At 45.6% G+C, this 121,896-nt stretch overlaps 1 protein-coding gene across 2 annotated transcripts; it reads left to right on the top strand.

The window, feature by feature from the left end:
* The first annotated feature begins 402 nt into the window (after positions 1-402).
* CCDC34 (coiled-coil domain containing 34) lies at positions 403-85,436 on the top strand. 2 transcript variants are annotated; one of them, XM_075325496.1, is made up of 7 exons: positions 403-494; positions 3,429-3,672; positions 30,104-30,233; positions 36,266-36,373; positions 76,797-76,955; positions 77,858-77,999; positions 84,544-85,436. In XM_075325496.1, the coding sequence occupies exons 2-7, from the start codon at positions 3,431-3,433 to the stop codon at positions 84,759-84,761; spliced, it is 999 nt and encodes a 332-aa protein (XP_075181611.1). In that variant the 5' UTR covers positions 403-494; positions 3,429-3,430; the 3' UTR covers positions 84,762-85,436. The 2 variants fall into 2 exon arrangements, with proteins under 2 accessions (XP_075181611.1, XP_075181612.1); XM_075325497.1 differs by lacking the exon at positions 77,858-77,999.
* The last annotated feature ends 36,460 nt before the right edge of the window (positions 85,437-121,896 follow it).

The raw sequence follows: 121,896 nt of genomic DNA, 5'->3' as shown, positions 1-121,896 counted from the left end.
ATGTCACCCTGAGGAGGGGGCAGCAAGATGACACGTGCGGGGTTTGGCTGAGGTTTCGGTCGCTTGGACACTTTTATTTATGCCATCAGCGGTGAATGATATAAATAACCCCCACAGAGAAGACGAGAGCAGCATTACTAGTTTCCTAGTAGAACTATGTGTATTAGCACGGTGCATGATATTAGCGCTCCGGCAGTATGGTGTGCTGGCTGCACAGAGGGTGTCGTTGTGGAGCGCAGCCGGTATGCCGGCGTGCACAGCATCCTGGGTCACTATAGACGCATCACGCGTAACTAGGAAGCAGCTGAGGACGGTTTCACAGTCCCTTGACAACGGAGGCGGAGCTTCGTCAGCGTGGTGAAAAGTCCGCTGTCATTGGACGGGTCTCGCAGTGACTGATGGGATCACGGTCAGTTGCCGCCATTTTGAAAGCTGGATGAAGTTTGTTGATACCTGCAGGCAATCCTTCTGTGATACCGGCAGCCTCAGCTGAGGTAAGGAGCCCGGGACCACGGCACACAGCGCACGGCAACGAGATAGGGCTCTGCACCGCGGCGAGGGCATGCTGGGAGTTGTAGTTCCTTGTATTGTTCTCATGCAGTTACTCCTATACGTAGAATGTGGCTTTTATGTTTATTATCCATATTATTTGTTGGTGACCCTTGTTTCCAGCATCTGCCCCTTCTGGAAACGTCCCTGAGCGGCAGAAAATAGAGTGAAAGGTGTCTGAGACTATTATTATATTCCATGTGTGTGGAGAGATGAAAATGAACATTTCCTCTAGTTGCCCCTGGCCGTGCCCCTCCGTTGCCCTGGCCGTGCCATTCTGTACCCCTCCGCCACTCTAGCTCTGCTCTTCCTACCCCTGTCCGTGCTCTTCTGCTTTGCCCCTCTGTCGCCCTGGCCGTGCCATTCTGTACCCCTCCGCCACTCTAGCTCTGCTCTTCCTACCCCTGTCCGTGCTCTTCTGCTTTGCCCCTCCGTTGCCCTGGCCGTGCCATTCTGTACCCCTCTGCCACTCTAGCTCTGCTCTTCCTCCCCCTGTCCGTGCTCTTCTGCTTTGCCCCTCCGTTGCCCTGGCCGTGCCATTCTGTACCCCTCCGCCACTCTTGCTCTGCTCTTCCTCCCCCTGTCCGTGCTCTTCTGCTTTGCCCCTCCGTTGCCCTGGCCGTGCCATTCTGTACCCCTCCGCCACTCTAGCTCTGCTCTTCCTCCCCCCTGTCCGTGCTCTTCTGCTTTGCCCCTCTGTCGCCCTGGCCGTGCCATTCTGTACCCCTCCGCCACTCTAGCTCTGCTCTTCCTCCCCCCCTGTCCGTGCTCTTCTGCTTTGCCCCTCTGTCGCCCTGGCCGTGCCATTCTGTACCCCTCTGCCACTCTAGCTCTGCTCTTCCTCCCCCTGTCCGTGCTCTTCTGCTTTGCCCCTCTGTCGCCCTGGCCGTGCCATTCTGTACCCCTCCGCCACTCTAGCTCTGCTCTTCCTCCCCCCTGTCCGTGCTCTTCTGCTTTGCCCCTCTGTCGCCCTGGCCGTGCCATTCTGTACCCCTCTGCCACTCTTGCTCTGCTCTTCCTCCCCCTGTCCGTGCTCTTCTGCTTTGCCCCTCCGTCGCCCTGGCCGTGCCATTCTGTACCCCTCTGCCACTCTTGCTCTGCTCTTCCTCCCCCTGTCCGTGCTCTTCTGCTTTGCCCCTCTGTCGCCCTGGCCGTGCCATTCTGTACCCCTCCGCCACTCTAGCTCTGCTCTTCCTACCCCCTGTCCGTGCTCTTCTGCTTTGCCCCTCCGTTGCCCTGGCCGTGCCATTCTGTACCCCTCCGCCACTCTAGCTCTGCTCTTCCTCCCCCCTGTCCGTGCTCTTCTGCTTTGCCCCTCTGTCGCCCTGGCCGTGCCATTCTGTACCCCTCCGCCACTCTAGCTCTGCTCTTCCTCCCCCCTGTCCGTGCTCTTCTGCTTTGCCCCTCTGTCGCCCTGGCCGTGCCATTCTGTACCCCTCTGCCACTCTAGCTCTGCTCTTCCTCCCCCTGTCCGTGCTCTTCTGCTTTGCCCCTCTGTCGCCCTGGCCGTGCCATTCTGTACCCCTCCGCCACTCTAGCTCTGCTCTTCCTCCCCCCTATCCGTGCTCTTCTGCTTTGCCCCTCTGTCGCCCTGGCCGTGCCATTCTGTACCCCTCCGCCACTCTAGCTCTGCTCTTCCTCCCCCCTGTCCGTGCTCTTCTGCTTTGCCCCTCCGTTGCCCTGGCCGTGCCATTCTGTACCCCTCCGTCACTCTAGCTCTGCTCTTCCTCCCCCCTGTCCGTGCTCTTCTGCTTTGCCCCTCTGTCGCCCTGGCCGTGCCATTCTGTACCCCTCCGCCACTCTAGCTCTGCTCTTCCTCCCCCTGTCCGTGCTCTTCTGCTTTGCCCCTCTGTCGCCCTGGCCGTGCCATTCTGTACCCCTCCGCCACTCTAGCTCTGCTCTTCCTCCCCCCTGTCCGTGCTCTTCTGCTTTGCCCCTCTGTCGCCCTGGCCGTGCCATTCTGTACCCCTCCGTCACTCTAGCTCTGCTCTTCGCCCCACCCTGTCCGTGCTCTTTTGCTTTGCCCCTCCGTCACCCTGGCCGTGCCTCTCTGCCTCCCTGGCCATGTCATTTTGTGCCCCTCCGCCACCCTGGCTGTGCCCCTCTGCCATGGCTTCTCCACTGTTCTCTTCTGCTGCCCCGGCCATGTATCTCTATGTTCCCCTCTGCTGTGCTCCGTCATCAAGCCCTTCCGCTGTGCCTTTCCGCTGCCCAGGTTGTGCTCCTCCACTGTTTCCTTTCGCCACCCTGGCTATGCCCCTCAGCCATTTTTTTTCTCTGCACTGCTATTACTGTGCCCTTCCACCATTCCCCTTCACTGCCCCGATTGCGCTATGCCCCTCTGCCACCCCAGCTGTGTCCCTCCGGCTTTGATTGACAGGCTTCTACAATGACATCTCGACTACAACACACATGACTGCTGCAGCCAAACCCTTGAGTCAATAAAGACATATCAAGACTACAAGGCACAGCGATGCAGCAGGGTCTTGTAGTCTGTAGTTATGTTTGTTCATCTATTTAGATTACTGTTCTTTTTAAGGGGATTTCTGAAAGGGAGAGCAGAGAACCTGTTATCAGATGTCAGACTGCTCCCTGAGCTACAGACCTCCTAGATAAATGCCCCCCCCCAACCAGACACTGGCCGAGGTGATAACGCTCTGAGCCATGACACCGGCGTCAGGTGCTAAAAATGCCCCAAACAGTCAGATGCCAGCACTCATTTCTGGAGGGGCTTCCAGAGGTGAAATCCGTGATCTGATTGGTTGCACTGTTCTGCTCCACTCTTCTGTTGTACGAGTTTGGGTAACGCTGCCCTGTTAGTGTAATGCAGAGTTGACTTGCTGGCATTGATATTTTCCTTGATCTTGCTTGTTTTGCAGGCATGTCTTCCTCCACCAGTGACCTGCGTTCTGCTGAAGTGAGACGTTCCCATTCCACCCCTCAAAAACCGAGCACAAGCCAGTCAGTGATGGGGCGTCCTAGGAGTCATGATGCCACCAGTGCCGGAGACTCCACCAGTTCTTTGTTGTCACCGATCTATCACCTCAGCTTTGAAAGTGACGTTGAAGAGAATTCATTCCATGAGGACATTTTGGCCAAAGAAACTGGAACAAACAACCCTTGGTAATGTTACTGTCTCTGGCCCTGGTAGACTGCTCTAGATGGGATCTTGGCATCACTAGGCTTTCCTTATAGAAACAGCCATGCTGGAGGCCCAATATGCTTCCAGCACCAAAGGTGGCAGAGAGAAAAACAATGAGCAGTCTGGATATGCCACTGTGCGCCCCGCCCGCCTCTCCAGGGGTGCCTGTGATTATGTGGCCCTGACAAGGGCCACATTTTAGGTGTTTAAGGACACAACATATATATATTTTTTTTTTTGTTTTTTAATTTTTACCTTGTTTTTCTTCTAAGAGCCATACATTTTTTTGAGATATTAACCCCTTCACGACCTGCGGGCAGTAAAATTACGTCCTTTTTTAACGTGACTTAACGACCAGGGACGTAATTTTACGGCCTAAACTTCATTTGATTGCTGTGGCCAAAGCAACGGCTTTCAAATGATGTCCCCTGCTGTTTCTTACAGCAGGGGACCTTTGCTTGACCCCATGGGGGTGGCATCGCCAACCCCCATCGACGATCGATGTGATTGGCTGTTCAAATCTGAACCGCCAACCACATCATTCGCACTGATTTCGGCAAAAATAATGCCCGAATTAGTGCAATGCTATGAGATCCTGCTATGAGATGCCGTAGCAGCTACAGCAGATTATAGGTGGATCTCAAACATGCCGCCCCCAGCCCCTGCAGCACTGATTGGAGCGATCGTGCTATGACGCGCAATCGCTCCAATCAGTGTGCAGTTGGGCGGTCTGATCTGCAGGTGGCCGCCCTCCCCAGGCCTGTGCTGGTCTGGGGAGCCTCCCCCAACATGTCTGCAGCGTGGAGTGGCTGGTACTTGTGGTGCCACCGCTGCCGCCGCTGATGTCACCGCTTCTGCGCCTGCTCCACGTGAGTATTCCACTCTTCTTGCAGCCCGTGCCCCCCCACGCCCCGATCTGCCCCCCGACATCCCGATCTCCCCCTGCGATCTGCCTGCCTCCTCTGTCATCTCTATTCTGCTTCCTTCCTTCCTTCTTTGCTTCTCCGGTATCCCCCTCTGCTCTCCCGCGCCCCCTCTGCTCTCCCCCTCCCCTCTCCCCTTGACGTCCTCTTACCTGCCTTCACCGGGTCGTCCGATTTCTTCACTGGCCCGATCACATCTGCCTCCATCTCTGGGTCCTTCCTGGGTCTTCTGCTGATCTGTCCAACGTCCTGCCTGCGGCTCCTGTACAGCTGTCTATCTCGCTTGCCTTCTGTTCCTCCTGCTACTCCTCTGGGTACTGTGAGTATAACTTTTTTTTTTTTCCCCTGTATCCTGTCTATTTTTACACCTCATCCATCCGTCCGTGCGTCCCGCCGAGCACTGATCACGGATGCAGATAACGGATCTGCATCCGTGGTCAATTTTTGCGTGACTTTTTTTTTTTCCGTATCCCCGACGCTTTTTGTATCGCATCTGTCCGTGCGTCCCGCCGAGCGGTGATCAGGGATGCACATAACGGATCGGCATCCCTGCTCAATTTTTGGCGTGACTTTTTCTTTTTTTTTCCGTATCACCGACGCTTTTTGTATCTCATCCGAATGTGCGTCCTGCAGCGGTCGATCAGTGCACCGCGTCTGTGCGTTTGAAAAGTCAAATGGCGTTCGTTCTCTTCTGAGCCCCACCATGCGCCCAAACAATTTATTTCCACCACATATGAGGGTATCTGCGTACTCAGGAAAAATTGCATAATACGTTTTATGGTGCAGTTTTTCCTGATACCGTTGTAAAAAAAAAAAAAAAGCTACCTGGTTGATGCAAAAATTTTGTGGTTAAAAAAAGAAAAAAAAAAGAAAATTTCACGGTTCAATGTTATCAACTTCTGTGGAGCCCCTTGGGGTGCAAGGGGCTCACCAAACATCTAGATAATTTCCTTGAGGGGATGGGGTCACTTGTGAGGGAGCTCCACTGTTTAGGCACCATAGGGGGTCTCCAAACATGACATGGCGTCCGCTAATGATTCCAACCAATTTTGCTGTCAAATGGTGCGCTTTCTCTTCTGAGCCCTGCCATGCGCCCAAACAATTACTTTCCACCACATATGAGGTATCGTCGTACTCAGGAGAAATTGCACAATACGTTTTATGGTACATTTTTTCCTAATACCCTTGTGAAAAAAGAGCTACGTGGTTCAAGTAACAGTTTTGTGGTGAAAAATAAAAATTGTATTCATGGCTCAACATTATCAACTTGTGTGGAGCCCCTTGGGGCTTGCCAAACATCTAGATAATTTCCTTGAGGGGATGGGGTCACTTGTGAGGGAGCTCCACTGTTTAGGCACCATAGGGGGTCTCCAAACATGACATGGCGTCCGCTAATGATTCCAACCAATTTTGCTGTCAAATGGTGCGCTTTCTCTTCTGAGCCCTGCCATGCGCCCAAACAATTACTTTCCACCACATATGAGGTATCGTCGTACTCAGGAGAAATTGCACAATACGTTTTATGGTACATTTTTTCCTAATACCCTTGTGAAAAAAGAGCTACGTGGTTCAAGTAACAGTTTTGTGGTGAAAAATAAAAATTGTATTCATGGCTCAACATTATCAACTTGTGTGGAGCCCCTTGGGGCTTGCTAAACATCTAGATAAATTCCTTGAGGCGTCTAGTTTCCAAAATGGGGTCACTTGTGGGGGAGCTCCATTGTTTAGGCACCTCAGGGGGTCTCCAAATGCAACATTACGTCAGCTAATGATTCCAACCAATTTTGCTGTCAAATGGTGCTCTTTCTCTTCTGAGCCCTGCCATGCGCACAAACAATTACTTTCCACCACATATGAGGTATCGTCGTACTCAGGAGAAAATGCACAATACATTTTATGGTGCTTTTTTTTTACTGATACCCTTGTGAAAAAAAGCTACCTAGTTGAAGCAACAGTTTTTTTGTGGTAAAAAAATTTTTTTTTTCTTTTCACGGCTCAACGTTATAAACTTCTGTGAAGCCCCCAGGGGTTCAAAGTGCTCACCAAACATCTAGAAAAATTATTTGAGGGCTCTAGTTTCCAAAATGGGGGTCACTTGTGGGGGAGCTCCATTGTTTAGGCACCTCAGGGGGTCTTCAAACCTGACATGGCGTCAGCTAATGAGTGCAGCTAATTTTGTGTTCAAAAATTCAAATGGCGCTCCTTCCCTTTCGAACTCTGCCGTTCGCCCAAACAATTGATTTTTACCACATATGGGGTATCTGCGTACTCAGGAGAAAATGCACAATAAATTGTAAAGTGCACTTTTTTTTTCTCCCTTGTGAAAATTAAAATTTTATGGCTAAAGTAACATTTTTGTGTTAAAAAGTAAAATTTTCATTTTTTCCTTCCACATTGCTTTGGTTGCTGTGAAGCACCTAAAGGGTTAATAAACTTCTTGGATGTGGTTTTGAGCAGTGTGAGGGGTGCAGATTTTAGAATGGGGTCACTTTTGGGTATTTTCTGTCACCTCGGCCTCTCAAAGTCACCTCAAATGTGATGTGGTCCCTAAAAAAAATTCTTTTGTAAATTTTGTTGGAAAAATGAGAAATTGCTGATTAACTTTGACCCCTTCTAACTTTCTAACGAAAAAAAAATTTGTTTCGAAAATTGCGCTGAGGTAAAATAGACATGTGGGAAATGTTATTTAGTAACTATTTTGTGTGACATATTTCTCAGATTTATGGGCATAAATTTTCAAAGTTTGAAAATTGCGAAATTTTCGCAAAATTTCCTAAATTTTCACAAACGCAAAAAATATCGGCCTAAATTTGCCACTGTCAGGAAGTACAATATGTCATGAAAAAACAATCTCAGAATCGCCAGGATCCGTTGAAGCGTTCCAGAGTTATAACCTGTCAAAGTGACACTGGTCAGAATTGCAAAAAATGGCCCGGTCATTAGGGTGTGTTAGTGGCCGGGGGTGAAGGGGTTAATATAATAATTTTATTCATTTATATAGCGCTATTAATTCCACAGCGCTTTACATACATTGGCAACACTGTCCCCATTGGGGCTCACAATCTACAGTCCCTATCTGTATGCTTTTGGAGAGTGGGAGGAAACGGAGTACCCGGAGGAAACCCACGCAAACACGGGGAGAACATACAAACTCCTTGCAGATTGTGTCCTTGGTGGGATTTGAACACAGGACCCCAGCGCTGCAAGGCTGCAGTGCTAACCACATATATGAAATATTTGCTATATAGACATTAGCAGCTTACAGATAGTAAACCCATTAGATTATTGAATTAAAAGCAATGTTTTATTTTTTAGATTTAATTAAAAACCTACATAACACACTTATAACTAAAGTGACCCAGTGCCGTAGTGGTCACAGTCATACAGGTGAGACTATATATATTTTAATATGAGTTTCTAGGCAAGGAAAGTACAGTGCAAAATACAGAACCCTTAGGGTACGTGCCCATGATCAGTATTTGCAGCATTTTGGACGCAGCATGCTTCAGCTGCATCCAAAAAGCTGCGTTGTACAGTACAACCATGGATGGGATTTCTAGAAATCCCATGCCCACTGTGCTTGTTTTTCCAGACCACAGCATGTCAATTTTTTGCTGTGGATTTGCATGTGTCCTCCGTAGGGAGAACACAAGTGAGAGGCCACAGCGCACTGAACCCTGATCGTAGGCACAAGCAGCTGCGGTCTTCTGCGTTCTTTTACAAAACAGACTCGCGGACCTGCAGGTCAGGACCTTATCGTGGGCACATAGCCTTAGAACTTCTTACTGATCCCTGAAGAGATTGCCCTTCCTTTCTATGGAGGTTGGCACCCTAATATTCAGTATGGCGCCCGACTCACCGAAGGTTATCCCTCAAAAGCCCCCTTATTCCCTGCATTAAACTATGAAATAGGTGATTGCACACAAAAGATATGTGAATACTACCAGTTAAAATGCTTGCATAGTACTTAGCTCAATCAGCAGTTTTGACAATACAATCATCAATGTTGCTGCTGGTTAATCAAATCTCCCTTCTCAATGCATCCCCCCAGTAAGTATTGCAGGGTTCATTAGGAGATATTAGTAGATGGGCCCAATCGCTTAAACAGGTCTGCGTTCCATGTACATAAAGAACCTCCAGCATCTTCTATCTCGCGCCAGGGAATATGTAGCGCCCCATACATGCCCACTTACGGTTTAGCAATCCTCGAAGTTCAGTAAAGTGGAACGCAATGCACCCCAACAGCGTGTCTGGTATGAGACATGTAGCGTGACCATACAACCAGGCCTGTGTAACATATCTTCTGATCGCACATAGAGAAATTATTAGGACTTGAGCCCACAATACTAATATAGCACAGGGTTTTCTGGTCAGAAGTACAAATACTTTATTGGGCCTCCTTGTAACTCGATTTTGATCTATAAATTCAAGTCCACATGATGATTATATATATCAATGAGGCTAACATTAGATCATAGGTTAAAGGGGTTATCCAGCTTATTTTGCCTATTCTTTTTTTATTTAACCATTGGGCTACATAGGGGCATGTTGGTAGATAGCAAATACCTATCAGCCCTGCTGTCAGCCCCTCCCACTGCTCCTACCAGGATTTTGCTACTTCCTGTGATGTCACTGACGACTATAAGCTGAGTGGGGTGTTTTTAGCATAAAAAGCATGGGCTGAAAAACTCTGCTTTTCGCGTGTGTGTGTCATATATATATATATATATGTGTGTGTGTGTGTTGTTGTGTAGTTGCCAAGTGTTAGTGTAGGGCGCTGTGAATGTTCTGGGTGTTGTCTGGGTGTGAGAGCGGTGTTGTTTGTGTTGCGTGGTGCTGTGTGTGTTGCGCTGTTTGTGTGGCTGTGGGGTGCGTGTGTGTGTTTTGGGGGGAGGTATGTTTTGTGCAATGTGTGTGTGTGTGTGTGTGTGTGTGTGTTGCGCGGTATGTGCGTATATTTCTGTATGCCGCGGGGTTTGTGTGTTGGGTGTGTGCGGCGTTGTCTGTGTGTGTATCTGTGTAGGGCGGTGTTTGTGGTTCCCAGTGTGTTGTGTGGTGCGCGTATGGCGGTGTGTGTGTGTGTGTGTGTGTGTGTGTGTTTTGGGGGGGAGGTGTGCACACCCATCGTGCTCCATCCCCCATCATGCTCCATCCCCCATCGTGCTCCATCCCCCATGCTGCTCATTCCCCCATCGTGCTCCATCCCCCATGCTGCGCACCCCCCATCGTGCTTCATCCCCCATGCTGCGCACCCCCATCGTGCTCCATCCCCCATGCTGCGCACCCCCCATCGTGCTCCATCCGTACATGCTGCACACCCCCCATCGTGCTCCATCCTCCATGCTGCGCACCCCCCATCGTGCTCCATCCTCCATGCTGCGCACCCCCCATCGTGCTCCATCCTCCATGCTGCGCACCCCCCATCGTGCTCCATCCTCCATGCTGCGCACCCCCCATCGTGCTCCATCCTCCATGCTGCGCACCCCCCATCGTGCTCCATCCTCCATGCTGCGCACCCCCCATCGTGCTCCATCCTCCATGCTGCGCACCCCCCATCGTGCTCCATCCTCCATGCTGCGCACCCCCCATCGTGCTCCATCCTCCATGCTGCACAGCCCCCCATTGTGCTCCATCTCCCATGCTGCGCACCCCCCCATCGTGCTCCATCCGACATGCTGCGCACCCCCCATCGTGCTCCATCCGACATGCTGCGCACCCCCCATCGTGCTCCATCCCCCATGCTAGGAGAGGAGTATAATAGGAGGACTATAATAGGAGGAGTAGTCCTGGGGAAAGAGGAGTATAATGGGAGGAGTAGTTCTGGGGGGAGGTGTATAGGTGCCCAACGTGTGCTGGGGCGGGGCCGAGCGGGCTAACGTGTGCCGGGGACGGGGCCGAGCGGGCCACCTGGGAAGGGGCCAAGCGGGTCGCCAGGGGCGGGGCCGAGCGTGCCAACGTGTGCCGGGGGCCGAGCGGGCGAGGCGTCAACGTATGCCGGCTCCCTGCACATGTGTACCGGGAGCCGGTGTACGCTGGTAACCATGATACACATCGGGTAACTAAGGTAAGCGCTTCCTATAGTTACCCGATGTTTATCATGGTTACCAGCGTACACGACTCCGTCACGATCCCAGCATCGCAAGGTTATGTCCGCCGGGGGCGGGGCCGAGTGTGCCAACGTGTGCCGGGGGCGGGGCCGAGTGGGCGAGGCGTCAGCGTATGCCGGCTCCCTGCACATGTGTACCAGGATTCGGTGTACGCTGGAGCGGGCGATGCGTGCGGAGGGCCGAGGCGAGCGGCCAATCCGTGGGGGGGGGGGGCGGGGGCCAGGCCGAGCCCAGCGGCCAATCCGACAGTTGTCACTGTAACGACACAATTTTGGAGCAAGACAGACAGAATAAGGCAATTATATATATATATAGATATATTATTATATTGTGTGTGTGTATATATAATATATATATATATATTGTGAGACTGTGACCGGGGTTATCTATGACGGCCGGTATGTCTCGCCCAGGTTGTGCTCACTCCATGATAGAAAGTAAATCCACTATAGGGTTAATGCTGTTTCCCTACAGGCTTAAGGAAGGGTTAAAGGAAACAGGAACGAGGGCAGGTGTGCCGGGTGTGGGGGAAGTGACCAGAACTTCCTGAGCCCTCTGCTGGAGAGGCACATGTATTTTGTTATGGACTTTTTGTTTGGACATTAAACACCGTGTGCTGTGAACCTTGATGCCTGGATCCCGTGTCTTCTGCTGCGCAGCCGACCGCGCTACCTCACATATGGTGGAGAATCGGCGGGCATGACAGCCGGTGAGGTGTAGCATCCATCCCTGGTGACCCAGCTGCGCATGTCCTGGATTCGAGCGGCTATACTACAGCCCAAACCCGGCGACGCCATGGAGGACATACTAAAGCATTTGGCTCAGGCTAATGCACAGCAGCAACAGGCTAATGCACAGCAGCTACAAACCAATGCACACCTGCTCCAATCCTTGCAAGTGCAGGAAAAAAAACTCCAAGAACAGTTGGATCAGGCCAATGCACGTCAGCAGCAATCCTTGCAAGTGCAGGTCAAAATGCACCAAGAACAGATGGAGCAGGCCAATGCACGTCAGCAGCAATCCTTGCAAGTGCAGGACAAAAGGCACCAAGAACAGATGGAGCAGGCCAATGCACGTCAGCAGCAAGCCTTACAATTGCAGGAAAAAAGGCACCAAGAACAGATGGTTCTCCTGGCCAAGTCGATCCGTGCCGGACCGGCAGCAACAACCCCGGGACCGGGTGACGACGGCAGCGTCCGGAAAGCGGTGAGACAAGCGTTGCAAAAGATGACCCCGGGTGATGATGTGGAAGCGTTCCTGGCGGTGTTTGAGCGGGTGGCCGAGCGGGAAAAGCTGCCGACCCCGCAGTGGGCTGAGGTATTGTCGCCCTATCTGACGGGGGAACCCCAAAAAGCGTACCTGGACCTCGGTACCGAGGACGCCATTGACTATGTGACCCTGAAAGCCGAAATACTGGCTCGGTTGGGGGTGAATACCTATGTACGGGCTCAGCGGGTAAATCAGTGGTTCTATGAGGAAGCCAAACCCGTACGCTCCCAGGCCTATGACTTATTACATCTTGTAAAAAAGTGGTTGCAGCCTGACACTCTGAGCCCGGCGCAAATGGTGGAAAGGGTAGTAGTGGATCGTTTTGTGCGCACTTTACCCGTCACCGTTCAACGGTGGGTAGGACAGGGTGACCCGAGTACCCTGGACCAATTAGTGTCCCTGGTAGAGCGGCATGTGGCTACGCAGGACTTGATACGGGACACTGAGACTTTGCGTACCACCCGTCGGTCCGGCCCCTCCAAGCCTAGGGCCAAGGACCCACCGCCGACACCGGTACAGGAGTCCGCTACCATCCTGGCTGAGGCCGCGCCCGCCGTTCCTGAGGTCCGGAAGGCCATGTACCCTAAACGACAACTTGTCAAGGGGGTTTCCTTCCCTATTAGATGTTGGCGGTGCCAGCGGGTGGGACATATGGAAGCCCAGTGTCCACTCACCACGGAGCCCATGGATTGTGGGGTTACCCGGCGGGGTTCAATGTATGCTCAGGTGGTGTGTACCGCTGACCTGGTCTCCCCAGAGACAGAGCCCCACTTGTGCCAAATACAGGTGAATGGATGTCCGGTTACAGGATTGTTGGATTCCGGAAGCTTAGTGACCCTTGTGCGATCCACCTTGAGAGCTAAAGTAAAGGCCACAGGACGCACTGTGGGGGTGGTTTGCATACATGGGGACCGCCACGACTATCCCACGGGGATTGTCACCATCACAGCACCTTGCGGTCAGGTGCAACATGAGGTGGGACTTCTTAACACTCTTCCTTATGACGTGATCCTAGGAAGGGATCTGCCCTATTTTTGGACTTTATGGAGGGGACCCCCTAAGTCCCCTCAGATATTGGTCGGTCCGGGACCTGAGCCCTACAATCCTGAATCCGGGACACCTGCCGTAGGGGTCACGATGATAGGGACAGAGTGTGAACCCGATAGGTCACCCCTAGAGGTATTGGCAGGAGAGGCTGAGACGGTCGAGCCCATCCCGGAGTTGGAGGCGTCCCCGGATACGTTTGGGACAGCCCAACTCCAGGACCCTACGTTAATACATGCCCGGAGTCGGGTGACAGTAGTTGACGGGGTGGCACAGCTGCCCAGTGCCCAGGTAAGGTACCCCCATTTCGCTCTTAAGCAGGATTTACTCTACCGGGTAGATGAAATACGGGGCGTAGGGGTAGAACAGTTGGTGGTGCCCCAGCCGCATCGCCGGCGGGTCCTCGACTTGGCTCATAAACACCTGATGAGTGGCCACCTAGGGGTCAAGAAAACGCAGGAGCGAATATTGCAAAGGTTCTATTGGCCCGGGGTCTTTGGGGAGGTAAAACGGTTCTGCGAAACCTGCCCGGAGTGTCAGCTTACTGCACCCCTGACCCATTTTCGCAGTCCGTTGGTACCGTTACCCATTATAGAAGTCCCTTTTGAACGGATAGGGATGGATCTGGTGGGGCCCCTCGTAAAGTCCGCTCGAGGGCACCAACACATCCTAGTGATCGTTGACTATGCCACCCGGTATCCCGAGGCGATACCTCTCAGACATACTGCAGCAAAGCTTATAGCTCGGGAGTTGTTTGCTGTGTTCTGCCGGGTGGGATTGCCCAAGGAGATCCTTACGGATCAGGGGACCCCATTCATGTCTAAAGTGACCAAAGAGCTATGCCGGCTACTCCAGATCAAGCAGTTGCGTACGTCTGTGTATCATCCGCAAACGGACGGTTTAGTCGAGCGTTTCAATAAAACCCTGAAAACCATGCTAAGAAGGGTGATTTCAAAAGACGGGAAAGACTGGGATATGATGCTTCCCTATTTGATGTTTGCCATACGAGAGGTGCCACAGGCATCCACGGGGTTTTCGCCTTTTGAATTGTTATACGGGCGACATCCCCGGGGATTGTTGGACCTGGCAAAGGAAACATGGGAACAAGAGCCCACCCCCCATAAAAGTGTGATTGAACACATTTTGGGTATGCAGAACCGCATAAGCGCGGTCATGCCAATTGTGAAGGAGCACTTACAGGAGGCTCAGGCCGCGCAAAGCGGCCGCTACAATAGACAAGCCACCGTGCGGACCTTTAAACCCGGGGATCGGGTGTTGGTATTGATCCCCACGGCGGAGAGCAAATTCCTGGCTCAGTGGCAAGGCCCCTACGAGATAAAGGAAAGAGTAGGGGTGGTTAACTATAAAGTATTGCAGCCCGGTAGGCGGAAACCTGAACAAATATACCATGTCAACCTATTAAAACCTTGGCAGGAACGGGAAAGCCTGATGGCTGTTTTTTCCCCACCTCCCTCCTCTTCGGGTCGTTCACATCCGGCTCCAGCGACCTCCGGAGAGGACGAACCGGAAGTAAGGATTGGAGAAGCCCTCACCAAGCAACAGAGGCGAGAGGCCAGACGGTTGGTTCAGCAGAACCCCGATGTCTTCTCCGAGCTGCCCGGTAGGACCAGTCTGATACGACATGATATTGTCACCGAGCCCCACCTGAAGGTACGCCTGAAGTCATACCGGGTGCCGGAGGCTCGACGACAAGCCATATCGGAGGAAGTAAAGACAATGTTACGCCTGGGGGTCATCGAAAAATCCCGGAGTGAATGGGCTAGTCCGATTGTCCTAATACCAAAACCCGATGGCTCCTTAAGGTTCTGCAATGACTTTAGGAGATTGAACGAAATATCCAAGTTCGATCTCTACCCCATGCCCCGGGTGGATGAGCTGATTGATAGGCTGGGACAGGCGCGATATTTTACCACGCTCGACCTGACCAAAGGGTACTGGCAGGTGCCACTAACGGAGTCCGCCAAGGAGAAAACCGCTTTTGTTACGCCGGAGGGTCTCTTCCACTATGTTGTCTTGCCTTTTGGGTTACATGGCGCTCCGGCCACGTTCCAGAGGTTGATGGACTTAGTGCTGGAACCCCACCAGGCGTATGCATCAGCGTACCTGGATGACATCATTATTTACAGCTCCGATTGGCAGACCCACTTGGAACAGGTACAAGCGGTGGTGGACGCGCTTCGAACAGCCGGATTGACAGCCAATCCCAAGAAATGTGCATTGGGACTCACGGAAGCCCGCTACTTGGGCTACGTGATAGGCCAAGGAGTGATTAAGCCCCAAATTAACAAGGTTGAGGCGATCCAGAAGTGGCCTAGACCCCTGACCACGAAGCAGGTTAGGGCCTTCCTGGGTATCGTGGGGTACTACAGGAGGTTTGTAAAGGATTTTGCGGGACTATCAGCCCCCTTGACGGACCTTCTCAAAGGCAAGAAGTCCGTCATGGTGCGGTGGACTCCGCAGGCCGAGGACTCCTTCCGGGCCCTGAAGGGGGTCCTGTGCGGACAGCCCGTTCTGGTCAACCCTGATTTCCGGAAGGAGTTCATAGTACAGACTGACGCCTCGGAGGTCGGCCTGGGGGCAGTGCTGTCTCAGGTGGTTCAGGGGGAGGAACACCCCGTCACCTTCTTGAGTAGGAAGCTCACCCCTCCCGAGCGGAATTATAGCGTAGTGGAGAAGGAGTGCCTGGCGATCAAGTGGGCCTTGGAGTCCCTACGCTATTACCTGCTGGGACGGCAGTTTCGCTTGGTGACGGATCACTCTCCACTGGTCTGGATGAGGTCCGCCAAGGAACGGAATGCCCGGGTTACCCGGTGGTTCCTTTCTCTGCAGAACTTCCGGTTTACGGTTGAACACCGGGCCGGTAGGTTGCAGGGCAACGCCGATGCCTTGTCCCGCGGCCCGTGCTTGATGGCTGGAGTTCAACCCCGCACGCTTGAACTGAGGGGGGGGGTATGTGAGACTGTGACCGGGGTTATCTATGACGGCCGGTATGTCTCGCCCAGGTTGTGCTCACTCCATGATAGAAAGTAAATCCACTATAGGGTTAATGCTGTTTCCCTACAGGCTTAAGGAAGGGTTAAAAGGAAACAGGAACGAGGGCAGGTGTGCCGGGTGTGGGGGAAGTGACCAGAACTTCCTGAGCCCTCTGCTGGAGAGGCACATGTATTTTGTTATGGACTTTTTGTTTGGACATTAAACACCGTGTGCTGTGAACCTTGATGCCTGGATCCCGTGTCTTCTGCTGCGCAGCCGACCGCGCTACCTCACAATATATATATATATATATATATATATATATATATATATATATATATATATATATATATATATATATATATATATATATATATATATATATATATATATATATATATATATATATATATATATATATATATATATATATATATATATATATATATATATATATATATATATATATATATATATATATATATATAATATATTTATAATATATATATATATACACACACACATCTACTGTAGTCTCACATTAGGTGCTATATATAGTCTTCATTACACGGTATTCATTTATCTATAACAACTCTATCTGCCATTGTGGATGTGATGTGAGGTGATGGTGCTGTCACAGATGAGAGAAGCAGGATCTCTCATGTTATTTCCAATACTGTAGTGATGAGAGGTCAGTGCTGGGCAGAATACTGACAGCCAATGAGTGTGCAGAGGGCGGGGCTGGTCATTGAGGCCGGGCTGTGCCAGCTCTGACTGTGATGTGTTTGGCAGTCAAGCACAGGAAAATTTCAAGTTTGCTTGAGCTGCAGGTAAATAAAGTGGACGCAGAGAATAAAGTGATAATTCAAGAGGAACAAAAGTTAGAAACAAAACAAAAAATGTAGGGGTGTTCTAGATGACAGCACAGATTAGGCTGCTTTCACACCTCCGGTTTCTGCAATTCGGCACAATCAGGCACTTTGCAGGAAGATCGCAACCGTTTTTTTTTTGCTGCCGGTTGCGTTTTTCCTGCATAGACTTTAATTAGTGCCGCATTGTGCCACATGGCCTTGCGTTCCATCCGGTTTTTGCCGCATGCGGCAGATTTAGCCGATGCGGTGGCCGGATGGAACGTTGCCTGGCACGTTTTTTCGTGTGGCAAAAAAACCCGCATCTGGCCGATGCGGCGCATTTTTCAATGCATGCCTATGGTGGCCGGATGCGGCGCGATGCGGCAAAAGACGCATCCGGCCTCCGCCTGCAGTTTTTGCCACTGCGCATGCTCAGTAGCATGCCGCAAGTGGCAAAAACCGGACGGGCCGCATGGGAAAAACTTATGCAAAGGATTCGGTGTTTTCACCGCATCAGTTGCATAGCTTGCACAGCCGGATTGAGCTGCACAGCTCAAGCCGGATGTGTGAAAGCAGCCTTAGCTTAAAAAAGTTGTCCGACCATAAACTCAACCTTTTTTTTTTAAGTATAATCAAAATAAATATATGTTTGCTTTTCAGTCTGCCAGTAAGGATGATCCCATAATGGATCAATTCTGGGCCATGGGGGATAGATAATTTAGAACCAATACATTTCAAATCAGTTTTAGTAAAAGTTATAAAGGGAATTTAAGGAAAAGTAATTTTTTTTTTTTTTTTTTTTTTTTTTTTTTTGGAAGAGGAGGTGGAGGGGGAATAATAGTAAAAAGGACAGATCAATGAGGGTATAACAAAAGACCCAAAGCTAAGCTGTTCATAAAAGCCCTTTGGATAAATTGAGCCAAAACAAAAATTCCATTGACTTTCCTTCTGGAGAAGTAGTTTCTTCCAGTCACTCTTCCTAGGTGAAGGGGACACCACCTCAGTAACCCGGAAGGATATGCTATTAACCTTGCCCCATAGACTAACCTAACATGTCTGGATAATGGAGTTTCCCTGATGTTTTCCCTTCACCATAACCGCACCACACATGAGAGAGCATGTCCGCACTTAGGATCTAGGAACTAGAAACCTACTGAACATAAAAGGCGGTACCTCTCCTAAGGCCCCAGTGATTGCCTGTTCCTGGCGGATACCTATGACCCTGCAGGGTGTAGAGAACCTGGGGAGACTTCTCCAGATGAGTGCATCATGCAACGTCCACTCTTTTTCTTGTTTGGTACGCATATATGTGTTAATAATGCCCTCTTTATTCTCTGTAAACACACTGGGGTGTTCGGAGCCCTTCTATTTTCAGTAGGTTTCTTGATCCTGGGGGCAGATACTCTCGCATGTGCGGTGCCGACATGGTTTGGAAAATCCAATGATCTTTCTTATATCCCCCAGATCTTCTCCCACACGTTTTTGTAATTCTCTCTTATCGTTGCAATTATATTGACAAAACTAGGTACACGTAACCAATGAAATCACTCCTTTTGTTCCACAAATGGCAAAATCGTGTATGGTATAGCTCTTTAAAATGGAGGCGCTGATTCATTTTTGCAAGGGTTAATCCATTGACAGAATTTACAGTGTCCACACCTAAATGTTTCTAAGACCCTTCTCTCCAGCCATGTTCCCTCTTGTGCTGGTGTACAAGAAAAGCTGTTCACTAATCAATCACCTATTGACTTCCATTACAAATTCCTGAAAAGAGGCTACATCTCCAGACCAGAGTATAAAAAAAGTCATCAATGAACCTCCCCCAGTATGCTATTTGAGGGGGGGCACATTTTGAAAGTGGTTCTTGGAAGTCCTGAGTGTTTAACCCCTTTAAAGGGAATCTGTCAGCAGGTTTTTGCTCCCTCATCTGAGAGCAGCATAACGTAGGTGAAGAGACCCTGAATCCAATAATGTATCTCTTAGGTTACTGGATGCAGCCGTTCTGACAGTTTTTGGATTTAGACATCTGGCAGGGATGAGAGAGCTGTCACCCCTACACCAGGCTCTCTATAGAGATTGTAAATGAACACTGAGGTATCAAATACACCAGGGGGTGTGCCAGACTACCTGCTTATGACATTGTAGTCCGAGCAAAGAAGTCCTACCCCTTAAACAAACATGACAAATTAACAACAAATCTGGCCTTGACAAGACAGGCATCCCTGAATTTTGTGTGTCAACCCTTGCAGCATGTTGGCTTCAGCTTACTTAGCAAAAACCTGCTGATAGATTCCCTTTATGGATGCAGCATATATATTTTTTTGTGTTTTTAATTTTGACCTCTTCTTTCAAGAGCCACAACTTTTTTTTTTTTTTTGTTTTTCTCCATCTATGGGAATGTGTGAGGGCTTGTGTTTTTTGCATGCTCAGCTGTAAATATTTAACCCCTTCATGACCTTAGACGTACCGGTACGTCCTATTTGGAGGAGACTTCCAGAACCTGGTGCTCATGTGGGCACAGGAGCTGTGCATGACATCTGAGCCCCAGCAGTCACAGCCAGGGACGGTCCTGTCATCAATATTGATCACAGAGAGAGTGTGCTCCCTCTCCTGTCCAATTGGCGCCCTTGCGACGTCATCGCAACGGTCCCATCGTTGCCACGCTGCCACCGATGTTGTCATGACGACCTGTGGCTTACCGACCTATGGAAAGCCTCTGAAATCATGCCAGAAGCATGATCTCTTATGCATTGCACTACATTATATCAGCAATCAGAAAAATAAAAGTTAGTGTCCTGTTTAGGAACAAAGTAAAAAAAAAAAAAAAAGTCAAAATAAAATCAGAAAATAGAGACGAAAAAATTGATACAAATAAATATGTATATTAAAAGAAAGACGTACAAATATTTGGTATTGCTGCGTCCAGAACAACCCAATCTATAAAACTAGAACACTAGTTAACCCCTTCAGTGAACACCGTAGAAAAAAAAAAAATTAGCAAAAACTGTCTCTTCATCATACAGCTGAAAAAAAAGAGGAAAATACGCAATCAAAAAGGCACTTGGAAATAAAAATGGTATCACTGAAAACATCATCTTGTCTCGCAAAAAAACAAGCTGCCATACAGCTCCGTCAGCAAAAAAATAAGAAAGCTATAGCTCTCCGAATGCAGCAATGCAAAAACTATTTTTTTCCCCTATAAAATTGCTTTTATAGTGTCAAAGTGGCAAAACATAAAAAAAACACTATAGAAATGTTTTATCTCTATAATGTACTGACCTGAAGACTTTTACATCACGGTGAATGAAGGAAAAAAAACTCCGCAATTGCTGTTTCTTTTTTGTTTTGTCTCACAAAAACTGGAATAGAAAGCGATCAAAAAATGTGGCCCAAAATGGTACCAACAAAAACTCCAACTCCTCCCTCCCAAAAGAGCCTTCACGTGACTCTTAGCAGAACTATAAAAAAAAAAGCCCATAGCCTTCAAAAAACGGTGATGCAAAAACCTTTATTTTGTAAAAGTGTTTTTTAGTGTGATAGTAGCCAAATCTAAAAAAAAACGATAGAAATCTGGTATTGCTGTAATCGTGCTGTCCTAAGGGTTAAAGCCGCTTAATCAACTGTACCACAACGTGAACATCGTAAAAAATTAATTAAACCAATTCAACTGCTGTTGATTTGTTCATTCTGCCTCAGTTCGCATTTATCCTGCGCTCCACACTGAGCACTTACACCAGGGATTACATGTAAGTTTCTGTAAAACGTAGTTAAGACAAAATTACCAATGAAAAATTATTTGTAATGAGGCAGAGCTTGGCACATTGAACTCTCATCTGGCCTGTGGTCCGGCGAAGTCTATCTTTTTATGCATATTTTGAGAAGTGCACGAAAGTGCGGTCAACAACAGTTTTGTACATCATTGAATAGACAGACACCGCCGAATTGGCGCCAAACGGAGTCCGAAGTAACTCTGCTGCCTCATTAGTTAATAGATACATTGGGGGTTTCACCTGAATCATTTGTTTCTGAAATGTACATGGAAACTCTAATCTGAGTTCTCAGCACATAGTGTGACGCCCTGGCCTATCAGGTTGTCACTGGGTATTGTACAACCTGCTCTTCTGCACAGTATCCACCCTTTTTGGTTAAGGGATCCCAGTCCTTTGGTGTTGTGTTGGCTTGTCCAGTTGAAATCCTAGGAACACTTCCCACTTGAACCTACCAGACGCTCCATTGGGGGGCCTGAGGGATGTGGGGCAGCCCACATGGGGGGTTGGTGAGGAGAAAGTGAGGGTAGAGACAATTGAGAGTTGAGGGTGAAGGAGAGAGGAGGTGATGTGGCTCTCGTGAGGAGAGGCCACGGAGGAGAGCTCCTGTATGCTAGGTGGCAGATGTTGGTCTGGGTCTGGCAGTAGCTGGAACCCGGTCGCAGGGGACAGTATCAAGGGGCACGGACTGCCGCGGAGGGCAGCCGGCGGCCTTGAGCTATCACCGGGCAGGGGCCAGGGCACGACTAGGTACGTGGACCCTTGGCTGGAAAGTAGCTTCCCGCGTTCCAGTAATTTACCCGACAGGGGTGAAGACTTCAAGTGTCATCCTCAACCTGCTCCAAAATCGGGGAACTAGCGCACCGATAGGATAGGACTTTCCCACTACAGTCCAAAGAAATCCTACGCGTGAACCCTGAGAGCAAGCTCACTCCGTTAGCCACACGGGTGAGCGGGGCCCGGCGAGTTTCATACCAACGGGTCCAATCGAGACTAAGGTGCCAGGAATAGGGCCGCAGACCAACAACAACACCAAGGGCACGGATCCAGGCGTGCTTCCTGCAGACTACCGTGGTGCTCAGAACTTTGGTTTACAAGCTGTTGGTGTGGTTATTATGGAACTGAGTGAGTACATTGGAAGCCCCTGCACCTATTCCCTAACTGCACCCAAACACGAACCACCATCAACGGGCCCCGGGACACCAACCCCCCCTACCCACGAAGGGGTTAAACATCAGGCTGCCACACCATCGTCACTGGGCTCCCCAGCGGCAGCGGTGGTCGCTCACGTTGCCACACACCGTGGGTGGCGTCACGAACTTTCCGAAAATCCCCACCCTGTACATATCAAAACCCCCTTCTTTTTAATTCGAGTGTCCGCGCGGACCCCCCCGGATCAGGAGACCCCTCGAGCCACCGTAGCTCCGGATCCGAGCGGCTCGGCCGCTGGCACGGGGGCGGTACAATAGCATAAGATAAAAGTGAACTGATCTAAAATGTTCTGTACCCAAATTGCCACCAAATAACATTCAACACAACCCACAAAAACACAAGTCCTTCATCTGTTAATGTAAATATTAATGGGTGCGTTCACATTTCTGGTAGCATAAAGGCTCTGCAGAAGCGCTATGGCTCTCCTCAAAACAGCAACATCTGCGCTCCCAAATCCAAATGCCCCTGTCCTTTTTGAGCCCCACAATATGCCTAAATCAGTTAGTGTCCACAAGTTTGGGATTGTTGTAGTGAAGAACTAACAGAGTTAAATAGATGGGTAGAGTGCTCAAAAAGGGACTAACGTGTAATCTCAACCCTATTTTAAAATGTGCAATTTTTATTAATCATTAAAATGTACCCACAAACAGACACACAAACATATAATTGAGAATGGATCACGTTATCCTTGTAAATAACCAAGGAGTTTTATATACACACTCACTTTAGGAAAGGGAAGGGAAACTAATATAGCCCTATAAGTGTAGTGTATCCCTACCTAACAACGGAGGGTATGACACCATAAGTTACCGGGGCGCCCCCGTTCCACGTCGGCTCTCCCTCTCCCTGACCCTGATATAGGGATGGGATGGAAAGCCCTATAGTGGTGCTTGCACAGTACAATATATATGAGTTCCCAAATGGTAATACTCCTCCCTGTATTGTTTTCCTTAGATCAAGAAGGTATCAATTTACTGATCTATAACCAGGAATTCCTATTCATGATACTAGCACTGTACAAGACGTATAGACTTCTATTCCTAATACATTTTCTTTATGCAAGGTAGTGATCCATAAGAGTTATTTACAACCACATATGTTACAGGGTGCTATACTCCAAAAGTATATTACAGTCACCTAGAATCATATCACAAGGGGCTCAGATAATCTCCCCATTATACCCCAGGAGCTGAAAGAAAAATGGGATACAGACACCCCTGCAAATTACTGCTAAATAGAAAAGGTTGCTCCAATCATATTCTATATAATATAGTATAACAAGGAGAAAAGATGAATTACTTCCCTGAGAAGCAGGAATCCAGGCCTGCCAGGCCTCAACACGTTTCTCCTCTCCCTTCAGAGGTTCATCAGGAGGCTAAGGGGAGACGGCAGCGGGTCCTGTTCAATAACAATCCATGGCTGTAAGCCAGGGGTCTCAAACTTGGCTGGGTGTATGGGCCGCACAGAAGAAAATAATAATTTGGGGGGCCACATTCTTTGCATGACAAAGTGACATTTTTATTGGCACCATATAATTTTTTTTTTTTTTTTTTATACTCCTTTTGGATGACTGATTTTGAACATTTTTCACTTGTTTATTATAATAAATGTGCACATTCTTTGTTTAAAATATATATATATATATATATATATATATATATATATATATATATATATATATATATATATATATTATATAATAGAATATAAAAAAATTGTGATGGTGAAAAAAAGTCATGCCTTATATTATTTTGTTTGTTTTTTTTTTTTTGTTTTTTTTTTACATTTTATCCCTTTCTTGTAACTAATAGTGTTACAATTATCACTATATAGAAATTTTGGCCAACATCTATTAGTAATGTTCCCCATCTTGTTGTAATGTGCCCATCTTGTAGTAATGTGTCCAGCCTTGTCCCCCATCTTGTAGTAATGTTCCCCATCTTTGTCCCCTTGTAGCAATCTCCCTATCCTGTAGCACTGTCCCCATTATATAGTTGTCCCATTCTATAGTAATGTCCCCAGCCTTATCCCTATCCTATAGTACAAGGGAACAAGGATGAGAAACTTTACTAATGTCCCTATCCTATAGTAATGTCCCCATCCAATAGTATTATGCCCATCCTTGTAATGTCCCCATCCTTTAGTAATGTGCCTACCTTGTCCCTATTCTATAGTTATGTGCCCACCTTGACCTTATTCTATAATCATGTGCCCACCTTGTCCCTATTCTACAATCATGTGCCCACCTTGTCCCTATTATATAATCATGTGCCCACCTTGTCCCCATCCTATAGTCATGTGCCCACCTTGTCCCTATCCTATAGTCATGTGCCCACCTTGTCCCTATCCTATAGTCATGTGCCCACCTTGTCCCTATCCTATAGTCATGTGCCCACATTCTCCCTATCCTATAGTCATTTGCCCACATTCTCCCTATCCTATAGTCATGTGCCCACCTTCTCCCTATCCTATAGTCATGTGCCCACCTTCTCCCTATCCTATAGACATGTGCCCACCTTGTCCCTATCCTATAGACATGTGCCCACCTTGTCCCTATCCTATAGTCATGTGCCCACCTTGTCCCTATCCTATAGTCATGTGCCCACCTTGTCCTTATCCTATAGACATGTGCCCACCTTGTCCCTATCCTATAGACATGTGCCCACCTTGTCCCTATCCTATAGACATGTGCCCACCTTGTCCCCATTCTATAGTCATGTGCCCACCTTGTCCCCATTCTATAGACATGTGCCCACCTTGTCCCCATTCTATAGACATGTGCCCACCTTGTCCCCATCCTATAGACATGTGCCCACCTTGTCCCCATCCTATAGACATGTGCCCACCTTGTCCCCATCCTATAGACATGTGCCCACCTTGTCCCCATCCTATAGACATGTGCCCACCTTGTCCCCATCCTATAGACATGTGCCCACCTTGTCCCCATCCTATAGACATGTGCCCACCTTGTCCCCATCCTATAGACATGTGCCCACCTTGTCCCCATCCTATAGACATGTGCCCACCTTGTCCCCATCCTATAGTCATGTGCCCACCTTGTCCCCATCCTATAGTAATGTCCCCATCCTGTAGTAATGGGTGGTGGGGGGCAGTGCTGGTGGCTGAAAGTGGGCAGGGGCAGTGGCTATAACTTACCGATCATTCTCAGCTTCCACAGACTCTGGAGTGAAGCTGAGGGGGCGGTCTCTGGCCCCAGATCCACTGTGATTGGACAGATCGGTCACAAGGCCGGTCTCTCCAATCAGAGCTGGGGGCGGGTGAAACTGAGGTCACCCAGCTCCAGCCAATGATCAGGGCTACAGCTGCACTGATCATGGCTGGATTTCAATGTTTCAGCCGTTTTCAATGGCTGAAACATTAGTGGCTGTGATTGGCTGAGCGGCGTTCGTCAGCCAATCACAGCCTCCGTAGGTCCGGGGAGGAGACACCACCCCTCCTGAGGTCCCCTCCTCCCCGAATCTAAGGTATTTGCAATGCATGCAAAGCAATCGCAGCCACCGGGGCTGTGATCTCGCCATGACATACTGGGTACGTCATGGGTCCTTAAGTACCAGGGAGCCATGATATACCCAGTACGCATAGGTCGCTAAGGGGTTAACGTCACACACACACACACACACACACACACACACACACACACACACACACACACACACACACACACACACACACACACACACACACACACACACACACACACACGTCCCACGCTTCCTCGGCTCCTCATCTCTGCTTCATGCGGCCCCCAGGCTCGGGACCCTGTTACTATCACGGCCGGTGCGGGGGCTGCAGCCCCTGTCAGTGATTTCTGTCAGATGATTGTTTTGCCGGCGCCAGAGCGCAGAGTCCTTGACTCAGATCAGCGCCGGCAAAACATTCATCTAACAAAGTGCAGACAGTGGCTGCTGCCCCTGCACCGGCCGCGATAGTAACAGGGTCCCGAGCCCGCGGGCCGCATGTTTGAGACCCCTGCTGTAAGCTGTATACCACCCTGTAACATATGTGGTTGTAAATAACTGTTATGGATTACTACCTTGCATAAAGATAATTTATTAGGAATAGAAGTCTATACGTCCTGTACAGTGCTAGTATCATGAATAGGAATTCCTGGTTATAGATCAGTAAATTGATACCTTCTTGATCTAAGGAAAACAATACAGGGAGGAGTATTACCATTTGGGAACTCATATATATTGTACTGTGCAAGCACCACTATAGGGCTTTCCATCCCATCCCTATATCAGGGTCAGGGAGAGGGAGAGCCGACGTGGAACGGGGGCGCCCCGGTAACTTATGGTGTCATACCCTCCGTTGTTAGGTAGGGATACACTACCCTTATAGGGCTATATTAGTTTCCCTTTCCTAAAGTGAGTGTGTATATAAAACTCCTTGGTTATTTACAAGGATAACGTGATCCATTCTCATTTATATGTTTGTGTGTTTGTTTGTGGGTACATTTTAATGAATATTAATAAAAATTGCACATTTTAAAATAGGGTTGAGATTACATGTTAGTCCCATTGTTGTAGTGAGGAGAACCCGCTTAATTTACAGGGTGCAGGTTTCCAGAAGTACAAGCAGGGCACAATTTACAGGCACTACAATACACTGGTGCTTATTTGCAATTTTTAATTCTGCAACATTCACTGTGTTTGACACCATGGATGTTTTCCTAAGACTAAATAGTCACTACATCTGTAGACAAACTCTGAGGGGTGTAATTTTTCTAAATGTGGTCACTTTGGCGTCTAAACAACCTTTTAAGGCCCATTTACACGCAACGATATAGCTAACAAGATATTGTCAGGGTCACGGTGTTGGTGACGCACACCCGGCCTCGTTAGCGATGTTGTTGTGTGTGAAACCTTTTTGCGATCAGGAACGATCGCTAAAAGGTGTCAAATCGTTCGTCGTGTACACGTCCATTCATTTTTAAAAAATCCAACTAAATCTGAACTCAAGTATGGCGTTCCTTCCCTACTTCACTTTGTATTGTGCCTCAAAAGTAGTTTTTGACCACATATGTATGGGGCACTGGCATACTCAGGAGAAATTGCACAACAAACTGTACTGTATATTATCTCCGGGTACCCTTGTCAAAATGAAAAATATAGGGTTAAAGCAACATTTTTGTGTTGAAAAAAAATACATTTTTAATTTTCAATGCTCAAGGTTCTAAAATTCTCTGAAGCACCTGGGGCTTAATGGTGCTCACCAAACATCTAGATAAATTCCTTAAGGGTTCTAGTTTGAAAAATAAGGTCACTTGTGGGGCAGCTCCACTGTTTAGCCACCTCAGTGGCTCTACAAACGCAACATGGCATCGGCTAACGATTCCAGCCAATTTTGCACTCTAATATTGAAATGGCGCTCCTTCCTACCTCATGATCACATTGTAGAGGGACCGATGAGCGCCACAATGGATGTGCCACCAGGTCTGCGCCAATTAAATGACGGTGTTGGTGATTAACAGCTGTATTGAAGGGATCAAATAGCGATTGGAGCTAACCCATTTGCTTCAGTTAGAGGCAGGTGCCAGCTATATACAACAGCCGATACCTGCCCTGATTAGTGCCCAGTCCATGAGCCTTCTCACTCCACTCCATGATTTATAACTATATCATAAAATGTTAAGGGATAAAGAAGCCATTTTCAAAGGAGCCCACAATTGATGGATGGGAGGCCACCATTCAGGATCCTCTTCTTCTCGTATTGCCCTGAGCAAGGATCCTCTCTTGCTCTGGTGGAATTGGCATGTCCATGCGTTATATAGTTACATAGGTCTTTTTTCAACCTTAGTAACTAGGTCCATCTAGTTCAACCTTCCTCCACCAGTTCTACAGCTGGTCACCAAGTCATTTATAACCAACAATATTTTGTGTACTGAGGAAATCATCCAGCCCTTTTTTTAAAGCTGTTATAGTATCTGCCATTACTACCTCTTGTGGTAGGGCATTCCACAGTCTGACTGCTCTAACTGTAAAGAACCCTTTCCTATTTAGCTGTCGGAATCGCTTTTCTTCCACTCGTAGTGAGTGTCCCCTGGTCCTTAGTATTGTCTTTGGAAGAAATAAGTCATGTGCCAGTCCTTTATATTGACCACACATGTATTTATACATATAAATAAGATCTCCTCTGAGACGTCTTTTTACTAAGCTAAACATATCTAACTTTTTCAACCTGTCATCATATGGGAGGCCTTCCATTCCTTGTAGCAGTCTAGTTGACTGCCTTTGAACTAACTTCTGAATGTCCTTTTTAAAATGTGGAGCCCAAAACTGGATCCCATATTCCAGATGTGGCCTTACAAGTGATTTATAGAGGGGTAACAATATGTTGGGATCACGGGATCTAATCGCTCTTTTTATACACCCTAGAATCTTGTTTGCTTTTGCAGCTGCTGCTTGACATTGAGTGCTGCTGCTCAGCTTATTTGTAATGAGAATACCCAAGTCCTTCTCCTGTTCTGTAGTCCCGAGTTTACTTCCATTTAATGTATACGCAGTTATAGGATTACTACGTCCTAGCTGCATTACTTTACATTTATCAATATTACATCTCATTTGCCAAGTATCTGATCATTGACATCTTATCCAGTTTTTTTTTGTAATATTGTACTATCAAGGTCAGTTTTTAATATCCTACATAGTTTGGTGTCATCAGCAAAGACTGACATTTTACTATCAATCCCATTCACAAGGTCATTAATAAAGAGACTAAGTCAGCGTTTTACTGTCTAGCACAGTTAATGATATAGCTCAAATCTCACGTGCATGCTGATGATTTTTTTTTTTTTTTTTTATCGTTGCAGTTTTGAAGCCTGTCAGATCTGCAGCCTGTGATGGGGGGGGTCACACGGTACGCTCTATCCTGCGATCGCACGAGCGATCGTACCCGCCCCCGTCGTTTGTGCGTCACGGGCAATTAGTTGCTCGTGGTGCAGAAAGTCGTTACACCGTCATCACACGCACTTACCTGCTGAGCGGCGTCGCTGTGGGCGGCGAACATCCACTTCCTGAAGGAGGTGGGATGTTCGGCGTCATAGCAACGTCACACAGCGTCTGGCCAATAGAAGTGGAGGGACGGAGATGAGCGGGACGTAACATCCCGCCCACCTTCTTCCTTCCGCATAGCCGGCAGGTGCCGCGGGACGGAGGTAAGCTGTGTTCATTGTTCCCGGGGTGTCACACGTAGCGATGTGTGCTGCCCCGGGTACGATGAACAACCGTCGCAAAGAAAAATAAACGATTTTTTAAAAATGAGCGACGTGTCAACGATACACGATTTGCGAACGTTCTGCGTCACTCGTAGGTGTCACACGGGACGACGTCGTTAACGATGCCGGATGTGCGTCACGAAAACAGTGACCCCGATGACATATCGCATGATAGATATCTGTCTTGTGTGACGCCCGCATTAGTCCCTTCAGCCTCTTTACAGCATTTTTCACTCATTCAACTGAAGAGAAACCCCCCCCCCCCCGTAACGCTGCAGCAAGAATCGCTTGTGTTATGCATCGTCATCATTTTTTTTTTTTTTTTTTTTTTTTTTTTTCTGTAAACTTCAGTATTTGCATCAGAAAAATCTTTGCACGTATCCTCATCTGCTGGTGTCTTCTAGATACACTCTCCATGTGCTGGGGAAACGGTCAGCAGAGCGCAATCCAGGCTGCTGACTTTTTCCCAGAGCATGGCAATAACCAGGGAGGCATCTAGAAGGCTTCAGCAGATGGATGTGGGTATTCGGCAGCGTTGTTGGAGCGCCTCATCACAGGCCGTCGTCCTTAGAACAACTGATATGGGGACTCTATGCAAACAGTGAGTGCAGACACCACCTATGATGATAAATGTCAGTGGAGTATGGCGTAACATTTATTAGCGTTTTATATTACAGGCGGTCCTTTATTACGTTCCACCATACTTGCTACTCCCTGTTTAAACTTGCATATGACGGAGACTGAGAGGCGCTTTCATACATGTGTGCTGGAGGAATGCCAGGAGAAAGCCTAACTAAATGCAAAGGAACTCATTAGATTATCATTAAAGAAATCCTCATCCTTAGTCACCTGAGTCCTAAAATAGGCCGATCCGCTGGGGATTGTTCTGTGGAGCGGCACTGCTGACTACCTCCAGGGTCTTTTAACTATTACATCTACTATTGATATTGCACATTACTGAATAAAATTCTCTCCAGAGTAATTCATTTTAAACTTACTTCTTTTTAGTAATCAGGCCCGAGGCGGGACCAGCAATGTAGAGGAATCTCTTGCCGATTTGAAGCTGTCTCCCTGGGAAATATGGCTGCTTGGCAAGGAAAGGCAAGGAAGACTTGACCTGCAAAACAAACTTTCTGAGGTTTGTGTCTCTTTAAATGTATTAACTATAACTGTCTTTTCGGGCCTGCCATTCATCTATACTGCAACGAGACTGCCTGGCGATCTCATTACTGCGATGTTCTTATCACTTTAGGTCTCATCTCTGAGCTATTGCATAGAGTGACTGCAGACTTTTGACTTAAACCTGGACAGTCCCTTTAAAGGTAATCTGTCAGGTGATTTTGTAGTATAATACTAATTGTTATGCTCACGGGGCGAGCACGGTATTAGTGGGTCCACTGCACCGAAAGTACCGTTCACTTGCCTGGAAGAGCGAACTGGACCGGCCGCTGAGTCTTCACTAGAGGTGGCAGCAAGTACACACGCTGGAAAACTGCCGGCAGAGGGCAGCCCCAGGGGATCTGCGGTACCTCGGCAACTGGCGCCATAAATACAGAACAGTTTCTGATGGAAGCGGAAGCAAGCAGAGTAGTGGATCCCTCCAGGATGGATGGATATGGCGGTGGTGTGGACACCTGCAGCAGCGGGTAGCTTGGTAGCCGGCCAGTGTGGATGCTTGTAGCAGCAGATTAGACTAGCACTAACTCATAAACACGAGTCGGGCAGCAGAACATAGCACAAAGACAGCAGCACTTAGGATCTGAGAACCTTCAATGTAACTAACTTGTTGCCCAGGCACCTCCCTTAAGGGGAAGTTGCCTTTTAATACCTGAAACCTCTCAGATGACCTGAGAGGCACTTCCGGGCCAAGGCGCGCTGGCAATTTAAGAAAATGGACATGGGCGCGCACCCTACGGGTTGTTCCAGGTGGCCTGTGAGTTGTGTGCAGGCCCCGGGAGACAAGAGCATGATCTGAGGACGGGGTGGACACTGCAGGATTGCCAGGCAAGTAAGAGATGCAACGTTCCCACCAGGGGAGGGGGGCAGGACAGCTGGTGGATGCCTGTCCAGGTATTAAGGCCCAGTCACACACAACGACTTGCCAGCGATCCCGAAAACGATGCGACCTGATAGAGATCGCAGGTAAGTCGCTGGGAGGTCGCAGGTGAGATGTCACACAGTCAGACCTTACCAGCGATGCAGGAACAATCCAGGTCGCAGTAGCGACCTGTATAACGATCTCAGCAGTCACTGTGACCCTGTCACACAGTGTCAAACACAGCGATGTGTCCTGCCCAGCAGGACGTCGCCTTTGAAGAAAATGGCCTGGACCATTCTGCAACAACTAGAGATCTCTCAACAGGGGCCTGATCGCTGGTAGGTGTCACACATAACAAGATCGCTAATGGGATCGCTACTGCATCACAGAAACTGTGACTCAGCTGCGATCTCGCTAGCGATCTCGTTATGTGTGATGGTACCTTTACACTAATGCTATCTTTAAATAGGGCTTAAAGGCCCCGTCACACTAAGCAACATCGCTAGCAACATCGCTGCTAACGAACAACTTTTGTGACGTTGCTAGCGATGTTGCTGTGTGTGACATCCAGCAACAACCTGGCCCCTGCTGTGAGGTCGTTGGTTGTTGCTGAATGTCCTGGGCCATTTTTTAGTTGTTGCTGTCCCGCTGTGAAGCGCAGATCGCTGTGTGTGACAGCGAGACAGCAACAACTAAATGTGCAGGCAACATGAGCCGGCTTCTGCGGAGGCTGGTAACCACAGTAAACATCGGGTAACCAAGAAGCCCTGTCCTTGGTTACCCGATATTTACCTTTGTTACCAGCCTCCGCCGCTCTCACTGTCAGTGCCGGCTCCTGCTCTGTGCACATGTAGCTGCAGGACACATCGGGTTAATTAACCCGATGTGTGCTGTAACTAGGAGAGTAGGGAGCCAGCGCTCAGTGTGCGCTGCTCCCTGCTCTCTGCATGTGTAGCTCCGTGCGCTGGTAACCAAGGTAAATATCGGGTTGGTTACCGATATTTACCTTAGTTACCAAGCGCAGCATCTTCCACGCGGCGCTGGGGGCTGGTCACTGGTTGCTGGTGAGCTCACCAGCAACTCGTGTAGCGACGCTCCAGCGATCCCTGCCAGGTCAGGTTGCTGGTGGGATCGCTGGAGCGTCGCAGTGTGACATCTCACCAGCAACCTCCTAGCAACTTACCAGCGATCCCTATCGTTGTTGGGATCGCTGGTAAGTTGCTTAGTGTGACTGGACCTTAAGGAGATTTTTCAGGATCAGTCATTTTTATTGCTCTACCTTATCCTATTATCTTGCTGTAAGCTCTGTAGAATTCAATGTCTTGTGCACACTAGTCAAGTATATGTAAAGACAACTTGCATATTCACTGACCCCACCCACCTCCCAGTACATTCACCATGGGGTACTTCACACACAGCGAGATTGCTACTGAGATCGCTGCTGAGTCACGTTTTTTGTGACCTCATTAGCGATCTCGCTGTGTGTGACACTGAGCAGCGATCTGGCCCCTGCTGTGAGATCGCTGCTCGTTACACACAGCCCTGGTTCGTTTTTTTATTGTTGCTCTCCCGCTGATAAGCACACATCGCTGTGTGTGACAGCGAGAGAGCAACAATCCTGAATGTGAAGGGAGCAGGAGCCGGCGTCTGACAGCCTGCGGTAAGCTGTAACCAAGGTAAACATCGGGTAACCAAGGTGGTTACCCGATATTTACCTTCGTTACCAGCCTCCGCAGCTCTCACGCTGCCAGTGCCGGCTCCTGCTCCCTGCACACGCTAAGCTAAGCGGTGTGAGCTGGTAACTAAGGTAAACATCGGGTAACCATACCCGATGTTTACCTTAGTTACCAGTGTCCGCAGCTTCCAGACGCCGGCTCCGTGCAAGCGCAGCGTCGCTTGCACGTCGCTGCTGGCTAGGGGCTGGTCACTGGTCGCTGGTGAGATCTGCCTGTTTGACAGCTCACCAGCGACCATGTAGCGATGCAGCAGCGATCCTGACCAGGTCAGATCGCTGGTTGGATCGCTGCGGCATCGCTAAAGTGTGAAGGTACCCTATCACTGCTCTGCTAAGAGGTGGGAGGGAGTATGGGTAGGGGGCAGCAGTGCAAATGCAATTCATATTTACTTTTACTGATGTCAGTGGTGGGATGGGGGAGCAGGGCATATGCAGTTTGTATTTACACATGCTTGACTAGTTACTGTCACACTGAATTCTACAGAGATAACAACAAGATAACAGGATAACATAGAGCAATAAAACTGACTGAGGCTGTGTGCACACGTTGCGTTTTTTACCGCGGAAACGCTGCGTTTAGAACCACAGCGTTTCAGTGGCAAATTGCATGCGTTCAGCTTTCCCAGCAAAGTGTATGAGAAAGCCGAAAAATCAGTGCACACGCTGCGTTTCTAAACGCAGCGTTTTGGATGCCAAAAATCGGTGCGGAAAGAAAAGCAGCATGTCAATTCTTTTGTGCGGTGTAGCTGCGTTCTCTCCCCCATTGAATCAATGATGTGGGTCAGAACGCAGCTACACCGCAGTGAGCTGCTTTTTTTTTTTGTTGCGGTCCGCGGGCTTTGTCGGCATGCCAGAACGCAGGCATTTACCTGGAAGTGAGGTCAAGAGGTTTCCTGTTGACCTCACTTCCTGGCAAAGTCCTGGAAAGCCCCCGGTGTCGCCAAAGTGCCCGCCCCGACCCCCGACCCCCCCCCCCCCCCCCCCCCCTCCCGAAAATCCAACATGGCCGCGCGCACAGTAGCGCACCGGCCACCCTGCTCCTATGATTTGTCGCATGTGCCTTGAGACATGCGACAGAAAAATGCCCCCCAGGCCCTGCCAGGTCACCCCCGGTATTCCCTCTTACCTGTCCGGTCGCAGCGCTGATCCCCCGCGGCCCCCTCCTCCTTCACAGCAGACGCCGGCCGGTCACATGAGCAGAGCAGCTGACAGCCAGCACTGTGTTCAGAGAGCTGTGCTGGCTGCTCGCACTCTGCAGCTGTGACCCGGGGAGAGTGGGTGCAGATTTTTGGCACCCACTCTCCTCAAATGGAGGGTCTGCCCTCCTAGAAAATGGGGGATACGTTCCCTGAGCGTGCCCCCATATTCTAGAAGGTTCAGAGCCGACGTGGGACGTCCAAATGGATTTCTGCGGACCCATTTTTTTCAAATTTTTTTGATTAAATTGGAGAACAAGGGAATGATTTGGGGAGTGTTTTTTCTAATAAAAATTTTTGTCATTTTATTTTGCTTTTGTTTATTGTCAATTAGTTATGTCTGGTATCTGATAGACGCCGTGACATCACTAATTGCTGGGCTTGATGCCAGGTGACATTACACATCTGATATCAACCCCATTTATAACCCCGTTTGCCAACGCACCAGGGCGCGGGATGAGTTGGGGCGAAGCGCCAGGATTGGCGCATCTAATGGATGCGCCACTTCTGGGGCGGCTGCGGCCTGCTATTTTTAGGCTGGGAAGAGTCCAATAACCATGGCTCTTCCCACCCTGAGAATACCAGACCCCAGCTGTCAGCTTCACCTTGGCTGGTGATCTAATTTTGGGGGGACCCCACGTTATTTTTTTTTTTTTAATTATTTATAAATTAAAAAAAAAAAGCCTGGGGAGCCCTCCAAATTGATCACCAGACAAGATGAAGCTGCCAGCTGTGGTTTGCAGGCTACAGCTGTCTGCTTTACCCTGACTGGCTATCAAAAATAGGGGGGACCCCACGCCATTTTTTTTTCATTTCTAAATACTAAGCTAGGCACCTTTTAGTGCCACATGAAAGGTACTAAAGGTGCCAGCTTAGAATATGCAGGCGGGGGTGGGACGTTATATATATTTGACATCCATTCATCCATTGACGCTTTTTTTGGCTGTGTGCCCACAATCAGGTTTTGCAGCGTTTTGGGCGCTGAGTGTTTTCCCTGTGTCCATAACGCTGCGTTGTGCAGTAGAAGCACAGTGGAAGGATTTTTGGAGATCCCATGCCCACTGTGCTTCTTTTCTCCGCAGCATAAACTGACCGGTGGCGTGGCTTCCCGAGCCTCAGCATGTCAATTTATGCTGCGGAGACGAGAGTGTTCTCTGCAGGTAGAATAGAGCTAAAGTCCACAGCAGCCTGAACCCAAATCGTGGGCATGGGCAGCTGCGTTCTCCCGTGGACAACACTCACATCTGTGCAGGAAGGCTGACACTGTGTACTAGACGCCGTGTCGCTGGATCATGGCCACATAGCCTAAAAGTGAGAATATTGTTGCTACAGCAACATTTTGGGTAAAGTAGCTGTGGATTCAAAATGCTTAATATACTCCTGAATAAAATCCTTGAGGGGTGCAGATTCCAAAATGGGGTCACTTGTGGGGGTTTTCTGACGTATAGGTACCCAAGGGGCCCTGCTAATGTGACATGGTGCGCGAAGTTTATTTCAACTTTTCCAAAATTCAAATGGTGCTCCTTCCATTCCAAGCCCTCCCATTTATCCAAACAGAATGTGGAGAAGAAGGAAATGACATCACAGGTTTTTTTTTCCAAAGGTCTGTGTTCAACCAACTTTATTAACACTGACAAGTCTTTAAAAACGCACCTAAAAAAACGCATGGAAAATGCATTAAAAACGCATGAAAAATGCGTTTTCGATGCGTTTTTCTCAAAAAGCATTGTTTACAATTCTCCCCTCTGCCAGAGGGTGCGTTTTTTTCCGCGCTGAAAAAAAAGCAACGTGTGCACATAGCCTGATTCTGTAAGGTCTCGTTAAGCCCTATTTAAAGATAACATTAGTATTGTACTAGAAAATCACCTGACAGATTCTCTTTAAGGAGGGGATATACAGTACATAAGATGACTGTAAGTTTAGCAATCCTGAATCCAAAGTTTATGGGGGCATCTCAAATACTCATCAATAGATGATATTGAGGGCAGAGACATTTTGAATTTCAATGCCCAATCCTTCTTATCCCCAGGAGAGAGGAATTTGGGCCTTTTAGCTTCATCAGGTAGTGTAAATGATGCCTGATATAAGAGAACTGTCTGTTCCTGTTTTTCTTCACATTATACTTTACAAATGCTGTAACTAGTAATATTTTGTGTTAATATTTAGCCTTTACTTCATAACATTGATGATTTTTCATTCAGGAATTGAAACAGGAGGAAGAGAGAAGAATACAGGAACAGAAGAAAGAGCAGAAAAAGCGCTTGGCTGAAGAGCAGCACAAAGAATGGGTCCGAAAAAAACAAGAGCAGGTAAAGCTGTCAATGCAGCCGTCTGTCAGTCGTTCCTGTCTTTGTGAATTAATAGGAACTTACTACGAATGACAGAAATATTTCGTAGAGGTGTAACTCAGGTTGTTTTGTTTGTACTTTGGGCGCATAGTTTTCTAATTAAACCCCCTGCAGTGTTTTAGACCTGTGGAAGGTAAAGTAGATTTCTTGGTTGTGATAATTTGCTTCTTGCGTAATAATAATAATTGTGTATAGCACCAACATATTCTGCAGCACTTTACAATTAAACGGGGACATGAACAGACCATAAAGACAATACAAAATAACAATTTAACATTTACAGAAGGAATGAGGACCCTGCTCACAATCTATAATACATCAGTATATGTGGCACCAGTAGGGGAGTCTGCATTGTGTTATATTCAGGTAGTGTTCCCTTGTTTAACCCCTTCACCACCGGCTGATTTTTCGCTTTCCGATTTTTATTTCGCCGTTCTTCTTCCGAGAGACTTAACTTTTTTATTTTTCAGTCAATATGGTCATGTGAGGGCTCATTTTTTTGCGGAATGAGCTGTACTTTTAAATGAAACCATAATATAGTGTACTGGAAAACTGCAAAAAAATTCCAAATGCAGAAAAATTGCAAAAAAGTGCGATAGCAATATTGTTTTTGAGATATTTTATTCACGGTGTTCACTATATGGTAAAACTGATGTGTGGGTGTGATGCCTCAGGTCAGTGCGAGTTCATAGACACCAAACATGTATAGGTTTACTTTCATATAAGGGGTTAAAAAAAAATGTGGCGCACGTTTTACACCATATTCCGTGACCCGTAGCGTTCTCATTTTTCTGGATCTATGGCTCAGTGACGGCTTATTTTTTGTGTCTCGAGCTGACGTTTTTAACTGTACCATTTTTGCGCAGATGCTATGTTTTAATCACCTGTTATTGCATTTTGCGCAAAATTTGTGGCGACAAAAAAAACGTAATTTTGGAGTTTGGAATTTTTTTGCCGCTACGCCATTTACTGATCAGATTAATTGATTTTATAGTTTGATAGATCGGGCATTTCTGAACGCGGCGATACCAAATGTGTGTGTGTGTGTGTGTGTGTGTGTGTGTGTGTGTGTGTGTGTGTGTTTTTTTTTTTTTTTTTAACCCTTTAATTTTCAATGGGGCGAAAGGGGGGTGATTTGAACTTTTTTTTTTTTTTTTTTTATTTTATTTATTTTACTAGTCCCCGTAGGGATCTATATGGATCAACAATCCGATCACAGCTATACAGATCTAACAGCAGATATGCTAATTTTCTGCCTCACTCGGCTCCGATCCGAGTGAAACCGAAAGTAATTCATGTGAGCTAGAGGAGTCATCACATGACCCTGTGCTACCATGACAACCACCGTAAGTCACGTGATCACGTCACGTGACTTCCGGTATCGTCCGGTAAGTAAGCGTTTACTGCCGATGCCGTTATAATGGTGCTGTCACATAATGACAGCGCCATTTAAGGGGTTAAACGGCACGAGCAGATAACAATTCTGCTCGTGCCTAGCAGGAACACATCTCAGCTTTGAAAATCAGCTGAGATGTGCGCCGATTGCGGCATGCTGCCGGCGGCAAACCGCGGGCAGTAACACTATGACCACTAGGACGTAATATTACTGCCCGCGGTCGTTAAGGGGTTAAAGGGGTTTTAAATGTTAGCCACTTTTATCTCTTCACAAGCAATGTATCTTGGTATCTGTTATATTTATGATTTGCCGCTATGTTCTCCACCTTTCATTTATTATACTGTCCTATGGAGGAGTAGTGTATTTCTGCTTCAGGCCTGTACCCATGTGGTGTTTGGCTAGTCGCACTGAAATAACACACTGAACATGTATTTCAAAGTAAAGGTTTCCATCCTTGGGTTCCTGTGCCTGTCTATCATCACTCTGAGGAGCGCGGAGTGTGTGTTTGAAATATTTCAGACTCAGAAAATGTGTCCATTGTCTGTTTATGTGCTGATTTGGCTACAAGGCGTGCAAACATGCTCTATAATATGGCAATATGCAAATAGCCTTTTGAGAAGGAAGAGAGCCAAGCTAGTGTAAGGAGACTTATTGGCCATGCAGTGCTCCTCTGGGAATTTACATATGCAAATAGCCTCTTCACAAGGCATAGGCTTGATCTCCGGCACCAGCTGTTTGATGTAGCAATCCTTAAAATTAATATAAAGTACTCTTCCTCTGAAGAGGATATTTGCATATTAAAATTCCCAGAAGAGCATTGCACGACCTACAAGTCTGCTTACACGAGGTTGGAGCTCTCCATAAGGAGAAACTTTCCCACTTAGAACTGTAATAGACAGTGACTAACAGCAGAACTACTGCAACCACATTACAGGAGCACTGCTGAAATACTTGGGAAGGGCACCTGCCACTTTTTTTTTTTTTTTTGCATCCGTTGGGATAAGGACGAGTTGAGTACATGTTGCCATTTTACCATGACATGATGGAGCTCAATCCTCAGGCTCTGTTCACACTGACTTTTTACAACACATCACTGGCTGCCTCTGGGCTTCGGGTGCTCCTGTATAACGTTTATTGTTGAATAAAACTTAAGGTGCTTTCTCCTTTTTTTCTGATTTTATTTTCCGGTCTCCATTTTCTGAGACTATTGCAGTTTTTAATGTAATAACTCCATAGACCTGTAGCTTGTGTCGCTGCGTTTTGCATCTGTGTAGGAGGGAACAAGGAGATCCATCACCTGGTATAGAAATCCAGAGGATTGCCCAGACCAAGGCTCGGTGGTGGTGACTGCGCTGTCATCCTGTGAATACTATAATTTGTTAGGCTTCAGATCGCTCCTGATTAATGATATTGTTGTGTCTATACTGCGAGGTCACCCTAACCACAGCCCGGGACAATGGCTTTCGGCCTTGGCTCTCAGATAATATAATTACATGATTGTTATTTTCGGTCCTCTCTTGCTTTCTCCCTTTGCCAGCTGTCATTTATCTTGTTGACTGCAAGAAATATAGAACAGAAAACAAGCCTAGAACAGGCTATGAAAGGGCTTGATCTACGTGGTGTGCAGTCACTCGGAAGGTGTGAGGAGTGTGTAGGTTCAGCAACGTCTAGAGTGAAAGGAGTGACGGGGGTAAGGGCAGATACAGTGAGTCCTCGCTGCAGCCACCCTGCAAGAGGTGGCAGAGTGTTAGCTTCAGCGATCGTGGAAAATAATGCAGGAACATAGACTTTGGGCCCAATTCATCAAAGCTTTCATACCAGTATCTCCTGGCGTAAAAAACGTTGAAAATCCGCATAATTTTCTGATATAATAATGCAGCTTTTGGTGTTCTTTTGCCATTTTTACACAGTTCTGACAAAGTGGTTAGAGCTGGATCGAGACAAGGCAATCAATGCTTCACAACAGACCCCATTCTTGCAAATCCCGGCTTTGTTGTCACCATCTTATGTTGCACTGTATTTTAACATTTTTAACCCCTTAACGACCCATGACGTACTGGGTACATCATGGACTGTCACTATCATCGCGGCGATCCGCGCACATATCAACTGATCTCAACAGCTGACATGTGTGCCTGCAAGTTACGAGTGGAATCGCTTTCCACCCGAAACTTTTAACCCCTTACATCTCGCTGCCAAAATCTGGCAGCGAGATATATATGCACGCGGCCATTACTTTAACTTACCTCTGCCCCCACCGGAAGTCACGTGCGTGATCACGTGACGTCCGGTGGTTGCCATGGTAGCACAGGGTCATGTGATGACGCCTGTAGCTAACATGAGTCACTTTCTCTCAATGCCGGCATAGTACCAGCACGGAGCGTAAAGCAGCGTATCTGCAGATCTTGGCTCTGTAGCTGAGATCTACAGATATGGCAGAGCGATCGCATTGTTGATCCATATATCCCCCTTGGGGGACTAGTAAAATAAAAAAAAAAACAAAAAGTAAAAAAAAGTTTTAAAAAATATAAAAAAAACAAAGTTCAAATCACCCCCCTTTTTGCCCCATTGAAAATTAAAGGGTTAAAAATATACACATTTGGTATCGCCGCGTTCAGAAATGTCCGGTCTATCAAAATATAAAATCAAATAATCTGATCGGTAAAGGATGTAGCGGCAAAAAAAATTGCAAACACAAAAATTACGTTTTTTGTTTGCTGCAAGTTTTGCGCAAAATGTAATAACAGGCGATCAAAACGTAGCATCTGCGCAAAAATGGTTCCATTAAAACCGTCAGCTCGAGACACCAAAAATAAGCAGTCACAGCCCCAGATCCCAAAAAATGAGAACGCTACGGGTTTCGGAAAATGGCACAAAACGTGCACTTTTTTTTTTTTTTTTTTTTTTGGACAAACTTGTGAATTTTTTTTTTTTTTTTTTTTTACGCCTTAGATACAAGTAAACCTATACATGTTTTGGTGTCTACAGACTCGCACTGACCTGAGGCATCATAGTGACACATCAGTTTTACCATATAGTGAACACTGTCAATAAAATATCCCAAAAACTATTGTGCGATCACACTTGTTTTTGCAGTTTTTCCACACTTGGAATTTATTTTTCTGTTTTTCAGTACACTATATGGGAAAACTTATGGTTTCATTTAAACGTACATCTTGTCCCGCAAAAACCAAGCCCTCATATGGCAAGATTGACGGAAAAATAAAAACGCTATTGCTCTCGGAAGAAGGGGAGCAAAAAACAAACAAACAGAAAAACGGAAAACGCCCTGGGGCTGAAAGGGTTAAATTTTGTTTCTTTAAAAAGTAACGCTGTGCTGTGACTAGCTGCTCTGGGTAGCTGAGCCAGTTTGGCTTTGATTTTAAGTCACTGGCCATTTGGCACAGCCTCTTGTCCAAAATATATAGCATTGTGCACTTCCACCTATGTATGAGCATACGTACAGTCACTCTCCCCACAGCCTGGTCTTTCTATAGTGATTTTATTTCTAACCCAATCACAGTCATTGAAAACGCTCCTTCTCCGCTTGCTAGGATGGTAAAGCTCTGCATCCTGACAGCTGATGTATGCTATCCACAGTATCACTTAGCCTTAGTTATATGTTGTTCTACTTTTGCTGGTTTCTACGGGAGGTTGTAATGTGGATGTCACATGGTATGTTTCCTCATTATTTTGGATGTTTATCTGTAAGGAAAGTACAATGAGTCTATATTGTCAACTGCCAGAGGGGGAAGGACACTGATTCTGTCTAGCACCATCCTGTTCACAGAAATGCTAAAACAAGGTAATTTATATGCTGGAACTACTGTAAAGAAAGCTATAGTCAGGCAGTCCACGACTTACAAACATCCGACTTATGAATGTCTCCTAGTTACGAACGTAAACTGTTCAGAAAACGTATACTCACCTAATCGCTCACCTCTCCGGCTTCTTACTGTGAAGTCCTCTGATTTCCGCCATAGCAGGCTACATCTCCAGCCTCTTCAAGGTAGGCCAGGACGTATGGACATCTCCAGGCCTCAGAGACCACTGTGTTGGAAGGTCGTAACGTCAAGACTTGATCTACGACCTTATGGCACACAGTAACCTCTGAGGCCTAGAGAGTGAAAGCAAAATTGCATTACACAATATAAGCCTGTCACAAATTTGGGAAAATAAAGTGAAAAAAAAAGCAGTGTGAGTGCGCTGTAAATACATCCGGCCAAGTGCGGAGTATTGAGCCTGGCATTGCCTCCTACGTGGGGAGCACCATTGGTTATAGGCATATAGTCCTACTGATTTGCTATATTTTGATATTTTAATGTGATATGTGTATTTTAGTTGCAGGAAGCATGTAATGATGGTCTGCACTGCCGGTTACACCTGTGCATGCTGCAGTATGTCCTCAGGTTGTGTGATTGTACCCACTGGCTGCAGACAGTGTCCGTCTGCTGAGTGCATCCCTGGTCCTGTACCCTTGTCACCCAGCAGTGTATACACAACTGTAGGACGGCGTTTGTGGAGCGCCGCGCAGTGCGTGTTCAGACAGGGCATTGGTATGTAAAGGTGTGACTGCCCAACCTATCATGTGCTTGTGGAAACAATAGTATGGATGTGTGTGCCAGACAGAGGCTCAAAATAGTAATCCGGTTATACATTAACTCCAGCCATTGTTAATTTCTGCTGTGTACCTTATTACAATGAGTTATAAAGCAGCTCCTGGATCTGCCAGATCTTCTGATCTTAAGTGAAAAGCCATTAATTTAGCTGCAGTCTCCTAAAATATTAAGGTCTTAATCATTATGTCAGGACATTGGGGTTTGAATACTGGCGTCTCTGTGTGGGGTCTTCTGCTTGGGTCTTTGGGGTCCTCAATGATCACAATTCTCATCCTTCATGTTTCTTCCAATGAGCTGGGTCCTCTCATAATAGTCCAAAATTGGATAAAACTTCAGTCTGGTCATTTGTAGATTGATAGACTCGATTTTTCCTTCTTGTGGTCAGTCGCAAAACTTAGAAGTTAATTTTAAATTACAGTTTGTGTTTTCAGGTCATCATACACTTTTCTTAATAAAACTGATGGAACTGCTTCGGCATTAACCATTTTATAATATTTTTTTCCTTCTGTCATTTTGGAAGATATCCTGGTGCCCATTCGTGGCAGACGTGGTTTCTCCTCTATTAAGATAAGTGAGATCTGTTTTACAAGGTCCTCTTTTTGGAGGAGGCGAGCTGTAACGCCACATCCGACCCCTTAACACACCTCCCACCCTGATGTGGATTGGCGCCTACTTACAGGTTAGCGACCTCCAATCGGTAGAATTTCCTGTGACCTCAGGCACTTGATAAAGTCTTCTATAGGTATAGCAGGTTATAATGAGCATTTTTTTTTCAGGTTATGAGCAGCCTCTTTTTCTATGTACCCCAGTGTACAGCTTTTTGTGGGTGCAGATATTTAACCCTTCACTACTTTAGGGGATATGTAACCTTACGTTCTGCCCAGATAATAATCGTTAACCTGCTGAGTCTCTATCATATTCATTTCCTATTTAATTTACTGACGCTTTGGCCATGTTCAGTATTTTACATCAGTATTTGCAAACCCAAACCAGAAGTAGGTCAGAAATACAGAAGTGGTGACTAGTGATGAGCGGACCCAGACTGTAAAAGTGCCCGGGATTCTGGGTGTTTAATCCAGATGATGCAATAAAATTATTTTTTTTTTTAAAAAAAAAAAGGAAAATAAGGATGAAGCAAGTGCTTCATCCTTACGGAGGCTCTGTCATGGCGGCACAGTGCTTCCAGGTCACGCATTCACTTCCGGCGCTGTGCATTAGGCTCATCCATATGCACTGCTTTCCCCGCCCACCGGCCCTCCTGGCGTCTGTGATTGGTTGCAGTCAGACGTGCCCCCAGCCTGTGTGACAGTGTCTGACTGCAACCAATTACAGGTGCTGATGGTGAGTACAGCGCGCACACTCCTATCCCCTATCCCTTCTACCAACCTTTTTAATGTCTGGATTTTGGTTTGCATAGACTTATATGGGGATTGGATTCTGGACTGGAAACCAATTATTTATTTCTTTATTTATTTCTTTATTTATTTTTTTTTTTCTTTATTACAAGGAACTGCCGCCGGTCCCGGTTATCTGCGAGTCCGCTAACCTCTAGTGGTGATGTGTTTCTATTATACTTTTCCTCTGATTGTTCAACTCCTGGTTTTGGCTTCCAAATGTTACTATAATACTATTACTATAATACTGTTACTATAATACTGACTGAATACTGATGTACGAGCTTGGCGTCCAACAGACTTTATTGATCCTGCCAGACATAATGCCGCCATCAAAAAGTTGAGAATCTCGGGAGAATGTTTCATTTTATTTCTTTTTAATGGACTTCTAGGGGTAGTCTGCTGTATTCATGCCCCCCACCAATAGCCTGCGCTTCAGCTGCCTACCAGGGCTGTGGAGTCGGTAAGCCAAACCTTCGACTCTGACTCCGACTCATCAATTTCCCTTGCACCGACTCCAACTCCGGCTCTGACTCCCACATATAGTGCTTATAGTTAGGTGAAAAATCTATTGCAGTACAATGTGAACATCAGACATTTAATCATTTTTATGATACAATAATCAAGATATTTAGATAGAACATAAAATATATTTATTGGAATACAACTTTAAAACCCAAAAAACTGTAATAAATTGTAGATATGCAATACAATATGTAATATACAGTAGATTGCATATATATCGTGTGTGTGTATGTAATATATATATATATATATACGATGTGTGTGTATATATTTATGTTCTAAAGTTGTATTCCAATAAATATATTTTCTGTTCTATCTAAATATCTTGATTATTGTATCATAAAAATGATTAACCCCTTCACGACCATGGACGGATCTTTCCGTCATGGATTGTGTCCCGGTAAGCCCCGCCCCCTGCCGCGGGCAGGCGGCGTGGATCGGCACAGATCTGCTGTTTTCAACAGCTGACATGTGTGCCTACATGTTCCGAGTGGAATCGCATTCCACCCGGAACATTAACCCCTTAGATCTCGCTGCCAAAGTCTGGTAGCGAGATCTATATGCGCGCGGCCATGTTTTTTACTTACCGCCGCCCCCTCCGGACGTCACGTGAGTGATCACGTGACGTTCGGTGGTTGCCATCGTAGCACAGGGTCATGTGATGACGCCTGCTGCTACGAAGTTTCACTTTCGTTTTTCCTCGGCACGGAGCAGAGGAAAAAAGAAAGTGACTATTTCTGCTGTTTACAGCGGTATAGCTGTGATCAGCAGATAGCAATTGGATTGCTGATCGCTATAGCCCCCTAGGGGGACTAGTAAAATAAAATAAAAAAAGTAAAAAAAAAGTTTTAAAAAATTAAAAAAAAAAACAAAAAACCTAAACGTTCAAATCACCCCCCTTTCCCCCCATTGAAAATTAAATTAAAGGGTTAAAAAATAAATAAATATACACATATTTGGTATCGCCGCGTTCAGAAATGCCCGATCTATCAAAATATAAAATCAATTAATCTGATTGGTAAACGGCGTAGTGGCAAAAAAATTCCAAACGCCAAAATTACATTTTTTGGTCGCCGCAAGTTTTACGCAAAATGCAATAACAGGCGATCAAAACGTAGCATCTGCGCAAAAATGCTACCATTAGAAACATCAGCTCGAGACGCAAAAAATAAGCCGTCACTGAGCCATAGATCCCAAAAAATGAGAACTCTACGTGTTTCGGAAAATGGCGCAAAACGTACGCCACTTTTATTGGACAAGCTTGTGAATTTTTTTTAACCCCTTAGATACAAGTAAATCTATACATGTTTGGTGTCTACAAACTCGCACCGACCTCAGGCATCATACCCACACATCAGTTTTACCATATAGTGAACACCGTGAATAAAACATCCCAAAAACTATTGTGCCATCACACTTTTTTTGCAATTTTTCCACACTTGGAATTTTTTTGCTGCTTTCCAGTACACCATATGGTAAAACGTATGGTTTCATTTAAAAGTACAACTTGTCCCGCAAAAAAACAAGCCCTCATATGGCAAGATTGACGGAAAAATAAAAACGTTACGGCTCTCGGAAGAAGGGGAGCCAAAAACAAAAACGGAAAGTGCCCCGGGGCTGAAGGGGTTAAATGTCTGATGCTCGCATTGTACTACAATACATTTTTCACTTAAATAAATATAAGCAATATACTGAATGTTAATATTTAGTATGTTTTTGTTGAAAATTGTTTTTTGCCACTTACGTAGTGTATTACATAGTGTTATAAATAACACTATAATACACTATATAATAGTGTTAGTGTTAGTGTTAGTGTGAGGCGGGCTTTGCACACTACGACATCGCAGGCCGATGCTGCGATGCCGAGTGCGATAGTGCCCGCCCCCGTCGCAGCAGCGATATGTGGTGATAGCTGGCGTAGCGAAAGTTATCGCTACGCCAGCTTCACATACACACTCACCTGCCGTGCGACGTCCCTGTGGCCGGCGACCCGCCTCCTTGTTAAGGGGGCGGGTCGTGCGGCGTCACTGCGACGTCACACGGCAGGCGGCCAATCAGAGCGGAGGGGCGGAGATGAGCAGGATGTAAACATCCTGCCCACCTCCTTCCTTCCGCATATCCTACGGAAGCCGCAGTGAGGCCGGTAGGAGACGTTCCTCGCTCCTGCGACTTCACACACAGCGATGTGTGCTGCCGCAGGAGCAAGGAACAACATCGGACCATTGCGTCAGCGTAATTATGGATTACGCCGACGCTGTACCGATGATACGATTACGACGCTTTTGCGCTCGTTAATCGTATCATCCAGCCTTTACACACTGCGATGTCGCATGCGATGCCGGAAGTGCGTCATTTTCAATTTGACCCCACCGACATCGCACCTGCGATGTCGCAGTGTGCAAAGTGCCCCTGAGTGTTAGTGTTAGTGTTAGATAGATATAGATATATATCTATATCTATCTATCTATCTATCTATCTATCTATCTATCTATCTATCTATCTATCTAACACTAACACTAACACGGCACAAAAACATAGTAAATAACATTTGTGCAGTCTATGAATTTGTTGTAAGAAATAGAATTGCCTCCATCAGATCCTCCTTCACAGATAACCTCAAATCTGACCTAATAATTTTAAGGCTAGAGAACAACCTCTCTACAGTAACTTGGGTTGGAGGCAAAGCCGTAACCACATGGGCGACATCTCTAACAATTTCCGGGTATAAAGGAATTGCCTCATGCACAGTCAGTTTTGATGAATGGCTGAACTTTTCTATTTCTTTGAGAGCAAGTGAAAAATGTTACTGAAATCTGATCAATCTGCTTGCTGTAGGAGACGGAGTGAAATCTTTTTCCTTGCGGCAACGCTTTGCCTGCTCCATGTCATCCAAATACTTGTCAAAGTTAAACTCCTCATCTGATGAGGATGAAGCTATGGCAGCAGTAGCACTGTCAGGCCCCAAGTCCTCTTCCGCCTGGCAGTCCTGTAGCCGCTCATCCTAACTGCTACCTCAGTCAAAGCTTCTTTTCCTTTAGTAAGCTGTTGATCATCAAGCAGTATACGATGACTTGGGTCCACATAAACAACTGCCAGAAGAATTTTTATTTTCCAATAGCTGTGTCTCTCTCCGTTTCATTGAAGCAGAAATGCCATCTGGGATTAAACCTCCTCTTTGGGACGGGCAAAATAGCAAGTTCTTTCACCCCCTTATGAAAATGCCAGGAGTTAAATCCTCAGCTTGTAATTTTTTAGTCAAGGTAAATGGGTGATTAAGCAATTCCTTCAATTCAGCCACCTGTGTGCATTGACCTTCATTTAAGGTTACTTGAGGGTTCACCATATCTATAAGAAATGATTTTAGTTCAAGCAATCGCTCAGTCATTAAATAAGTGCTGCCTCACCGAGTGGCTTGATCAACAATTGCCCCTTTCCCAGCACGTCTCTTCAAAATGGAATCAATTTTAGGGGTTCTGGCAGCAATAACCAATTTCCTCACTTTTCCAATCAGATTTCCAGCATGTCAGCCCAGTTTCGCCAAACCGGCGAAAAACCGGAAGTGTGAAATCGGGGTCCCTCTTGCAGACTATCTCTTATTGCCAGCTGCAGCGTGTGCACAACACAACACAGCGCATGTGATGAATATGAAAGTGTTTTGAAGCAGCTTCAACAAGATCATCTAATCCTAAAGTATCATTTTGCTGTCCTTCTGTTGTAATATCTGTTTGTTCCTCAGTTACATGAATAGCGCTGTGGCTCCATCCCACACATACTGAATCCTAAATTTTCTTCTAGATGTTGTTCATTACTCTCATTCATCAGTTTAATTGAACTTATCATGTTTGAAGCATTGTCCGCTACAATATCAAGAACCTGTTCTTTTTTGAGTTTGTAATCTTGCAGAACTTTTTCCACTAAGGCCTGGAGAAACTGGCTCGTGTGATGAGCTTTAGTATCTTTTACTGCCAGTGTCTTGCTAACAATTTCTTTCTTGTCACAAACATATTGAACATTGATGGCAAAATAATTCAGTGAAATGCAGTGACTCTGGCATCCAGCAAAGGCAATGGGTTTCAAGATAGGACATTCAGACCCAGCGTTTTGTGAGGATCCTCACAAAGAATGAGCAGTCAGTTTGTGGCAGTTTTCTAATCTGCTTTTGCTATTGAAAGCATTATTTATGAGCTCAAAAACCTTTCAGGTGATGCAGTTTTTTAAAAAGCTGATCTGCTTTTGCAGCTGACAAACGTATCCTCAAAAAATGCAGCAAAAACGCTGTGTGTGAATGTAGCCTTAGATCAGGAATAGAACAGCCATTTATAGGACATTTAATAACTTTCTCAAATTCCTATGAAAACATATTCAGCACATTCTGCATTGCACTACTGTCCCCAATTTATTATATATTTTAGGAGTCGGAGTTGGTGCATTTTATACCGACTCCACCAAAATGAGTTCCGACTCTGAAGGCCCCGTCACACACAGAGATAAATCTTTGGCAGATCTGTGGTTGCAGTGAAATCATGGACATATTGTTCCATTTGTACACAGCCACAAACCTGGCACTGATTGTCCACAATTTCACTACAACCACAGATCTGCAACAGATTTATCTCTGTGTGTGACAGGGCCTTGACTCCACAGCCCTGCTGCCTACTGACCGATTTCTCTCGATGGCCAGGAACACATCATGGCAGCACTCCATGATAAAGGTGGAAATACTCCCGAACCACAGAATAATTCCACAAGTGACAGAGCACTAACATCAGTGTGCCCACCACTGCATAATCAGCTCTGACAGGTTCTTTTATATCAGGATATTGATGATGTTGCTTACATAATACTATAATAACGCCTGTAACATACATATGGAAACACATAAATACATGCTGTAGCCTCTGTACGGACGGTCCGAACCATGACCATATGCACACATTTCATGTTAGTAGATGTTTAGATTCTCACTGACACCAAATGTCTGTGAAAGAGAGAATGGATGTGGTCGATAGCCACATGCCTGATCTTTTGCTCTCTCAAGGCCAGATGTCGGTGCTTTCAGGCGATATGCTGCTGCTTTTTACCTAATGAATGACCCGTATCAACGCTCCTGTATTGAGTGAGTCTTTTGTACGCTTCTTACCCAAGGTCTGTAGGTGGATCAATGGCCATACTTCTCCGTGGTGGCTTAGGCTGCTTTCACACATCTGTTTTTTGCTCTGCAGCACAATCCGGCTCAAAAACCTATGCAATGGATGCGGCGAAAAAAACGGATCCGTTGCATAAGTTTTTCCAGTCGGCCCGTCCGTTTTTGCCAGATGCAGCTTGATACTGAGCATGCGCAGTACAAAGAAACGCATCCGGCTGCCGGATGCGGTTTTTGCCGCAGGACGCCGCATCCGGCGTTCATAGGCTTGCATTGTAAATCTCGCCGAATCCGGCGCTATGCGTTTTTTTCGCCACACCAAAAAATGTGCCAGGCAACGTTCCATCCGGCTGCCGCATGGTCTAAATATGCCGCATCCGGCAAAAACCGGACGCAATGCAAGGCGATGCAGCACAGTACGGCGCTAATGCAAGTCTATGCGGCAAAAAACGCAATCGGTGGCAAAAAAAAAAAGGTTGCGTTTTTTCTGCAGAGCGCCGGATTGTGCCGCAGAGCACAAACCGGATGTGTGAAAGCAGCCTTATTCTTCCATACTGCAGATGTTCTCCAGTGACCAATCCACTTTGAAAGGGTTGTCCACTTTACCTTGCTAGCTGTGTTGGGGACATGATTTTGTGGCATTAATACAGAAGTATTTCAGGTCTCCTGCATTTTTAGGACATCCTTCCCTACAGATAGACTTTACTAATAAGTGCATTAGGCGAATCTGTAGCACTAATGCCAGGCAGGGCTACATGGTGACATTGGCTACATCTAGTTTTGCCCGACTAAGGTGCCTTCGGTGCCACTGCAACATTGCGGCACAATACAAGAGAATGGGCTCATGTTGTAACCCCAAGGGTCCTGCAGCTGCAACAAAATCCAACCTGTTTGGAAACTCTCATGTTGCAATACCCTGGGGGTTGCAATGTGCCCCCCCCTCCTTCCCATTCACTTGTATTGTGCTGGATTCTAGTACCGAAGCAGCAACGTGTGGAACAGGTGTTGAGGCCAAGGTTGCCAGGTAGCTCCACCCTTATAGTAAGTGCCGCAAATCATAGCCCCAACTCATTTGTTAAAAGTATTAGAGGAGGGGGCGTGGCCTGGACCTCATGTAGAGAGGAAGCAGCACAAGAGAGCTCCTGCCTGGATCCGCTCAAAATCCTGAATACCGGCCCTGTTAATAGGCATAACTAACCTGGAAGGCTGCAATATTCACCCAGGCATCTGGAAAGGGGAGGGTACTAGCACCATGCCGATCCGTATCAACAAGAAAGATAAGGATAAAGACGCACAGGAATGTGTCCCTGCAGTGGCCAAGATGGCACCGGCAAAAACCAGGCCCTCCTGTAGTGCAGCAGTGGAGAGATATCCCAGAGTACCCCCTGTTCCTGATCTGTCTTCTGGTGAGAAATCTGTGAGAGACACTGAACATAATGTGGACGATCCAGTGATGAATTTGAGCCCTGTTTGTTCAGTAGTTCAGCAAATACAGAGGCTGGGGCCTGGGATTCAAGGTGGGGGAGGGAGAGATATGGAGCATCCTGGGTCTGTCCCCGCTGAAGCTGAACCCACACTGGGAAAAAATACTGGCAGCAGTTAACGCTTGCAACGCCACACTGGCCACTTTAAGTAACCAAATGGGAACTGTCACTCGGGATATAGCCTGTATCAAACATGAACTGCGGCTGGTGACTACCAGAGTGGGGGAGCTGGAAGAACGTGTGAGTGCAGTGGAGGATAAATTGCCACCAATGACACGGGAGCTGGGAAAAGCCACGCAAAATATCACAACCCTGCTGAACAAGGTGGACGATTTGGAGAACCGCTCCCGTAGAAGTAATCTGCGCCTGGTGGGGGTCCCGGAGAGGGCAGAATGGAATGACTCCCTGGGCTTTTTTGAAAAAATGGCTAATGAACACCTTTTGACAAAGATGTTTTATCTCCATTCTTTACTATTGAGAGAGCGCACAGGGTCCCTACACGTGCCCCCCGCCAGGAGTCCTATCTTGCTTAAACGCCTGCATTTTAAAGACAGGGATGCTATTCTGCGCAAATCCAGAGATATTAAGGAGCTTGCTATTAATGGGAGGAAGATCTCTATTTTCCCTGATTTTTTCCATGGAGGTACAACGTAAAAGGGCACAATTTATTGAGATTAAACAACGCCTGAGCGAATTACAAGTGCCATACTTCATTATGTATCCTGCTAGACTGCGAATTGCGTTGAATGGAGAAACTCACTTTTTTGATACGGTGGGAGCGGCGCTGTCTTGGCTGGATATTAATGAGAGGTCCATGAGGAGGAAGAATACTTGAAGATCACCCTTTCTACCGCCAGGTAGAGCTGCTGTTTCTTTTTGTCTGAGAGACTATGCTGGTATAATTACTACTGATCATTTCATTTTGGATCCAGGGCGTGAGATGACCGGTTCACTGTGGACACTAGTTACGGGAATAAGCTGTGGACCCTTCTTCCTGCATGGACTCTGGGCGAGTTTTCTAGCCCTGATTCTCTCTATCTGAGAGAAATATGCAAGTTACACTTGTTTTTGAGGACGGGGGCGCTGTGCACTGGTGTGCAGGGCTCTATTTCCCTCCTTGTTTTTTTTCGTTTTATTGTTGTATTTAGCAATTAATATGCGGGGTGTGGTGTACCTCAGTCATGTCGCTCAAGCTAATGCTAACAGGAATTGGTGGAGATTGCCTCTCTCTCCCAGGAATGGAGTATGCTCCGGTTTATTATTTATTAACCTGCTCTTATGGCGACATCACTTTAATATTGTAGCGTGGAATGTTAGGGGGCTTATGGATGCGAATAAGAGGTGTGCTATATTTACTCATTTGCAAAAGTTTCTCCCAGCTATTTTATGTTTTATCTGAGACCCACATGGTAAGAGGTAATGTTCATTGGCTGAGGAAGGGATGGATCACACATGAATATCATTCCACATACTCGACCCATGCACGGGGCGTCAGTGTGTTGGTGCACAAATCCATCCCATTCTCATGTACCAAATCAGTGGTTGACCCTGGGGGCAGATTTGTTTGTTTACTTTGCACACTGTATGGTATACAATTTATTTTGTTTGCGGTATACATCCCTCCACCGTACTCAGTCGAACCAGTAAAAAGAATCTTGTCTGTTTTTAGACTCCTTCCCCCCTGCGCCAACTCTTTTGATAGGAGATTTTAACACATATTTACATCCTTATCTAGATAAGCTACATTTGGGGAACATATCAGAGGACGCAGCCACAACTTCTTTTGCTAGAATGCTGACAGAGCTGGGTTTGGTAGACCTTTGGCGCGTCCAAAACCCCACATCCAAACAGTTTTCCTGCTACTCTAGCTCCCACCACATAGACCTGGCTTGGCTACTGGGAACACACTTAGGCCACCATTTGTACATATGAGGTCATATCTACCTAGAAGCGTATCTGATCACTCCATGTTACACTTTCATGGGGAAACCCGCTCACCCTGTCTAGGCCTATCTGGAAACTTAATCCCTTCTGGATCCAGCTTATAGGGGGATCTTTACATGATAATATTTTAGAATATTTCCAACTTAATGACTGCTCCGCACCATCACATATAGTCTGGGACTCTATGAAAGCCGTGGTGAGGGGCATCTATATCAGAGAAATATGCATACGTAAAAACCAAAACAGACGCTACACCCAAAGTCTGATTCAGGAAGTATCTGTTGCGGAGGCTGCGGTGGTGCTCCACCCGACAGAGGAAGCTAAAAACACTCTAGAGAAGGCACAGATGTCACTCAGGGAAAATCTCATGGCGGCAGCAATTAAACGTTACTTCCTCAAGCAGAAAGATTTCATAGAGGGGGAGGGGAGTAGGGCACCTACTAGCCACGGTCATTAGGGCGCAGGAAGGATCTTCATATATAAATAGGCTGAAGACGGAGTCGGGTGATCTTGTAACGGAAAGTGAGGATATAGTGAGGGAGATAAAGAGGTATTTGTGACGGGGGTGTACAAGAGAGCAAAGGGTGGACGAGGCCGAGGAACGATCCAACAGGTTTATTAACAGGAATACAGGAACAGCACACGATTAGTCCACATAAAACAGATTCGGGGGCCCTTCCCGACAATCCTCGGACCGGATAACAAAGCAATCGTCCTTACAGTAGTCCAAAGAGTTCCACACAATCCCACGGGCCGCCACACAGGCCTAGCTCCGTCCGTGTCCACAGCCACCCAGGCTGGGGCTCCTGCTCTCTTCAAGTTTCAGCTCACTCTGAAGTTACAAAAGGGAAATGCATTGTCTGTGCTGCTTGACCAGCCCACCATGTTTGTTCAGGGGGTAGGGGTCACACATCCTATCATCAATGGTTTGGTCCATCACAGGGCTCCAATATGTCTGCCAGCCACAGTAGATGAAGGGATCCCCTGCTGTAAAGAACAATGACTATTCCTTCACTGGCCAATGCAATTACAGATTAGATACACAACTCTGGAAAGAAGAGGACAGGCTATTTACATAATCACATTAGATGCCAAGACTACAATTGTATGAGAGAGACACATTGAGACCAGTAGCTCCCCCAAGAAAATACATGAATTACAACTAATACAACCAGGGAAATATACATATCATGACATAGTATCACAGCATATACAGTGAGAGGGTAAATTACATCTTCACAATCCCTCCCCCTCCCAACTTGTGTACGTACTAGGGACCTCTACAGGTCACTGGTTAAGTACACACAGGCAGAGCGTTACTTACATGTGGCTTCATGCAGCCACGAATTGGCATCGTAGCTCTCCCACATCATTGCCCAGGAGAACAGCTGCAGGCAGACCACCCATCACCCCAACCACACATCGCCTGACCCCAAAACCAAAGTTCAGATCCACAGTGGCTGTGGGAATAGTCCTCCATTGTCCACCATTCAGTTCAATAACAATCCCAGGTCCTCTATGGATTGCCTCAGGCCGAACCACTCGGGGATCAGCCAGTGTGAGGAAAGCACCCGAGTCACAAAATCCAACAAGTCTCTGTCCATCCAGCACAACCTCCTGCAAGTGCTTACCTCGATGAGCAGAAGTCGTCATAACTGCGGGTCGTACCCCGTAAACTCCTGGTGGTGCAACATCGGGGGCTGAGTCACTAGGCCAGTCCTCACATAACGGTGCCACATCTTCCTCCATGGCACTGGGCTGTAAATAATTAACAATCCGATTGGGTGCAGGATCAGTCCTCATTTGAACAGCTGGGCAGGAGACTTGCCGATGCCCTGGCTGTCCACATTGATAGCATCTGAGCTGGGTCTCCCTCCATCCAAGGCGTCCTCTTGGGTAAGGGGTAGGGGAACTTGGAGGCCGGCTCCCACCTGAAGGTGCTGTAGGGGTTTGAGGATGATTCCTCCATGGCCTGGCTGGGCATGAGGCCTGCAAATGCCCGGGATGCCTACAAACATAACACCTGCGCTCTGTTACTTCCTCTCCCCGGCGTATTCCAGAAAGTGCAGTAGAAGCAACTGGAGGCACATTAACACGGGTATCAACATGTGGTGGCTTAGAGGAACGGGGAACAATGGGGACAGAATAAATGGGGGCATCCGGTGTTGTGGAGCTGTTAGGCGTCTCTCCATCCTCCAACAGAACCCTCCACTGAGGCTTGATGGTGAGAGCCTCATCAGCGAGAGCAGCAGCTTCCTCCACTGTCGCTGGTTTTCTCTCACGCACCCATTCCCGGATCTCAGCGGGGCACTGGGCAAAGAATTGTTCTTTTAGGATGACCTGCAGGAAGGTCTCCCAAGATAAGGCCTCCTCTGCCTCCAGCCAGCGATTACATATTTGTTTGAGTCTATGAGCATATATCTTAAAAGACACTTCCCCATCACAGGCTAAAGCACGGAACTGAGTCCTGTAAGTGTCTGGGGTCACAGCATAATGTTCTAGAATAGTCTGTTTAATATCCGCATACTCACAGTTCCACCGAGGGTCCATAGCTCTATAGGCTTCAGCAGCTCCCCCCTCTAGGAGCCCAACCAGATGCCGGACACGCTCCCTGTCCGGGACTTCCATTAATCGACACTGATGCTCAAAGTCCTGGAAGAAGCCCTCAATGTCGCCTGCAGCCTCATTAAACGGCTTAAAGTCTTTGCGGGACACCCTGGGAAGTTCCCTCATGATGGGTGCTGGGGTTACAGTCTGTCTGGAACCTCTCGCGGCTTCCACAGCGAGCTCCTTATCCAGCAGTGCCATCTCCTCCATCCTGCGCTCCTTCTCTTTAGCTCCACGCATGGCCTCCCTCTTATCTTCTATGGTGGCCTCATCTCCAAGCAGTGCCATCTCCTCCTTGTACCACACAACCCATTGACTTTTTTGGGTATTCACCTCCGGCTGCCGTCTTTCTTCTGTTTGCTGTGAGGATCCTTCCTCCACGTCATTTTGCGAACAGACTCCTTCTAGCGCCTCAATCAGCTGCTCCTTGGAGAGTCCTTTGAAACGAACTCCTACTTCACGGGCCATTGTTTGTAGGCTCACCACAGTCCAGTTCTTGTATTCTGAGGTTCTGATTCCAGATGTTAATGGGCCGTTGTCCTCCATTCCTTCTGCTCTGATCCCAGCGCTGCCAACCAGTTTGTGACGGGGGTGTACAAGAGAGCAAAGGGTGGACGAGGCCGAGGAACGATCCAACAGGTTTATTAACAGGAATACAGGAACAGCACACGATTAGTCCACATAAAACAGATTCGGGGGCCCTTCCCGACAATCCTCGGACCGGATAACAAAGCAATCGTCCTTACAGTAGTCCAAAGAGTTCCACACAATCCCACGGGCCGCCACACAGGCCTAGCTCCGTCCGTGTCCACAGCCACCCAGGCTGGGGCTCCTGCTCTCTTCAAGTTTCAGCTCACTCTGAAGTTACAAAAGGGAAATGCATTGTCTGTGCTGCTTGACCAGCCCACCATGTTTGTTCAGGGGGTAGGGGTCACACATCCTATCATCAATGGTTTGGTCCATCACAGGGCTCCAATATGTCTGCCAGCCACAGTAGATGAAGGGATTCCCTGCTGTAAAGAACAATGACTATTCCTTCACTGGCCAATGCAATTACAGATTAGATACACAACTCTGGAAAGAAGAGGACAGGCTATTTACATAATCACATTAGATGCCAAGACTACAATTGTATGAGAGAGACACATTGAGACCAGTAGCTCCCCCAAGAAAATACATGAATTACAACTAATACAACCAGGGAAATATACATATCATGACATAGTATCACAGCATATACAGTGAGAGGGTAAATTACATCTTCACAGTATTATATGCGGCTATACACATCAGACTGTGACCTTACGGAGACTGAGATTGAACAATATTTAGATGCTCTCTCTCTCCCCACACTAGCCGACGAAGAAAGGGATTTGTTGGATCGAGACATCCTGTTGGAAGAATTAGAGGAAGCGCTTGGCCAGACGCAAAATGAAAAAGCTCCGGGAACGGATGGCCTGCCTGGCAAGTTTTATAAAACTTATGCACCCTTACTACTACCTAAACTACTTAAAGTATTTGAAGAGGCTGCAAGGCAGCGGGTCCTCCCGCCTTCTTTGAGGGAAGCTTTAATAGTCTTAATATTAAAACCCGGAAAAGATCCAGAGATCCCGGATTCTTACCGCCCAATCTCTCTACTACCAACAGATGTTAAATTACTGGCCAAGGTGCTAGCCAATAGGATGTCCCGAGTTATCGCATCCATTATACAGAATGATCAAACAGGATTTTTTCCATGTAGAGCCACATCTATGAATCTTAGAAAATTATACTTAGGGATTCAGCATAGTTCTGAGAAGCCAGGGGAAAGGTCAATTTTGTCCTTAGACGCCTCTAAGGTTAGGGCTAATGGCAGGGTCTCTGAGTCTTTTCCTCTCTGAAGAGGTACTAGACAGGGGTGCCCGCTCTCGCCCTTGCTATTTGCTATTGCAGTGGAGCCATTGGCAGTTGCAATACGGAAGTCCAGGGAGATAACGGGATTTAGGTGTGGAGCAGAAAATATCATTATATGCGGATGACCTACTTTTTATATTTAGACAGGGTACATTCCTCGATTTTTTGCCGGCAATGGATATCATTCAAAAATTTGGGCGGAGTTCTGGCCTTCGGATTAATTGGTCCAAATCGGCTTTAATGCCGATAGACCCTCTCCCGGTGGATTTCTCGGACTTGCAGATACCGGTTCCTGTGCTCCAAGAGTTTAAGTATCTGGGAGTAACTGTTAGCCCAAATCCGAAGGATTTCCAGGCCCTAAATCTGGAACCCCTGTTGCAGCGGTTCAGAGCGGCAAGTGTCCCTTGCCGCTATCAAATATCGGTAGATCCAACTTAATCAAAATGGTAATGATGCCACAATTACTATATCTTATACATAATTCTCCAGTGTGGATACATAGGGAATTTTTTGCAAAAATTAATACATTATTCCGGGAACTTATCTGGAAGAAAAAACAGGCTAGGATTCGACTGGAAGTGCTACAGCGGGGAAAGGAGGAGGGAGGACTGGCGGTACCAAACCCATATATATACTATATAGCCTCCCAGATGCAACATCTTAGGGGTTGGGGCAAAGAAGGAGCGTATGATAATAGTGGTGATATAGTGAGAGAGTATATATTGAAACAAGAAACTCCAGCACTCCGCTATTATAGCAGTCCAGAAATCAGCACACACCTGATCCTGCACGGAACATCCAAGACAATGGTTTCAAATGTAGAAAGAAGAAGAAAAAAATCCTGCGGATCACAGGCTTTTTTATATAAAATGAGCTTACGTCTTTATTGCTTCGTTTTAAAAAGTTTCCACAACGCAGGTGGGATCCACAGACAAGGTATCTATATCAGTTTATCCAACATGTTTCGACCCAGAGAGTGGTCATATAGTCTTATTCATGGATAGTTATTATTATTATCCATAAATAAGACTATATGACCACTCTCTGGGTCAAAACATGTTGGATAAACTGATGGTATAGATACCTTGTCTGTGGATCCCACCTGCGTTGAGAACTTTTTAAACGAAGCAATAAAGACGTAAGTTCATTTTATATAAAAAAGCCTGTGATCCGCAGGTTTTTTTTTTTTTTCTTTCTACAATATAGTGAGAGAGGGATCGGTATGGAAATATCCGGGTTGCCAGTTGGATGTGAGACAAAGACAGATGAAAGGGGCACGATATCCCACGTTAGCTATGATATTCAGGGTATGGGACAGAGGTAAGTTTCTTTTGAAGATAAATGGGCCTACGGAGTTCTGGCCACTGATGCGGAACCCGGATTTGCCAGAAATTAAAAAATTTATGGGGTTCAGAGGATGGGAAGATAAAGGGATCCATTTAGTATCACAAGTACTACAAAATAATATTCTTAAGAGTTTTGAGCAATTGAGAACGGAGTTTCACCTTCCGCATGTCTTCTTTTATGAGTATTTACAGCTGAGGCACGCACTGGAAAGACAGGGGAGGACAAATCCGGTGACAGTGACACATAATCAAACATTACATATGCTGCTTACATCTGAGTCCTCTAAAGGCCTTATTTCTGAACTATACAAAAGATTACTACCTGCCCATCTGGAGACATACCCACTGTCTGTTAAAAGTAAATGGCAACGGGACGTTGGTCCCCTGACCGAAGACCAGTGTCCGACATTCTAGAACAGGTCCCTAAACTGGAGGTCTCTGAGTGCCAAAGGCTTTCTCAAATATATCGCATATACCCTGTGGATAAAACTCCCAGCCTATTTTTCAGGATGGGACTTAGACCAAATGCACAATGTGTTAGGTGTGGACAGGATGATGCCCATTTGATGCATGTTATGTGGGAGTATGGACACATTGGTGATTTCTGGAAACAAACCCTGGGACTCATAGACTAAATATATCATATCACAATACAGCCGTCACCTCGTTTATGTTTGTTGAGTCTGTGGGAGGGAGGAGTAGACCCGGACTCTCCAACAGCCCTGGGAATAGCCTGTATCCTGTATCAAGCAAGGAAGATACTGGCATACCATTCTTTAGATCCTCTACCACCAACGTTATCAGAGCTTAAAAATAAATTAAATAACGTCATTAGATTGGAAAGGGGAGTTTATTTAAAGAGAAAAACACTGAGAAAGTTTTACAAAATCTGGCAGCCATGGATGGAGTCGCCGGGTCTCCCCTCTGGGGCACTAGTGCAGGATGCAATGCTGGACAAGTTACTGCTGTGCTTGCAGTGAATGGAACGTTTGGGGAGTAAAAGTTAATACTAGTGTTTTATGTGGCGGAGTGGACTTTGAGCGGCGCTGTGGGGGGGGCCGGAAGGGTGCGATTGATGATTAAACGGGGAGAGAGAGGCAAGCGGGTATGGCAATATGATACGGAGCGACACGGCTGATGGAGGAGACTTTTCTATTAGACTGAGGTATTATTGCATAATTTTAAACTTTTGTTTATCTGTGGAGCCATGTTGTTTGTAGGCTCAAATTATATAACTGATCTAAGCTAAGATTCCTTTTTTTTTTTTTTTATTTTATACAGAGGAAGAACCTGATTTATAGACAACATATGTTTTTTCAATGTACGCTTTTACTAGTTATATAAGATGCAATATATTTTTCTCTGTATTCATTCTTAGTTGTTTAATAAAAAAGATCTGATTTAAAAAAAAAAAAAATTAGAGGACAAGACCTTTTAAGCAAAGCTAGGCCAGGTTCAAGTGGCCATATTTCATTGTTTGTATACCGACTGCAGTGCCCAAAATGACCCGACCTTGCAGGTTCATGTAGGTTTGGGTCAGCAGACTTGTGGTTGGTCCGGGCATTGCGGTTGGTATTCGGCCACATGACCCCTGCCTCACAAAGCTGATAAGTCCGAGGGGCAATAATGAGGTGCAGGGCAGTCCATAGATCTGAATCCCAGTCTTCCCATAATGTAGGTCCAGGAGCCATCGGGTCGTGTTACGGGGAAATATAACATCTCAAAGTGGAGACGCCAGCAGTAATTCATGCCGGCACGTTGACTTCCTGGCTCCTGATGTTTCCCCAGCTTTACTTGATTTCTGCTTTGATCATATGTTTTCCTATTTATTCTCATAATTATTATTATAATGGTTGAATAACTTCAATAACAAAAGGAACGTCATGCAGAAGTGAGAATGTAAATCCTTAAAGTATACAAGTCCTTGTTCTTTGATGTTATCTGGCTTTTGTAGGAGGAAAAGAAACAGATCTTTGAACAGGGCCGACGCTGCTATAGCCATCCATGGGTTTGTTCTTACACTCCATGTTACAGATGGCAGGCAACAACTTGCTGCTGGTTCGAGTATTGTGAGAGCAATGAAAAGTCCATGTTCACCCCGTATAATGTACAGTGTGGCTCCTACAAGTATACATGATATATATCAAAGGGGGATAATGAGCCATTGCATAGAAGAATCGGCCCAGGCAAACACTACACTGCGCTCTACAAATGACCTGTCTGAAAGGAATTTCTGGCTGTTTTTTTCACGATGCAGCCATGCGGCTATTGAATTAGGCTGGTAAATATCTGCCTATCGCTTGGCTAGATTTATGTGCTGTCATATTCCCCTGGAAGTGGTGTGATTTCTGTGGATTTGCCATAAATGACTGGAGAGTCTATCCCACACGTCCCACAGATTTCTACAGAAATGTTACATCTCAAAGGCAGATCTGGAAATGGCATAAAAGTAGTGATTTTCTTATAATATCACGGTGTTTGTTGAGCACTTGTCAGTAAATGTTATAAAAAGGTGAATCTGATCAGACGTGTTCCCTTTGATGAAGGGAACAAGACAGGGCTGCCCATTATCTCCTCTTTTATTCAACCTGGCAATCGAGCCGTTGTCAAGAATACTACAGGGACAAAATAGCTTTAAAGGAATCAAGATAAGGGGTTCAGAAGTAAAGACAGCGCTTTTTGCTGATGACATCATACTTTATATGGGGGACCCCGGTGCGGATTTGCCACAGACTCTTGCCTTGATTGAAAAATTTGGCTCATTCTCCGGTTTCAAACTGAACAAAAAAAAATGCGAGATCATGTTCCTAAAGGGGCATCATGGGACAATGGGGGGACAAATAAGGGATGGCTGTCTATGTGGAATTCCTATAGCACAATCTTCAATTAAATACCTGGGAGTGCATATAGGAAGATCGGTGGAAACAATCTATAACTTGAATTATGGACCGCTAATCAGGAAAATTATAGTTCAATTAAAGGGATGGAAAGGTCTGCCACTTCCATTACTGGCAAGATGTCACCTGATAAAAATGATGAGCTTTCCTAGGCTGCTGTATCCCTTCCAGACAATCCCGCTATTGCTAAAACTAAAGGATGTGAATAAGCTCAACTCCGCGTATACAGAATTTCTGTGGAGGGGAAGGAAACCCAGAATAAAGCTGCGTACGCTGATGAAGTCAGCAGAGGAGGGAGGTCTAAACTTTCCAGATGTCCAAGGGTATAATCTTGTATGTATCATGAGGCATGTAATTGATTGGGTGAGAGGAACGAGTAGGCACTCAGATCATGCGATGGAAACTAAATATGCGTCACCGTGGGATCTGACGTCCATTCTGCACTCCCCACTATCCAGGGTTGAAGGGCACATAAGGAACTCAATTATATTCCGAGACACCATGCTAACATGGAAGTCGGTAAGGAAAAAACTGGGGCTCTCATGGAAAGTGTCCAAGTACTTGAACCCCTGGGCATTCCCAAATTTTCCCCTGGGACGAGAAAACAAGCTATTTACTAGATGGAAAGAGAGGGGAGTCAGGAGAATGATAGATGTTATGAATGTGGAGGACAGGAGGTGGATGACAGGTCGGGAAGTGTTGGATAAGTACAACCTTAATAGCTCACATGTCATCCAGTATGAACAATTGAAACATGGAATAATAGGAGACCTGGGTGTGGTTGGAAGAGAGCTGAACAGAAGTTCGATTGATGAGTTACTGGAATGTGATGTAACAAGTATAAATGTCTCTAAAATTTATCGATCGCTAAGGGGGGTGCTTATCTCTCGGGAGGATAGTCGGACTTTAAAAGCGTGGGGGAAACAATTGGGAAGGGAAGAAGTGGTGGATGATATACTGAGAGGATGGGTACAAGTGCGGAAACACATTACCAATGAGAGATGGAGAGACACTCAATTCAGAATTCTACATAGGGCCATTATAGGTTTCAACATACCAGGTAGGGATAGGTGGTGTCCTAAGTGTCAAAAAGAAAAAACGGATATGCTGCATGGGCTATGGGAATGTGAGACAATCGCTAGGTTCTGGAACCAAGTCAGACTATTTGCCCAGTCAACATGGGGAATTTTCAGCAAACTAGACTTAATGGTGTGGATTTTCCACTCCTTTGAGGGAGGAGTAGGAGGAGGACCGAGCACGCAGGAAAAGAGGAAATACGCAATAATGCATGACATAGCCATGATAGCTAAGCGTTGCATCTTAAAACACTGGATTCAAAGGGAGGGCCCATCCATAAAGGAGGTTGTGGGCGAACTACACAACCTTCTGAAGTGGGAAAAACTAGAAGCGGAGAGGGATAAAGATGGGTTGACAGCCAAGTTTTTTGTGAGATGGAGACATTTTATTGAAAGCCAATTCACACAGGGAGAAATAATTAACCTGATGGCACCTTTTGTTCACTCGGAGTGGTATATCCTGAGCGATATCCAGGACAGCCTGGGTAAACTGAGAATCACCTAGGAGGGGGCTCTGGCGGGAGGGGGAGACGAGACGGTTGGGAATACCAAGACACGCTAGCAAAATTGAAATCATTCAGGGACGACACAGAGATTTAACGAATTGTATTGCATATGTTATATTATATTTCATTACCTATGTTTTGGTTTAATGTTACTGTATACTATCTTAAATCGAACAGCAACATGGAACTCCAAATTGGGGTATCACCCACCTCTATGTCACATTTTGTCAGACGAATGTTCTTCTTTTGCAATGATACTTGTCATGTTTTTACAAATTTGAAAAATCAATAAAAAACGTTTTGGAAAAAAAAGGTGAATCTGGAGAAAACACACTTCTACATCAGGCCAGGGACACTGAATCTAAAATCCATCCCTGCTATCAATATATAGCCCTGTGCGCACTATAAAAAGGATTTTTCTTGAGAGCCTGAAAGATTAGCGCACTTGCATTAAAAAAAGCACCAATAACGAACCGAAAAAACACATGCGGTTTTACCACGTTTTTGATGGGTTTTTTTCCGCAGGTTGGGCCCTGCAGTTTTTTTACCATTTATCTATGGCAAATAACGCAGGTACCTGCAGAAAAGAAGTGACATGCTCATTTTTTTTTCTCAAGAAATTCTGCAGAAAGAATGTTCTAGAGAAAAAAATGCAGTGTGCGCACGGCTATTTTTTTTTTTCCATAGGTTTTGCTGGGGAATGTCTGCAGAAAAGTTACAACCATTTTCTCAAGAATTTGTGCAGCAAAAATGCAAAAAAACACGGGTAAAAACGTAGTGTGCGCACGGGGCCTTATACAGGGAGTCAGCACAAAATGACTATTCAAATCAGTCACAGGTGCTCCGGGAACCCCTGGCATAGCTGGGTACTTCTGCGCATTTCCCCAATTACTTGTTTTCCATTTACAGTATGGAAAATTAAGTATTTAATACACTGCCAATTTTGCAAGTTGGATAGGTCTGTAATTTTTATCATGGGTACACTTCAACTGTGACAGATTGAATTAAAAAAAAAAATCCAGAAAATCACTTTGTATGGTTTTTTGTTTTTTAATATTTTTAATTTGCATTTTATTGAATGAATAAGTATTTGATACAATAGAAAAATAGAACTTTACTATTTGGTGCAGGATCCTTTGTTTGAAATTACAGAGGTCAGATGTTTCCTGTAGTTCTTGACCAAGTTTGCAAACACTAGCAGGGATTTTGGCCCACTCCACCATACAGATCTTCTCCAGATCTTTTAGATTTTGGGGCTCCCTCCAAAGATATTGTATTGCCTTCAGGTTTGGGGACTGGCTAAGCCACTCCAGGACCTTCTTTGAAATGCTTCTTATGGTACCACTCCTTAATTGCCCTGGCTGTGTCTTTCCTATCATTGTTATGCTGGAAGAACCAGCCACGATCCATCTTCAATGCTCTTATTGAGGGAAGGAGGTTGTTAGCCAGAATCTTGTGATACATGACCCCATACATCCTTCCATCAATATGGTGCAGTTGTTCTATCCCCTTTTGCATAAAAGCACCCCCAAACTATGATTTTTCCACCACCCTACTTCATGCTTGGGATGGTGTTATTGGAGGTGTACTCATCCTTCTTCCTCCAAACACGACAAGTGGTGTTGATACCAAAAAGTTCTATTTTATTCTCATCTGACCTTTTCCCGTGCCTCCTGTTGATTTATCTAGATGTTCATTTGCACACTTCAAACGGGCCTGGACGACATGTCCTGGCGTGAGCAGTGGAACCTTTCATGCCCTGAAGGATTTTAATCCATGATGGTGTAGTGTGTTACTATCTAATCTTTGAGACTGTAATCCCAGCTCTCTTCAGGTCATTGAACAGGTCCTCCCGTTCATTTTTTCAGCTGATTACTGACTTTTCCCTGGACCAGCCTTACCCATGTGGCGAGATCTTGCATGGAGCCCCAGACTGTGTACGTTTCTTCCATGTTCTAATAATTGCGCCAACAGTTGTTGCCTTCTCACCAAGCTGCTTGCCTTTTGTCCTGTAGCTCATCCCCAGCCTTTTGTAGGTCTACAATTTAGTCCCTGTTGTCCTTGGAGAGTTCTTTGGTCTCAGCCATAGTGTAGAGGTTGGACTCTGATTAAGTGTGTGGGCAGGTGTCTTTTATACAGGTAACGGACTCAAACAGGTGCAGTTAAAGCTAGGTTCACATTTCTGTTGTTATGCATCAGTCACGTGCGTTGCTTGACGCTTGTGACTGATGCGTTGTACAACGGATGACAAGAATTAGAATTCATTGTCTGACTCCGTTGTAAAACGGGAAAGAGAGCACGATCAGCTGATCGTTCACAATAGCCGGCCGCCGGCTTTTGAGAGTGAACAGATGATCTCCCGGCGGATGGCTAATGAGAGCGATCAGCTGATTGCTCACAGCAGCCGGCCGATCAGCTGATTGCTCACAGCAGCCGGCCGATCAGCTGATTGCTCGCAGCAGCCGGCCGATCAGCTGATTGCTCGCAGCAGCCGGCCGATCAGCTGTTCGCTTGCAGCAGCCGGCCGATCAGCTGTTCGCTTGCAGCAGCCGGCCGATCAGCTGTTCGCTTGCAGCAGCCGGCCGATCAGCTGTTCGCTCGCAGCAGCCGGCCGATCAGCTGATCGTTTGGCTGCCGAGAGAGCATGCGCAGCGAAATCCTAAGGATTCTGCTGCTCCAAAAACGTTGCGCTCTGCGTTCCTGCCGCCCGACGGTCAGTAGTTCCTCGACTGATCAGTCGGGCGGAGGATACAACGCAAGAGCATCAGTCACAATCCATCGCTCATATAAGTCTATGGGAAACAACGGAATCCACCAAACGGATTGCGTTGTTTATCAGAGCGGCGGATTGGGACTGATGCAAAACAACGGAAATGTGAACCTAGCCCAATACAGACAATGAATGCAGAGAAGGAGAGCTTCTTAAAGAAAGATAACAGGTCTGTGAGAGCAAGTATTCTTGCTGATTGGTAGGTGATGAAATACTTGTTTCATGCAATAAAATACAAATTAATAGTGATTTTCTGGATTTTTTTTTATTCTGTCTGTCACAGTTGAAGTGTATCTACGATAAAAATTACAGCCTTCTCCATTCTTTGTATGTGAGAAAACTTGCAAAATCGGCAGTGTATCAAATACTTATTTTCCATAATGTATCTCTTCCTCCACTCACTTCAATTACAGATGTGGATTTATAGGAAGATTTGAAGGTGCACAGACCGCCTGTGCTTGTTTTGACCAGCCGTTTTGTGCTGACAGGCTTCTTTAACGCGCATTTACACTGTGCTCCCAGTGTATGTCAGGGTGAAAAACTGAGTTGATGAGTTTAATGCAATTTTTTTTTTTTTTTTTTTTTTTTGGTATAACCTGCTGCTTCTCTAAAGCACAGGATAAAGTTTATCCATACTAGTAAAAATCAGGGACCGTGTGATCAAAATCCATCCCTGGCAACAAGCAACTCAAAGAATATATGCAAATCTGGAGCAGAAAGAGTTAATGCTTAAATAAATTTATTGATTATAAAAATCACATGAAAAAGTGCCAAATGCTTACATGAAAAAACATATATAAATCACAAGTAAAAGACGGAAAAAGATTGCAGTAGAAATGTGTGATTTCCCTGGGGGATGCCTGGGACTGATTTGAAATTGTAACTGTAAAGGCCACGTCTCACTATGCGACATCGCTGCTGAGTCACGGTTTTGGTGACGCAACAGCGATCTTGCTAGCGATCTCGTTATGTGTGACATCCAGCAACGACCTGGCCCCTGCTGTGAGGTCGCTGGTCGTTGCTGAATGTCCTGGACCATTTTATTCAAAGGCGATGTCCTACTGGGCAGGACGCATCGCTATGTTTGACATTGTGTGACAGGGTCCCAATGACGGCAGAGATCGTTATACAGGTCGCTACTGCGACCTGTATCGTTACTGCATCGCTGGTAAGATCTGACTGTGTGAAATCTCACCCGCAACCTCCCAGCGACTTACCAGCGATCCTTATCAGGTCACATCGTTTTCGGGATCGCTGGTAATTCGCTAAATGTGACGGGGGCTTTAGTGACAGGTTAAAAGGATTCCAACACTCAAAGATAATGGTAAAAAGCCACAATAGGAGTGTGCACACAATCGCTGTGCAAACTGCAGGAAAACGTTCTAAACAAATCATAGTGACTATACACACTGCAGGTGGAAAAGTGTGGACAATAAAATAATCATATTGAGTATGAAGGGAAAAAAGGTGAATAAGCAATGACTTGCATACCTAAAACAATAAAGGAAGGCCAAGGAATCCCACAGGGAAGAGCCTCCAAACAGGAGGGGGCCCTGGTGCACGTTTCGCGGGTAAAAGTCGGTCACCTGCTTCTTCTCTAAAGGGCTGCATACTCAACTACAGAATTGACATGGCAAAATAAAGGTATACTGACTTAAGGCTGCTTTACATGCTGCAATATCGCTAAAGCAATCTCATTGGGGTCACGGAATTTGTGACGCACATCCGGCCGCGTTAGCGATGTAGTGGCGTGCGACACCTATTAGCAATTTTGAATTGTTGCAAAAACGTGCAAAATCGCTCATGGGTGACATGGGGGTCCATTCTCTAATATCATTGCTGCAGCAGTAACTATGTTTTTCCTCGTTCCTGCGGCAGCACACATCGGTACGTGTGACACCGCAGGAACGAGGAACCTCACCTTACCTGCGTCCCGCCCGCAATGAGGAAGGAAGGAGGTGGGCGGGATGTTCGTCCCGCTCATCTCCGCCCCCCCTTTTTTATTGGGCGGCCGCGTAGTGATGTCACTGTGACGCCGAACGAACGTCACAGCGATGTCGCTAGTCAGGTAAGTAGTGTGACGGTTCTGACTTATGTTGTGCGCCACGGGCAACAATTTGCCCGTGTCGCACAACTGATGGGGGCGGGTACGCATGCTAGCGATATCGGTCATGATATCGCAGCGTGTAAAGCGGCCTTTAGGCCAGGGGGATGGAGGCTAAAAGGATACTTTTTGCGCCTATCGGTGGAATGGGAGATTATTGGTATGTCAGATCTATATACTTGAAGTGCTCATGGCCAGTGGCGTAACGTGAAGCTCATGGGCTCCAAAGCAAAAGCTAGGGTACCTGTGGTACCCTAGGTTAGAGGGCCCGGGTAATATTACAACCTATTATAGTTACATCTCTGGTCATGGCATGTGTGTTTTATGTTGGCTTTCACGTGATCCACTCCTCTACTCCTCCAATTGGTGGATATGGAGATCCATGAGCTTCTTGCAGCCTGTTATAGATGGGGCTCCTTCATTGTATAACACAATATTCCAGAACCTGGTGACATCTATGTTCTTCGCAGTGTGTGTGTATTCACCCACTAATCTGCTAGATCCCCCCCTAACAAATTGTACTCCCTTCACCTTATTAGACTATGTTCGCACATTACGTGATTTGCATTGTTTTCTTTTTCTGCAAATTTAAAAGCTTCTTTCACAGGATCAGCAAAAGCTAGGAGAATTCCGAAATCTAATGCAGAATATTACATTTTTGTTTTTAATTTTTCTCTACTGAAAAGCAAAACTGCTGCATTTTGGGGAAAAAAAAAAGATTTTTACTGCTAAGAAAACGCTATGCGTGAACACAGATGTCGGCTGATCTCAGTTACTTGGTGGTGGAACTTGTCAACCGTCTGATGTTTATGGGAGGGTCCAGGGTGGCAGATGTTGTAGGAGGAGAATAATTCAGAGCATACGAGCATGAGTAATTAGGGATGATCGAATACTTCGATTATTCGGCTTCGCGAATATTTTCCGAATACCTCGCCGCTATTCAACTATTCGCGAATATTCGATGCGCAATGTAAGTCTATGGGAAACCCGAATAACAACTATTCGAGCTTCCCATAGACTTTTATTGCGCATCGAATAGTCCAATAGCGGCGAGGTATTCGGAAAATATTTGCAAAGCCGAATAATCGAAGTATTTAATCATCCCTATTAGTAATATCTGTAGGGTGGGCGAGCATGTGTGGCCATATTTACACGTGTGCACCGATCTTTTTCTCCTTTTGGTACCTGGTCTACTGGTCTTCATGTGATCGGTTGGCCCAATACATTACATTTAACATAATATCATAGTTGAATATTTTTAGAACATAAATAACTAGTAACTGATAGGAAAAAAATATACCGCCCGTCCTCCCATTGTCTTCCCTCCATACCCTGGAATTGAGAAGCCTGGTGTTTCACGTGTGGGATCATTTACCAGAGCCGACTGCATGAGTAATTGTCGGGCATTTGTTTTAAATCCCTATGATTAAAGGATTATGGTGATTTATCTAAAAAGCCATCTTGGAAACCGTGCTGCCTATAAATTTTTGCAAAGTATGTGAAAGATTGTTTTATATATATTCAGATTGCGTATAAAGTGTACCAGGTGTTTCCACATAGCAGAAGATGAGGTATGAGGCCCAGAGCCTCGCACAGCTATGTGACAATAAAAGGAGATGCAATTATCTCCGCTGGCAAACAGCCAGTCTGCTAGTGCAACTATTAGTTAATGTGGCTCCAAGAGGCTGGTGGGGCCTTTCGCTAAGGGTATAATTAGCAAATCTGAAGCGTCACTCAATGTCATGAAATTGTCCTGGCTCTACAGAAATGTAAAGAAGCAGAACAAATAAAAAAGGAAGCGAGGGATTACTCGGAGACATGCAACGGCTCTAAATGAATGGACCTGAATGAATTTCTTAGAAAAGAAAAAGTATATTTGTTCACTTTTTCCGTCTGGAGGGCGAGAGGGAAGCGTAGAGTAGCACATAGGCCATCCAAAGACAATTATACACATGTGCCCTTTGGAACTTGGATTGTGCGAAGGAAAACCTAATTTCCTTTAGCTGTGTTTGGTAAAAATATTCTGTTTAATTTTATTTTATTTTTTTTCTGTTTTGGTATGTGGTACGTTTTTGTGAGTAATAGCTTCAAGCAATGAACATATTTTTATTCCCAGTGAAATTAATTTAATCCATTATCAATAGGTTCCTATAAGTGCAGAATTTTAAGTAGTGATGGGCGAACCTGGACTGTAAAAGTCCAGATCCGTGCGGTTTCAAAAGTATCTGGGTGCCAGGCCCATAGTTTTCAGGGAATTCCGGCTAATGATCCAGATCCAGTAACCAGGGAAATTAAAAAATAAAGGAAAAAAAAAGCAAGCAATAGTTATCGAGTCTCCAGCGAGGCTGTAACTGCTTCCGGGCTGCTCACTCTTCTTCAGGAACCACTCATTAGCCTCATACATATTTACTGCTTCCCCACCCACCGGCAATCCTGGCATCTGTGATTGGTTGCAGATAGACAGCACCCCCAGCCTGTGTGACAGCGTGTCTGGCTGCTTGCAGTCACAGACCTTGTCTGCGGGTCACTGTAGATTCGAGTAAAAATAAATAAAAAAATTGTCATAGGTTTCTGCCATATTATGATAACCAGCACAGATTAAGCATACGGATACAGGCTGCAGCCCACAGCCATGCACTTATCTTGGCAGTGTATCAAAAGAAGAGAAACTGCATGCAACTATTTTTTTCCTTCTTTTTTTAAATTATTTAACTAGATAAAAATAATTGAAAATAAATAAACACAAACACCCCAAAAATACATTTATTTGAAATAAAATACAAACCCCCCACCATCTTTCACCCCTTTATTAACCCTCAAAATACCCAGGTCCAATGTCATCCACACGAGGTCCCACAACAATCCCAGCTCTGCTAAATCTGAAGTGTCAGTGGGTGGCCATAGAACATGACCGCCCGCTATGAGCTTCAGGTAGAGCCTGAACCGCTCAATGAGTTATTTACAATCACAGCTGGAGGTTCCCACAGCCACTGCACCAGGGCAATCTGGAAGAGCCAGGTTACGTTCTAGGATTGTCACATCTAATGGAGGTGACAATTCTGGGTGGCTGCAGGCTGCTATTTTTAGGTTGGGGGCCCCAATAAGAATGGGTGACTATCCCCAGTCTCAGAATACCAGTTGTCAGGTTTATCATGGCTTGGTATCAAAATTGGGGAGACCGCACACCTTTTTTTTTTTTTTTTTTTTTTCTTCTTCCTTCATGTAAATAAAAAAAACAAAATAAACCAAACCTCATGCAGGTCCTCTTATTGATACAGAGCTGGGGGCTGCAGCCTGTAGCTGTATACTTTTATTTGTGCTGGGTATCATATGGGGGGATCCTATGACAATTTTTTTTTATTTTTAATAATTTACAGTGACCCGCAGACAGGGTCTTTGATTGCAAGCAGCCAGATACACTCTCACACAGGCTGGGGGTGCTGTTTGACTGCAACCAACCACAGATGCCAGGACAGCCGGTGGCATGAGCAATAATGAGTGGCCCTGGAAGTAGACTGAGCGACCCAGAAGCAGTTAAACGCGCAGGAGACGCTAAGTATAGCGCGTTTGCCCTAATGCCCATATCTCCTCTATCACCATTTTTAAGTGTCGGATTCTGGTCCTCATAGACTTATACAGTGGAACCTTGGTTAACGAGAACAATCCGTTCTGGGAGTGTGCTTGTTAACCAAGTTACTCGTTCAGCAAAGCAAGATTTCCCATAGGAAATCATTACAATGCAGACAATTCGTTCCACAACTTGTTAAATGTCCCATCCTGGTCCCCTATTGTGCCATTCCACACAAACAAGTACAAACACACACAAACACACACAAGCACATATTATGCTCACCTTACCTTCCGTTCCATCGCTGGTCTCCTGGGACTTGCTGTTCTCTAGTACAGGCCGTGTATCTGGTAACCATCACGACGAGGGAGGAACGTCCGCTGCCAGAGCGCTGACGTTAAAGGCAGGAGATGCTTGCTTCTGATTGGTCAGCGCGCTGCCTTTGAGTAGCGGTGACAGAGGAAGTTCTTGCTTCGTCGCTATGGTTGCCGATACACAGCCTGGAGCGGCGAACTACAGGACCCAGGAGACCAGCAATGGAACGGAAGGTACACATATTATGCTCACCTTACCTTCCGTTCCATCGCCGGCCTCCTGGATCTTGTAGTTCGCCACGAGGATTTCTCCCTCGTCGCGATGTACCGGGGAGCTACAAGAACCATGAGGCCAGCGATGGAACGGAACAGAAGGTAAGTTGAGCATAATACTGTATGTGTGTGTGTGTGTGTGTGTGTGTGTGTGGGTGCGTGCTTGTGTGTGTTTGTGTGGACTGCAAGAGCGGGTTGGAGCGCGGTGGATGTACGGACCCAGAAGTGTGTGCGGTGAGTATTTTGCTCGTTCAGCAAAGCTTTCTCATAAACAGAGTTACAAATTTACAGAAAACCTTGCTTGTTAAGCGAAATTCTCGTTAACTGGGTTACTCGTTAAGCGAGGTTTCACTGTATGGGGATCAACGTCCGGACAGATATCCAGGATAAATTCCGGGCCGGAACCTGGTTGGTGTTTTTTGTTTTTTTTTTGTTTTGTTTTTAAATTATAAAAAATCCGGTTAATCCCGCCAATCCTGGATAATTATAACATATTCTTTTAACTGTCCAGTCATCAGACTACAAAAATTGATTACTACATAGTGGAATGCCAACGGATCCGGCAGTTATTCTTATAGGGTGATTTTTTTTTTTTTTTATGGGAGAACATTCTCCCCCCCCCCCCCCCCCCCAAGGAATTGCTTTGATTGAAGCTATATCATAATTTTTTTTTTTTTTTTTTTTTAATTTCCCCACTATTTTGACTTTTTGATACGCATCAGATATTAAAGGGATAGTTTCTGATTTCAAATAAGGTTTAATGGTTTCCGGAGACAGGGCTAATACTAATCATGTGTGAGGTCTGTTACTACAGCTAATATGAATGAGACTGTCCTGTAATAACTAGGGATGAGCAAAGCTGAACGATTAAGCTCAGGGTTCTACCAGACACCTGGCGTGTGGGACTTGTACATGGACTTTAAAGAGAAAAAAATAAAAAAGTCCTAGTTCGGGTGCTTTTTGTATGCTAATAAAGAGTGGCTGTACTGCAGCCTTTCAACTATCAACAAGCTTTTATTTGGCATGCAAAAATGCCTGTACGCTGCTGTGAAAAATAATAAGAAACAAACAGAAAAAAACCATGGGCTTCCACCTGTTTTTGATAACCAGCGCAGGTTAGCTGCGGGCTGCAACCCTCAGATGTCAGCTTTATCTTGGCTGGTTATCAAAAATAGAGGGGATCCCACTCTGTTTGTTTTTAAAAAATTATTTTATTTAAATAAAAAACAATGAAAACCAAAACACGTGGGGTCCTCCTTATTTTTGATAGCCAACCAAGGTAAAGCAGTCAGGTGGGGCTGGTTTTATCAGGCTGGGTGCTGGGAATAAGCATGGTTAATGGGCGCTTCCCAGACTAAAAATAGCAACCCGTAGCCACCTCTGAAGTGGTGCATCCATTAGATGCTCCAGTTCTGGCGCAATGACGTGGTAATACTTGTGGGGTTCATTTCAGTTGTGAATTGTCAGCTGGCATCAAGCCTAGGGGATAGTAATGAATAAGGCGCCAGAGGTCACTGTCAGTCAGTGGCAGCCCAAAATGTCTCATGTTCGTGAGAAATTCCAGGTATGCCGCTGACCGCAAGTGATTTCTGGAGCCTTGTTCTGAGAACGTTTTCAGAACGAAGCTTCATAGGATGCGATAGGCATCTTGGGACATTACACTATTGGATTATGGGAATTGTGAGGATTCCTTTTTAATTAAATAATAAATTCGTGAATGAGGGAGAGTGGGGGAAGTCTTTATTCAAATAAAGTGTGTGTTGTTTTTTTTTGTAAACTGTTCTTTTACTGCGTTAGTAATGGAGATACCTGATGCCTCCTCTATTACTAACCCCATGGCTAATCTATTGCCTGCTATTTTTAGGCTGGGAAGGGCAAAATAACCATGGACCTTCCCACCCGAGAATTCCAGCCCCTAACTGTGTGTTTTACTTTGTTTGGTTATCAAAAATAGGGGGGACCCCATGCCATATTTTTTTTTTTTTTTAAAAGTTTATTCCCTATTCACATTTGTGTGCAGGGCAATTTCCCCATTTTTCTTCCTTTTGCAGCCCCTTAGCCCTTACTACGACCATTTTTTAGCACAGAAGTTCGAGTTCCCTTGTCCAGGTCAAATCTGGGTCCGAACCGAACTTTTAACTAAAGTCTAGCAGAGTCCAGCAAATCTGAACTTCCACGGGTCCGCTGATCCCTAGTAATAACCTGTAATACTATGAATCAGCTACTGTTTCTGAGGCAATTTCATACAGCCTATTTAAGCCTACAGTTATAGTAGTTAGAGGTTTCCTCTACCTGGACAACCCCTATTTAAATATAGTAATCCCTATTATAATGCCTATAATAGAAAAACACCATATACTCCCCTCCCAGCACCAGATCTCCTGGGTCTCACATGACAACTTGTATTAAAAGCATCAACTTAAGGAAAATAAAAAGGATCCTGTTCCAGTGCAGTAAAGCATCACTCATGAAGTATGCTTTAATACCTGGACCCTTCAAAACATCACTAAAAGCACAATAGAGATGAAAATTGGTCCAGGGCAGAGATCCCCCCAACCTTTCTTACCTTGAGAGCCACATCCATACTTTCCCCTTTATCCCTTCTCCCCCTCCCCCCTTGCAGTAGTGACACCCAGAGCCCCCATTATTGGTATGACAGCCAAAGCTTCCCCACAGAAATCACATTAGGGCAGTATACTTGCATCTACGGGATCCCACATTACGTACATTTGGTATTTTTGCATCAAGCACTCTGATCACATTATTGCATCCAGCCTCAAGCACCTGCTCTGTTTTTCAGTATCATCCCATCTCCAGTTTAGTCCTCACTTAATTTATGTTTCCAAGGCCATTATATGGGCATCCACATCTGCTCTTGTGTGCGGGTCTGCTCATAAATGTCACCTTCTCTGGACCTGCTTTTCATAGCAGTTTGCTAGACCTGGTGCCAAGTTGGCAGGCAGCCGCAAGACACACATCATAGCCCCACGAGCCACGGGTAGCGCCCGAGCCACCGGTTTAGGATCCCTAGTCTAGGACAATACAAAATGAGCTACTAAAGCTGGGAAGTCTGGAAAACAGTTACACTTAGGTGCCAAAATAACCTAAATAATACTGAAGTGTTAAACACTGCCTAAACCACAATACCCTAAAAAGTCACAATGTCACCCCCACACCATATTCGTTAAGTTGCCCACCTTTTGGGGACTTTTTTTTCCCCTTTGTAATTGTAGTTACAAATATTGTTCAGCAGCCCCCTGAAAATGAATTAACTGAGAATCCGTCAATCTGCTATGGCGGTCTGACCTGGAGTCTGCAACCTTTTTTTTTTTTTTTTCTTTCTTTCTTTTTGAGCTAACTTATAACACAGACTACATCAAAGTTGAATGTGCAGGGACACAAAGAGCCTGTGTAAGTATAGTGCAAATTATTTAATGAAACCCAATTGCAAAAAATTTCATTCAAGTAATAAAAAAACCAATTCCCTAAAGGAGATGACCCTAAAAATCTTTTAAAAGGTATCTGTCAGCAGATTTTTGATACCTCATCTGAGAACAGCATAATGTAGGCAAAGAGATCCTGAATCCAATGATGTATCACTTAGATTACTGGCTGCAGCCGTTCTGACACAATCAGAAACTTTAGATTTAGCAATGCAGCAGAGCTGAGAGCTAACCCCCACCCACACAAGGCTCTCAATAGAGATTGTACCTTGACCGTGAGGTGTCAGAGGAGGGGATATTCCGGACTGCCTTGTGTGTGACATTGTAGTGCAAGCAATAAGAAGTCCTGCTGCTTAAGCAAACATAGCAAAAAAAACTGTTACAAGACAGGTACAGGTAATGTGTTTCTGGACCAAAGTGGCCCTTGGTCTGCTCAGCCTCATGCTGTCATACATAGGGAGTTGTAAGTGCTTTGTCAAGCCCCAATGCACTTCCAGACACATATACAGAAATTAAACACATGATTTCTCGTTGCTGGAGTCATAAGTTGATCTCTTTACCTTTTAAGGGGTTAGACACTCATATCAATGAATTGTGGGCGCAGACGTTTCAGACAGATCCCCTGTAAATGGTGGACGTTCATCTAAATGACTAATGTAATATTACATGTCCCCGCAGTAACTGTTGTAAGGAAAATCTCTCAGCAAAATTATTTGTTTGTGGGATGCAGGACTCGCTGCAATTGGCCGATGGTGGTGGAGGACACATTCATTGCTCAGACTGCCCCTTTAAGTAGGATTTCCACATCACATTATTTTGTGTAGTTGATAGATTAGACGCAAACCTGATCTTGGAGAATCCTGCTTTGCCGAGGAGTTGGAGTTTCATGTTCTCAGCATGTTGGCTTCCATCTTTATATTGCTGGTTCTGTATGTCTGCTTGCGTGCCATACAATTTCCACCTATTTTTAGCTGTAGGATATATTTAAACATTCCTGAAAAAACGGAGATGATCTTTTCTGTTTGGGGTTGAAAGCTGTCAGCTTCACAATGGAAGTAATGATGTTTTTCTTACTCCTTCAGGAAAGGAAAGAGAAGGAACAAAAACTTCAGAATGAGAAGCAAGAGAAAGAGTTGGAAGAACAGCAGAAACATTTAATAGAAGAGAAGAGCAAAGAGAGATACGAAGAATGGCTGAACAAGAAAAAAGAAGAGGAGCAAGAGAGGAAGAAGAGGCAAAAGGTCTGTATCATGTGATGTCCAATGGTAGACTTCAAATATTGGGGTACCAGAGCTTGGGGAACCCTCTGCTCTTTTCAATGCTGATCATTGAGGGTCCCAGAAGTTGGACGCCCACCGATCTCCTACTGATGAACCGATCCTGAAAAAAAAATTCCACTTGTGTGATTTCTGGTCATATGCGTCAGCCCTTCTTGGGTCAGAACCTTTTTATCATGTTTGGGCATACTCCCATCCCAGCCATTCCTCTCTTACAATTAGGGGCGCCTTTGTGTTTGAGGAGGAACATCATGCACTCATGTAACATTGTATCCTGAATATGTTACTTCACATACGTGAAGATAATTACTCGTCACTAGTTTGTTTCCCTGAATGAATTTCTTGCTGAGCAGGTAGCATGGCCCATGAGGAAAGGCCCTCAAGCTCTAATTAAAATGCAATTTTCATGGTGGTGACGGCAGTAGTCCTTCCGGAAGGCCCATTCTTCTTTTTTTATTTACTTTTTGTGTGTACAGCACATTCTTATGACCATGAATTCACCATCCCTCCTGGAAATACAAGGGATATTAATAAGTTCCATGAACACATTTATGGAGCATTTGTAACAGGGTAAATAAGAAACCGCACTGCGGTATAAGGCCTTGAGGGAGATTGCAGAGAAGCCTACATGGTTTTAATGAACTGTGCAGTGATTAGAAACAGACCTGACCCTGCAGATTGCAGAGACTACACCTCTCACTAGCATCCATTGCTGGCCTTACGTGGTGCCATGAGTTGGATCCGGCTTTCTGAATGAGAGGTCTACAACATGTCGGCTGCTTTATTTACACTCCCCATTATTCAGCAGATCTGATGGAGATGGGAAAGGGGCAGATGGAATTGGTATCTCATGTGTTTCTTTGTAGGATAAAGAAGACAAACGTTTTGCTGAGCAACAAGAGAAGAAGGAGAAGGCAGAGAGGATGTTCAAGGAGTGGTTGGAACAGGCAAAACACAAGCCACGGCCAACACTGAACAGCTATGGATATGTCAATGGGAAATTAACAGGTCTGTATTACACAGGACTTGTATCGTGACAAGCTGTCTCTGATCTGCCCGTTCAGAAGAGAGCAGAGGCCGCACATGGGTGTGACCGCCTGCATTCATCCTCTACAAAACTGCCGGTGATGGCAAGAACAGTACATGGAGAATGAATGGTGGCGCTCAGCAATGGCTGTATTTTGACGGAGCATTTCAGAGCCCTGTTCTTGAGATTAGTGGTGGTCCAAAGGGTCGGACCTCAAACGATTTGCATATTCTCTTCTATTCTGTGAATAGGTAATAACTTTAAATGTTGAGAATATCCCTTTAAAGCACTACTCCAGCATTTTTTTTTCCAGTGCTGGAGTGTTGTTTTAAGTATAAATTCCCTGCCCTTGGACTTTTACTTATCTGCCTGTTTATTGGTGCTACTCAAGTCCCATGGTGCTATCTGGTGCCATAACTTCCTACTGGCTGGAAATCAGAAGTTCTCTCATAAGCGTTCAATGCATCTCTATGGCTATGTGCGCACGTGGCGGTTTTTCTCACATTAACGCTGCGTTTTGAACTGCAGCATTTCAGTGCCAAATTGCATGCGTTCTGCTTCCCCAGCAAAGTCTGAGAAGTCCGAAAATACAATGCGCACGCTGTGTTTTTTAAATGCGGCGTTTTAGATGCCAAAAGTCCCTGCGGAAAAAGAAAGCAGCATGTCACTTCTTTTGTGCGTTGTAGCTGTGTTCTCCACCCATTGAAATCAATGATGTGGGTCAAAACACAACCAAAATGCACTTGGACTGCATTTTTGTTGCGTTCAGCATGCTTTTTTGACAAGCAAAACGCAGGTCTTTTCAGTCTCTTTCTGTTGATGTCGGTCAATCTCCCTCTGTCTGTCGGTCTCTCTCTCTGTCCGTCGGTCGGTCTCTCCCCATCTCTCAAACTCACCGATCCCCCGATCACCAGCACGGTGCTGCACGGCTGTCACAAAGCTCCATCGGCTTTTCCTCTTTTAAAAGTGCTGGCCACTCATTATTCCATCTCGTATTCCCTGCTTTCCCCGCCCTCCGGCGCCTATGATTGGTTGCAGTCAGACACACCCCCACGCTGAGTGACAGCTGTCTCACTGCAACCAATCACAGCCGCCGGTGGGCGGGTCTATATCGTGCAGTAAAATAAATAAATAAAAAAAAACAAAACCTTGTGCGGTCCCCCCAATTTTGATACCAGCCAGGGTAAAGCCACACGGCTGAAGGCTGGTATTCTCAGGATGGGGAGCTCCACGTTATGGGGAGCCCCCCAGCCTAACTATATAAGCCAGCAGCCACCCGGAATTGCCGCAGCCATTAGATGCGACAGTCCTGGGACTTTACCCAGCTCATCCCGAATTGCCCTGGTGCGGTAGCAATCAGGGTAATAAAGAGTTATGGCAGCAGCCCATAGCTGCCACTAAGTCCTATGTTAATAATGGAAGGCTTCTGCCCGAGATACCTTCCATGATTAACCTTTAAGTTAAAGAAAATAAACACATACACCCGAAAAAATCCTTTATTTGGAATAAAAGACAAAAAAACCCCCCTCTTTTACCACTTTATTAATCCCTAAACACCCATCCAGGTCCGAAGTAATCCACACGACATCCCACGATGCTCTCAGCTCTGCTACATGAAGCTGACAGGAGCAGCCACAGGCCAGACCACTCTCTGTCAGCTCCACACAGTGACTGAAGTGAGCAGCACGATCAGCGATGACGTCACTCGGGTTACCCGCGACCACCGCTGGATCCTCCAACTGTGACAGCAAGTCGCCCGAGTGACTGAAGTGATCAGCGGTGCCGTCACTCAGGTTACCCGCGGCTCCCCACTCTCAGGTGGAGGATTACAGCTGTGGCTGCTGGTAACCTGAGTGATGGTACCGCTGATCACGCTGCTCACTTCAAACACTCAGGGGATTAGTGGTCACTGTTGAATCCTTCACGGGTGACCGCTAATCAGGACGCGAGACACAGCCGCGACATGACATTGAAGTTGGGTGAAGTTCATTCTCATCGCGCCACTGTCTGTGTCTTGCTGTCAGCCGGCTTGTAGCAGAGCTCAATTGCCATGGGACCGCACTGCTAAAAATGCATCCAAAACGCATGCAAAATGCATCCAAAATGCATGCGTTTAAGATGCATTGTTTTTTGACAAACGCATTGTTTACAGTGTTAGAGGGTGCGTTCTTTTCCGCACTGCACAGAACGCAATGTGCGCACATAGCCTATGAAAGCCAGAATGTGGCTCTCATAGACTTGTAATAAATTGTGACCTCTGACTCACTCCATGAAACACTGACGCAAGCAAGTGGTCACAAATCCCCAATGAAGGTTTGCATTTAAAGCATCACTCCAGCAGGGGGAAGGGGAGGGGGAAATTGCTGCAGTGGTGCTTTAAAGTGTTACCTGCTCTAGGAACTTGGTGACTAGAGTTGAGAAACTCTGCAGATCAGTGGCTGCCTAATTTAAATCAAAGGAATATACAGTATTTATTAAATCTCACTTGATTATGCCATCCCTCCCATATTTATGGCCACGATCCTTGAACAGCAGCAGCTTCGGGAAATGCATCATAACCTGAATTACTTGAATTGAGATGTGCCGCAACTCCTTCCATAACGATCAGCTGTGACCACGAATAGTAGCCAATGATAGGAATGCCAACATAAATTAAATGATGGCAGATTCTCGCCTCACCCTATCAATTGATGAAAAAATGTGGCATTATTATAATATTTATTCACTTATATGTAAAGAGTATTTGAATGTTACGCTGAGTCCAACTTATAGAAACAATCTGACTTACCTTCATTCTGATGCTTCTGTTTTTCTACTACATGCAGATGATCTGTTAAAAGGGGTTGTTCCCATTCCGAAAATCTCAGTTCCCAGGTGTAGTTTGTTAAAAAAAAATAAATAAAATTAAAATAACGCTTTTTACTCTCCCAGATCCACTGCTAGGTCTCTGCCGCTGCTCCCGGTGAACGATTGTGACGTCAGTGCTGCAGCCAAACGGTGAGCGCAGTGGCTCTGCCCATGTATACAGAATACACCCTTAGGCTTTGTGCACACGCTGCTTTTTTTGGTGCAGTTTTGGGTGGAGTTTGTGGTCCTAAACTGCATGTATGACCTCCCCCAGGAAAGTCTATCAGAAAGGCTGTGCGCATGTTGTTTCTTTTTTGCCTGCAGTTTTGGGTGCAAAAAAAAGGAGAATATGGAAAAAAAAAAATATTGAATATAGTGAAAAAACGCATGGGAAAAAACACGGCAATAACGCACCTAGATCGCATCAAAATAGCTTGCTTTTTTATGCGTTTTCTCGTCCAGAGGTGCATTTTTCGCTGGAGAAACAAAACTGCAGTGCGCGCACATAACCTTAGAGCTGTTGATTGAGTTGACATCAGCGCTGCAGCCAATATTAGTCACCTGGAGCACCCGCGGAGACTCTGCACTAGACTCGGGGACTGTGAATAAAGCATGGTTTGTTTCTTATTAAAAAAAAAAAAAACAAAAAAAAACAGCACACGGGGTCCAGGAATTCGTGGAATTGGGCAACCCCTATAAGGGACATTTAAATGTGGCAATTACTAAAGTGCAGGCTGTTTAGATCACACACAGGTTCCCAATCATCGTCCACCCTGTGAACAATCGCAGATAAAACAGCTCTCTTGCCTTCAGTATGTCCAGTTGTATGAATGGGGATGTGTGTGGTTGCTTTGTGCGATCTCCAAGAAGTCACAAGACGCATCTGGTGATTGCACGTTACCTACTTGAACCTTTAGATATTAATAAGGTGAACAACTTAGAATTTATATTATATCATTGTGTTGTTGCAGTAAATATATCCAATTTTCTTATAAAACAATGTTTCCATTTTTTTCTTTACAAGCATAAAAACAAATGTACAATGATTTTTCCATTTAAAGTTTTACAAGCGTTGGTGTTTTCTGCATGGTAGATACATTTACTGGCTTTCTGGAGTGGAGACAGGCCAGGCATGCTTTTCATACCTTTGTTGGAAGCTCATAAAGTGCTGACAGTTTCCATTGGCGTCTCAAACACTCCCCCCAGCCCTGTGCATAACATATGCCAGAGCTTACAGTCGGGTCTGCTGAGAAGTGTTTGGTGCCGTGTCCTCGTGGGTGAAACACACTGACATTGTGAGTCTCACACATTCCTGCTGTCAACCGCTGTCTAGGCATCAGTACTCCTGGATGGCGGATAGTCAGAGGTCAGGTACTCTGGCTCCCTGGGCTCGCGGGGTCTGGGTTTGACTCTTGCTAAGACGTGTATATTTGTCACACTTGCACTCGTGGTTGGCAGATAACCTTCGTGGTTCGTTGAAAGACATAGAGAGACAATATAAATAAATCATGCAGATGAGGCTTACTGATGATTCCTTGCCAAACAATGGCTTATATGTAAGAAGAGAGAACTGATGGGGATTACACAAGGCTGTTTGCAGATTAATGCTGTGCACGTTTTTCCATTTCTATCTTTCCTGGCGCACGTGTAGTTTACCCATGCTGAACAGAAAACTAGGTGGCAATACGTCACCAACTCCTTACCACGAGTTATCTGCACTTTATCACAGGCCGGCACCTACCCTGGGGTGCTCAGGTAGACTCCTTAGGCTATGTGCGCACGTGTGCGCTCTGCACCGCACCGAAAATGTGCGCTTCAGAGCGCAGCTGAAAAGCTGCATTCTGAAGCGCATGGTGCCGGCAGATTCGTGCGCTCTGCATGCTGCCTCTCCCTATAGACAGCATGCAGAATGCACGAAAGAAGTGACATGTCACTTCTTAGAACGCAGCGATTCGGCAAGCAGCCGAATCGCTGCGTTCTAACATGCCACGTGCGCACGGCCCCTGCACAATCTCCATAGATTGTGCAGGGGACGAAGGACGCATGCAGTTACGCTGCGGTGCAGAACGCAGCTTAACTGCATGTAATACGCACACATGCGCACATACCCTTAATCACCAGGGAGCTTTTAATTTTTGAATTTTAACTTTTTTTTTTTTCTTTTTTTTGCAACTTTGATTATAGTTTTGAGGCGGCAGCATGCTTTTTACCATGTAATGTACTAAAAGAAAAAATGCGCTAAAATTGTAGAAAGTTCTGCCATTTGTTTTTACACCATTCATTGCTGAGTAAATTATCATCTGGCGGCATAGTTCTCCAGGTTAAGACGAGTACGGGGATACCAAAACTTTTCCATAATTAAAAAAAAAAAAAAAAATATTGAAATCCATAATTTTAATTTTCTCTTGAGTGCTGTGACTGTTGTTTTTTTTTTTTTTTTTTTGTTTTTTTTTTTTTTTTGTTCAAGGAACTGACATTTTTATCTCTACCATTTTTGGTTCCTTATGACATTTTTATTTATTTTTTTTATTGTATTGAAAAGCATCAGAACTGGGGGTAAGTCCAGTTGCGTAGGCTGGCTGGACGGACGGAAGGCTGGCTGGACGGACGGAAGGCTGGCTGGACGGACGGAAGGCTGGACGGACGGACGGAAGGCTGGACGGACGGACGGAAGGCTGGACGGACGGACGGACGGAAGGCTGGACGGACGGACGGAAGGCTGGACGGACGGACGGAAGGCTGGACGGACGGACGGAAGGCTGGACGGACGGACGGAAGGCTGGACGGACGGACGGAAGGCTGGACGGACGGACGGACGGAAGGCTGGACGGACGGACGGACGGAAGGCTGGACGGACGGACGGACGGAAGGCTGGACGGACGGACGGACGGAAGGCTGGACGGACGGACGGACGGAAGGCTGGAGGGACGGACGGAAGGCTGGAGGGACGGACGGAAGGCTGGAGGGACGGACGGAAGGCTGGAGGGACGGACGGACGGAAGGCTGGAGGGACGGACGGACGGAAGGCTGGAGGGACGGACGGACGGAAGGCTGGAGGGACGGACGGACGGAAGGCTGGAGGGACGGACGGAAGGCTGGAGGGACGGACGGAAGGCTGGAGGGACGGACGGAAGGCTGGAGGGACGGACGGAAGGCTGGAGGGACGGACGGAAGGCACGGACGGACGGACGGACGGCTGAATGGGACGGACAGAGGGGAAGGACGTCTGAATGGGACGGACAGAGGTGAAGGACGTCTGAATGGGACGGACAGAGGGGAAGGACGGCTGAATGGGACGGACAGAGGGGAAGGACGGCTGAATGGGACGGACAGAGGGGAAGGACGGCTGAATGGGACGGACAGAGGGGAAGGATGGATGGATGGATAGAGATTTTTTTTAAATTTTACTTAATTGTATTTTTTTTAGTCCTGTGTGATCGCTTCTACAATATACTACAAAACCATGATATTGCAATATATAGGGAAATGGCTGTCTCCTATGATGCACAATTTAGTAATGGTGTACCAAAACTGAAATCTCCAGTGAACCATGTTGAGCTCAGTGTTTAATTTCCAAGCAACGCTACCACAGAGAAAATAAACCATTGCACATTTTATTGTCAAGTCTTCTAGAAAAGTTTTCATACAATTTATTCTTACGTACTTTATTTTTTTTAGGTTATTATGATGGAAGTTCCTATCCTACTCCAGGATTTTATAACCCCATTCCTTGGAAACCTATCCCCATGCCGCCACAGCCAAAGGAGGCTCCCAAAAACTCGTCTGGCAAGAATAGAAAGAGACCAGTATCACACCAGTTACACAGATCCAGCATGGCCATTGTCTTAAAGCCAAAGGACAATCTTCAAGTTGGTGGAGGGATGTTTAGAAGATAAACACAACATCTGGAAAATAACCAAAATATATAAATTGAGGGGGTTGATTAAAAAAACAAAAAAAAAAACAAAAAAATCTACAGTATTTGGGCTTATTCTATTTTTGGAGGAAACCTCATTAGAATTGGCTATTTTTAACATCACGTTTACTAGTGTTTAAACAGTTCTAAATAGTAAAATGTTTTATTGACAATTTATGGACAGTTCCCTTTAAATGAATGCATAGAATAGATATCTTTTGTTATGCAAAGTAAGTGGTTATAATTGTCTCAGCAACCGCATTAAACAAACCAGTTATTAGGTCAAAAACGCTAAAAATCAAGTCTTTACAGCTGATTGAGGTGAATAGGAAACCTTCTGAGCTGCGTAGGCTTCAACTACAGGAACCCTGTTAGTGTATCCAAATAGACGCAATAGCAATGAACCACTCCTCATCATAACCATGTAATGTGCAATACTGATGTTTAAGTTTAGCACTTTACACAGTCTTCTATTGTCCGTTCCCCAACATCCTCCAACTTCGTACAGTTAAGATTATCATCCTAATAAAAAATATTTAAAACTGCAAAGTATTGGTAAACACAAGCAACATTGCTATTAAATGGGTTGTCAAACACTTGGATAACCCCTTCTCAATTTAATCCCCCCCCCCCTGTTAAAATAGCAATACTTGTATGCCCCTTCAGTGCCAGTGCCGTTCCAGCGGTGTCGGCACTCATTCTCCAGGGGCTCACATGACATGTCACGTGTGCCCTGCACCCAAATACTGCTAGCTTTACTCTAATCACCTTCAGACATATCAAACATCAATAGGATGTGGGCAAGCAGCACTGATTTCACTGCCCCCTGTTGTTCGATAGTCTGAAGGCAGGGAGAGTATAGCCGCTGCTGATAGGATGCAGGGCTCACATGTAACAACGTCACGTGAGCCCTAGGAGAACGAGTGGCAACACCATTGGAACGGCACCAGCACTTTGGTATAAGCATTGTTATTTTACCTGCGGCAAACAGGGTGTTTTAACAAGGGGTAGGCAGAGTAGTGCACAACCTCTTTAATAAGAACCATCTCTGCTCTTAACATAGGTGAGATCTTTAGTTTAGTTTTCTTTGCTTTTGCTGACCATTGCTGCAATCTAATAGCAGTGGCCGGTCTTCTAGGTGAGGAACGCAGCGCATTAAAGCACCTTCCAGTAGAGCTTGTAATCCACTTCAGAGCCCTGTAGAGGCTTTCAGATTCGGAGGTTGCACGGATTGGGCAACGGCAAGATTATGTCAGTTAGATGAAGACAAGAGGAGAATAACCCTTTAACAATCCCCTGCACCAGAAAAAAAAATACCCATGAGTATTTTCTTCTGTAAAATTAAAAATGAACAGCTCTAAACTACAATTGTATATCTAAAGGAAATTGCCGACAACTAGCATCTTGCTTATAAATACTATTTTACAGGAGGGATTAGACTGATTTTAGGATTTCATGTGACATTTATTGTCTGTCAGAAAAGGTAACATTTTCTAACGTAGCTAATGTATTCTTGACATTTCTCTAAGTGATAGGAATGCTCGGAGATTATCTTAGTGGTGATGAGACATCTGGGTATTCTACTGTGATATGGGGGTGAACCCAAGATATTATGAGGTGTTAGAGTGGATTGGAAAGAAATATAGTAGATTGGTAGAGTTTGGGGTCTAATAACAGTGGAGCTACAGTAAGAACTTTGCAGCGACTCTTTGGAATATAGTTTATTTTAAAGTGCAGTCTGTGTGAAACGTCCACCTGTGGCCACGAAACTATGCGGATAGCAGTACCATGTGGAAACTGATTAGTTTAACATGACGTTAGGGTAGTAGTGCTAAGATTGAACTACCCCTTTACTGAATGAATTCCTTAGGCCTCTTTCACACGTCCCTGAAAAACACGCACGTTTTTCACGGACGTGTCAGAGGTGCGGTTTGCCCTCGGTTTGTCGTGTGTATGGCACACGTGTGTTATCCGTGATAACACATGGAGAACGGGAACTTTCTACTCACCTGTCCCTGGCGTCGCTGTCTGTGGTGCTGATCTTCGGTCTCTGTTCCTGCTGACTCCCCGCTGATGCTGCTTCCGGCCACAGTGAAGTGAATATTCAATGAGCATAATGATCGGCGGTCGCCAGCAAGTGACAGCAGCGGCAGAGTCTGCAGGGCAAGAGAAGGTGAGTAAAGGTTTTTTTTTTTCACAGACACATGTCTTTTCTCCGGAGCGTGTCACACGGAACACATCCATGTGGTCCGTTAGCATTACGTGTGACATGTTTGCGTTCCGTGTGACACCCGTGATGCCGGAGAAAAACTGACATGTCGGCGTGAGAAACACACGGACACACGTAAGTACAGAACGGACACCCTTTCCGCGCGCAAATACTTACGTGTGTCCAAAACCATAGGAATCCATAGGTCTAGGTGTGTATGCGTCTCTGGTACGTGAGAAAACTGCCAAACACGTACTGGAGGTACGTACGTATGAAAGAGGCCTTAGGTAGTGTGTAGTGAAAGGGTCCCCGGGAAGAAGCAGTTGGTGTGTAGAGACAGATTCCCAGAGAATAAGCAGTTAATGTGTAGAGAAAAGGACCCCGAGAGGAAGCAGGTAGGGAAACGGACCCCGAGTAGAAGTAGTTAGTGTGTAGGGAAAGGGATCCTTGGAAGAAGCATTGTGTGATGTGAAAGGGACCCCCCCAGAAGAAGCAGTTAGTGTGTAGAGAAAGGGATCCCTAGAAGAAGTAGTGAGTGTGCAGGGAAAGGGACCCCGAGAAGTAGCGTCTGTAGGGAGAGTCTAGCCATCCTTTCTGCCCCTAAAGCCAATGAGCAAGGCTGTAAAGTAGAATCTTTTTTTTCTGATTGACTTCTAGAAGTTATAGTTTGTGAAATCACTGGAATTATGCAATTATAATGTGAGAATATCTGGACAACCTCATCATGAAGTCTGCAGCCATTCCCGGCACCCATTTAAAGTGGGTTTTCTCACAATCCATAGGGACATCATAGAGGATACCCATCTTTAAATCAAAAAAGAGTGACTCTTTGAGTATCTACCATTCTGGTGAAGACCAGCTGTCTTTGTATTACATGGACAGCCATTTGTCTGAATAGCCACCACTGAATACCAAATTTTTTTTTCTACAGCTTTAGCAACAATAACAGTGCCCGGCCGACCATGGCTTATCCCATCAAAATTCGCTGTTTGCCATGGATGCTGGGAGTGGAACTGACCACCTCATTTTTTAAGAGAAGATCGCTCATGTAAAGGGAACTTCTTTAACAAATGGGCATCCACGTTTTCTTCCAGTGTGGAATTCGCTTTTTTTCTGCATGACTTTTTTTTTTTTTTTAATCTCAGTTTGTAAATAATAGATAAATCCCTCTGCCTCCCTCCTACCTTCTTTTCAGAGAACAATAGAGAAGGGGTTTATGCCGTGCTATTCATCAGGAAGGAGGACAAAGAGATGGTCAATGTTCCTTTATTGTAGCTTGTGTCTACGCGTTTCAGGAGCTCTGCTCCCTTCATCAGGACATACAGCACAAAAAAAACATATCTTTTCCCCGGATATATACCGGGTAAGACCCTATTGCGCTTTTTCTCTCCAGTTTACTTCGCTTCCTACCTTCTTTTTAAATTTTGTATTTTTTCATTTTTTTTTACACACTTTTGTATAGAAATTATTTTATTAGATTTATTTGAATTTGTGAGAAAAATATTTTTGTACTTTTTAAATTTTATTTGTTTTGATATTTTTTTTGTAAATTGTTTTCAACTTTGTAATAAAAAAATGTGAAATTTAATAATTTAACAAATGGAAAACTATTTATTTTATTTCCTGCTGATAAAAACTTGAACTGGTAACCATTAAAATAAAGGAAACCAATGGTGTGTGCTATTAGAAAAATGAACGAGCGTGCAAACATCCAAAAAGTAAGTGATAAAACTAGATTTAGGCATACATGATACACTTTATTTACCAGATTTTTCTTCTTTTTTTTTTTTTTTTTTTTTATACCTGTGACAATGCGCTGCCTCTCCAGGATGAATGTCTCTTTTAGAGTCCATTTTGTAGCGCACAGATATATATGATTTGTGTATTTTCTGGAGCCGAGGACAGAGGAAATGATTTGTATGCCTAAGGCATCAGACTGAAATTTGTATATGCAACAGGGACAAGTCAAATATTTAAATGCCCTGATAATGTGAATTTAACTAGCAGCCGTTTCCTGCTCCCCGAGAACAAATAAAGCCTCTATAATACCTTAATATTAATCTTGATAATAAAGTAGACAAGTGAAGACGTCTGACTTAAGACTTTTTTAAATGCCGTCTGATCGTTAATGTGTGAAAGGCTCCAGGAAAGCGACTGTGTAACCGTCACTTTCTTTGTGTACAATAATCCCTTTTAATGAATACTCTATCATTTACGGAAATGCCTCTTTAAGACATAGGATATCAAATAACCTGAAGTGCTCGGATAAAATTGGCTGATTGTGCAAACTATTTTCTACATCAACAATCTGCTACCTGTGACTGCAGATGTGGTGAAACTATAAGTCCCAGCATGGGTATGTTGGAGGTTGTAATTCCACCACAATTTGCAAATCACTGCTCTAAGGAATGCCTGTAATTTGTCAGTGTGACAGACTGCTGATCATATGAGATTGTCGCATCTAGGGTCAGTGTCGTGTTTGCAGCAGTGACTGACAGTCTTTTCCCCCAGGCATTGCTTGCCCCAAATGTTCTTTCCATGCAGTTTGGTATGCATAGTACATGCTGTACTTGAAATAAGGGATTATGTCATTTCAAAGGGAATTAATTTTATTTCTGGCACATTTTGGGTCACATTGTAAAATTTGCTTCATGGCATGGTTGTATGCAATTCCAGTGGTTAACTTTTTGTCTGCCAGTGAGGAACACACAGTTGGAAATTTCTAATATGAAACTAAAATGCACAACAGTTGATGACTATACGGTGATGTGAATAGTAAGTTCAGCAACATCTGGACTGTCCATAGACTTTTATACACCATGTTCCAAATTATTATGTAAATGATATTTTTCTCTGATTTTCGGTCTGATACAGCGCCGCATGACCAGCTCTACCCTCACCTACTGTATCCTCACCTATCCCTTGTAGACTGTGAGCCCTCGCGGGCAGGGACCTCTCTCCTCCTGTACCTGTCTGTGTCTTGTATTGTTTGATTATTGTACTTGTCCCTATTATGTACACCCCTTTCACATGTAAAGCGCCATGGAATAAATGGCGCTATAATAAATAATTGTGTGTAATACACTCCGCTGAGCCATGTTTCTAATCTCATCATATGTCATACACCACAATGAGCCCTGTATCTAATTACAGCATGTGATATCCGTATTTGAAATGTGGAATAACACAATTTCTTTAAAGGGGTTGTCTCTCTCCTTAGGACACAAGTCTGCAGTCACTATGTGTCATTCTATATGACTGCAGACTTGTGAATTTTCACATAATGCGCACTGATTGTTACTTCAAGTGGGGGCACAATTTTTATTTTTTTTTTGCCTGTAACAGTATGTCATATCCTTTTGGGATTAATAGACCCCTAAGTTTTTGGGGGTGGGGGTGGGGAGGGTGTTAGACCTTTTTGTATACCTGTCCTGCCCCTTTGCTACTTTACATTTTATTCAAGGTGAACCCACATGTGCTTCACAGAATTAAATAACGTTGAGCCTTGAAAATGAAGAATACATTTTTACCACAAAAATGTTGCTTTAACCCCAATATTTTAATTTTCACAAGGGTAACTGGAGAAAATGGACCATATGATGTGTTGTGCAATTTCTCCTGACTATACAAATACCCCAAACATGGTTGAAAAATACTGTTTGGTCTCACGGAAGGGCTCAGAAGGGAAGGCGGAGCGCCATTTGAGTTTTGGAGCGCAAAATTGGCTGAAATAGATTGTGGACACCATGTCACATTTAAAGATCCCCTGATATGTCAAAACAGCAGACCCCCACATATAAGTGAACCCATGCTGGAAACTATACCTCTGAAGGAATTTGTCTAGGGGTGTAGTGAGCAATTTTTTAACCCTCAGGTGATTCACAGAATTATATAACATTAACTACAAAGATAAAAAAAAATACCATTTTTTTTCCACTAAGATGTTGCTTTGGCCCCAAAGTTTTAATTTTAAAAAAGGATAATAGAAGAAAATGACATTAAAAATTGTTACACAATTTATCCAATACCCCATAAGTGACCAAAGCATTGACATACAGGAGCACCATATTGGAGTTTAGAATTACTTTGAATGGTTTTGGGGTGCCGTGTCACATTGGCAGGGCCACTGACATGCCAGAAAATCAGACCCCCCCCCATAAGTGACACCATTTTACAAAGTACAACCCTCAGTGAATTCTTCTAGGGGGTTCAGCGAGCATATTGACACTACAGGTATGTGACTGAATTCTATGCCACTGCCACTGGATGGTGAAGAAAGAAAAATTACTTTTTTTCCCCTCACCCATGACAGCACCACGTGAGAGAGGGATCCGCCCAGCAAGGACAGGAAACCATTCTGAATAAAAGGGCGGTACTTCTCCCCTTCGTCAGTTGGTTTCCTGTCCTTGATGGGAGACCCCTGTTCTGAAAACCGGCTGCTCTTTCGTTTGGTAGAAGGGTGCTTGAGGCGGTGGTCCCTCCCTAAATGGTTTTCTCTGGAAATCTCTCACGTGGTGCTGTCATGGGTGTGGGGAAAACACAACGGTTACTTACCGGTAGCCGGTTTTTCCAGAACCCATGACAGCACCCTTATATTCCCTCCCTTTCTCATCCTTGGTGTGCACTTTTTCGGTGTGCTTGTGTGTGTTTAGTGGTGGTGGAGTAAGTTCTAACAATTGTTGGAGGTCCTCTCATTCTCGGTAATCAACTGACGAAGGGGAGAAGTACCGCCCTTTTTTTCAGAATGGTTTCCTGTCCTTGCTGGGCGGATCCCTCTCTCACGTGGTGCTGTCATGGGTTCTGGAAAAACCGGCTACCGGTAAGTAACCGTTGTTTTTTTTTCACTAAAATGTAGTTTTAGCCCCAAGTTACTAATTTTTTATAAGAGCTAATAAAAAATGGACTATAGTTTGTTGTGTAACTTTTCATGAGTGCGCGAATACCCTACATGTAATCGTAAACTACTTTTGAGGTGTAGTACAAAGCTGAGAAGAGAAGGAGCATCCTACTGGACTTTTACTTTTACATACCTAACAACATTTACTGGAATGGTTTGCAGGTGAGATATCACAATGGCAGAGCCTCTGAGCTGCCAGGACAGCCAAAATCCCTCACAAGTGACCCCATTTTACAAACTGTACCGGTCAATTAATTTATCTAAGGGTGCAGTGAGCATATTGACATAAAAGAAGACATACCTGAGTGGGAATTTGTTTTTTTGCTTGCTGAGCTGAATGCAATTCGTGGCAATTTGGGGTACAGAACATTTTGGATCATTAGGGTACATTTTGGGTACATTAGGGTTTCCATCTAAAGCTCCATAATACGTGATTTAGATGACATTCCAGACGGACCACAGACAAGATGGGCGTTTTAAAGTGACTTCCCCTGCCTCATTGCAGTAATTTTTCCATTGAGAAGTTTGTCTGAATCATATTTTTCAGAGATTTTCATGTTATCATCCCAGGTGTAAGCGCTCTGCATAGAGCACAGGGTAAATATGAGCCGAGTCTTACTGCAATCTTTGGGAGGCAGGCTGAACAAATCGATAGCAGTTGTAGAATTAGCTTCATTTATTTCGGTTTTTTTTTTAAGCCATTCACCTTGCACTATAAGTGATTAGGCGGTTTTATTCTTCGAGTCAGTGTTTATCACAGGGTGACATAGTACACTATCTAATGATCAACACCTCACAGGGCTTGTCATGTGAATGCATCACACTGTAACGTAGGCTGAGAGGAGAGTGAAGTATGATCTCGGCATGTGTGCCCAGAATGCTGTCACTCACAGAAAAGCAGCCCCGTCCCCACCATTTGCGTGCTCTGCTCAGTTTGTCCAATTCCGATCTCCATAACGGAAGGATAAAAGCCAGAACATTAACATAGAAATATACGCACCTCAGAGAGATCAGCTTACAGGAGCAGAGTAGGTAGTAGCTGAAATATATTGGGAAAGTGTTAGGAATAGTTAGGACAAATGAAAGGGGGTCACATTAGTAGTGGAAAACGTCATTAACATGCACGTGCTATCTTCTCACTTAATTTGTAACTTCATTTTATGCTGTTTGCTGCACACACAGCTTGTACAGGGGCATCATTAGAAACCTATTACTGTCAGGTATAGCAGCATGATAAGCATTTAAAGCAGGAGTGGGGAACCTATTTTCTGCCAAGGGCCATTTGGAAATTTCTACCAACCTTCAGGGCCGCAAATAATTATCAGCTTGAAAATTCTCCTAATATATTTGGTCAAACAACTCACCCCTACTGTGGTGGCTGGAGCAGCTTCTCTTTGGTGCTGCTGTGATGTTTGGTGATATTGATCATGTGACTTCTCACACCTGCTTTTCCAGGTTTGCCACGGTATGGAGTAAAAGCAACAGATTGGTAGATTGGTAAATCATATTCATCACACAGGAGGGTCTGGGGGTATGTATACATCACAGGAAGAGCTGGGGACATATACATCACAGGAGGGCTGGGGACACTCCTGTAATGTATATACATGTACATATGTCATGACATATATACACATCACAGGAGGGGATAGGGCTCGGACATCACGGGGGGGGGCATGGACAGTACAGCCGGTCACGGACAGAACTGGAAGTGGCACGAACAGGACTGGGAGACATGGACAGGACTGAGGGAGCACAGACATCACCATGGTTGCACAGACCGCACTGGGGGGTGGCACACAACACTGTGGTTGGTGACACACAGCATTGGGTTGGTGACACATCACTGGTGGGTGCACACAGTACTAAGGGGTACACAGCACTGGGTGGAGGGCTCACAGCGGCGGGAGGCATGTACAGCAGGCAGGCTCACAGCAGTGGGAGGCAGGTACAGCAGTGAAGCAGGAGTCTCATGGCAGTAGGAAGCAGAAGGCTCACAGCACCAGTAGGCAAGGGTCTCACAGCACCAAGGCAGGGAGGCAGGAGGCTCAAAGTAGCGGAAGGCAGGTGCAGCAGAGAGGAATGAGGCTCACAGCACCAGTGGCAGGTACAGCAGGGAGGCTTACAGCAGCACGAGGCAGGTACAGCAGGGAGGCAGGAGGCTCAGCAGTGGGAGGCAGGTACAGCAGTGAGGCAGAAGGCTCAACACCAGGAGGCAGGACTCACACAGCACAAACAGCAGGGAGGCCGGAGTCACATAGCATGTACAGCAGGGAGGCCGGTAAACTTGCTGCTCCTCAGTGGGACGGGAGTGCAGCGCATCTCAGGCTTACCCCAATCACAAAGTACATTCTCAGCACACTGGCACAGGTCAGGCCAGCGTATTGAGGATCTAATTGCATGCGCACCACACATTGTGATTTAAAGGGCCAACAACCGCGGCTGCCGTCTGAATACTGCAGTCCCCTGGAATGTGCCCAGGGGCCAGATAAAAAGTAATCGCGGGCCGCAGGTTCCCCACCCCTGGTTTAAAGGCTTAAAATGTGTTGACAGGTCGCATTTAAAGCACTACTCCAGTGTTTTATCTTTTTTCACCACTAGAGTGGTGCATTTCCACCTTCTATTGGAACTGCTCCCATCGGTCTCAGGCAGTTTGTGACCTGCTGACAGTGTTTCATGGAGCGCGCCAGACGTCACAATTCAAGTGTATGAGAGCCTCTTTCTGGCTCTCATAGACTTGCATTGAGCGCTTGTGATGTAACGTCTATCTTCGGGCCAGTCAGAATTTGTCACAAGATAAGCAGTGCCGTTAAAAGGTCAAAACATCAGAGGGTGTCAGGGACCTCAGATTAAAAGCAACATGCCAGTTGTGGAAAACAAAACAAAACACTGGAGTGGTGCTTTAACAAGGAAAAAGAAAAATAATATCTGACCACAGTGTTTTTGTGCAAAGAAAATAAGTTGCAAAAACGACCAAAAATTCTGACCGCAACTGTCAAGATAAAACTAGGTAAGGCTTGAAGTAGCACATAGTGGCCTTAGACATCATCTTAGGGAATTCCTTGACGTGACTGATCAGTTGTGTTGGAGCTCTGATGAAGTTTTCCTCCTAACAATGGAGTAAGTACTTATTCCATGTTTCTATTCAATGGCAGTTAAGCATGAATCAAGCTAGTGCCTGTAACAGCCTGGAGGCTACTGTGAAAGCCTTACTCAAAGTACAAGGGTGCTGGCACAGCACAGATGCCGCATATTACCCTGACAAATGGAAAAGCTACTTCAACCCTGTAATGATAATTAAATTACTGTGTTCTCTCTGGTACAACTGAGAGTTGATTAAGGTTGTGCCAATTTCTGTAACGATTCTCTAGAGGTCTTCTCAAGGTCATGTTTTAAAATTACTTCTTAAGATTCTGACTGATAACTACTATGCTATTAGGATGCAGCCGCATGTATCTGCAGGCCGTGCGTCCATTCATGGGGGTCAATGGCTGCACTGCACAAAATTGTATAACAAGAGACTATTGCGATGGGTGGATTTTGGCTGCATGTGACCAACCACCACATTTGGCCTCACCGTAAGGAGACATTCACATGTCCATGTCAGGATCTGAGCACAGACCACGATGTATGGACCAGACGTGGGTCTCCTGACTCAAACTCGTTAGTCTCATAGGCTGATGTAGGGTTTCTGAGTTCGGCTCAATAGACATGTGGCCATGGTCCATGCTTCATATGTGCACACGGCAGCTGATGAGTTTTCTCACTTAAAGCTACTTAGAGCTTTAAGGGTGGCCATTTTAGCTGTCGCCAAGTTTTTTCAAAAGACAATATATTTGCAGTCCTATTGTTTAAATGTGTGTATATGTGCATGTAATGTAGTGTGAATGTGTTAATATACTCACCTACCGCTGTCTTCTCTGTTATGCAGTGCCATTGTTATCCTCCTCTTAGTGACGTCACAGCTCTGCAGACCTCGGATCACACTGCGCTCTGCATGACCCGAATGTGACTTTTACAATCTAAAGCGGGCTTTACACGCTACGACATCGCTAATGCGGAGTCGTTGGGGTCACGGAATTCGTGACGCACATCCGGCCGCATTAGCGATGCCGTTGCGTATGACATCGATTAGCGATTTTGCATCGTTGCAAAACAGTGAAAAATCGCTAATCGGCGACACTGGGGTCCATTCCCAATTATCGTTACTTCAGCAGTAACGAGGTTGTTCCTCGTTCCTGCGGCAGCACACATCGCTGCGTGTGACGCCGCAGGAGCGAGGAAGCTCTCCCTACCTGCCTCCCGGCCGCTATGCGGAAGGAAGGAGGTGGGCGGGATGTTACGTCCCGCTCATCTCCGCCCCTCCGCTGCGATTGGGCGGCGGTTCAGTGACGGTTCAGTGACGTCGCTGTGACGCCGCATGGACCGCCCCCTTAGAAAGGAGGCGGTTCGCCCGTCACAGCGACGTCGCCGGACAGGTAAGTATGTGTGACGGCTCTGGGCGATGTTGTGCGGCACGGGCAGCGATATGCCCGTGTCGCGCAACAGATGGGGGCGGGTACCCACACTAGCGATATCGGGACCGATATCGCAGTGTGTAAAGTAGCCTTTAGTCTATGGAGTATCAAAGCGAAGCTCCATAGACTTACATTGTGAAAGGGACTTCTATAGAGTGTAGAGTGAGGTGAATAATCTGAAGAACTGTGACGTCACCGAGAAGAGGAGCAGTACAGCGCTGGACACTGGAAAGAGCAGCGGTAGGTGAGTATATTAACACACTACACTACATACACATATTAAATGAATATAATGCTTCATGGGATGTAGTCTACTATGTCTTGCTGCTCGCTCTAATAGGCGTATGCTACCATTATGACACACGACAGAGCACACTGTGCCTCCATCTACAGCACTATAGTCATTTGCTCAGTTGGTACAAATGTCCAAATCCCTTTCTAAGATTGGGTTTGGATATAAGCCCCAATCAGGCCACTGAACGGAGGGAAAAACGCTATGTGAATGTGGCCTTCCAGATTTTAGAATTTTTTTACCTAATCTATTGTATAATTCATTGTGCAATGCAAAAATGTTGTGACAAAATCTAAAGCAACACGAGCATGTAAAATCCAGTATTTTCTTGAAACAGAATATATGTGTATGTAACCTTAAGGCTATGTGTCCACGGTAGAATGTACCTGCGGATTTTTCTGCATGAAAATCCGCGACTTTCGCGGCAAATCCGCACCTTATTTTTGCCGCGGATTTACCGCGAATTTGCCACGGATTTTGATGCGGATTTTTTTTTTTTTCCCCCCCATTCTATACCCAAAATCCGCACCAAAATCCGCAACAATAATTGACATGCTGCAGATTTTTCTGGATCAAAATCCGCGGCAAATCCGCCGTGGAAAAATCTGCAGCATGGACACAGCATTTCCAAAATGCCATTGAAATTTCTTGGAAGTGCCGCTGCTGCAGATTTTCGGAAAATCCGCGGTAAATCCCGGCAAATCCGCGGCAAAATCTGCGCAAAATCCGCAGCGTGGGCACATAGCCTAATTGACATGCTGCAGATTTTTCCGGATCAAAATCCGCGGCAAATCCGCCGCGGAAAAATCCGCAGCATGGACACAGCATTTCCAAAATGCCATTGAAATGGCTTGGAAGTGCCGCTGCTGCAGATTTTCGGTAAATCCGCGGCAAATCCGCGGCAAAATCCGCAGCGTGGGCACATAGCCTAAAGGGGTTGTCCAGGATTGGGGTACAAGTGTGCACTTATGTGACTGCATAACCTAGCATAAATACAAAATGCGTCAATACCCTGCAGTAAGTAAATAAGTTAATAGTAAATCAGGATGGTCCTATCTCTTTCCAAATCCAAATGTCTGAGCCCATATATATATCTGGGGCCAGGCATACAAAGTGAGCTTACAAACAATATCTTATAAAAATTCAAATGTATTAATTATATATAGTACACACAATAAAGAGTTAAAAACAAAGTTGTCTCATAGAAAAAGTGGACACCCACTAAGGCCCTGTGCGCACTTGCCGTTTTTTGCCGCGGATTTCCTGCGGTTTTGCTGCATGTTTCGCTGCATGTTATGTTCATAACATCTCTGCAGTGATTCACCAGCAAAACCTATGGGAAAAAAAATGCTGTGCGCACTATGCGAATTTTGACAGTTGCATGTTTTGCTGCGGGATTCCCGCAGGAAAAACAATTGCATGTCACTTCTTTTCCGCACATCGCTGCGGGATTTCACTCCATTCACTGCCATGTAATCGTGAAATTCTGCAGGGAATAAAGCAGGCAGCAAATTCTGTGCAGTTCATTGCGTTTTCCTGCGTTATTCCCTCCGGTATTTCGCAGTTTACCTGCGGTAATGTACATCACTGCCTGCGGTTTGCAGGTTTGCAGGGAAGTGATGATGTCATTATGACCGGAAGAGGAAGCGGAGCAGAGAGTAAATACACACATCACACACACATCACAGACACAGACATAGATTACACATATCACACACACATATAGAATACACATAGAAAGCAAACGGACATATAGAAAAAAAAACACCTGGGCTCCTTCCAGCCGAGGTAAGCACACAGCGGCGGCCCGGCATTTTCAGGCTGGGGAGGGCGAAAGACAGGGTTAATGCCCCCCTCCCTCTCGCAGCCGAGAATATATGCCCGCAGCTGCCTCGGGACTGTCGCATCCATTATGCGGCAGTACCGGAGTGTCCCCGGCTCTTCCAGATGCCGTGATGCGGTGGCAATCCAGGTAATAAGGAGTTAAATGGCAGCGTATCACTGCCATTTAAGTCCAGCCTTGATCATGGCAGCGTCTATGAGACAGCTGACATGATCAACCCGTAAGTAAACTGAATAAGCACACGCACACACACACCGAAAAATCCTTTATTTTAAATAAAACACAAAAAAGCCCCTCTTTCACCTCTTTATTAACCCTCCCCCCCACCCCCCCGAAACACACAGCTCCGGCGTAATTCATGTCCTGCGATGCTTGCATCCAACCGCGACTGACACTGCTGAATGCAGCCTCGCAACAAGACAGCAGAGGTAACCACAGGGCATTTCCCACGGCCGATGATGTGAACACACATTACCGCTCGGGAGAAATGCAGCGTGTGCTCACAGGGACTCTATCTATCTATCTATCTATCTATCCTTCTATCTATCTATTTATCTGTCTGCTATCTATCTCAGAAAGAAATTACTTTTTTTTTCAATGTGCTTTATTGCATTGAATGCATTAAAGCACATGTACCAACCCGCATGTGGCAAAATCGCGGCAATACCCGAACAATACCTCGGTAAAACCGCAGCAAACCGCATGCGGTTTTCGGGTGCGGTTTGCCACTGTTTTTTACCTTGGGTGCGGTAATCTTTCAGACCCTGCGGAATTTTCTTATGAAAATCTCATTTTCCATTGCGCACAGGGCCTAACAGACCTGTTATGAATACACAAATTGTGCCTAATAAGCAGCATAAAGTAAACCAGCCAAAATGTTGCTACCGAACCAGTACTAGTACTTGCTTCCAAGTGGGATGCCGCTCGTGTGTGTGTGTGTGTGTATATATATGTATATAAATATATATATATATGTATATATGTATGTGTGTGTGTGTGTGTGTGTGTGTGTGTGTGTGTAAAAGTCAGCATATATAAACTGATTACACCTATGAAGTAATTTTATGACCTGCAGGTAGATCACGGGTCCAAATGTCCCTTCTCCCCGCTGTGTGTTTCGCCTCGCTTCTTCAGGGGGAATGTCCGAATGGGGGAAAGCTTGACTATTAAGTGCCAGAAATGGAACAATAAGGGCAAAGACTGTGTGGTCATGTGTTATGTGGTGTGGTAAGTAATATGACTTCTGGGTTCTTGCTGGTAGAATGCAAATACTCTTAGACCCCTGGAAACCAAGATGGTCATGTGTATAAGTGACCGCTGTTGCCGGAATACCTAAAGTCAATAGCACAGGTCAAAAGCGCATGTGCACCATCTACACACCTGCTTAGGAACCTGACAAATTACGATACATAGACATAAAATTATCACACTTATGGTTAAAATAGTTAGTAAAAGCAAGAGTATATTGACCTAAGAAGATATTAGATCTCACTTTTATCATTGTCATTGCAGTGTATTTTCTAATTCTGTCACAGATGTCCTTATGGATCTAAGTGATGACCACAGTAAGTCAATAATAAGATATTAAATGTTACCCAGTAAAATATATATTGACCAATATAAATATTAATCAAAGTAAGGAAGCAATAAAATATATATTTACCATGGAGTATAATATATATATATATATATATATATATATATATATATAAAATTAGTGGGCATAAATAAAGATGGCTAATGCAGGGCAGGTAATGAGGGAAAAAAAATCATATCACGAGGGTTAAAAAATGATGATGATGATAATGACAGGTTTTGTGTTCAGCAATAAAAAAAAAAGGGGTGCCGCACTATAAAATTTTATGTCTATGTATCGTAACTTGTCAGTTTTATAAGAATACCCTGGGGTAATAAGACTTTGTTTAAACTGAATATCTCAGGGTAAAATTATATGTTGTGTCATTCCCGATTCATTTTTGTAATTGTCGGAACCTTAAATAACAAAAAAATAAAGTTTTGTTAAAGTTAACAATATCTTATAAAATAAATTGCGCTCCTTACTGATTATAGAAAATTATATATTGTTTAAATCATGTACTAAAAAAAAAATCGCTTTTTTTATCATATTACAAACTTTAGTCAAAAGCAACTTGTTTTAGACTCCATACGTTTTGTCCTTCAGGAGAAGTTTCAGCAGACTCCTTATCATCAGAGGTAGCATTACAATAATAATAATAATTTTATTCATTTATATAGCGCTATTAATTCCACAGCGCTTTACATACATTAGAAATGCTGTCCCCATTGGGGCTCACAATCTAGAGTCCCTATCTGTATGTCTTTGGAGTGTGGGAGGAAACTGGAGGAAACCCACGCAAACACGGGGAGAACATACAAACTCCTGGCAGATAGTGTCCTTGGTGGGATTTGAACCCAGGACCCCAGCGCTGCAAGGCTGCAGTGCTAACCACTGAGCCACCGTGCCGCCCATTACAATTACTCCTCTATACACAGCTAATAACACAGGACCCACCAATCACGATAGACAATGTCACAGCTGACCTGCTCCTCCCTCCTGATACAAAGACCTTTGCACATACACCTTACACATTGCAATACAAAAGAAAGGATTGGGATTAATGATGAGCGAGTTTTGAAATACTCAGATTCGCTATACTCCTAACGAGTACTGTCTAATACTCACATCTGCATTCCGAATAGTGTGTGCAATGCAAGTCAATGGGGAATACTCGCAACGTAACGAGTAACCTGAATGCCGTATTATTTGTGCAAGTAGCAAATAGTGCGGCATTCGAGTTACTCGTTACATTGCGAGTATTCCCAATTGACTTGCATTGCACATGCTATTCGGAACAAATATGTGAGTATCGTGAATCCGGGTATTTTTCTAAACTCGCTCATCATTAATTGGGATCTGACTATTGTTGCTATGTACATATATGGTTTCTTCAAACAATAGGAAGATAGAGTCTAAAAGAGCTCCGGAGGCCAGTGTGGAAAGTGCAAAAGTACTGTTTTTTTTTTATAATACAGATTGGAATATGTAAAGAAAACATTGCCAAAATAAAAAAATACAAAAACTGCATTTAAACAATAGGTCATTTCTAATGATAGTTTCACTTTTCAATGCCTTTTTTTTAGTTTTCTACTCCATTTACAATTAAAATATTTCAAAAATATCCCATCAATTTGTGTTTGCAGTTCCTTTACAGAGCTTTGTGTCTTTATGGTGACAGACCCATAAACGATCCCTATGTACTCTCGTTACTTTGGTAGACACAACGTAGAATTTTTTAGTTCTAGCTGTTTGCAATGTTGCTTTAGTTTTCATTACACGTGTTGAAACAAAAGGGTGAATCAAACCTATAGGCCATGTGCGCACGTTGCGTTTTTTTCTGCATTTTGGCTGCGTTTACAACTGCACTGTGTCATTGAAAAAATGCATGCGTTGTGCTTCCCCAGCAAAGTCTATGAGTTTCATGCAAAATCTGTGCGCACGATGCTTTTTGAAACGCAGCATTTTGATTGTCAAAAATTTGTCAAAATCTCTGCGTTTAGAAAAGCAGCATGTCAATTCTTTTGTCCGTTTTGGCAGCGTTCTACACCAATTGAAATCAATGAGTTGTAGAAAAACGCTGCAAAAATGTTAAGCAGTGTGTGATGCCCTCGCCTATCAGGTCGTCACAAGGGTGCCGGGCAATCCACCCTTCTGCATGGTACCCGCTCCTCCTTGGTTACAGGTCCTGTCACTTTGATGTTGCTACCAACAGGTGTACACAAATCCTGAGAAACACTCTGCACCACACCCACCAAACACCCATTGGGCAGCCTGAGGGGAATAGGGCCACTCAGATGGAGGGCTGGTAGAAGGAGGGCAGAAGTGTCAATGCAGTTAGTGAGTTGTAGAGTTGTAGAGTGGAGGTGGAAGGAGAGACAGCGGTGACAGTCCAGGTCACACTATGGAGCTGGGTTCCTGTACCTGTCCCAGGTGCCAGACGTTGGCCTGGCCAGAAGGAGCTGGAACCCCGGTCGCAGGGGGTAGTGGCAGGGACACGGTGCTGCTACAGAGAGCAGGCCCGCTGCCTTGTGCTACAACCGGGTAGGGACCAGGGCACAACTGGGTACGTGGACCCTATTCTGGGAAAGTAGCTTCACGCAGCCCAGTAATTCACCCGATGGGAACGGAATCTTCAGGAACCGTTCTCCACCCTCTCCAGAATCGGGGGTACTAGCGCAACGAGGGGGATAGGACTTCCCTCAACCGTCCAGAAAATCCCAAGTGTGAACCCTGAGAGCAAGCTCACAATGCTAGCCACGCAGATGAGTGGGACCCGAAACGCTTCAAGTGTAAGGGATCCACACGTAGGACACACAGTGCCAAGGGACAAGGCTTCAGGTCAACAGGCAACACCAAGAGGACCAGCGTTCCCGTCCTAGGACCACAGAGTGCTCAAGAGTTTGGTTTACCTGGTGTCAGCGTCAGTGACTTTGGACTGTGTGAGTACGCGTTACCCCCCTTGCACCCGACGGGTTCCCCACGCCATCCATCACCGGACCCCGGGACACCACTTCCCTGCCCATGGAGGGGTTAACAACTTCAGCTGCCACATACCAGCGTCCCCGGGCTCCCCAAACCGGCAGCGGTGGTCCCTCACGTTACCACACACCGTGGGTGGCGTCAAGAACACTATCCAAAACAACCCCCCTTTTTATTGTGAGAGGCCGCGCGACCCCGCCTCGGGTCCGGAGACCCCTCGAGCCACTGCGGATTCAGATCCGAGCAGCCCGTCGGCTGTCGTTGGGGCGGCACAAGTGCGTTTGCACTGCATTTTTTTTGCAATCCGCATGGTTTTTTTTTACATGACCTAAAGGCAGGTCTTTCGGTCTCTCTCTGTCGGTCGGTCTCTCTCTCTCTCTCTCTCCATATCGGTCTCTCCCTCTCACCCCCTCTCTCATACTCACCAATTCCCGATCACCGGCGCGGCGCTGCACGGCGTTCACACTGTGGCGGCTCCTCTTTTGAAAATGCCGGCCGCTCATTAATCCATCTCGTATTCCCTGCTTCCCCCGCCCACTGGCGCCTATGATTGGTTGCAGTCAGACGCTCCCATGCTGAGTGACAGCTGTCTCATAGCAACCAATCACAGCCGCCGGTGGCCGTGTCTATATCGAGCAGTAAAAAAAAGAAATAATTTAAAAAAAAAATGATGTGCGATCCCCCTAATTTGGATACCAGCCAGGGTAAAGCCACACGGCTGAAGGCTGGTATTCTCAGGATGGGGAGCTCCACATTATGGGGAGCCCCCCAGCCTAACTATATAAGCCAGCAGCCGCCCAGAATTGCCGCATCCATTAGATGCAACAGTCCCGGGACTCTACCCGGCTCATCCTGAATTGCCCTGGTGCGGTGGCAAACGGGGTAATAAGGAGTTTTATGGCAGCAGCCCATAGCTGCCACTAAGTCCTAGGTTAATCATGGCAGGCGTCTACCCGAGATACCTTCCATGATTAATCTGTACATTAAAGAAAATAAACACACACATCCAAAAAATACTTTGCAATAATCTGTAATGAAAGACAAAAAAACACCCTTTTTCACCACTTTATTAACCCCTCAAAAACACCTCCATTTCCGACGTAATCCACGCAAGGTCCCACGACGCTTTATGCATCAGAAGCTGACAGCTGCGGTGTTCTACTGCCGCTCCTGTCAGCTCCATGCAGCAACTGAAGTGAGTCACGCGATCAGCTGTACTGTCACTGAGGTTACTCGCGGCCACCGCTCTCAGGTGGAGGACTGCAGCTGTGGCCGCGAGTAACCTGAGTGAAAACACAGCTGATCGCATGGCTCACTGCAGTCATTTTAGGGAATTTGCGATCACAGGTGAGTCCTTCACGTGTGACCACAAATCAAGCCGCGGCACACGCACAGAGCCGCGCGATCACAATGAAGTCGGGTGAAGTTCATCCGAGTTCATTTTGATCGCGCGGCTCTGTCTCGCAGCCAGCCATGCTCTCTTTGACAGTGCGGTCCCACTCGGCTCTGCCGCAAGTCTATGGGGATGCTGCAGAGCCGATTGGGACCGAACTGTCAAAAATGTGCGTTCTGGATGCTTTTCCCACTCTGTCTATGGCAGAGCAAGCATCCACAACGCATGAATTCTGCAGGAATGTGCGCACGTTGCGTTCTGCCAAATGCGTCTCAGAACGCAGCTTTTTCGGCTGCGTTCTGAGACGCACTTGCAGTGACTTTACACGCTGTGGAATAGAACGCAACGTGCGCACATAGCCTTACTCTTCTGAGTCTGTGACTCAGGCTAGAAAAAACCCAAACTTCATCCTTTTGTGAAATTATTCAAATCCATGAAACTGTAGTATCATAGTAGGTGGAGCATAGTGACATCATGATGTATGGCTTCTATATTCAGTGAGAAGGGTGAAGCAGTGTTATAGTTTGTACTGAATTACTCATTGTTTGCATCTAGAAGAGAGGTCCCAACCTTTATGATCTTGAGAGGAACATTCAGATCCGAGAGACGGTCGCGAGCCACATCCAGCTCCCATTCCATTTCCAGTAGTCACACCCAGAGCCCCCATCATCATAAAATGACAGCCAAAGCTTCTCCACAGAAAGTACACCAAGGCAGTACCAAGATCAAGGGGATCCCAGCTTACCCCATCCAGACCTGCTCCTCTGCGTGGAGTTATTCGCAAAAGTCACCATCTGGAGACCTGCTCTCCATAGCTGTTTGTTAGACCAGTTAATGAATCACTAAGCTGGCAGGCAGCCATGAGCCACACATCTCGGGCCCACGATCCACATGTGGCTACCAAACTACAGGTTGGAGATCCTGATCTAGAAGATATGAATCTGTTTTGGTCATGTCATGATTACATCGGTAAACAACTCGTTACCTTTAACTCCCCTGGTCACAGTACAGTTTGTGGAGCTTTCTATTGCAGCTGTGGGCCTCATTGTAAATCTTTGAGAATGGGCTTAGTTCAAAATGACCACCTTGAGGAGCAAGTTCAGAACGAAGAAAATATTATTTTTTTTGTCTATTTAATGTATAAGGATGTTACACACAGTGATGTCAAAGTACAGAAATAAGATTTTTATCAGCAACACTACACTCACATGAATGTATAACACAGATGAGGTCTATCAGATGTTTTATCAGACCAATGTTATACCCTGGGGCATTGCTGATGATCATATTTTTTTCTCATGCTGATTCGGCATGAGAATAAATTTGCAGCCTACTGCGATTGGCAGTGTTAATCGGATGGTACGGACACATTCAAGTCTATGGGTGCATGTAAAATATGTTATCTGACTGCAGTCCGATTTCCACGGACTCAAAGAATGGAAAAGTTGGAGAAGTTTTGTTCTCCATCTTTTCCTGACACTGTCCTATGATTCTCCCATGCGGGAGAATCAGATCACACTAAGCTAATTCTCTGATCAAACTCTGGATTGTAGTGTGATGTCACTATACATGGATGTGATCACAGTGATGTCAGAGCTCAAAGATAAGAAACACAGAAATGGCACAGTAAAGAGCTAATAAACAGTGATGACACAGTACAGGAATGACATACACAATAATGTCACAGTACCTACATAATTATAAACAGTGATGTCACAGTATAGAGATAAATATTTGTGACGCCCTGGCCTAGCCAGGTGGTCACAAACACAACACCATACACTCCTTCACTGGACAGGTCACACCAGTCACACATTAAACCCTTGTTGCCACCCTCCAGGGTTGATGTTCACACCAGGTGGGACGGAGCCAGGCGGTTGACCCTGCCCACCAAGGAGTTCACAGGCTTGGAAGCGGGAAAAACACAACAGTTAAGTTCAGGGAGTCGAGTTGTGGGCAGTGGAGCGAGAGGAGTGGAACTGTTGGTGTCTGGGTTGGAGCCCAGACACTTCCAGCAAGGTAGGCAGACGGTGGTGGCCGTCTGCAGGAGTTGGCGAAGGTCAGCGGAACAGTAGGACCGGGTTCGGGCGGTGGCCCGCCGGTACCGAACCGGGGAGCCGATTGGAGCCAAGCACCAAGCAGGGTACTCAGACCCTGACTATGCATGAAGCCAACCTTTAGTCAAATTCACTGATTGCGGTCTGGACCTCAGGGGTTCATTCCCACCCATGTCCCGATTGAAGGCAAAAGCCCAACTGTTCCGGATAAGCGCCACCGCCAAGGGCCAGAGATCTCCAGGGCCAGCGTCTGCGGGCAAACGGGCTCCTCCGGCACGTATACGTCAAGGAGCGGACTACCGGTGCTCAGCCATTGGAGTCAAGACACAAAACACAGGTTCTGGGAAACGAAAGCCACCATCAACCCGTCCAGGGAGAACACCGCAGCCGGCTACGGGCCCCGTCCATCCAGCCGTTTGGTTTACCAGAGACTTTGTGTCTGAGTAAGTACACCCGTGCCATCCGGCACCGCGCTGCGCTGCACCGCAACCCTGCACTCTGCCAAAACCCATCCTGCGGAACCCTCCTACCGGGCCCCGGGACCAACAGCCCCTACCCACGGAGGGGTCAACACCTAGCTGATCCCCGCCATCGCTCCCGGGAACCCCGTCACCAGCAGCGGTGGTGCCCACCATCACCACAACCCGTGGGTGGCATCACGAACTCTATCTATCCCAAAAAAAGTCCAATTCCACCCCTTTTCACTCGGCGAGGAGCGCTGCTCGAGCCCCGGGTCCAACCCGCTCGAGCCACCGAGGAGAAGGCACCGGATCCGAGCGCGATCTCCCCGAGCAGCCCCCGCGACGGGGAAGCTGGCCCCCGCCATATTGTTATGTCACAGTACAGGAATCATCTACACAGTGATGTCATAGCACAGAGATATTAAATACAGTGATGTCACAGCACAGATAATATTAAATGCAGTGATGTAACAGTTTAGATATAATAAATACAGTGATGTCACAATACAGGGGTAATGTACATAGGGATGTCACAGTGCAGAGATTATAAACAGTGATGTCACAGTGATGTCACAGTACAAGAATGATGTACACAGTAATGTCACAGTACAGGAATAATACACACTGATGTTACAGTACAGAGATTATAAACACAGTGATGTCACAGTACAGGGGTAATATACAGAGTGATGTCACAGTACAGGAACAATGTACACAGTGATGTCACAATACAGAGATCATTTACACAGTGATGTCAATTCAGGGACAGGGATCATGTACACAGCGATGTTACAGTACAAGAATAATGTACACATTGATGTCACAGTACAGGGATAATATACAGAGTGATATCACAGTACAGGAACAATGTACACAGTGATGTCACAGTACAAGGATAATATACACAGTGATGTCACAGTACAGGGATCATGTACACAGTGATGTCACAGTGCAAGGATCATGTACACAGGGATGTCACAGTACAGTCATCAGTAGTAATATATGCAAGGCACACCTGAATTCAGTAAAATATGATGATTTTTTTAATTTCATTCTCAGTATAGTCAAGTCAGATGTTGCGGCACAAACATGGCCTTCATCAGTAACTGAAATAGATTAAAAAAAATATCCAAAATTACATCAAAAGAATAAATAAATTATAAAAATAAAATAGAAAACAGCAAGTACAAAAATATGTATACAAAACAGATTAGATATCTGTATTAACCCCTTCACCCCCGGCCACTAAAACACCCTAATGACCGGGCCATTTTTTGCAATTCTGACCAGTGTCACTTTGACAGGTTATAACTCTGGAACGCTTCAACGGATCCTGGCGATTCTGAGACTGTTTTTTCGTGACATATTGTACTTGATGTCAGTGGTAAATTTAGGCCGATATTTTTTGCGTTTATTTGTGAAAATTTAGGAAATTTTGCGAAAATTTTGAAAATTTCACAATTTTTAAAGTTTGAAAATGTATGCCCATAAATCTGAGAGATATGTCACACAAAATAGTTACTAAATAAATTTCCCACATGTTTACTTTACATCAGCGCAATTTTCGAAACAAATTTTTTTTTCGTTAGGAAGTTAGAAGGGGTCAAAGTTCATCAGCAATTTCTCATTTTTCCAACAAAATTTACAAAATAATTTTTTTTAGGGACCACATCACGTGAAGTGACTTTGAGAGGCCGAGGTGACAGAAAATACTCAAAAGTGACCCCATTCTAAAAACTGCACCCCTCACTCTGCTCAAAACCACATCCAAGAAGTTTATTAACCCTTTAGGTGCTTCACTGGAACCAAAGCAATGTGGAAGGAAAAAATGAAAATTTTACTTTTTAACACAAAAATGTTACTTTAGCCATAAAATTTTCATTTTCACAAGGGAAAAAAGAAAAAGTGCACCATACAATTTATTGTGCATTTTTTCCTGAGTACGCTGATACCCCATATGTGGTAAAAATCAATTGTTTGGGCGCACGGCAGAGCTCGGAAGGGAAGCAGCGCCATTTGAATTTTTGAACGCAAAATTAGCTGGACTCATTAGCGGACGCCATGTCGGGTTTGAAGACCCCCTGAGGTGCCTAAACAATGGAGCTCCCCCACAAGTGACCCCATTTTGGAAACTAGAGCCCTCAAATAATTTTTCTAGATGTTTGGTGAGCACTTTGAACCCCTGGGGGCTTCACAGAAGTTTATAACGTTGAGCCATGAAAAGAAAAAAAATTTTTTTACCACAAAACTGTTGCTTCAACTAGGTAGCTTTTTTCACAAGGGTATCTTGAAAAAATGCACCATAAAATGTATAGTACATTTTCTCCTGAGTACGCAGATACCTCATATGTGGTGGAAATCAAATGTTTGGGCATACGGCAGGGCTCGGAAGGCAAGGAGCGCCATTTGAATTTTTGAGTGCAAAATTAGCTGCACTCATTAGCAGACGCCATGTCGGGTTTGAAGACCCCCTGAGGTACCTAAACAATGGAGCTCCCCCACAAGTGACCTCATTTTGGAACCTAGAGCCCTCAAATAATTTTTCTAATTGTTTGGTGAGCACTTTGAACACCTAGGGGCTTCACAGAAGTTTATAATGTGGAGCCGTGAAAAGAAAAAAAAAATTTTCACCACAAAACTGTTGCTTCAACTAGGTAGCTTTTTTTTCACAAGGGTATCAGGAAAAAATGCACCATGAAATTTATAGTGCATTTTTTCCTGAGTATGACGATACCTCATATGTGGTGGAAAGTAATTCTTTGGGCGCATGGCGGGGCTCAGAAGAGAAGGAGCATCACCACAGAAGTTGATAATGTTGAGCCATGAATACATTTTTTTTTTTTTCACCACAAACCTGTTACTTGAACCAGGTAGCTTTTTTTCACAAGGGTATCAGGAAAAAATGCACCATAAAATGTATTGTGCAATTTCTCCTGAGTACGCAGATACCTCACATATGGTGGAAAGTAATTGTTTGGGCGCATGGCGGGGCTCAGAGGAGAAGGCGCACCATTTGACAGCAAAATTGGTTGGAATCATTAGCGGACGCCATGTCACGTTTGGAGACCCCTTATGGTGCCTAAACAGTGGAGCTCCCCCACAAATAACCCCATTTTGGAACTAGACCCCTCAAGGAATTTATCTAGATGTTTGGTGAGCCCCTTGCACCCCCAGGGGCTCCACAGAAGTTAATAACGTTGAACCGTGAAAATTATTATTTTTTTTTTTTTACCACAAAATTTTTGCATCAATCATGTAGCTTTTTATTTTACAACAGTATCAGGAAAAAATGCACCATAAAACGTATTGTGAAATTTTTCCTGAGTACACAGATACCTCATATGTGGTGGAAATCCATTGTTTGGGCGCATGGCGGGGCTCAGAAGAGAAGGAACGCCATTTGACTTTTCAAACGCACAGACGCAGTGCACTGATCGGCCGCTGCAGGACACACGGTCGGATGAAATACAAAAAGCGTCGGGGATACGGAAAAAAAAAAACCAGTCACGCCAAAAATTGAGCAGGGATGCCGATCCGTTATGTGCATCCCTGATTAGCGCTCGGCGGGACGCACGTACAGATGCGATACAAAAAGCGTCGCGGATACGGAAAAAAAGTCATGCCAAAAATTGACCATGGATGCAGATACGTTATATGCATCCCTGATCAGCGCTCGGCGGGACGCATGGACTGATGCAATACAAAAAGCGTCGGGGATACGGAAAAAAAAGTACCGCTGAAAACGGACCACGGATGCAGATACGTTATCTGCATCCCTGATTAGCGCTCGGCGGGATGCACGGACGGATGAAGTGTAAAAATGGACAGGGGATACAAAAAGAAGAAAAAAAAAAAGTTATACTCACAGTACCCAGAGGATTAGAAGGAGGATCACTGACTAGAAGAACTGCAGGAGGAACAGAAGGCAAGCGAGAGAGACAGCTTTACAGGAGCAGCAGGCAGGACGTTGGACAGCTCTGCAGAATACGCAGGAATGACCCAGCGATGGAGGCAGATGTGATCGGGCCAGTGAAGACCTCGGACAACCCGGTGAAGGCAGGTAAGAGGACGTCGGGGGGACAGCAGAGGGGGAGGGGGAGAGGGAGAGCAGAGGGGGCCATGACGGGAGCGCGCACGGGCTACAAGGTGAGCACAGTACTCATGTGGAGCAGGAGTAGTCACATCAGCGGCGGCGGCAGCAGCGGTGGCGTGGTACCACAAGTACCAGCCAGTCCACGCTGCAGACATGTTGGGGGAGGCTCCCCAGACCAGCACAGGCCTGGGGAGGGCGGCCACCTGCAGATCAGACCGCCCCACTGCACGCTGATTGGAGCGATTGCGTGTCATAGCACGATCGCTCCAATCAATGCTGCAGGGGCTGGGGGCGACATGTTTGAGGTCCACCTATGACAGTCATGGCGAACTTTTTACAGGCTGAGTGCCCAAACTGTAGCCCTAAACCCATTTTTTTTTCTGAAGTGCCAACCAATCCTATTATGTAAATAATTGATTTTAATCTTACATTGCCGTCTTCTCTTCTTCTCAGCAGGGGGCATCACGCTCATGCCTGCTTACCACACATTGAAGCTGAGCCCTTTCCAGACACAACAGTTGGATTGATCTTTCCGGAAAAAATTGCAGCATATTAGACAGATTTTAGCATGAAATGCAATCAGATGTCACCCTGTAATCCACATCTACATTTCAAAGTCTGAACATCTTGAAATCCCATAAAGATGTTCATTGTGTAGTTATGTCCCCTTCCTGGGCCTCTTCTTGGTAAACATGTCCCCCATCCTGATATATATTTCCTACATTCTGGTATATTTGTCCCCGTCATGGCTCCATTCTGGTAAATATACCTCATCCTGGTAAATGTCCTCCATCCTTGTAAATGTACCTTATTCTGGCATGTTCCCCCATGCTGGCAAATGTACGCCATCCTGACATATTGCCCATCCTTGTAAATGTTCTCCCATCCCGGCATGTACCCCATTCCTGGTAAATGTCCTCCATCCTGGTAAATGTTCCCAATCCTGGTTAATTTACCTCCTTCCTGGTAAATGTTCCCCTTTCTGGTAAATGTTCCCCTCCTGGCATGTATGTTTCCTCCATCCTGGCATGTATGTTTCCTCCATCCTGGCATGCATGTTTCCACCATCCTGGCATGTATGTTTCCTCCATCCTGGCATGTATGTTTCCTCCATCCTGGCATGCATGTTTCCACCATCCTGGCATGCATGTTTCCACCATCCTGGCATGCATGTTTCCACCATCCTGGCATGCATGTTTTCTCCATCCTTGCATGTATGTTTCCTCCATCCTGGCATGCATGTTTCCTCCATCCTGGCATGCATGTTTCCTCCATCCTGGCATGCATGTTTCCTCCATCCTGGCATGCATTGTTCCCCATCCTGGCATGCATTGTTCCCCATCCTGGCATGCATGTTTCCTCCATCCTGGCATGCATGTTTCCTCCATCCTGGCATGTATGTTTCCTCCTTTCCTGGCATGTATGTTTCCTCCATCCTGGCATGCATCTTTCCACCATCCTGGCATGCATGTTTCCACCATCCTGGCATGCATGTTTCCTCCATCCTGGCATGCATGTTTCCTCCATCCTGGCATGTATGTTTCCTCCATCCTTGCATGTATGTTTCCTCCATCCTTGCATGTATGTTTCCTCCATCCTGGCATGCATGTTTCCTCCATCCTGGCATGCATTGTTCCCCATCCTGGCATGCATGTTTCCTCCATCCTGGCATGCATGTTTCCTCCATCCTGGCATGCATTGTTCCCCATGATGGCATGCATTGTTCCCCCATCCTGGCATGCATTGTTCCCCATCCTGGCATATGTTTTCCCCATCCTGGCATACATTGTTCCCCATCCTGGCATGCATGTCCCCCCCATGCTGGCATGTGTGTTCCCCCTCCCCCACCCCATGCTGGCATGTGCATTTCCCCACCCCATGCTGGCATGTGTGTTCCCCCTCCCCCACCCCATGCTGGCTTGTGCGTTCCCCCACCCCCACGCTGGCATGTGCGTTCTCCCCCCCCATGCTGGAGCTGGCCCCCCCATCCCCACCTTGGCACAGCCGCACACGAGTTATAAAAAAAAAAAAAAAGCAACACACAACTTACCTTCCTGCACACGCTCCCCCGTTGCGCGCCCTGGGTCCTCGGTTCCCACGCGGCCAGAAGACATCATTACGCCGGCACCGCTCACTGACGCTCTTCCGTCTCCTAGGCAACACACCTGCGGCCTGGGGAGGAGGAGTGGCAGAGCGAGGAGAAATGTCTCCTCCGCTCCAACACAAACCCGCAGGATCAGGCGACAGCACGCGTGCCAGCAGAATGGGCTCTGCGTGCCCCTGGTGGCACGCGTGCCATAGGTTCGCCATCACTGACCTATGATATGCTGCAGCTGCTACGGCATCTCATAGCCGGATCTCACAGTATCGCACTAATTCAGGCATTATTTTTGCCGAAATTAGTGCGAACGATGTGGTTGGCGGTTCAGATTTGAACTGCCAATCACATCGATCGTCAATGGGGGGTGGGATGCCACCCCCCTGGGGTCAAGCAAAGGTCCCCTGCTGTAGCAAACAGCAGGGGACATCATTTGAAAGCCGTTGCTATGGCCACGGCAATCAAATGAACTTTAGGCAGTAAAGTTACGTCCCTGGTCGTTAAGTCACGTTAAAATAGGACGTAATTTTACTGCCCGCGGTCGTGAAGGGGTTAATAGTACAAGATGATATAGATAGAATAGAACAATACAATGAATGATATATCATAAGTGAATACAGTGCTGTATAGCAAAAATTCTGGATCCAAAAGGAAGACCAAAGGGGTGTATAGAGAAGTAATCATAAAAAATAACCATGAAAAATTACTGTGAAAAAATAACGTGAAAAATACCTGAATAGCAGTGATGATAGTGAGGTAATAGATGGGACAAAAAGAAAGGGACAAAAAGAAAGTGTGCCTGTCTTACCTAGCACCTGAGATGAATAGAGATAGATTATTCATTCATTTCATTTAAAGGAGCTCAACACCTGACATTTTCCCACATTCATTTTAGCATTCCAAATACTGCCAATGAAAACAGTTAAACTATAATCGATCTCTATTAATCTCAGGTGCTAGGTAAGACAGGCACTTTCTTTTTGTCCCTTTCTTTGTGTCCCATTCTATTACCTCACTATCATCACTGCTATTCAGGTATTTTTCACGTTATTTTTTCACAGTAATTTTTCATGGTTATTTTTTATAATTACTTCTCTATACACCTCTTTGGTCTTCCTTTTGGATCCTGAATTTTTGCTATACAGCACTCTATTTGTGCCGCCCCAGCAGCGGATCGAACCGCTCGGATCCGGGGGTGGTGATCGTTCGTGGCTCGAGGGTCTCCGGACCCAAAGGCTTAGGGGCCACACTCAAATGTAAAAGGGGGGTATGTACAGGGGATTTGATATAGTTCGTGATGCCACCCGTGGTGTACGGTAGTTGGGAGTACCGCCGCTGCTGTTGGGAGTACCCGGGGTGATGGAGTGGGGCAGCTAGGTGAGGTTGCCCTCCACGGGTAGGGACGGGACTCGGGATGGTGATGCTGGGACGCAGTGCAGGGGTCAGTCGGGTACTCATTCAGCAATGAAGCAGATGCTGACAACAGGGTAAACCAAATCTCTGAACGCTGTTGCCTCTCGAGGGGAGCTTGTCCGGGTCCCGTCCCCTACAGTGCTGCTGGTGGTCCGTAACCTGCTTCCTGGCACTAAGTTTTAGATTGTCCGTTGTGGTCTGGTAGCTTGGAGCTATCCGGGCCCTGCTCCCCACTGGGGCTAAGTGTAAGAGCCTGCTCTCAGGAGCTCACGCTTGGGATTACCGTAGGCTGCTTGCTAGAAAAGCCCTATCCCCCTTGTTGCGCTAGTGCCCCCGATCTCTGAGCTGGTGGGAACAGTCCATAAAGGCCTCGTTCTCCTCAGGTTAATTGCCGGGTTGCCTGAAGCTTCTCCCCGACCTAGGGTCCGTGTACCCCGTCGTGCCTTCGACCCAGACCGGTGATAGGACCAGGCTGCCGGCCGTCCTCCTCGACGGGTTCCAGGCACCTAGCCTCAATCCCCTGCGACCAGGTGTACGACTCCTCTAGATCCAGACCACCGTCTGTGACCTAGTTTTCCTCTCCCCTGGGAGCTCCAACTCCCAGCTTCTTCAGAGCTCGAGGGCTACCACTCAACTGACTGACCTTGACACCTCCCACCTCACTGTCTGACCCCAAGGTGGGTGGCCCTATTCCTGCTTAAGAAGCCCACTGGTGTGCCTGACAAGTGTGGTGCAAAGTGTATCTAGGATTTGTGAATACTGGTGGAGGCAGTACTTCAGGATAGAGACCCAGAACCATGGGGGTTGAATACTGCAGTACCCTGTGATGACCTGAATAGTTCACAGGCGTCACATATTCACTTAGAATAGATCAATACAATGAATGATATATCACATCTATATCATCTGGTACTATTAATACAGATATCTAATCTGTTTTGTATATATTTTCTGTACTTGCTGTTTTCTATTTTATTTTTATAATTTTTTATTTATTCTTTTGATGTCATTTTGGATATTTTTTTTAATCTATTTCAGTTACTGATGAAGGCCATGTTTGGGCCGCAATGTCTGACTTGACTATACTGAGTGTGAAACAAAAAAATCATCATATTTTACTGAATTCAGAAGTGCCTTGTATATATTACTACTGTAAATGGTCTAGAAACCTACCTGAGCACCCTGGTAACTAGAAATTCGGTAGAAGTGCCTTATCCTATTGAACACTACAGTGATCATGCTTGCGGTAATGTCACATGACAGGTCTAAATTTTTCCAGCAAAGTCGCTGATATCCAGATACCTGAAGACATTTGTGAAGTCAGTGACAGGACGTGAATAAGATATTTATTCATGGATCCACTGAGAAAATCCTGGCATATCTTAGGTGATGCTGAAAAATAACATTTTATATAGTGCTCAAAACAAGATGCTTTAAAGCAATTTCTACTTTCTGTAGCATTAAGGTCTTGGCTGCTTTCATGACCTTCCAAAACAAACAAACTGATCTTAAGACTTGCTTTATGTTGTTATTTCAGGTGCCTGGGTGTTTCCATCTTTTTCCATCATTTTTAAGCCTGATATTCCTCCGTTAAGGTTTCTTCAAAGGCAACTTGTCTTGGGATTAAAATATTTAAACAGATTAGGACCTATCATGCATTTCCCCTGGTGCATAGCGAGGATAGCTCTTACTGCTCTTAAGTTTTGTAAAGAATTACTTGGCATTGGCCTCTCAAAGCAGTATGATAAATCCAAGGTGTGTAATCTTATGAAGATCTGCCTTTCTACACAGCCCTGATAACTGTAGGTAGGTTTCATATTGGCACGAGGAAAATGTTTCCTCAATTTGTGAATGGTCTGATGACCAAGAAATCCTATGATGGAAGGAAGCAATATTTTAAATACAATTCCTTATTTAATTGCATAGATCCATTTGGTGTCTGGATCTCAAAAAAAATAAGTTCCTTCTTATGAACAGAGAACCATCTGAAATCAATGACTGATAGAACAGATGTGTACATCATGTGGACAAAGGTATTAGGAGAATTAGGTATTAGGAATTTGTCAGCAGCTTTTTGCTACCTCATCTGAAAACAGCCTGATATAGGGAAAGAGGCCCTGAGTTCAAAGATGTATCACTTAGATTACTGTGTGCAGCCATTCTGACACAATGACAGATTTGAGATTATGTATGTAGCAGTGCTGGGAGCACTTTCCCTGCCCACTCTAGGCTTTCATTATACATTTACATAGACAGAAGCTGCTAATCACAGAAGGGGGTGGAGTAAGACTACAACTCACGCCCCTGCTGAGAACCACTAATGATAAAGATAAGAGGCTTAAACTAACATTACAGGTAAACACAAAAATACTGTGAGATAAGACACTCGGGGCTGAATTCTCTGTTTTAACTCTTTCAGCATGCTGTCTTCAGATTACATTGCAGAAACATGCTGACAGAGTTCCTTTAATCATTGAATACAGATTTTTCATGCTCTCCTATTGCCCACACTGTATAATATGGGGTCCCTCACCATGCCGTCTGCCTTTACTGACATTTGTGATAGATTGGCTTGTTCTAAAAAGCTCACTTATACCAGAGCGGACCTGTAAGAGGACAACACCAGAGGCACAAGTCAGTGCGGAAAATATCTTTCCTCCCAAATGTTTCATCACCACCTGTGAGTGCAATTTTTTTAAAAGTGTAAAGAACCACAGAAACTCAGCCATAAACTGGAGACCATGTGAAGTAACAAAGTCAGTGGGGAGAGGTGCATTAGGTATAAAAGTTACCATCTACTGACCCCATAACTGCAGATTGACTTCTCCTCTAACATTTAGATCAACACAAAAACATGTGCTAAGAGCTTCATGATATGGGTGTCTGAATAGCTGCAATTGCATGCAAGCCTTACATCACCAAGCACAATGTCAAACATTGGATGGTGTGGAGTAAAGCATGCTGCCACTGGTCTCTGACATCAATGTCTGAAGGCGCATTCCCGAGACCCACGTGCCATTTTTATGACACACGGGCCCAGCGACCAATCAGCGCCGGCTTCCTTCACCCCACCTTAGGACATTTGAGCAGGAAGTCAGCGCAATGCTCACATCCTACTCAAATGTCCAAAGATGGGGGGACAGATGCCGGGTGCTGATTGGTCTAGGGGGGTTCTTGTATCATAACAATGTCACCTGGGCCCCGGGAATGCGACTTCAGACACTGATAGGACCAGCAGCCACACCGGACTTGAGTATAGGCTTATTTTTTTTACAGGGGCGAACAAGTTGAATGAGTAGGGGTTGTCCAAGTAGTGGACATCCTCTTTAATGAGCATCCGAGAAAAGTAGTGCTTGCTCATCACTATTCTTCATGCATATGCAAACAGTCCGATAGACGTTACAAATAAAGTGTGTATATATATATATATATATATATATAATTATTATTATTGTTGTTTTTATTTATGCTTCTACTATATCTTTCTGTTTACAGTGAAAGTCAAAGCCAGACATGTGTAGCTACAGCAGCAATATTCCAATATTCACAGCAAATCCCTGCTCCTTACACAGTATGAATAGAGCCATATGTAATGCACTAAGAAATAAAACAGTATGCAGTAAATTCCTGTGCTCCCCGTAGTGGTGACAGTCAAACAGATAGCATTTTCCTATTTTATGGTCCTGTCATAAATATATAATACTTAAAATATAATTTTAGTCCCCATTGTTCACTAATATACCAAGAATAACTTGGGTTCTCGGTTGCCATAGCTTAACGTCTGGCTTGAGTTTGACACAGGCATGAGTTCCCTATGTTGACACTTCATCAGTGCCAGTGCTGTGTGTAAAAGGGGGCTGGCTGACAGGCTCATTTCCATAGGTAAATCATCCCTCTTCTCTGCCTATGTATAGAAATCATTAAGTATGAATCCTTAACACACATAACTATTCACATGCAGCCATAAAAAAGTGCAGAACAAAAGTCAGAATGGAGAGACCAAGAGTAGAGATGAGTAGAGATGAGTGCACCAGATGTTCAATCTTCGATCTTTGTACCAAACACAGACTTTGAAAAAAGCCCCAGAGTTTGAGCACTTTGCGTATGCAAACCACTTGAGTGAGCATCGCTGTGTTCAGGTACGATTGGTGCTCAGCCCTTGTGTGCTTGAATGGATCACACTGGGGAGAACAACAGCTTGATAGGATGTGAGGTGTACAAACAAACAAAAATGGAAAAGTCCCTTCTACCGTCCCCCAGAAGTGATCTGTTTATGGCTGGCTGCATGTGGGCGGAGACTCAAACTGCCAATCAGTGACTTCCATTGGTGTTGAAGTCAAGTCTGAAGGTACCTATGGGGAGATAAGGTATGCACACCAGTGACTATGTAAGGGGAATACATGAAATAGCAGAAACTGCTGTGTGAATACTGACTTGAAAAATCCAATAGCTATATGCAAGAGTGAAAATGTGAAAAATGGAATCTGCATTACTGCCATGAACATATGAATCAAGAGAAATTTAGCTACTGAATTGATCAATGCAATAGAGCCCCAACACTACGCCAAAGTATTTCTCTACGTTGGGGTCCCTAGCTTGTGTGTGTCCTCTCATGCAGTTAAAAAACTTACCGTGTATGGGAAGCTAAGACCCAGGCTATTTATGCGTATGATCTGGATTGGCAATAGGTGTGGTTGGGGAAAGTTCACAAACGAAAAAAATACTAACAAATAGGAATAACGTTTGGAACACCATTCTAAGGCCGAACTGGGTGCAAAAACCTAAAAAAACATCACTATGGGGAGATAAGGTATGCACACCAGTGACTATGTAAGGGGAATACATGAAATAGCAGAAACTGCTGTGTGAATACTGACTTGAAAAATCCAATAGCTATATGCAAGAGTGAAAATGTGAAAAATGGAATCTGCATTACTGCCATGAACATATGAATCAAGAGAAATTTAGCTACTGAATTGATCAATGCAATAGAGCCCTATAAGTCTGAAGGTACCGTCACACATAACGAGATCGCTAGCGAGATCGCAGCTGAGTCACGGTTTCTGTGATGCAGTAGCGATCCCGTTAGCGATCTCGTTATGTGTGACATCTACCAGCGATCAGGCCCCTGCTGTGAGATCTCTAGTCGTTGCAGAATGGTCCAGGCCATTTTCTTCAAAGGCGATGTCCTGCTGGGCAGGACACATCGCTGTGTTTGACACTGTGTGACAGGGTCACAGTGACTGCTGAGATCGTTATACAGGTCGCTACTGCGACCTGTATTGTTCCTGCATCGCTGGTAAGATCTGACTGTGTGACATCTCACCTGCGACCTCCCAGCGACTTACCAGCGATCCCTATCAGGTCGCATTGTTTTCGGGATTGCTGGTAAGTCGTGTGTGACTGGGCCTTGAGTCTCAAACCGACCTTTATCTAAAGTCTGAACCCACCGAGCCAACTTCCACAGGTTCACTCATCTCTAGCCAAGAGTTCTGCACAACAACAAATTAGTATTGAAGACCTCACATCACTTTTTAGGCAACTGTTTTGTCCCCGCACAGCCTTTCCTGATAACAATGTGCACACAGCCTTGCAGCGGACAGTGAGTGCTTATCACTACTATTGATCTTTGGTGACGGGCTCGCTGGCTTAACAAAATATATTAGGCTTAGGACTGTAAGTTTTCCTATAAACACTGTCATTTTACTCTAGTAGCTACATTAAACTTGATGGATCTTATTTCAGAACACGAGAACTTAGTTTAACAAGGAATTGGCTCAGCATAAAATAATGTTGACCTAATAAATATGTGATTATAAGCTGCCTTCCTGTAAGCAGACATCTGACATATGTTTTTAATTAAAAAAAATTCTGACGTCTCTCATAAACAGGCAATGCAATCCGTTCGTCTACAAGTTGACATATGTTGGGGAGGAGGATGGTTTGCCATTAAACTAGTGCTGAAAACAAACCACTGCATGGAGGGCAGGAGGAGGCATCTCTCCTAATACATACAATTTGGATAAGTGGAGATTCCCCCCCACCCCCCGTACAAAATGTGTATGCTGCTAGGCCATCTATCTGCTAATGACAACTGCTGTTAGTGGAAACAAGAATTGGGTGGGTTGGATTTCAACATGTCTGTTCGTAAATTTCCCTGGAGATAAGGAATAGAGCTGACTCGCATCTGCTGTTTCATAAAAAAGCTGAAATAGAAATTCTCCATCACTACCTATAATATTAAATAAATATCGAGCTGGAAATACCAAAACAATATTTAACAATTGATCAAAAATACCTTGCTATTGCAAGGCTTCAAGCATGACCCTGGAATTGTAGATTCCGGCCAAAATTAAGCACACACACCCCTTTTTCAATTCCCCCTTATCTGCTAATAACCACTCATACACCAATTTATCTTTGGATAATTTTGGCCATAGCAGCCATTTATTAAACAAATACATAACATGTAAAATTTTGCATTGTGGTAAAGGTCCTTGAAGCTAAAACCCTGGTGATTCACATAACCAAGCCATATAACCAAATTGCTCCCAGCCGTTACCCACACTGGCTCAGGAGCACCAAAGTGTAAGGGTTATTCCTTCATTAACCACCAAAAACACCCACGGGGGCCCCGACATACCCCGTCGGGATCCCCCAAAAATCACCAGGTGACCAACCATTCTGCCAATGAGGGGATCCATACCCGGATGGGTTCCCCGAACCAATTTAGAACCAACTTCAAGGACCCACCAAAAACCTGCCACCAGGCCACTACGACCCGATAAACTTCCATATCGCCTCCCACAAAACTTGCAGCCCATTGTGAACTCAAAGTCTTTAGGGAGGGCGGGTGGGACTCTCACTGGTGTCCCAGAGCGGGAAAAGTGCCGCTCCTCCCCCAGCTTCACCTTTTAACTGTACCGTGACTTACTCCCCCTCCCCTACCCGTGACATCATGACCTCCACTCCAATCAGTGTCATGCTGGCCTCCACACATGCCCGGGGGGAGGGGGGGGGGGGGTCAGTGCTCCGGCCATTCTTGACCCTGGAATTGTAGATTCCGGCCAAAATTAAGCACACACACCCCTTTTTCAATTCCCCCTTATCTGCTAATAACCACTCATACACCAATTTATCTTTGGATAATTTTGGCCATAGCAGCCATTTATTAAACAAATACATAACATGTAAAATTTTGCATTGTGGTAAAGGTCCTTGAAGCTAAAACCCTGGTGATTCACATAACCAAGCCATATAACCAAATTGCTCCCAGCCGTTACC

Source organism: Anomaloglossus baeobatrachus, chromosome 10 (genome assembly GCF_048569485.1).
Source record: "Anomaloglossus baeobatrachus isolate aAnoBae1 chromosome 10, aAnoBae1.hap1, whole genome shotgun sequence".
Taxonomy (NCBI): Eukaryota; Metazoa; Chordata; class Amphibia; order Anura; family Aromobatidae; genus Anomaloglossus; species Anomaloglossus baeobatrachus.
Note: the sequence above shows the minus strand (reverse complement) of the source record. Positions and strands in the feature narration are given on the sequence as shown.

Excerpts from the sequence above, each read along its gene's own strand:
- CCDC34 (XM_075325496.1), top strand. The coding sequence starts at position 3,431 with ATGTCTTCCTCCACCAGTGACCTGCGTTCTGCTGAAGTGAGACGTTCC. Across the intron at positions 76,956-77,857 it reads AGAGGAAGAAGAGGCAAAAG|GATAAAGAAGACAAACGTTT; the intron begins GTCTGTATCATG and ends GTTTCTTTGTAG. Across the intron at positions 78,000-84,543 it reads TGTCAATGGGAAATTAACAG|GTTATTATGATGGAAGTTCC; the intron begins GTCTGTATTACA and ends TATTTTTTTTAG.